Raw genomic sequence first — 143,002 nt, forward strand, 5'->3', positions numbered from 1 at the left:
GCTAGAACTTTATGAATTCCAAACCACAGGGGCTCCAAATTGTTTAAGCAGTGCTTAAAATATTCCAGGCACTGGGCTAAGCCCTTGACAAAGTGTACTGTATCTTTTGTCCCTCACAATAACCCTATTATGGAAACATAGGCACAAAGAAATTGGATTACTTGCCCAATGTCACATGATTTGTCTATGGTGAAACTAAGTTGTTAAAATCAGACAACCTAAATGCCTTCTTGATCTCTGGGCTACAGTGTCTTCTTCTTGCAGCCCAAATCACTTCAGCATTCCTAGGATAAAGGGTGGCCTAACAACAAACACAACACCCAGGCCAGAGCTGCTTTACCCATTTGCCTGGTATACTCCCCAGGGGCACCATATCCTCTATCTCAAGATACTACAGTATAGGGGAGTTCCCTGGTGGTCCAGTGGTTAGGACTCTGTGCTTTCACTGCTGTGGCCTGGGTTCAATCCCTGACTGGGGAACTAAGATACCGCAAGCTGTGTGGCATGGCCAGAAAAAAAAAATACTACAATTTATTTTTTTCCAGTTTTATTGAGCTATAACGTTGTGTAAGTTTAAAGTACACAGTGTAATGATTTGATATACATATATAGTAAAATGATCACCATAACAAAGTTAACATATCCATCACCTCACATAGTTACAATTTGTGTGTACGGTGAGAACTTTAAAAATCTACTCTCTAAGCGACTTTTAAATATACATTACAGTATTGTTAACTATAGTCACCATGCTGTACGTTACATCCCCAGAACTTTTCATCTCATAGGAAGTTTGTATCCTTTGATGACCTTCACCTGTTTCCTCTACCCCACCCCACCCCCACCCCCTGCCCCTGGCAACCACCCATCTGCTCCTTATTTCTATACCATTCTAGATTACACTTGCTGAGAATTAGTTCAAATGCATAGAGAGAAGAATTTTATTTCAGGAACAGAACAGCATTAGTCAAAGTGAAAATAATGATTTCACTTAAGAGGTCAAATACCACAAAACTCACCATGCTGAGTTTACAGTAATGTAGGGGACAAAGGAATACATCAAGTGTCTTAAATTGGTAGCAAAAACAGATAATTTCTACTAAAGAGAAACATGAAATCTCATTTCTGGATTACTAACCTAACTGTGATTTATCGAAGAATAGAGGAAATAGCATAACTTGAAAAAGTCAGAATACATTAACAGCACTACAGCTTTATTTCTGTGTATCTAGGGGAGCCAGATGGCTGGCTGGGTGAAGGGAGGGGATGTGGTTAACTTTGTTAAACTTTAGCCAAAGCCATTAACGCCTCTCTTAGAAAAATAGGTATAGTAATGCTTTAGTAGTGATTTTCTTCTTGATGTTCAGGTAAATCGTCTGGTTTGGGGACTTAGAGATGAAGAAGTCTCTATTTGATGACTGCTTACTAATCTATGAGATTATTAAGAACTGCTATGAGATACACAGACCATAGAAACCATATGTTTTACCTCCAATCACTTGTGGCAGGGCCAGGGAAATGTATACCTTCTATCGAATTCTCAGGAGTCACAGAGCTCCTTTTGCCAAAGGTTCTAAAGAAAGTGTGGACTATGCAAAAACTAACAAACACTCAGACTAAATTCTGAAAAAGGAGTTATCCTATCTACAGCTCTGTTTGGAATTATCATGATTGCAACAGAGTTTAAATTACACAAGGAGAAATGTTCATTTAGCTTTAGAGCAGGGGTCTGCAAACTTGAAGGGCCAGATAGTAAATATTTTAAGCTTTACAGGACAGGCTATATGGTGTCTGCTATAACTACTCAACTCTGCTGCTGCGATGCTAAAACAGCCATAAATAATACGTAAACAAGTGAGTGTAGCTGCATTCCAATAAAACTTTCTTTACAAAAAAAAATTTTAAAAGCAGTGGGCTGATTGGGCCTGTGGGCTCTAATTTCCCAACCCTTGCTCTAAAGTGACAGTTCTCAAAATTTATGTGTATATTAGAATCACCAGTGGATCTGATTAAAAAGTTAGGAACCTGGGCCCCAGCCCTCCCCTACAGAATCAGAATCTCTAGCGGATGGGGCCTGGAAATCAGCAACATATAAGGTCACATGCAAGTGGTATGTAAACTGTACTTTGAAAAACACTGTGGTATGTAGCTAGCCTCATCTAAGCTGGGATGGCCCTACTGTCCCAGAAGTGGGCCAGCACTTCCTGCATCCTGTGGCAATAAAAATGCAGCAACTGTTTTATTGCTCTTTGGCCTTCCTAGTAGAAGAGCAGATGAACAAAGTGCTATTTTTTTTGCTTCCAGTCTTGAAAATACATAAAATAAGTTGGCTCAGGTGAAATTAATATGAGATTTAGGTTATGAATTTAAAAGAAAATCCTCAACTTAAAATAACAAGGTTTTCTAACCAAAGATCTCCCTGAAACACTTTAGACTGCAAAATTAGTAGACAAGATCCTTACCAGAGGACAGGACTAAATCTGAAGGAATGGTTTACTGTGTGTTCCCTTTTCCCCACAGTATCTCCAGCAAATGCCTGCCCTGTTGCCTGGAATTCCACTACTGATGAGTCACTACTTTAAGTCTGGAGGTCTTTGCTTCAACAAAACCTCATTAAAACTCATGTAAAAACAGAAAGTATAAAATCTCTAGAGACCTCTGGGAGCTGCTCCTAACTTTAACAATCAGTAGAAAACAGGTTATTCAGCTAAGTTCAGTTCTGTCCAAGAGAAAGAAGGTTTTGATTCGGTTGTTTCTGTTTTAATTGCCAGAGATCTATCACCCGATCAGTCAAAGAAGATCAAAGTTTTTCAGGCTGGAAAACAGCTCCACCTCTTCTTCTTCAGCTCTCCAGATTTTCCTAGGAAGGACAATGAATATCCTACAGTCAAAGGAATGGTCTTCAGGAACTCCCTAAAGAAGCCAGAGTGACCCACAGATAACTCCAGGGAAGAGAGCTCTTACTAAGGCTTCTGCTGATCTTGGAAATGAAGGGGAGTGCTCTAAGAGAGCAGATGTTCTAATGATTACTAAGACATGGACTTAGAATGCCTCCTACTGTTACCACTACAGCAGATGTCACTAACTGTTTTTTTGTTAGATAATAGTAAGATGATTCTGAACTTCCTCAACACACACCCAAAAGATGTTAGGGAAAAAAGACCCAGAAATTTACCAGTAGAGCAAAGTCACACTGAGATTAGAACTCCACCACTAATATACTTCATAGATGATTATGTACAGGAAGTGGAAATTAGCTTGACAAGTAAGCAGTCAACATTTTAGGCAGTCTGGCTCTGGGGTCCAAGACCCACTGGCTGAGCTTCTGACTCCTCCCCTTTTCCATGGCAAAAAAATCCCGGCATTTTCAGCAAAGTTGGAAGGCCAGTTTCCCTGCATGGTTTCCAACTGATGGCAAGAACCATGAATTGGAGTCCCAGAGATTAGTACAAAAACAATGCAAATGTCTAGCAAAGCCAGGGGCCCCAAAATACTTACCCAACCTCCCTGGCCCTGGATATACTCTCGGATGGCAGTGTTCCCAATGATCATATTTGTCATGGGCGTAGCCACCTGTCTTGCCATCTCAGGAGTCATACGGACCACACATTCAAGAAGTTTCACTGACACTGCCAGAAAGGCTCTCTCATAAGCCAAGCTGGAATCCTGGGCACACCAGGCCTTGCTGAGAGAATTAACTGTGTCCTGAAGTATAGCTCCTGCCTGGGGTAAGATATGAGATCTATCAGTGGAGTATCATTGAAAAAGTACAGTAGGCTGCAGGTGTAGGAATCCAATAAAGCAAGTGTTTCTCAAAGAGTGGCAAGTGCACATTGGTTGTATCTAAGGTAATCTTAAGAAGTAGATGGATATAATTCAAAAAGAGTCATGTACCACAATGTTCATTGCAGCTCTATTTACAATAGCCAGGACATGGAAGCAACCTAAGCATCCATCCACAGATGAAAGGATAAAGATGTGGCACTATACAATGGAATATTACTCAGCCATAAAAAGAAACGAAATTGAGTTATTTGTACTGAGGTGGACGGACCTAGAGTCTGTCATACAGAGTAAAGTAAGTCAGAAAGAGAAAAACAAATACCATATGGTAACACATATATATGGTATCTAAAGGGAAAAAAATGGTCATGAAGAACCTAGGGGCAGGACAGTAATAAAGACACAGACCTACTAGAGAATGGACTTGAGGACATGGGGAGGGGGAAAGGTAAGCTGTGACAAAGCGAGAGAGAGGCATGGACATATATACACTACCAAATGTAAAACCGATAGCTAGTGGGAAGCAGCCTCATAGCACAGGGAGATCAGCTCGGTGCTTTGTGACCACCTGGAGGGGTGGGATAGGGCAGGTGGGTGGGAGCGAGACGCAAGAGGGAGGAGATATGGGGATATATGTATATATGCATATGTATAGCTGATTCACTTCGTTATAAAGCAGAAACTAACACACCATTGTAAAGCAATAAACTCCAATAAAGATGTTAAAAAAAAAAGAACAGAAAAAAGAAAGAAGTAGATGGATAAACTTTTCTTACTTTAGTATTTTTAATTGATTGTAATGGGTATTAGAAAAAACCTAAGCAGCCAATCAAACCCATGATTTGCTCAGGATGAACAAAATGATTAAAGGAAAAACAAAATGATTTGAAAGAAAAATACCAAGCACATCATAGCAAAGTTGGTCAAATTCTAAAGGTATGGCTTGAATGACTGAAGTCTGGGAAACTCTAAAGTAAAAAATAGATTAGCTTTTCCTCTTTCTCTTTCCTTCCCCAAAAGTTCGATCCAAGAGTCATTAGATGGGGCTGAGTAAGGTCTATTGTGGTGTAGTGTAGGGGACCCATGGTGGTCAAAGCAGGGTGTCAGAACCTAAACAAGCCAAGAAGGGCATCCACGGTGAGAGTACCTAGATCCTGGTTTCCAAATAGCATTCTCCATTAGAAGAAACTAGAGCTCCCTGGCGAATGGCTAATTTCAGGCTGGGGCTTGGAAAATACAAGATCTTCTGTCAGAAATTAAAGAAGTACTCAGAGAATGATAGGGACATGCCAAAAAGACACAGTCCAGGTTGAAAGGTGGAAGCTAGGGCAATTTGAGCATACAGATAAATAATAATAGTAACAGATTACAACCCACTGAATAAAGTAGGAATTCATGGGTCCACGTTGATATAAAAAATAAATAAATGAATAGATTAAAATTTTGGTGAGAAATGGGGCATTTACATGGTTTCAAAGGACTTCCCTACAAGACACTTACTAATTAAAGGTGAAAAGATTAACTTGACAGTGAAGAAGCCTTGCAGACACTATTTTAAGTGATTAAAGTTAACACCAGTACTGGGACAAATTGAAATCTGCACCACTTGATAGGATGCAGTGAAATGAACACAGCAACACTTCTGTGCAATTCCTACCAAAGGTACATATCCTGTATCGATTCAAGAGGAAATATCAAACAAACCCAAGTTAAGGGACATTCTTCAAAATAATTGGCCCATAATCGTCAAGGGTCAAGATCATGAAAATCAAGGAAAGACTGAGGAACTATTCCAAATTGAAGGAGACGAAAGAGACATGACAACTAAGTGCAATCTGATTCTGACCTAGATCCTTCTGCTATGCAGGTGACCCTTGAACAACTCAGAGGTTAGGGGAAACAATCCCCTGCATAGTTGAAAACCTACATATAACTTTGGTTGGCCCTCCGTATCTGCGGTTCCACATCTGCAGATTCAACCAAGTGCAGATCGTGTACTACTGTACTATTTATTGAAAAAAAATGCATATAAGTGGACCCATGCAGTTCAAACCTGTGTTGTTCAAGGGCCAGCTGTAAGTGAAAGTCTGAGAAAATCTGAGTGGGATCTGAGGATGAGATGATAATGTATCAATGCTAAATTCCTGGTTTTGATGGTTAGACTGTGGTTATATAAGAGAATGTCCTTGTTTGAAGGGGGTGATGGAACAACATGTTGGCTACTTACTCTCAAACGATTCAACTTTTCTGTGAGTTTGAAGCTGTTTCCAAAATAATTTGTTTGTTTGTTTGGGGGTTTTTTTGTTTTTTGTTTTTTTGCAGTACGAGGGCCTCTCACTGTTGTGGCCTCTCCCGTTGTGGAGCACAGGCTCTGGACGCACAGGCCCAGCGGCCACGGCTCATGGGCCCAGCCGCTCCGCGGCATGTGGGACCTTCCCAGACCGGGGCACGAACCCGTGTCCCCTGCATCGGCAGGCGGACTCTCAACCACTGTGCCACCAGGGAAGCCCCAAAATAATTTTTTTTAATTAAAAAGTAAAAGTAGATCCAGCTACCAGCTACCTAGGAAAGCTTCAGTGCAAGCAATTAGGTGTGATAAGTCCAGTTCTGCCTGAGCTGCATTCAGTAGGAAGATAAAGCATAATGGTTAAGGGTGTGGTTCAGCACAGAGATACAGAGAATAGATTGGTGGTGACCAGGAGATAGGGCGAGGTCAAAATGGGTAAAGAGGGGACTTCCCTGGGGCACAGTGGTTAAGAATCCGCCTGCCAACGCAGGGGACATGGGTTCGAGCCCTGGTCCAGGAAGGTCCCACATGCCACGGAGCAACAAAGCCTGTCGGCCACAACTACTGAAGCCCGCACGCCTAGAGCCCGTGCTCCACAACAAAGAGAAGCCACTGCAATGAGAAGCCTGCGCACCACCACGAAGGGTAGCCCCCACTCACCACAACTAGAGAAAGCCCACGTACAGCAACGAAGACCCAACGCAGCCAAAAATAAAATATTAATTAATTAATTTAGAAAACCAAAAAGAACCAAAATGGGTAAAGGGGGTCAATTTTATGGTGACAGAGAGAACCTAGACTTTTGGTGGCAAGCATGCTGTGGTGTATACAAAAGTGGAATTATAATGTTGTACACATGAAACTTATGTAAAGTTATAAAGCAATGCTACCTCAATTTAAAAAAAAAAGTGTGATTCTGGAATCAGTCTGGGTTCAAATCCTAACTTCAACACTTACTAAATAATCTAATTACTTATTTCCCTATTCTTCAGTTTCCTTATCAGCTTAAATGGATACTAAGTCAGAAAATACTTTTTGAGGGCCTATTGTATATCATGTTCTGTTCTAGGTTGTGTGAATATAGCAGTGGACAAAATGGGTTAAATGTTTGCTCTCACAGTGTTACACACAGATGAGAGAGGTTGCACTGTGGATAACAGTTTCTATAATGCCTCATAGAGTGGTGTAAGGATTAAATGAGATAATAAATGTAAAGCATTTAGAATACTGTCTGGCACATGGTAAGTGATGAGTTAATATTAGCTGTCATTATTGATATTAATCAGCAACCTCTTCTAGAACATTGCCTATGGTATTTATATCCCATACAAAGTTCAGGAATCCGGACACTGATGAAAAGCCAGATACGCCCTAGTGGCTGCTGTACTTATCCTTAGTTGCATCGGATTTGTCAAATGCCTATCCTTCCTGTATATAATTTTATTGCTGGACCTTGAGGAAAAAAAGATGTCCACTACCAGCAAAATAAATATTAAAACAGGTGCATAAAAGAATAAAATGCTTTACCAAGAATAAAATGCTATATATATGCTCTATGCCATTAAGCACAGCTCTGATGAAAAACAAATAGAAACAATCTGAAGGCTGATCAGCCTATGCCAAAAGCTCTCCACCTCAATACGACCTAGGCTTTGATTAACTGCTAAAGAATCGGCAGTTGAAGAATTCCTGCTGTATCTCCTTGGATGCATTAAGCCCCCAAATCTTTCACAGAACATTTCTAGTCACAGTCATATAGGAGTAGTAAGAGAAGGATATCTGAAATAGAAAAAAAGCAGCAAACAATAGAAGGAAGTAGCAGAAACTTGACCTGTCCCTGAATGGTTTCTGCAATGATGTTTTTGGCAGAAGCTTCCAATTCTCCATTGAACTTGTCACCCAACATCCGAAGGCGACCAGCAATGATGGCCACATCGAAAGAGCAGACCTCTCCTAAAACAGAGGGAACACAGGCACATTCGTCACAATGCTTGAAGGGATGGCAAGTCCCAGGAATCTGGGCATTGAAAAAAGTTCTCTAGACTTTTTAAACAATTTGGGCATCATTCTCTCCCAAGAAAATCTTCAATATTCTGTCAACACCAATAGAAGACAGAAAATCTCCCTTCACTGAGAATCTCTTTCCCTTCTATAAAGACTTCAGATATTGCTGAAAGCTTAGAGCTTACCTTTTGAAACTTAAGAAGAAATAAGTAAGAATATTCAGATTCTCTTGTTGACCTGCAATTACCACCTCAGGCCAGGAGCCTTACCTGAATCTACTTCGTCTGCACAACGTAGGGTCCGGTTAGCAACCTGACAAGTGGGACCTAAGAAGTCTGTGAGTAGAGAGTCTATAATGCATTCCGTTTGCTCCTCAAAGGTTTGGGGGCTCTTCATTTTAGGTGTTTATGGCCCAGTTTTGCTTTTCTACAAAACAAAGCAGTTTTCAGCTCAGAAGGAAGTCAGAAACACTGGTAAACCAGATGTGTCCCTCTTGTAAAGTTTCTTAATGGGACATGGAGTCCTGGAGCCTTTCCCACCACCTGTCTACAAAACAGCTGCTCAGAAAGATGGGACTTCTCTGAAGAGCTCACCCACACACAGCTAGGGAGGTTTGTTGAAGACTTTCAGTTCCTTATCTCAGAGCCACACCCAAGCCAGTACCTAGGGTTAATGAATAACTTTAATAGTTAGATAGCCAATCTAGAACTGAAAGAGTCAAGGAAGAGCTCTTGGGCAACACTGAGAAACTTCCTGCTGGGTTCTGGGTATGGTGTAATTTAAAGAAAGAAATTTTGAAGTTCTATTACACAAGCATTCAACTCCTGACTATGGCATTCGTTTGCCACTATCACACACCGATTACTTACTGAGTACCAGTGTGTAAGAAACTACACATACTTGGCACTATAAATAACCCAGAAAAACGACACAGATAGTTCCCATCCTCATGGGGTCATACTTCAGCATGAATGACAGATATTAAATGACTAATCATATAATTTCTTGTGCTTATTAAGATATAGTGTGTTACTACAGTGTATAATAAGGAAACAAACCTGGGGGTAAGGAAGGCTTCCTTGAGTAGTAACATCTGAGATGAGCTCTGAAGGACAAGGAGGGATCCATTAGGCAAAGAGTAGGAATAAGACCATTCCAGATGGAGGGTATAGGATATATAAAAGCTGAAAAGATGAATAAAAATTTGGGCATTTGAGGAATTGTAAATGGGGACAACACAAAGTATTTCACAGGGAAATAACAAGGATTAAATAAGATAATGTTATGTGGAATGACCCAAGAGTATCTGACACACAGCAAGTGTTAAATATCTTCCTTTTAGCCCAAGGTCTAACGACCAGGATTAAAAGGGATCTGGGATATCTCTAATAGAATTAATTGGGATTTTCCTAATAGGGTTGGACTCCATTGTCGTTTTACAGGTTCTCAGGATTGGACACTTCATAGTGGCTGCCTTCTTAATGTAACTACACCTAGATTCTGGGTTTGTATCTCAGAAGCAGCACTCAAACCTATCAGCCCTTCCAGAACTAGTGAACTAGTAAGAGATTCAAGCATAAACAGTAAGTTAGTTGTTCAAAGTGGAATTTCTAGCTTGCAAGATAATCAGAGCCAATCTTCTGCTTTCTATTCCATTCTAAAAAAAAAAATCATAAATTCCTTTCAGACTAGGAACAGGAATTATGTAGCTGAAGGGCCATTTTTATTTGTCATTATCAATCATTAGGGCTGAAACTTCAGTTTCTACTAAATAGCCTTCAGACCTCTAATGTCAGAGATAATTCTAGGTCAACCTCCTTTCACACTAGAGTGAGCCACTGCCAAGTTAAGGATTCCAACAAGTACATTTATGACATACTCCCAAAATAATATACAAAAACAAAAACAAAAAATTATAAGATACTATCCAACTGGTGTTAAATAGCTTGCCCAAGGTAAGTGGCATCAGTAAGTGGCAGAATAGAAATTTAAAACCAAGTGTGTCTTACCATTAACAATAAACCTTTTCCCACAATAATAAACCACCTTCCTCATTTCACTACTGATATGCTTATGGGCAAATGCCATCTTGGGAATCTAATCTTTGCATAATCTTATCTATCCTTTGCATTATCTGTACAATCAATGTTGTAAGGCTACAGAAACAGAGTATACCCTTTATGAGCAATGTGGGGTAAAATTTCCTCCTTTGTTTATTTCTCTCTGGGCCTTCAATGTAGCACCCTCCCAACTACCCCTTCCCCTCCCTACCAGTCCACATACCCTTCACTCTTCCAGTTCAAATATTGTACTCTTAATTATTACTGAAAAATGAGGCCAGAATTTTTTCACTATCACTTGCTTCTCTTGCTGTTCTGGCGATAACAACTAATATCCCTTTCCCAAAGCCTCATCTCATTATATCATTGGCTCAAAATCCAGGATCTTGTCATCTGCACCAGGTCCGCATGTGAATGAAGATCCTGGGGTACAGCTCCTCTCAACATGAAGACCTATAACTAAGAAAAAAAGTTCTTTGTCTCCCCTCCCCCAAACACCCAATATATGAGAAAGGGACAAAATAATTGTAACAGAACTCCCATTCAAAAAGGAGGAGGGAATGGAGACATTTAACAGTCGCTGGTCCATAGCAGTAAAATGATCATCAGGAACTATGCAAATGATTGCCTCTGTAATGTTCCAAAGCACCACTGTCATTGGCGGGCACTCATTGTATGTGTTACTATTTACCAACTAAGACAGACATTAGAAGGCCATTTTTCTAAAAGCAGAGTATCAACTACCCTCATGGATTTTAAAGATAAGCATCCACTTATATCATCAAACCATGTATCTGCAGAGGCTAGAGAGCTCCTAGGGAGAAGGAATATTAAATAATTAACTTCATGGTATACTTAAGCTTTAGTCATTTTGCTTGCAAATTAGTAAAACCAGACTACAGTTAAGAGAAATCAGTTCTTCATTGAGATCATTTTAAAATTACACTTTTCAAAAGCAACAGTTTCATATTCTGCTATGCCCCTACTTTACAGAAAAGCAACCAGCTAGGGCTTAATCTTCTAAAGGCTCCAATAGTTGGGATCACTTTAGCAACATTCAATTGCTGAGCTGTACCTAATTTTCTTTAGGTCAATATTTCAATTATAGTCTTTAATTTTTTAAAAAGTCAATCAATTTACTCAGTTTCTACCACTTACATTCTGTTCCCTTGTAACACTTAAAACTGGCAGCACTTAGCACTTCCATTTTGTTTTAATACCTAGTTAAACATTCACAGTTTAACTGAACAAGTCAAAACATGGAAAGCAATTCTGAAGCTATTCTGATCCCCCTACTTCCAGTCCCTGGGGATCCATGGTCTAGATCAGACTTTTTCAACTGGGGGTGATTTTGACCCCCACAGTAACTTGGCAATGTCTGAAGACAGTTTTAGTTGTCACAACTAGTGGCATCTAATGGTATAGATCAGAGATATGGCTAATGATTATCCTACAGTGCATAGGAAAACCCCCTACAGCAAAGAATTATATGGCCCCAAATGTCAGTAGTACCACTTTTGAGAAACCCTAGTCTAGATGGAATTCCATCTATTGTCCTCTATGTGGTCAACACAATATAATAAAACACACTTCAAACACCAACCCCCAAACACCATCAGAATCTAATTACTTACAGCCATTCGTTCAATGCTATTTATTGAGTAATCACTATGTGGTCGGCACTGTAGAGATAGAAGGAAAGAAAGATAATCACTGTCCTTAGAAACTGTCTGGTTGAGACAGACAACTCACAAACCCAGGCCCTTGCCAGAAAACTCAGCAATGTTATCTACTCTTATTAAAAGCTTGGTTGAGAGAAATGATGGTGAAGCATTATTTGAAGGATATGCAGTCCATCTATGTATCTAGGTAGAAGAAGTCCTTAAATTAAGCTGGATGATATTTGGGTCACAGTATCTGTAGTCCTTGAAGAAATGCCCTCACTAAGCTCTATACTAAAGCTATGCTCTCTGTTTGTATCGAAGAACACCATAAGAAAACCATGTGAAACTCTTTACTAACTTCCCATAGGAATCTTCCGCATATCACTCAGCGCCATCCATGTGAAACTACATGTAAATTTCTCTTCGAAATTAGAACTGAAATGTTTCTTCCTCTCTGGTAACAACTATACGACCGTTTCTCTTTATTCTGACTGCCAAATCACTTACAGAGCTAAATCTGAGGCACAACGATATCAACTATGTAGGCCCTCTCAGCCTGAACGTTTGTATATGTTCCCATCCCTGACCCAGCTGGTTTTCACAGGTCTTTTTATTTTTCCTGTGCTGGATTATCTGGTTATTTATACTTTACCATCATTTTATTACATCTGTTTTTGCCATAAGTTGTCTCAGTGATTAAAACGTGGTCAGGTATGAATAAAATTAAACGTGAGAAAGAGTGACAAGAAAACAATTACAACAGTGCTGCTAGAAATGTGCACTGACTGCTTTCACAGCTTGAATGAGACCCCTGATGAAGGCAGGAGGGTCACAGAAAACTTCCTGAAAGAGCTCATGCCTGAGCTGAACACTGAAAGATAGACTAGGTGTTACTTAAAGAAGACATGAGGGTGAGGAAATGGTCTAGGCGAGAAGAAAAAGCAGGTGCCAAGGCACAGAGGTGAGAGAGAGCCGAGCGTATTCAGGGAACTGCAAGTGGTTTGCTTGGCCAGAACAGAGGGTATCCTGGGGAGTGCTGAGACATGGCACTGAAGAGGTACTTTAGATGCCAGGCTAAGGACTCTGAACTCTGGCCTAGAAACCATGATTAGAAATATGAGAACAGTCAGGAATTCACTGCAATAATCCAGGGAAGAAAAGATGACCCCCACAAATGATGACCCAGTCAGTTTCCAGACACATCAGGCATCTTTAATGAGTAAAATAATCCCTTAAACTGATTAGGAAAGAATCCAAATCCTACCCTCACCCCATTCCCACCCCCTTACCAACAACATTAACCTTTACCACATCACCTGGAAAAATGGGGTCATTCACCAATGATCTTTGGACAAGAATGTAAGAATTCTCATTCCCAGATTCCCATTCTCCTTTGCATTTGATATTATCTGGACTTACAAGCAGCTATAATAAGGAAAACTAAGGAACTCTGACAGCTATTCATCTCACTCAGGATAGGCAAGAAGCTGTTATGATTTCATGTCTCCAATTGTTCCAATCACAGTTTCTAATACAGAAATAAAACTGTTCAGTGTCTCTGTCCTCGCCTTGTTTTGTTTTACTGAGATCTGCATTTGCAAGTTCTCGGGCTCCAACAGCAGTTCTGTCAGGAACAGACAGCCAGTGTCATCCTGAGCGCTGAGGTAGGCTTTCCACGGCTGAGCCCCAGCCCTGTTCATCGCGATGGTCTGGATGTTCACGACTTGCAGGGCCATCTGGAGGGTGTCAGGATGGACTGCTCCCTGCCACGGGAACACCTGCTGATGAGCAACTTTGAGGCTCAGCCAAGTTTTCTCAAAACACTCAGCAGTAAGCTGGTGATTGGGGACTAGCATGAGGGCTCTGGAATCAGGGAGCTCTTGGACCCTCTCCTTGTTCTCTTCAGGAATCAGGGGTCCTACAAGAGTCAGAAAGCTTGTGTAAGAGATGCTCTTAATCTGTAGAACTACATTTTTAAATCTAGATTTCCAGCAGTACACAATGTGACTCTCATCTTCAGAGAAATGGCTTAAATAACCAATGATGAACTTCCTTCTTGCTCACAGAGACAAAATTCGGGCAACAGTCTGAGGTTTAGCTAGGGTACTCTACTCTCTACCAGTCATTGCAAAAGATAAAGATTTTTCATGACAAGGTATAAAGTCAGGACTATTTTTACCTGATGTGGCAAAAGATGCAGTGTTAGGAAGCTCTGGGCCATGGCGTTCCACACCCTGGCATTTAGAGATGGTTGCCCAGCGGGCTTTGCCATATACTGGCACCAGTGTGTTGAAGTCCGAGGCCCAGCTGTTCACAGGTCTCTCTGCCTGATCCTCCAAAAGTCTGAGAGAAGGGTCAGATTGAGGGCTCCGTAGGATCCGCTTCACTTCATCGATGCCAGCTAAGAGGAGGCGATAGTAGAAGAGACCTCGGTCCCGTACTGCCATATCCTTTTCTTCCTCTGAGGTAAGACAACAGACTAAGTTAATTAAAAACAAAAACGAAAACACTCTTTCTACCCCTGTGCCCACCAGAATAGGAGAACAAAATGAAGGAGGGAGGAAACCCTAGAAAACGTTGACATTTTTTTCTTCGGTCCCAGATGGCTCACCAAACAATGAAAGCTGTGAGAACCTGTATGACTGGTCATGGCAAGTACCATTTCCTTCTTTTTTTTTTTTTAAATTTGATTTTATTTATTTTTTTATACAGCAGGTCCTGTCCTCATTAGTTACCCATTTTATACTTATTAGTGTATACATGTCAATCCCAATCTCCCAATTCAACCGTTTCCTTCTGAAGAGCCTACCTATGCAGTAGTATAATAAACGGCCCAGCGTGTCCTGGCACTCGGCGGGTCGAGAGAGGAAAAGGCGCAGCAGAGCCGTGAGCAGCTCCATCTTGACAGCTGGAAATGTCTCCGACTTCACATTCTCTACGAAGTCTTCCAACACATAAGGAGCGTTGGGGATTCTCTTCCCGTGGACACCGAGGAGCCAAATAAGCGCCTGCTTCCCCTAGGTAATGAGGGAGTAAGAACAGGTGCTCAACATTTGGCTGTCCAGAACACAGGCCAGAGCAGGCAGTAGATAGCAGCAGGTTTTGCTTTTCCCCTAGAGTCAGTAGAAAAGGTATAATATTTTATTTACTTCCACTTGCATTTATTAATTCACCCCCTACTAAACTCTCTACAACAAATAGGAATGAAATTCTACCACACAAAAGGAGACTTAAGACTCTCACAGCCTATGTTGCTTAAGCAATAAGGCTTCCTCACCTTTGAGGCTTCTTCCCCAATTTGGGGTTTAATGCTTCAGTGGAAGCTATTGGAAGATTCCCCTAAGTTAGGGGAACCTAGTGTGCACATCAGAGTCACCTGCAAAGTTTCTTAAAACTCTGTGTGTCTAGGGCTTCCACTCTTGAATATTTGAGTAGATACTGGAAGCCCAAATATTTGTAAAAATTTCACAAACGATTCTGATTTTCATGCCAGCTGAAAACCCTATGGTCTAAATCTCTGACTCAAAACTGTTCACAAGAACAATGGTATCAAAATATTTGTAAGAAAACCATAGCTAAATCCTAATGTTTTTATAATTTATATCCCACCTACACCCAAAACAGAATCTGAGGTGGCAATCAATTCTAAGAATTCCACTTCAGACACTGAGTGGAAAGAATAATTAGATTCCATTTCACAGAGCAGGGTCCCAAGCACTCCCCCTCTGCCTAGAAGTAAAGGAGAATTACAGCCTACCTCGCTATCTTGAATGCTCTCCTCACAGCCGGGCAGGGCCTGACACACAGCTTCTGTACACTGAGGACACAACCAAACCAGGTCTCGGAAAGTCTGCACAACCACTAGAGCACAGCTCAGGACACAAGAGCACAGGATTAGAGCCTCCGCACGGGAAAGAATCTTAAGAAAAGTCACATATTCAGGCTAGATTACTGGGGCAATTTCTGTAAAATGGGTGTTTGGTGGGGTGGTCAATAATTATCTGAGAAATGTCTGACGTGGGCAACAATTTCTTAATAAGTGTTGCTCATCAGATTGCCATGAGGATAAATGAGTTAACGTATGTGAAAGCACTTGGCAAACCAGAAAGCATATACAAATGTGGGGGAGTGCTGCTGTCGAATGATGCTCTGAGGACAGTATAAAAGGAGCCACCAGGGCTGGAGCTACGGTGAAGCAAGCAAGGTGCCAGGGTGTAAAATTTAAGAAGACTCACAGAGTTAGCATTTGCACAAACTTGAGAGCGAGTGCCTCTTTATATATATTCTTTTTTTAAAATATATATTCTTTTCCATTCTGGTTTATCATTGGATATTGAATATACCTCCCTGTGCTATGCAGTAGCACACTGTTGTTTATCCATTCTCTATATAAAAGTGAGTGCCTCTTTAAATGTTTGCATCCTAGGCGATTTGCTTGCCTCACCCTAGTCCCAGTCTTGGAAGTCACTGCTTACAGTATGCTGCCATAAAGCAAAAAGAGGGGTAAAGGTGGGCAAATAACAAGCAAGGTAACCCTCGCACCCTTCATGATCTATGCAACAGCCTTGTAGACTCATGGCAACCTGAAGACTCCCTACTCTGTTAGATCTGTATGTTTCTCTGATGGTAACAGATGATGATGCAAAGAAGAGTTTAAACCTCTGTTATTGAACAACAAATATGTTTTGAGCAAATACTGTAGGTCGGGAAATTGACCAAAAAAAAAAAAAAAAATCCTAGAAAGGTAGCCATTACCTGTGGTAATGTGCTCTTGTCGAAGCCCCAGCAGCTCTGTTAGAATCTGCACACATTGATCCGTGTAGGTCCTGGCGATGCTACCTACAGAGGAAGGGAAAGCAGAAAAATGTGTTAAGTCAGATACTAGCACCTCATTCTAAAATAATTTCCCACCAGCCAAAGAAAGACCAAGAGGACCAGAAATATCTAAGAAAAAGAAAAAGAAAATCACCCCTTGCTTGATGAAATAAGAATCTAAGTTTACTATAAAGGGAACTTTGGTAAAATGAATTTCCCATTGAACAAGGTTGAAAACTTTTAGTCACAAAGGTATTTATGTGGCAACCAGTTTGTTGCAGCACACCTGTACAGGAATATTCCTGCTGGGAACACTGTGCAACAGCCTCCAGACTGCAGGCTTTCTACTCCCCTCTTTGTGCCCTCTTCTCTGCCTCTAAAAATAACCATACTTTATTCTACATCCGAGGGTTCCTTCTCCTCCTCTACTTGAAGTCCTCCAAAACTTAGCTCCCCAGCTGCTTGCATTTGACTCACTCTAGCCCTTTAAATTCCAGACAGAGTAGCATGAAAAGGTCTGTAAGTCTTATGTTTTACTCTGTGCTGGTCCACTCATCATAATGCGTAGCCCGGAGCAGAAGCTTGATAAAAGATTGCTAAATTTTCAAAGGACTTTGAGTCAGGAAGGCTGGGTTCCAGTCCAAGTTCAGGAACTATATGACCTTTGGGCAATTTAAGAAACTTTTTGTGCCTGAGTTTCTTCATCTTTGAAACGAAGTTAATAATAACACTTGTCCACTCTTCTTGACTGCCTCACAAGGCTGTGGGAAGATGATATACAGAAAAGCATTTTGGATAACAGACGACAAAAGGCAATATAAATTGTGTTACAGTTTGCATCACCTATAGTCTATATCCTAGAAGATATGGAAACACCAGTGTTGACCAAAAAAACCTTTCTCCCCACCTTGTTTGTAGTCACTGACCTAACTGTTTGGTGCAAGATACTTTGCCTCTGAAGCAAGATTCACTCCCTTTCCTCTCTGTGGTTCCACAGCTTTCTAGCTGGTTGGTCTAGGCTCTCACAAAGGAAAAGCAACAGATACCTACCTATGGCAAAGATGGCAGCCTGCGCAAAGTCGGCAGACACATCAGTGCAGTACCCGCGAAGCTCCTCCAGCACCTGCTGCACGTTCTCGTCGTTCACCAGCTCACACAGCACCTCCACCTTCTGGAGCTTGATGTAGTGGGGCTCCGAGTAGGAGCAAAAAAACTTTTTGTAGTGGCTGCTAAAGTGACCCGGCAAACTGTGCAGGACCTGGCGCACATGGCAGAGGGCAGCAAAACAGAGCTCGCGGCTCTCTGAAGAACAGGCAGCCAGCAAAGTTCCCTTGACTTGCATGAGCACGTCAGTTTGCACATGGGGGAAGTTTTTTGCCAAGATCAGAAAGAGTTTGGTGGCTCCCATCACCACACCTGGGCTACTGCTCTTGAGAAAACTGTCCAACAGGTTGAGAATGTCAAACAGCTCCTCCTCACTGCGGGGTTGGTAGCGTAGCAGAAAGTTCAATACTTCAGCCTGGCCCCACTGGTCCAGTTTTGACATTCTATCCAAAAAAGAAAACAAAAGTGCTATCCTAGCAACAAAATTAGGACCACCTCCATGCTACTGCCATGTCACCAGTCATCTGTTCATCACAACAAGGGGAGAATTCTTGAAAATAGGTTGTGCCATAATCAAATTATTCTTCTGATGTACGAAAGTTTACACAAAATAAGGCTTTAAATTCCAAGATGAGTTTACGGTACAAATGCACACTCATCGAAGGCCAAAGACATGATCACCATATCCTAGATCCAGATTCTCTACATTTTAAGATAGTATGAATGGCTTAGTTTGGAGGACATAACGACTGCAGAGGACAGAACCCTGAAGGATCCTTCTGCCATCTCTCTATATCACCAAAAGAAACTAAGACAAATGAAAAAAAAATTATCTCAATGAAACATGAGGAAGTTAATAGTTACAGTTAACTTTCTTTACTACTCTACAGAAGTTGTTCAAGACCTCTCCTTCATTCAATACATCAACAAGATCCCATTAGGATGTAGATTTGATCATGATAAAAGAGCACAGAGGCATCCAAACCGATTTAAGAGATGGTGGGCGATGGGCTTATTGATGACAACACCTCCTTCCTGTTTCAAAATTTCCTCCAGAGACCTCAGGCAGTTCACAACCACAATTGGATCCTGGTCACGCAGCAAACTATATAATTCGTTTACCAGGGCACCATCTATAAAACGGAACAAAGATCTCACATAAAGAAAAGTTTCAGAGTCAAGGTGACAGAGCCAGAATAACAGTTCCAGGCAGACAAAGCTGAACTTCTCTGCCACAAAAATAACAAAGGCAGTAACAAAGTGCAAGGCCAAAACAATGGTCATTTCCAGACTGTTCTAAGCAGCTAAGGCACAGGATCTCACGTGGGCCCCAAAGAAAGGACTTCTCTAATCTCAGAAAATACCAAGCCCTGCGTCCTAATTAAAAGAGACATACAGGGCTTCCCTGGTGGCGCAGTGGTTGAGAGTCCGCCTGCCGATGCAGGGGACACGGATTCGTGCCCCGGCCCGGGAAGATCTCACATGCCGCGGAGTGGCTGGGCCCGTGAGCCATGGCCGCTGAGCCTGCGCGTCCGGAGCCTGTGCTCCGCAACGGGAGAGGCCACAACAGTGAGAGGCCCGTGTACCGCAAAAAAAAAAAAAAAAAAAGCGACATGCAGAAGTAGGGTCACATTATTATTTTCTACCAAAGCTACATACTCTTCTACAAAGTCATATAATGGAAGTACAAATAAATACTGATCATGGTAGATTACACTGAAACTTACCCACTTCAGAGTCTCCATGAAGAGTATGCATCTTGGCACAGCCAAGGACTGCTACCCTCCTGACATATGAAGCCTTATCATGCAGACCGTTGAGAACTGGCTGTTGGATATATTCCTGCACACCAGGCAACCTAAGCAACACATCCTAGAGTCAGTCAGATCCTAAGGTACTAGTTTTGACATAATTTAGCCCCTATTCACTTAACAGAGGGTTTAGTAGATGTTTGAATACGCATTGGTCAGATTCTTCTCCAACAAAGTGGAGAAAGCTGCTGCCAAACTTAAAAAGCCTCACTTGACTTTTCACGTGGACTAATGCCACATAGGCAGGTTAAAAAACACACACGCACACGCACGCGCGTGCACACACACACACACACACACACACACACATTTAGAAATCTTTATTTCAGGGACTTCCCTGGTGGTCCAGCAGTTAAGACTCCGTGCTCCTAATGCAGGGGGCCCAGGTTCGATCCCTGGTCAGGGAACTAGATCCCGTGTGCCGCAACTAAGACCCAGAGCAGCCAAATAAATGAATAAATAAATATTTAACTATTTCACTGAGAGTAAGGATAGAAAAATTCCTTAATGAAATCACATATATAGTTTTTTAAACCAAAGCAATGGCCGGAAACCTGAGTTTAGGTTACAACAGTGTCTTCCCCATTATTAAGGAGCTCAAATAAATTGTCGTCATTAAAAACCTGCCCCATGACCACATGAACTTATCAGCCACTGAGATACAGGAAGGGAGGAGAGTGCTCACCTGAGGCTACACATGCTCCGTAGTGCCAACCCTCGCACCATCGGGTTGGGGTCCGAACAGTCTTTGCACAGTGTATTGATGGCCAGGAGAGCCAGATCTGGTTTCAGGGGGGCATAGGTACACATGTAGAGATAAACCAACTTCTTCTGAACAATATCTATAGTGGCACTGGCCTTCACCATTTCCATGAAAACACCAGACATGTCCGAGCCCTGAGTCATGTGCCTGAAACCAACACACACAGCAGGAAAAAAGTAAAATACATAATCCCCAACCTACAACAGAAAGCCTTTTACTTATATGCCCTGGATATCCAACTAGATTGTGATCTCTTAGAGCAGAGCAACCAGGTCTACTTTGTCTATCATATCACACAATACTTCACAACGGGCCTGCAATAAACGTTCTTCTATTCATTCAACAAACTAGTACATTCCAGTCACATTCAGATTTTACATTCCAGGGATATGTTCTGGGGAATAATCTTGAAGAAGGCATGGTCTCAGATCTCAAGGAACTCAAAAGTCTACCAAGGAGGCAGACAAGAACACCGCTAATTACAGAATGATAGATTGGTATTATAACAGAAGTAACAGACAAGGTGCAGTGGGGATCAGGAGGTCTAACACTGCCAAAAAGTCATAAAATGTTTCCACAGAGGAAGAAATACTTGAGCGGAATCAGCAGGAGCTCCAGGCAGGTGTAGTAGATAGGTAACGATACACACTGTGATGCATGTGGACATGAGCAAGAATGGTACATTCTTTTCAGAGTATGCCGGTAGTTAACTGGGTGTTCCTTGGGTGCTATGATAAGAAATTTGGACTTTATTCTGTAGATCACTGTTTCTCAAACTGTGATCTCCTATAGCAATTAGAGGGGATGTCTGTTTAAAATGCAGATTCCTGGGTTCCATCCCACCCTACTGAAATCAGAATTACTGGATTGGATGAAAAATTTACATTTTCTAAAAAAGCACCCCAAGGGGGCTTCCCTGGTGGCACAGTGGTTGAGAGTCCGCCTGCTGATGCAGGGGACACGGGTTTGTGCCCTGGTCCAGGAGGATCCTACATGCCGCGGAGCGGCTGGGCCCGTGAGCCATGGCCGCTGAGCCTGCACGTCCGGAGCCTGTGCTCCGCAACGGGAGAGGCCACAGCAGTGAGAGGCCCGCGTACCACAAAAACAAACAAACAAACAAAAAAAGCACCCCAAAGGACTTTTGTGCATACTGAAGTTTGTGATCCACAGCTATACACAAGAGTTATATTGTCAAATTCATATGCTGGAAAATCAATCTGGCTGAAATGAGGGCCTAAGGTGACCTACTACTAAGCTACTGCAATTGCTTTAAAAAGGGAACCAGAACAGCAGTGCCAATCAAAAAAAAAGAAGATGGACCACAATATTCATTGCAGCTCTATTTACAATAGCCAGGACATGGAAGCAACCTAAGTGTCCATCCACAGATGAATGGATAAAGAAGATGTGGCACATATATACAATGGAATATTACTCAGCCATAAAAAGAAACGAAATTGAGTTATTTGTAGTGAGGTGGATGGACCTAGAGTCTGTCATACAGAGTGAAGTAAGTCAGAAAGAGAAAAACAAATACCGTATGCTAACACATATATATGGAATCTAAAAAAAAAAAAGGTTCTGAAGAACCTAGGGGTAGGACAGGAATAAAGATGCAGACATAGAGAATGGACTTGAGGACACGGGACGAAGTGAGAGAGTGGCATGGACATATATACACTACCAAATGTAAAATAGATAGCTAGTGGGAAGCAGCCGCATAGCACAGGGAGATCAGCTCAGTGCTTTGTGACCACCTAGAGGGGAGGGATAGGGAGGATGGGAGGGAGACGCAAGAGGGAAGAGATATGGGGATATATGTATAGCTGATTCACTTTGTTATAAAGCAGAAACTAACACACCATTGTAAAGCAATTATACTCCAATAAAGATGCTAAAAAAAGAAAAAGAGGATGGATACTTAGAACCATGAATCCATACCATCTGACTTGAACAGTGACAATCAGGTGTCACCAAGACTGACTCCCACATTTGCTCAGCTGGGTGGTGACGTTCATCAACACAAATACAAGTGGAAGAGCAGGTTTGGGGAGGGCGGAAGGATGTAGGTACTATTTTGCATGTCTTTGAAGAAATATCCAGGTGGAAATGCCAAGCAGGCAGTAGGATCTGTGGGTCTGACGATAAAAAAAAGGAGGTCTGTGCTAGACATAGATCTGGAAGTCAGCAGTACAAGTTCAAGACATGGATGAAACCACCCAGCTGAGTAAAAGAAGCAAAATATGTCCCACAAGGGAGACTTAGACGGCAGTCCAGAGAAGCAGGAAGACCAACTCATACAACTGCCATGGATGCGAGTTCACTTAATCTTTCTAAGCGGCCAGGGGTAGAGAGCCCTGATGGGGATGGCAATGGGGGAGTTAGAGCGTTAGGCGATACCTAATCACTCGCTGGATGACATTCCGATAGCGCAGCCTATCAGCCTGAATGTGAGGGTTACACAGAGCCTTCTTCAGCTCCTTCACCTCGTCCTCGGAGCCCAGGTACGGCATCTTCTCGAATAGTCACGGGGCAGTTCCCAGAGATCCCTAGGTAACTCGTGGGCTCCTTCTAGCCCCGATGTGGGGACCTGGGTAAAGGAAACGTCAGTCAGTGAAGAGACTACAGGCGCGATTTGGCCCAGCCTTGGCTTCCCCCAGGGCCGCCATCCGGGCCCTACCACACTCGAACTTCAACCCTCTCGCTCCCTGGCGAGGCCCACCCTAGGCTCTGCGGATCCTTCCGGGGACCTGCAGGCTGGTTCGCTCCGCCCACAGAGCTCTCCCGCAACCTCTAGGCCCTCGGCCCGACTTCGAGCCCGGCAGCCAACAGTCCGTGGACCCCTCCCTCTCCAGTTCCAGCCTTTCTTGCGCCTCCACGCGGTTGCCGTCACCAAGAGGCCCAATCAACCTTTCTGCGGAAGTCCCGCCTCCTCCAGGGGGACCACGCAGAGCAGCTGCCAATCACCCTCTCCCAGTGAGCGCCGAGCGCAGCCTGGATCACGACCTTAGCGTGCCCTTCCCCCAACCTCTCACCTCCCGGCGCCGCCGCGCGGCTACCTCAGGCAGAGGGGTGGCGGGCAATCGGAAATCGGCTACTTCCGCCTGTCTCCGCCCAGCAGCGCGCGCTTTGAGACCAGGGCCTCGGGCCCTGGTCCCGCGCGCTTGGGGGAGTGGCGCTCCGTTGGGCGCCTTCTGTGGTTTGCGATTCCACCCCCAGACTCCCACAGCACGGTCACTTCCTTCTTTCTGCCCAGTCTAGTCACTCATTCCCCACTGAGCTGGCTTTCCTTACGGCCCCTGGCCCTGTTCTTGCCCCAGCATGACTTTTTTCAGGGCGCCGTTGTAGGAGCCTCCCGCAGGAGCTCTGTTCCCATGAAGATCCCACTGGTGACTCTCCAACCCCGCCACCATGAACGGGGTCTTGATCCCTCAAACGCCCATCGCTGTGGACTTTTGGAGCCTCCGCCGGGCTGCCTCCGCCCGGCTCTTCTTCTTGTCCCACATGCACTCGGACCACACCGTGGGTCTCTCTAGCACCTGGACCCGGCCCCTCTACTGCTCCCCAATCACCGCTTACCTCTTGCACCGTCACCGACAGGTATGGGCGGCTGGAGTCGGCCTCCGAGAGTTGGTCCCGGTAGCTGGGTGGGGACTTCCGATCTGTCACAGCCTTGGAGTCATAGAGTTGGGGCCAGGGAGACTGATTTTTACAAAAGCGAGAACCCAGAATGCATCTTTAGCCCAAAATAGGAGGGTGGTTTCTAACTGGCCGGCTTGGGATGTTTCAGTGATAAATTGGGGAGGACTTTTAGTCCAGCCAAGGAAATTGTTCCTACGTCTTCACATAAGCTAGGCCAGTGTTTCCCAAACTTGCCTCATCATAAGAATCCACCCAATGTGATGAGTAAAATACAGATTCTCCAGCGCCTCCCTTCTCCCCCATCTGATTCAGTAGACATAGCTAGCACAGGTCGTGGAAATCTGGTTGGAATTTTTTTTAACAGGTGCCCCCCAAAGGATTATTATGATTTGGAAAGTTTGAGAATCGCTGACTAGACTTGTTTTCTGCACTCTTAATTTAAACTTGTACGAAGGGTGAGGTAGAGGGTGGGAAGAGGAAGGGAGTATTGTTTGGGAATCCCCATCACAGCTTCTGATCCAGGGAGGTATCAGGGAGGGGAGGCTGTGTTCCCTGGGATGACCAACTGTTTCCTCAGGTATCTAAGCAGTGGATCCGAGCCCTGGAGGTTGGTGAGAGCCATGTCCTGCCTCTAGATGAAGTTGGGCGAGAGACCATGACTGTAACCCTCATCGATGCCAATCACTGCCCTGGCTCTGTCATGTTTCTGTTTGAAGGATACTTTGGAACCATTCTCTACACAGGTGGGCTTCCGGAGGGGTCCTTTCCACTTTCCCAGCCTAGACACTACTTTTTTGTGTGTGGGGGGGGCAAGCCCCGCGGTTTGCGGGATCTTAGTTCCCCAACCAGGGTGGAACCTGCCCCCTCAGCAGTGAAAGCACTGGGTCCTAACCACTGGACCGCCAGGGAATTCCCAACACGACTTTTCTTGAGCATCTTTGACTTATAGTAGAAGTCTGGAGACCTCCTAGCTTCATGCCACATGAGCACAGTGACCCTTTCTCAACTGATTTCCCACTCTTTAAGGGTATGAACTTTGCAGAGAATCATGAAAAAACGGAAGCACAATAGAGACGTTTCCACAAAGAAGCTGTACTACATTCATCATTGCTAGACTCTAGGTTTTTCCAACAGGCCAGTAGGCAAATGCCCATTGTTGGAATTGGGAGAGGCTTGTCTTCTATACTTTTGTCTCTGACTGTCTGCCTCCCATATATTCTTCTTCCAGGGGATTTTCGGTATACACCGTCCATGCTGAAGGAGCCAGCCCTGAGACTGGGGAAACAGATCCATACCTTATACCTAGACAACACCAATTGCAACCCAGCTCTGGTTCTTCCTTCCCAAGAAGAAGCTGCCCGCCAGATTGTTGAGCTCATTCGAAAGCACCCACAACATAACATAAAGATTGGTGAGGGCTTTCCTTTCCTTTTTTTCTCACTCATGGAGCTAGTGAATCTAGGTTCTTTGGAGTGTCTCACATCTTTCAGGTCTTTGTGCAGATGTCCTTTTCTCCATGAAATCTACCCTGACCTTTTTATTTAAAATTACAATCTGCCCACCATCTGCACTCCCACATTCCCAACTCCTGATCTCCTAAACCGATTCAACTTTTTCATAGCACTCATCAGCTTCCCATATACTCCATATGTTTTAATATACTGTTGCTTATTGTTGATTGTCTATCTCCACTTTCTCTGACACACACACACACACACACACACACACACACACACACATTCCTTGAGGGTGTGGATGGAGGTGGGAAGAAGTCCTATGTGTTTGTGGAACAGAGAAGCAGCAGTATGACAGGTGCACAGTGGTTGAGGAGGCTGGAAAGCCTGGAGGGGCTGAAGTGCCTGTAAGCCATTTTGAACTTGATCCTAAATGCAACCACTGCTCTTAGGACAAAGAGCTATTGAAGGGTTTTAAGTGGAGAGGGACACTATTGCCCTTATCACCTTACAGTGTATTCCATAATTTATGTATTCATTGTATTTAGTTTTTATTATCTGTCTCCCTGTGCTAGAATGTAAATTTCACAATAGACAGGCTCTTTGTTTCACTTATGGATATATCCCAGATGCCTAGGTTAATGTCTGATAGAGGCCTCCGGTAAATATTTGTTAGCAAGTGAATGAAGTTTATCAGAATGTAGATATTCAGGTGAGTGTTGTTCTTGCAGTTAGATACATTGAAAACCCAGCTGTCTGCTTGTTCTAGTGACTCCACAACAGTACAAAACATTTTGGGCTTCTTGAAATTGCCTTTTGGGATAGTTGATGAAAATCCATTTTTATTTTTTAAAATGTAATAGATTTAGTTCCAAATGATTTTTTTTTATTGTTTCCAAAATTGTAGTAAATCCACAAAAGGAAAAAAATTTGCCACCGTGATGAACATTTTAAAAGGATATGCCCCAACTCTGAAAGGAGTTTCAAAATAGGTTTAAACAAAGGCATTGAAAAAAAAAATTATGTACCTTCCAGAGTGACTACCAAGTTGATGGAGAGATTTTCCCTCTCAGGATTGCTTGACTACTCATGAAGAAATATCAGTGCTAACTATTCTTGGAGTTTTCAATGCAGAGTTTTCCCAGAGAAGCACAGCTGGCGAGTAGGGTACTGTAGTAGGGCTTGATTAATTTTGCAGATATACAATAATCCCCTACTGTGTGCCAAGTATTCTGATAGGCAGTGGGAATAGAAAAAAATGAATAAAATATGAGGGCTTACAGTCTAGTAGTAAAGGGCCTAGAAGAGGTAAAATAAAAGGGGGAAGGATAGGGAGAGAGAAAAGAAAATCAGCTACCTTTGTGCCCAAAGAGTGAGATTTTGAACCATGATGAGGAATAAGGTGGATATAAAGGAAATATAGATTCTTTAAAGGCGTTCACAGTCTGGTTGTAGACTTGAAATACACCTTCAGAAAAGGTCTGAGAACAACTACTTAAACAACATCTCCCATATCTGTTACCATAACCATTACCCAAATTCAGGTCTCCATTTCTTTCTCTATACGTACTGTTTGGGCCTTCTAACTGGTACTTCTGCTTTCAGTATATTCTCATGCAGGTCTTTGAATAATACTGCTGCCACTTTTTTTTCTAAAGCCCTGCTCTGATCCTATGAATCCTATAATTAGAATTAGCCATTTTCCTGCTTGCAACTCCTTAATGACACCTTCACTTACAGAATTAAAAACAAGCTCCCTAGCAGTACATACAAAGCCCCCTATTATATGGCCCTTGCTCACCTCTCTAGTGTCATTTCTTACCAGTTTCTTTGTACCTTAGTAACACTGAAACGACCTCTCTTAAAATGTTCTCTACCATTCCCTTCCCTTGCCAGATTAACTTGCACCCATCATTTAGGATTTATCTAAGTTGTCATTTTCAGGAAGCTATTCCTAACTCTATCAACTGGTAGATGTTTTTCTGTGCCCTCATAATACTCTGTGCATGTCTGTAGCATGCATTGTTTCTGGGTCCCCAAATAGATTACACTCCTTGAGGACTGAGATTTTTGTTTGTTTTCACGGTGCCTAACACCTGATAGATGCTTTCCTTTGTTGAACTGAATGAATGAGTGGATTCTGTGCTAAACTTCTCCCTACCCCACCCTCCATATACCTCAGCTCAAATGCCACCTCCTTCCTGATAGACAGTCAGGGGGTAGTCCCATTAATTTTGTGTATTTCTATTAAACATTTGGTTGACTTATTAGCTTCATCCTCTTCCTTCTCTTACTTTCCCCAATCCCTTGAACATTATTCAGGACTCTATAGCCTGGGAAAAGAGTCACTGCTGGAGCAGCTGGCCCTGGAGTTTCGGACCTGGGTGGTATTGAGTCCTCAGCGCCTGGAGTTAGTGCAGCTGCTGGGCCTGGCAGATGTGTTCACAGTGGAGGAGAAGGCTGGCCGCATCCATGCCGTGGACCACATGGAGATCTGCCATTCGGCTATGCTGCGTTGGAACCAGACCCACCCTACCATTGCTATCCTCCCCACCAGCCGGAAAATCTACCGTTCCCACCCCGATATCCACATCATCCCTTACTCTGACCATTCCTCCTACCCTGAGCTCTGTGCCTTTGTCGAAGCACTGAGGCCTTGCCAGGTGGTGCCCATTGTCAGGCGACAACCCTGTAGGGACTACTTTCAGGACAGCCTGAGCCCCAGGCTCTCTGTGCCTCTGATTCCAGACTCTGTACAGCAATACATGAGTTCCTCCTCTAGAAATCCAAGTTTTCTCTGGCTATTGTTAGAAAGGAAGCTAAAGAGACTGAGAACCCAGGGTGTCGTGTTTGAATCCCTTGAGGAAAATGCTGATCACTCTCAAGCTGACAGGGACTTGAAGAAGACCAAGAATGAGAACCTTTCTGGGGAGCTTGAGAAGCGGCCCTCCCACCATCCTTTGAAGATCAAGAAGCAGCCGTTCCCGGACATCCGCAACAAAGAATGGGAGGGTGCAGTCCCTTCCTCCGAGTCCCAGAAGATGGTGACTGTATTGACTGCCCCCTCGGGTTTTTCAGTGCACTTAGGGTCTACAGATAAAGAATTTTCCTCTCCGGAAACTGGGGAGGAAATCAGTGTAGGGCCCTACTTGGTACCCAGGGGAGACAATGCGGGCTCAGCAGCCACCGGGAACCAGAGAGCCTGGATGGGCCAGGATTCTCCCCAGTCTTACAGCAGCAAGGCTGCCCCTCTTCTGGCTCCTGAGTACAGGGGCCTGGCACTCAAATACCTTCTGACTCCAGTGAACTTTCTCCAGGTAGGGTTCTCTTCCAGGGGCTTTGACCAGCAAGCGGAAAAATACCATCAACTCTTGCTCAAGTACAGACAGGAGAGTACAGAATGACAACCTTGTTTGATCCAACACTGCACTTTTTTTAAAAAAATTCATCAAGAGTTGTTTATTTTCAAAGTTAGCACTCTTTGTATTTCTACCACTAACAAATGGGCAGTGCCACATCAACACTGCACTTTTTTTTTTTTTTTTTTTGTGGTACGCGGGCCTCTCACTGCTGTGGCCTCTCCCGCTGCGGAGCACAGGCTCCAGGCGCACAGGCTCAACGGCCATGGCTCACGGGCCCAGCCGTTCCGTGGCATGTGGGATCTTCCCAGACCGGGGCACGAACCCGTGTCCCCTGCATCGGCAGGCAGACTCTCAACCACTGCGCCACCAGGGAAGCCCAACACTGCACTTTTGAAGATAGTGGCTGATGGCTTATTTGGGGCCTTACTTTTCTGTGGTACATGCCCACCCTGTAACAAGACTTCTCAAAGCGTGTTCATTGGAATCCTAGTGTCTATGGAATCCTTAGTTCTATAATTGACTTGTGTTTAAGAAACACTTTACATTATAACCCCTTTACAGTATATGTGAGCACATTAAATGTTCTGGGAAGTCCTGCAGTAATTTAATCTGTTTAACTTTGTTTAACCCAGTATTTCTCCAAACTTTTTTTTTTTGGCTGTGTGGCATGCGGGATCTTAGTTCCCTGATCAGGGATCGAACCCGCGCCCCCTGCAGTGGAAGCAGAGTCCTAACCACTCTGCAGACTTTGTGAACATGCAGTCCTCTTGTGTGGCTGCAGAAAGAGATAGAGTCTGATCAAAAAGGACCAGTTTATTCCCATTGTTTTGTGTGTCATGTGTCATTCCCCATGTCCCCTTCTGTCTCTTCCTAGATAAAAGTCCCTAGGTAGTTCTGTTTTTTAATTTAGGAACTGTGGTGCAGGAGGATAAAGTGACCCAGGCAGCACGTTCCAATCCTGAAGGTCACTGATTTGCTGTGACCCCATCCAAGTCACTTCCTGTCTCTGCCTCTGGGAGGGAACAGGAAGTGATGAAGATCCTTGAAAAACTGGAGACAATTTCCACCTCTGCCTCCGTGAGAGTTTGCAGTTAGTGTCCCTGAGGACCTACCTGGAATACAGCCAGCTGGGGGACTGGGCACCCCTCACCAAGGCAGTATCTGGAACCCAGCCAAACATTAGGCTTAGGGTAAGATGGGCCTCCCAGCTGCCTAGAGGCCCTGACTATTTGGCTGAAATAAGGTTACAAAAGATCAAATGTGCTGCCAGATAGTCTTGATTGTTCACACAGCTGGGATATTTGCTGCCCCCCTCCACCCAGTGTCCCCCCCTTCCATCCTTGGGTTGAGTAGGGAGCTGGAGGACATAGCCTGTTTGTTTCAGTAACCAGGGCAGAGACGAAGGAGCCAGCTGGTGGAAGGGGTGAGGGTGTGCAGTTCTGCCCTGACCTTCTGCTCACAGCCTGACAAAATGCCAAACCAATAAGCAGGACAGCAGATACCACAGTCACAGGGGGCACAGGCATGTGGAGCTGGGCACATGGATAAAAACTGTTTCACAATGGAGCTTCAAGCCTTCACAATGAAGAAGCCTCTGATTCTTGTCCAGGGGGCTGGAAATTGTCTACTTCTGGAGGAAGATACAAAGAGTTTAGAAAGCAAAATAAGGCCTTTCTCTTGGGCAAGCTGTATACAGCTCTGTTTTGTCAGTGACCTTCACTGTAAGCCTCCCATGGGCCCACTAGGAGCCATAGCAGGTGAGGCATGTGGGGTAGCAGGGGACATGGGCACTGTCCTGGGCTTGAATCCAGGGTACCTGGGCAAATAGAGATATCAGGCTTCCATAGCAGAGCCTCAGTTTCTCATCTGTAAACCAGGAACTCTCCTGATTGCTTTGGAGGTTAGAGAATTGGTAAAATTCCTAGCTCAGTGCCTATCACATGATGGATATTTTAAATATTGGTTCTCTCAGCCTCTGGTTCTTTAAAAAAAAATTATTCTCTATATAAAATAAGAAACTTCGGAAGTCATACAAAATATAAAGAAAAAATCAGAATTCCTCCATGTAGATCAATTGTTTTCTTCTAGTCTTTTTCTGTGCATGTAAATATATTAAATATATAATTTTTTTTCCAAATTGGGGTAATACTGTATATAGTTTTATATCCTGCATTTTACTCTTAATATTTTAAGCATTTTCTCATATCATTAAATATTATTCAAAATGTTATTTTAATAGTTGTATAATACCCTATCATATGGGTATACCTTAATTAAAACTATTTCTGTTTTATTCAACATTTTGTGTGCTCTTTTTTTCACAATTACACATATTACAATGGACATTCTTATGCATATATCATGGCATTTGTGTTTATTTTCTTGGAGTAAATTACTGGAAGTGGGATAACAGTTTTAAGTTTTTAAAATTTATTTTATTGAAGTATAGTTGATTTCCAGTGTTGTGTTAATCTCTACTGTACAGCAGAGCGATTCCGTTATACATATATATACATTCTTTTCCATATTCTTTTCCATTAGGTTGAATATAGTTCCCTGTGCTATATAGTAGGACCTTGTTTATCCATTCTCTATATAGTAGTTTGTATCTGCTAATCCCAACAGTCTTAAGTTCTTGATGCAAATTGTGCCCAGTGCCCTCCAGAAAGGTTTCCTTACTATCCTTTCTGCAGAAGAGGATAGCATTAAAATACCTTGAAGACTCATTAAGTTCAAATGGTGTCATTAGAATGGTACGTAGAAAATCATCTTGTGTGCTACATTAATATTTACTAAGCTGTGTGGGCAAGGCTTAGCCTGACTTCATCTGGGAGCCTCTAGCTGTCTCACTTCTGTGCTACTCGAAGGTGGCTGGGAGAGATAAGGTAGTCTTCAGTACAAGGGCCCCCAGATGGGAGTTATCTTCTAGCAACAAGGAAACCTGTCAACTCTTGGCATGTGCTGTGTCACACGTATTCCTATAGAATACCTTCCATATAGAAGCGGGATCTATATGAATTCAGATGGGGGGGTGGGAGGTAGAAGCAAAGGGCTTTGAGGAATTTAGTTGTTGGTGGCATGTTTCTGTATTAATAATGGGAAGGGACTTCCCTGGTGGCGCAGTGGTTAAGAATCTGCCTGCCAATGCAGGGGACATGGGTTCGAGCCCTTGTCCGGGAAGATCCCACATGCCGCGGAGGATCCCACATGCCGCGGAGCAACTAAACCCGTGCGCCACAACTACTGAGCCTGCGCTCTAGAGCCCGCGAGCCATAACTACTGAGCCCGCATGCCACAACTACTGAAGCCCGCACTCCTAGAGCCCGTGCTCTGCAACGAGAAGCCACTGCAATGAGAAACCTGCACACCACGACGAAGAGTAGCCCCCACTCACCGCAACTAGAGAAAGTCCACGCATAGCAACGAAGACCCAACGCAGCCATAAATAAATAAATAAATAAAATTAAAAAAAAATAATGGGAAGATTTCATACTATTCTAAATTAAATTTGTCTGGTTTATAATAGAGATTGGCAGTTGTCTTATTTGTTTCATTTCTCAACACTCCCTCATATAAACATGCTGCTTTGCTACATCTTTAAGAAGCCAATTTAATTTATTTTTAGAATTTAAGGATGACCCCATAGATCTATGAAGATCTTGCAATGAAGCTTGAAGTTACTGGGAGACAAGAAGTTCCCTAGAGATCAATTAGTTATTTGCTTCATGATCTGTGGGAAAACTTGTACTTTTCCACAAGGAGACTGAAAGTGATTTAAGTCCCTTTAGGGAAGAAAATCTGCCTGACTGGCCTTGGGGAACCATCTCTTACTCCTGATCCAGACTACCCTTTGTGGTAGGAAATAGAAGATAAGTGAATCCACTTGTTCAAGAAAAGGGATTTAGACCTGGGTTCTCTATCTCAAGTCCACCCCCAAAGAGACAGTTCTCTCTGCATTCTTGGAGTGGTTCATAAGCAGGAGAAATTCCATCTGGAGGTCCATTTAAAAGAAAAATTATTTTACTGAACTATAACTGATTTTCAATGTGTGAATTTCTACTGTAGAGCAAAGTGGTTCAGTTATACATATATATATGTACATATATGTACATATATGTGTGTGTATATATATATACACACACATATATATACACACACACATATATATATATACATTCTTTTTCATATTCTTTTCCATTATGGTTTATCACAGGATATTGAATATAGTTCCCTGTAAGTGCACATATTTCCGATGCTATCACTAGTGAGTAACTGTCAGTCCGTAACCTGTTCCCACCTCTCACCCTCTCTAACCACCACCACCACAAGCTGTTTTGTCTTGGGTTCGTGGCACTTCTCCCTTTCTCTTCCATAAGATATCCCACCTACATCACTACAGAATGATTCTGCTTGCCCTTATTAGTATCTGTATTTACAGCTGCCCGTGGGGGATTTTCATCCTCAGAATGGTTAAGCTTGTCTTTATTTTGGCCACAATGCTTTTATTTGGATACACCCTTCCACCTTGACTATCTCATTCCTGGGTAACTTTCTCTTCTTTGACCACATCCTGGACCCACCAGATCACAGAAAGCTCCCAGATTCTTGGGCTTGGTTCTTTCCCTAAACGGATAGCTTATTGAATCAGCTTTCAATCACACAAAACTTCTGGTTAGCCTTGGGTTAGTGTTTCCCTTGCAGTATCCACATATTTAAAACACTATTGTATTAGGGCTATCTAACCAGTCCTAATTCCTCCCATCAATTTATAGTAACTTTGGGGAGTGGAGGATGAAGTCTGTCTCCAGTGCTACAACCCCATCCTTAATGTGCTCACTGAAAGGTGTGCTTCTAAGAAGCCAAGAAAATTGGGTCAGGCTCACTCACTCTACTAACCAGGCTCTGTAGAAACAAAGCATGAGGGTGAGACCAGACGCCTGGTGCTTAGGGAGTCGGGAATATAAGGTTTGGAGAAAACCTGCTAAAAGGTCTGAGCACCCAAAATTGCAAGCAGGGGTTCCCCTGCCAGCCAACAATGCTCTAACACCAGTTGGGTGTCCTATAATTCAACTCAGTTCTGACACTATCTACTCGGAGAGGACATCAGATCTCACAGACTAAGGCTTCAGTCTCACAAGCCTGCCCCTGCCACCACTTGAGATGCCCATCACAAGTCCAGGTTATCATCTGTGCTTCTGACCGATCACTATAGATTGGAGGTTTCAATGACCCCCTCTTTGGGTTTGATTAATTTGCTAGAGCAACTCACAGAACTCAGAGAAACATTTTACTCACTAGATCATCAGTTTATTATAAAAGGATGTAACTCAGGAACAGCCAGATGGAAGCGATGCATAGGGCAAAGGATGTGGGAAAGGGCCAGGAGTTTCCACCCTCTCTCAGTGCCACTCTCCCCATATCTCCACCTGTTCACTTCCTCCTTCAGAACTCTGTCTTCATCCTGCATGACTTCAACATTCTGGCCTCTCAGTTTCTTTGACCTCCTCATCTCCAAAGACCTTATTTCCCTCTCTCTACCTTACCACCCTGTCATTATCATAAGTTGTACTACATCTGAAATCTCAAATTTAAACCCTCTTTTCTCCCAGCTTATCTGCTCAAGTACCCTCATTGCCAATGTTTTACTGTTCATAAGCTCTCTCTGAGCTTCACTTCCTACCTTGACTGGACTGTATGTTACAATCCATCAATATAATATCACTCCCTTGCTCTCTTTCACTCAAACTTGCCTCGAAAAACTCCAATTCTGGATAAATCATAATATCTATCTACTCTTTGCCTGCACTAGAGCAGCTAGATGTTGCTGGAGAAATCATTCAACCAGGCTGACTGGTTTCATTTTAAAGTCATGATCTCATACACCAGAATGGCGTTCCATACTGCTGAGTAACCCTATTATGTGTCTCTAGTAAGCTTGGTTTCCTATTCTCCCTTTCCTGTTGCTTTCCCCTCCTACCCACACTATCATCTGTCAGTATATCCTGTTGACTGTACCTTGAAACATATCCTGAATCTTATTTCTTTTCACCATCTTCACCGCTATCACCCTTGTCCAAGCAACCTTTGTCTCTTGTCCGAGTTCTTCAGTAGCCTCTTAAATGTTCTCCCTGCTTCCAACACTGCCCCCCTCCTCTCCAAATACACAAGTAGAGTCCCCACAGCAGCCATGACATAAATCATAGCATGTTACTTCTCTGCTCAAATCCTCCGATGGTTTCCCAGCTCACTCAGAATAAAAACCAAAGTTCTCCTGGTGGTCTGAATGGTGCCCACCATCTGCCGGTTCCTCTCCTCCTCGTCTCCCACACTTCATTGACTCTGCTCCAGGCACACTGACCTCCTTGCAGTTACTGCAATGTGCCCGGTAAGCACTCACCTCACTTCTTCCCTCTCCCTACCATCTTTTCCACCCAGGATACCCACATGGCTCCCTCACCTCCTTCAAGGTTTTGCTCCGTGAGGCTATTCCTGGTCATCGTATTTAAAATTACAACCACCTTGCCTGCCACTCCCTCTTTCCCTGCCTTGCTTTTTCTCCATAGAGCACTTCACATATGATATCATTTACCTATTGAGGTTAGTGTGTGCCTCACTGTACTAGAATGTAAACTCCAGGACTCTTTTTTTTTTGTGTCTGTTTTGTTCACTATTTCATCCCTACTGTCTAGAACACATAGCACGTTCTTAATGATAAACATTGGGTGAATGAATAAATGAATCAATCTGAAGGAATGGATGGATTGCACATCCTTTAGGCAATCCTTCCTCAATAAATACTATTTCTCTCCAAGAGGGAATAAAGCAGAGTTCATAGCCCTCAAGGGGCTGACAACCACTGAATGCTTAGTTCGGCAGATACTGTATAAATATTATCTCTATAACTGGCAACTACCCTATGTGAAAACTAGTGTCCATAAATCCCTTCATTCATTTGTTCATTCAACAAATATTTATTGAATACCTACTATGTGCCAGGCATGTGTTCCAGACATTGAGGATATAAAACAGTGAACAAGACAGAAAATGTCCTGCCCACATGGAACTTAAATTCTAAAAGAGAGAGACAGGCAGTATACATGAATAAATATCAGATAGTGATACTTGTTAAGAAGAAAATAAGACTGGCTAATGGGGGTAAAGTGCAGTTCAGATAAAGGTCAAGGAAGTGTCCCTGTGGAATAGAATAGAAACAGACTCACAGACATAGAAAACAAACATGTTTAACAAAGGGGAAATAGAGGGGGGGGAGGGATAAATTAGGAGTATGGAATTAACAGATATAAACTACTATACATAAAATAGATAAGAATCAAGGATTTACCGTATATCACAGGGAACTATATTCAATATCTTGTAACAACCTATAATAGAAGATAATCTGAAAAAATATATATATATAACCTAATCACTTTGCTGTACACCTGAAAACTAACACACTATTGTAAATCAACTACACTTCAATTAAAAAAAATATTATCACCCAATGAGGGACAGAGACATTCATTTAACTTTGGGTGTGATACCCTGAGAAGAACGCAGTGTCATTATTCTGGCCGGAAATGGATAACTTGAACCTAGTAATGAAGAAACATGAGATAAACATAAATGACAAACCTAAAATGAGGAGCATTGTGTTATTTTAAAGACGGAATCTGTATTCTTCAAAAATATCAAAGACAAAGAAAGGCTAAGGATCTCTTTCAGATTAACAGAGACTGAAGAGACTGACAATTAAGTGGAATATTTGATTCTAAACTGGATCTTGTGCTGGAAGAGGAAAAGATGGTAAGAAAGACATTATTGGATTGACAAATTTGGAATACAGATGGTAGATGAGATAAAAGTATTTTATCAATGTTAAGTTTCCTGGAATTGATAATTGTACATATTGTGTCTGTAAAAGAATGTATTTATTCTCAGGACATTCAAATATTAAGGGATAAAGGGGCATGACGTATGCGATTTACTTGCAAACGGCCAGATAAAAATGTGTGTGTAATCTATTTGGCTGAGAATGCAAATGTTAAAGCAACAGGCTCAAAATGTTAATAAGTAAATCTGAGTAAAGGGTATATGGGTGCTCCTTTTACTATTCTTGCAACTTTTCTATGAGTGTGAAATCTTTTCCAAATAAAAAGTTTCCTGGAGTCTAGATTTGAAAAATCAGTGAGGATTCTCTCTTGTTGATTCAAAGGATTTGCCCACGTTCTGCCTCCTATTCTTTACTTCAGGCCTTCACTCTCATCTGGTTTTCCCAGTTTTAGAACTGTTGGTTTCTACTTGAATTCTCTTTTTCTTCTGGGTCCCTTGGATTTACTACTTGTTTGGATAGTTTGCCTAGCTTTCGGACTCAATTTCTCTCAAGACACAGCCTTTTGGTCAGCTTCTCCTACTTGGCCTTAAACACTGCAGCTCCTCAGTGACTTCTAGTCTACAACGCTGAATCTAGGCCCTAGAGGGATATCACACCCTAGATGACACATCAATGCTTCCAACTGGCAACAGCTCCATCTCCCTCTCCAGCTGCCCGACTTTGGGAGGAAATAGTTCACATATCTTCTCCCTTCTCTCCATGTTCCCTGCTTGGTCAAACCCTCATCACAGTTTTCTAATTAGACTCTCTTTGTCCAGTCTTTGCCCACTCCAGCCTGCCATCCTCCTCACTGCTACCAGTTCTCTCTTTAAAGCACAGATTCCTTCATATTACCTGTCTGATTAAACCTCCACTAGCTCCGCATTGCCTTTCAAAATCTGACTCGGCCTACCTTACTGTTTCCATATTCTGCCACTTCTCTGCTGAACTGTATGCTCCTTCAGGGCACAGACCATACCCTTTTCTTCTTTGTTATCTTTAATTCTAACACAGTATCTGGCATACAGAAGATACTCAATAGATACTTGCTGAATTGACAAATGAACTCTAGTTACACTAAACTCTGAAATTTCTTTAAGCGTACCATGTTTAAACATCACCTTCTCTGAAGATCTTCCCTGACTCTGTCATTCAAATCTTAGATATATGTCCCCATGCATTGTTTTTCCTCACTAGACTGTACTGTAAGCTTTCTGAGGGAAAAGATCATGACTTATTCATCTTGCATCTGACTCAGTGTGTAGGAGAGTACCTGGCATCAAGCAGAGAGAGTTTGTTGGATGGATATACGAATACTGGAGAGAGGAAAATAGATTTTAAGATCTATCTATTTTAAAATATATTTTAAGAAGGTCTCAATGTAGTGAGACAGACTGAGGAAATGACCAAAGAACAATGAAAATAGAGATCAACAAGTAAAATAAATAAGGTACAAGAAGTAAATGAAGTAGTCAAATGATGATGCAGAACTGAATAACCAGAATCAAGTGGGAGTCAAAGAGGAAAGTCTTCCTAAAGGCAAATTTTGAGATGTGTTTGAAAAGAGGAAAGGGACATAATGTGGGAGAGTAGGAGCTTAGAGGCCTGTCATGGAGTTGGGTTGAACCAAGGCATGGTAAGCAATTAATGTTTTGGAAGCCTGCTTTTCAAGCAGGATCTGTTCTACCCCAGAGCTCAAGTTCTGCCTTTTTCCTAGCTCCCCAAGCAGGCATGTTCACCAACTCTCCATGTCTTGAGGTTTCCCAGGTCAGTCCATCGTAGGACTTTATGTTCTCTAAGTTTCTGTGAAAATAAGCAAACAAACCTGCCCTGTGGGATTGAATACTCTTGCTAACCCTGGTCTTCTAGGGAAATAAAGTTCCCTGTTCCCGACAAAACAGAACTGCTCCCAGTGCTGTTAAGCCAGGAGAGAAACCCAAAGGTAGCATAACCACTTTAGCACATCTTCACAAAAATTATCTCTTCCATCCAAAGAGGTCAAGGATGTATAATGAATGACAGCTGAGAAATATAACCCGATAGCAGAATCTTGTCTTAGCCACATCTGCCCTCTCCTTAAAGCGTATATGCAAATAAATACCCATGGTGCTGCACAGCCACTTTCTAGGGCACAGATCCTTGTCGCCTCCAGCACTTGCGGGATGGAAAAAAATATACTACCATCTCCCTACAAATGTCCCACTCTTTAGGAATCAGCAAGAGGTATATCTGAAGTTTTCCAGAATTTCTTGGCCCAGGGAGATGGCAACTGTCTTTCTATTAGGATAACCTAGTTTTCACGCAGTGTTTATTTTTCCAGAATGTTGTGTGCCCAACGCATTCCGTTTCCTGAATACCCGGTTTTGCTATCTCCTGGTAGAGGAGAGAAAATTATGTATTAGCTCACTGCGGGTTTTGAGGGGGTTGGGTTCAGAGCACAGCTATTCTTTCTCACCTCCTAATGCAAACCCAGGTTCCCAAGGAGGCAAGGGAAGAGCCCGCTCAGGGGCTCCTAATGCGTGTGGAGGCTTACAGATCCTATACACCGCTGTCAAGCAGCTAGAACGTCCCTAGATTGCAACGATACATCAAAGCCTAAACTGAGGTAATTCCTCACCAGCAGGGGGCTTCCTCGGTAAGCACTGCCTCCCCGCGCGCTGTCCAATCTCTGGGGGTGTCACGCTAGGCGGTGGTGATGTCACACTGGCGGGGATGACATTTTAAAGCTGGACCGCCACACCGCCACCAAGCACCTTTAAATCACCGCGGAGTCGGCCGTGAGGAGGGGGCGGGGAGCCGATCCCCCCACTCGATCCACGCTGGCTCCCCACGGAGGCCCCCCCACTCCCCCTCCCACTCCCCTCCCCCTCCCACCAGTACTATGAAGTCATCCTAACCTGCCCGCTCTCCGACACTTCCGCCTCAGTAGGTGTCATGGCGCGGGGCTGGGGACTAGTTCCCGCGAGGAGGGGCCGGCCGGATGGGGGCGGCCGCTCGGCGCTCAGCTCGTCGAGTCTGGCGACAACGGCGGCTGCGGAGTCAGGGGCCCGGCGGTGGCCCCGGACGGCAGCGGGAGGCTGAGGCGGGAGCGCGCGGTGCTGAGGCGGCGGCGGCGGCGAGAGGCCGGGCGGCGGAGCTGGGGGGAGGCTGAGGGGGCTCCCCCCGTGGGACGGGCGCGGGGACGGCTCCGGGGGGCGGGGGCCGGGGCCCGGGCCGGCTCGCGCGGGGGGTATGATGATCCGGCGGCGGGGCCCCGGATCTCGTCTCCTCCGCCGCCTCCTCACTGCAGCCCCAGCTCGCGGCTGAGAACCAGACACACCGGCGGTGAGTCGAGGCGGGGGGGAAGTGGCCTTGGCAGGGAGCGACCTCCCATCGGCTTCCCGCGGCGGGGCCGGGCCGGCCACGGGCTCTCCGGGGCGCCCGGCCTGCGGGGGGAGCCTCCCTCAGCGGCCCCCACCCGGGACCAGGCGCCGAGCCCTGCGCCCCGGCCGGTGACGGCCGCGGAGGGGATAGCGTTCCCAGGAAAGTGGGGAGGCTGCGGGCTTGTTTTCGGGGCAACTCCCCCGTGTCCTGCCACTTCTCTCCTGGGCGTGTTGTTGTCCTCAGATGACAGGGGACCGCCTGGCGTTTTCTCACCCGGCCGGTTTTTTCTCGGCTGTCGTGGCCGGTTCCCAGTGTGTGGTTTGTGCGTGTGAATTTCACAGCTCTGCTTAGTGCCGTGTTTGGGGTTATTTGTGCTGTTGGGGACCAGGAAGCGGTGTCTGGAACGGACGGCCGCGGAGATGTGGGTGTGGGAGTCCTCCTATCCTCTCCACTGCTGTTATTTAATCGTTAGGTTGGTAAATTGTAATGATGGTGGAGACTGCGTGGGACCGGCCCACCTAATGTATATCTATGCAAGGCAGATCTAGATGTCTGGCTCAAAGGGAAACTTTTGCTGTTTGACGCCACTTTCCCAAAGCTTTCGTTTAAAAAAAAAAAAAAAAAAAGGGAGGGGGGCGGGGAAACAACCAAAACTCTTGGTAAGGCCCCCCGCTGTTCACAGGTCTGTGGGAAAGAGGCCGTTTTTTGTGCCTAGCAACCAAGACTTGGGGCTCGGTCTCCAAGAGCGCTGGTCTAACCTCCAATTTGTTGTGGTGACAAACCGTGAGCTCTGGCCTGTGTTTACGCTCGGCGCGCTTTCTTTTCTGTTTAGGTGGGGGAAGGGAGGAGGGGCTAGAGGAGGGGAAAAAAAAAAAACCACCGCAAACTCGTGTCTTTACTCCACTTAACCCCCTGACTCAGTTGTAGATACTCTTTGAGGCAGCCCTAGATGCTTTTTCTTAGTGACACTTTGGGAATTTTCAGTCATTGCATCAAAATACTAATTTCAGCTGTAGAATCTTCTGCCCAATCTGTCCTTTATCTTATTTGTTTCCTGGTAACTGATGAAAACAGCAGCATGGCTTCCTTCTTCTGATGAAGTGGGGTTTAAATTAAGTGGCTGATGCCCTCAGTAGAACCTACAGTTTTGCTCTTGTTTGTGTGTAAAGCTATTTTTGATTCCTGGTCTGTAGTGGGTTCTTTTTTTTTTTTTTTAAGATTATAGAGAATGCAAATCTTTACCAGCTCTTTTTCATATGTAGGTCTAAAGCTTTCTGTAAAACATCTAAAAATCTACTAACAAGTCATATAATAGTTGTTAATTCAGCTGGTGATTTTGGAGATACCTGTAATCATCTCAGGGTTCTGTATTATAAAACTGGTACAACGGTATGATGAAAGATATCACTGACTTTAAGACACTGTTCCAGGCTTGAAGGATATTTTGGTAAAGTACTTGTGGCTGGAACTGGAGGCAGCCACGCCAGTAAAACATCTTACCAGTAGAATGGTGAATGAGATGTTGTAAACATACTGAGTCTGATTAGTAAGTAGGACTTTTGCTGGCAATATCTTCATGAATAGTTTATCCTGTCTTTGGACATTGTAGTTTTATGGATTGCAGAGCAAGTTGATTGGTAATTTGAGATTGAAAACCAAGCCAGAACTCTCTCCTAAAAGAAAAAAAGATAATCTCAATATTCACAATTCTCTGGAAAATAGACTTCTTTTATTCTCTGGTTTTGTTTTCATAAGCACAGCTTAGTCAGTGGTTGTGTTGGTAGAAATCAGTGAGCCAAAACTGCCTTATAAACTTCTTACAGTTGGAACTTGTGCAGCTTGTTGTTAGTTATATATCGTAACTGGTTCTTTTGTAATTTGAGGTAATTTTGCAAACATGAACTTCCTGATTGGCCCTTTATTTTCATTTTCATGACTATATAAAGCAATCCACTTTTAAAAAAGTTACAGTTATTAATTCTTCCCCAGTTTCTTCCCTTAAATGTTATGCCATTCTGAACACAAGTCATCAAAATAATTTTTCTCTCAAGTACCACTTCAACAATCACTGATTTGCTTTTCGCTCCTTTTTTTGTTTTTTAGTTTTTGTTCCTAATCTCCTATCTCCCTAAATGCCTTATGTATTTTTGTAGAGCATAATTTGGCACTTAAAAATTTTTACATCCTGTTTTTTTATATATATTTTTTGTGTCATATCACCTAAGCAACATTTTAAGTTCTTTGAAGATAGGGAAACTTAGGTGTATTTCTTTTGGATTCTTTAAGAGCGCCTTGTACAGTGCTTTCCCACCATACTTAATGAAAAAGAATCAGAAAACCTGAATTCTTTGCCAGCATTACTACTCATTAGCTCTGTGTAAAACTTGTTTGGCTTTCTTGGGTCTACTTTTTCTCATCTTGGAATTACAGGGTTTTAGAAAGTCTTTTAAGGTCCGTTTTAGCCGTTAGAATCCCTGTACTTTTTTTGCCAGTGTCTTCTGCTCCAATCAAATGCATTACTCTAAATGGTTTTTCATTTTTCCATATCCCCTGGCATACTGGCAAAAGTTATCTCATTCATCTAAGACCTTCTACCTTCCATCTGCCAAACTGTCGTTACCTTAGTTGAGTCCTGTTTTCCTTAGGCCTTTTCTGGCTGATCCAAACAGGGTTCTATCTTAGTGTTTATGTTTCATATTGATTTGCTAATTTGTCATTTTTGTTAATTTGTCATTTTTCTTATGATTGAAACTCCGAGGTATAGTTTTCTTTATTCTAAACTTTATAGACCTTATAGACTGTCCTGTGCACATACTAAGATAGTGCCATTTTACCAAATACAAAAAACACTTTTCTTTTGTTCTGTTGCTATAGATTCTTCATTCCAAATAAATCTAAGAGAGCAATTGAAATTTAGGAAAAAATATCCTGCCTAGAAGGAAAACGCCACTCAGCCAGTTTACCAAAATATTACAGAATTGGTTTAAATGGCTGTAAATTACATAGAATTGTAGAGTTCCTTCTTTGTCAGCTACCACCACCTATTCCACACCCTATTTTTGCATACTAGTTGAGGAACTGGCTCTTTCACATGGTTCCATGTGAAGGAAGTGCTACAGGAAAGGGGGTGGGGAACTTTGATTCAAATGCCAGTCATCAGGGTTTCAAGCTTATTTTTTCCTTCTGTATCACTATACTTAGAATAAGTATTCTCTTGTAGACAACAGACTATAATTTCTATCTCATGTGAGTATTTCTCTAATTTAGCCAGAATGACTTCTGAGATCCCCTTACATTTATATATGGAGCAGTAATGTGATCTCTTTATAGTCATTCATTCTAGCAAACATTTGACACACGCTGTGTGCCAGCCATTGTGATTGATGCCGATGATACAAAAGAAGAAGATACCTATTCTGCTGTTGGGAATTGCCATCATGGAACTTGCAGTTTAGAAGAGAAGTCAACTTCTAAATAAGTATTTATTTATTTATTCTAAGTATGACTACAAATAGTCATACTTAGAATAAAAATCCAGAGCGACCGCAAGTCAGTATGTATTCTGGCCCTTGTCTGCCTTTTTGTGTTCTGCTTCTACTATTTTTTCCCTTGTTCCGTTCCATCCATTCTGGTCTCTTCTTCAGATAGACCAAGAATGTATCTCGGCACTAACTGTTCTCTCACTGGGATGGCTTCTTCTTGTCAATTAGGTCTCAGCTTTAAGTGCCACCATCCTACAGTGCCTTCCCTGACCACCAAAGAGTATCTCTCCCCCTCCCACCATCTCGATCATGTCATTGTGTTTGTTTTCATCATAACATTTATCACTAGCTGCCATTTTCTTGGAGAAGAGGTGTTTATCTCCCCAGTAGAAAGTAAACTCCAGGAGATAAGGGATCTTGTCCATCTGGAACCACTGTTATCCCTGGGATCTAGAACAGTGCCAGCAGACATACTAGATGCTCAAAATATGTTTGTTCAATGAATAAATGAAATAAATAAGTACAAGTGTGGTAAGTGCTACTACTTCTGTAGTAGAGGATCCTGTGGGAGCCTTTATCAGGAAATCTAACCTAGTGGTCTGGAGAAGGCTTTCCTGAATGTATTTGTCAGCGTAGGGCTGGCTAAAGACTCCTTCAGTCTTGCTGAAGGAAAGTTGTTTTTCTCTCATGTAACAGCCTAAAGTAAATGTTCCAGGTTGAAGTGAGCATTCCTGCTGGGCAGGTTACTCTGCTCTACATGATCATTCAGGTACCCATGTTCTTTCCATCTTGCTGCTCTGCCAACCCTTGAGTGTTGTCTCAGGGCAGAAACTGGATCTCCATGGGTTCCTCCTGGTGGAAAGGGAGTGGAACACTAAAGGCTCATACGTCACTTTTTATTGGAGGGAGGGACTGGTAAAATGTTGTCTAGCCTTGTGCCTGGGATGAAGGAGAAAGTAGATTGTGGTCCAGACCAACAGCCTGTGCCACATTGAAAAAGTGAGCTTTAAGTAAAGGCTAAAAGGATAAGTAGTAGTTAAAAGAAGAGAAGACAGGGTAAAATGAAGTTCAGAGAGGAAATGTTATGTATGAAGGAACTGGGGCAGGAGAAACATTTCGAATTACTAGAAAAGAGAGTGCCTGGGGGAAAGAGTCAGTGAAACGAGGCTACAAAAATAATCAGGGTCCAGATCTTATAAAGCTTGACAATCCAAATTAGAGATTTTGGACTTTATCTTAAAGTTTTTATTTTATTTTGCTATTTTATTTATTTATTTTTGGCTGCGTCGCGTCTTCGTTGCTGCACGCGGGCTTTCTCTAGTTGCTGCGAGCGAGGGCTACTCTTTGTTGTGGTGCACAGGCTTCTCATCACGGTGGCTTCTTGTTGTGGAGCACGGGCTCTAGGTGTGCGGGCTTCAGTAGTTGGGGCGTGTGGGCTCAGTAGTTGTGGCTTGTGGGCTCTAGAGCGCAGGCTCAGTAGTTGTGGTGCAGGGGCTTAGTTGCTCTGTGAAATGTGGGATCTTTCTGGACCAGGGCTCGAACCCGTGTCCCCTGCATTGGCAGGCGGATTCTTAACCACTGGGCCACCAGGGAAGTCCCTATCCTAAAGTTTTAAATGAGGGATAGATAATGCATTTTTAAAAGCTTCAGTTGTAAGGTGAAGAATGAATTGAGAAGGGACCTTTAAAAAAACCCTTCAATTGTAAGGTGAAGAATGAATTGAGAAGGGCTAGAGAGTACCATTTGGGGAAAGTTAGACTGTTGAACTAAGTAGTGCAGGATTGTGCAGTAGGTGGGAGATATTTGGTGTTCCAGTGAGAGTTTTCTTCCCAATCTTATCTTTTTCCAGAATGTGTATTCTTATTTGCCCACTTTAATGATATGAATACTCTTTATATATCAGTGTGCTGGAGAATATGTACATCTGTGTACATGTCAGCTGAGGGCAAGTGCTAGAGGAAGAAATCAATATGCAGTACTGATGGTAGGTTATTTAGATCATCAATTGTTAAATTGTATCAAAAAGTCAAAGATGACTCCAAGCAAAAGCATTAGGAATTTATTATTGGTATGTCCAGGAAAAGATGGAAGTGAGTCAAGACTAAGGGCAAAACACTGATAAATGATTACCTCCATTGTCATACTCAGCTATTTCATTCATAGTTATAATATTTGAATTCTTTATGGTAAGATTATCTAACTGTAGTGCCCAGAGGATGGGGCACCCAGTAAATGTTGTTAAATAGATGTGCCCATGGCAGGGAGTGGAGAAGCTGTTAGTTTGACTGTTTTTGAAAGCCTTGGAGTCTAGCAAGACTCAATTCTCTTTTTAGCAATACCTACAAGTACCAGTAGCCTTTTGCCTTTTGTTCTAGTTTGGGATTAATGCAGTGGGAAAGTTTGTCATTATATTTAGACGGTTAAATCCTTGGAAAGTCAGGTTTGAAATGAAAAGACTAGTTTATTGCTAGAGTCAAGAGGGGAAACATTTTCAGGAAGTTAGCTTTTAATTTATTGGGAGCTGTTCTCATGTGAATTGAAAATAGTGTAATGTGCTTAAGGGAGTGTGATACATTGTAAATTTCCCACAGATGTTAATTCTATTCCATGGTTTTGTTTGGGAAGTCTCAGCCTAGGGAGAAAACTGTCTCTCACCCCCCCACCCCACCCCCTGCAAAAAAAAAAAAAAAAAAAAGAAAAAATTTTTGGGGGACATAGTATCTTTATTTCGTGTTTAGAAATGGCTGTTTTTAGCGGAATTTCAGAGTGTTATATAAATAAGAGTATAGATTTTTCTGGGCAATTTTGATTCTGTATTTGCTTCTCACCTAGTGCTTGTTGAGGTCAGGCTGAGTCTCAGCCACACTGTAAGAGTCCTGGTGGCATGACATTGACTTCAGTACCATACACCCTTGCTGGGGGGAAGGCCAGTGAAATTCTGGGTTGTTATTTCCCTATGGGTGGACTTAAGTTTGTCTTACTGAGTAAGAATTATATTTATTTATATACTTAAACTTTTGGAGCAGTTTCCTAGAACTTGTGCTTTTTGCAGTACTCAGTGTGAATTTGAAGCCATCAGTATCTGTTATTTTGTTCACTGGGTGAAAGGTTGTCATTAACATTCCTCTGGTAAACAGAATACTTTTGAAAAGTGTCCAGTTATGATCATCATACTTTTAAAAACTTGGAGCTACATTTCATGAATTCTTTTCAGTATAAGCCCCCATATTCCTATACATAGCTACAAACTGCAAATTTTGTATAGTATTCAAATTTTTTACTAAATACTTTTAGGTACATGAAGGTTGTGCTTATGTATTTTGATAGATTGTTAAAAGTAGTAACTCAACAAATATACGATGGAAAACAAATTTCAAACATTTGCTTCCTTTTCGTTGTTCAGAAATTGGTTTGATATTATGACAAGAAGTATTTTTGCATATATTAATAGGTAAATTTTGTAAAGGCACTACTTGATTTCAGTTTTTCTCTCATTATAGTTTGGTATTATGTCAGCGATATAGGTAGAATAAGATGATTTGTAAATCTGTAACCTAGGAGTTAAATTGCAATAACATTTAAAAAAAATATTTATTTATTTTGGTTGCTCCAGGTCTTAGTTGTGGCTCCAGAGCTCCTTAGTTGCGACACGTGGGCTCCTTACTTGTGGCATGTGAACTCTTAGTTGTGACATGCATGTAGGATCTAGTTCCCTGACCGGGGATCGAACCTGGGCCCCCTGCATTGGGAGCGCTTAGTCTTATCCACTGCGCCACCAGGGAAGTCCCGCAATAACATTCTTTTAATTTATACTTTTTTTCTCTTCAAGGTTCATATAAATTATAGAAACTCTTGTTTAAAGTAAATCCAGACAGCATTTTAGAAATTGAAGGTTGAGGGTTTGTTCTTTCTTCTAGCTATCTGGTCCAGTGCAGATGGTTTTTAGTTGCATTCAAGCACAAAGAAACGTACACTTTGTTTTTTTATGTTCTGTAACATCCCTTGTCATGTTTCCTTCCTTTCTAGTTGTGTGTGTTTATTCTCTTATGACTAATAAAATTACACTGTGTGTACTAGAGTGGAGGCTTCCCCCATATCTCAAGGACTGCACAGATAAAAGAGAGGGACGTCAAAAAACCAAAACAAAAGAAGCATTTGAGAATCCTGCAGTTTAACATGAGTAGTAGGGAGTAGAAATGAAGTTGGTAGGCAGGGGTCAAATCACCCAGCAAATACTGAGTGTCTGTATATTGTCAGAGTCTGTGGTAGGTTCTGGTGATAAAAGCAAAAGAACAAGACAGATATGGTACCTGCTCTCATGGAACCTTTACAGTATCTGGGGATGTAACATTAAATAAATAATGTTATAAGATAGGTACAGGGTGTTGTGGGAATGCAGTGGTGGTGATGATTGTGGGGAGAGTGTGTGTGTGTGTGTGTGTGTGTGTGTGTGTGTGTGTGAGAGAGAGAGAGAGAGAGAGAGAGAGAGAGAGAGAGAGAGAGAGAGAGAGGGAGGGAGGGAGGGAGGGAGGGAGGGAAGAAACAGTTTTCCTAGCAGAGAGTCTCCAACATAGAGGGCCTCCCAAGAACTGAAACAAGGGGCAGTATGACTGGAGTGGTGGAAGAATCGAGGTGGGGAGATTTTGGAAGACAGCAACTAGATTTGTGGGGAGCTTATTAAAGCAAGTTGAGGATTTTGGATTTTATCCCTAAAGCAATCAAAGACCCTGGAGGCAGAAGGAGGGAGATGGTTAACAAAGAGCAGTCCTCCAATATATAATACATAGTTTAAAAGCAAAGGTCCCCTGAGTGCATTCAGGATGAGTTTGGAGGCTCCTGGCAGTTTGAACTAGAAAGGTTCCAATAAGGGTAGAGAAAAAATGGCTGATTTGAAATATGCTTAGGAAGTAGATAAGATTTGTTATAGGTTAGATATGGGGATTAAGAGAGGGAAACAAGGGAGGGGAATGAGTCAGGATAATAATATTAAGTGAATTTTTGGCACTAAGCATGTCATGTGTATTAAATCATTTAATTCACCATTTTATAGATGAGGAAACTGAGACTCATTGCCTCCCTGATTTTTTAGCTTGAGGTGTTAGATGCATGATGGTGTCTCATAATTGAGGTAAAAAACTGGGTGTGGGGTGGAGGCTCAGAAGTTTAATTCTGGACATCTTGAATTTGAGATGTCTCTGAGATATCCAAGTTGAAGTGTGGAGTGGTTATTTGAAAATAAGGATTTGGAGTTCAAGAGAGAAGTCTGGGTTAGAGAGGGAAATTTGTTACTTTTTCGCAGATGACTAATGCTGGGAAGTAGTGAAAAGGGGGAACATGTGGAGCAAGAGAAGAGGGATTAGTGTGGAGGCCCGAGGCACCTGAGGGTTATGTGATTCAGAAGGAAGAAGATAAATATGAAATGGCTTGTATGCTAGGTCAAATGTTTGGACTTTATTCTGAAAATATTAGCTTTCGGATTAGTCTTTGGGCTTATTGAGCTTGAGGTGTCTGTGGGACATTCAGGGACAGAAAGGTGGGCAGTTTTTATTACTTTTCCCCATATTTTTCTAAGGATGACTTCCCTAGGTTCTTCAGAAGATCCCGTCTGGGCTTTGCCTCATCCTGATTACTTTCTTCTGGTCAGTTTATCAATGGTCCTTTTACAACATAGTGGGCAGAGCTAGACACTGTTTTATTTGTGATCTGAGCAGAGTGGGTTGCCTTCACTTTGCTACATTCTGGACACTGCTTTTTCTGTGAATATAGTTTAAGATTGAATTAGCTTTTTAGGGGAGGGGAACATTATTACATAATGTTTCTCTTGCTAACAAAGTGTTTTTCATATATGATCCTGTGAAACCTTGTATCTCTTATCCTTGTGCTTTGTGCTAGCCAGATTTTGGACCTAAGTAGGAAGTCAATATTTGTGTTAAATGTCATCAGCTAGATTTACCTTATGGTTTCTGCTCTTTGTGATCTTTTTGGACCTGTTACTTAGCAATATTGAGTATCCTGCCCAAATTTGGTTCATCTATGAATTTTATAAGCATGTCATCTATGTCTACTTTTAAATAATTGATTTAAGAGCTAATCAGGGCAGGAATGAAGACAGCTGTGGAATGAACTCTGGGGCCAAAGAGCTTGGGTTTGAATTCTAGTGCTGCCACTTAAGAACTGTGTTATTTTGGGCAAATTCTTTTAACCAGTCTGTGTCTTAGTTTCCTCATCTGTAGAATGGAAATAATGATAGTATGTTTTTCAAAAGGTTGTGGTGAGAATTAAATGAGTTATGTGTATGAAGTGCTTAGACTACCACTTGACACATACTAAGTGATCAATCATCTAAGCTATTGTTGTTGTTTTTATCTTATAAACCATCTTAGATGTTCATACTCTTTTAACAGTATGTCCTATTATTGCTGAGTCTCAAAAAAGTGATTCAGGATGTGTAATTAGACCAAAAAGTTTATCCTTCTATAATAGGAAACATGTTTTGGAAAATGTATAAAATAAAACCTCAGCCAGATATACGTTTACTTGTTTTTTTCTAAACTGAAAGTTTTCTGATATACTAATTGAGGGGTTGTATAAAATTGAGGGCCTAATTCTTCCTCTTTCTTGATGTAGGTATGGCATCACAGCTGCAGGTGTTTTCCCCCCCATCAGTGTCGTCGAGTGCCTTCTGCAGTGCAAAGAAACTGAAAATAGAGCCTTCTGGTTGGGATGTTTCTGGACAGAGCAGCAACGACAAATACTATACCCACAGCAAAACCCTCCCAGCCACACAAGGGCAAGCCAACTCTTCTCACCAGGTAGCAAATTTCAACATCCCTGCTTACGACCAGGGCCTCCTCCTCCCAGCTCCTGCAGTGGAGCATATTGTTGTAACAGCTGCTGATAGCTCTGCCAGTGCTGCTACATCAACCTTCCAAAGCAGCCAGACCCTGACTCACAGAAGCAACGTTTCTTTGCTTGAGCCATATCAAAAATGTGGATTGAAAAGAAAAAGTGAGGAAGTTGACAGCAACGGTAGCGTGCAAATCATAGAAGAACATCCCCCTCTCATGCTGCAAAACAGGACTGTGGTGGGTGCCGCTGCCACGACCACCACTGTGACCACAAAGAGTAGCAGTTCCAGTGGAGAAGGGGATTACCAGCTGGTCCAGCATGAGATCCTTTGCTCTATGACAAACAGCTATGAAGTCTTGGAGTTCTTAGGCCGGGGAACATTTGGACAGGTGGCCAAGTGCTGGAAGCGGAGCACCAAGGAAATTGTGGCTATTAAAATCTTGAAGAACCACCCCTCCTATGCCAGACAAGGACAGATTGAAGTGAGCATCCTTTCCCGCCTAAGCAGTGAAAATGCCGATGAGTATAATTTTGTCCGTTCTTATGAGTGCTTTCAGCATAAGAACCATACCTGCCTTGTGTTTGAGATGCTGGAGCAGAACTTATATGATTTTCTAAAGCAGAACAAGTTTAGCCCACTGCCACTCAAGTACATCAGACCAATCTTGCAGCAGGTGGCCACAGCCCTGATGAAGCTCAAGAGCCTTGGTCTAATTCACGCTGACCTTAAGCCTGAAAACATAATGCTGGTCGATCCAGTGCGCCAACCCTACCGAGTGAAGGTCATTGACTTTGGTTCTGCTAGTCACGTTTCCAAAGCTGTGTGCTCAACCTACTTACAGTCACGTTACTACAGGCAAGTGGCAAATGCTAAAGAGCATGTCTTCAACTAGAGATCTGTCTTTATATTTAACATACATTACAAAGGGCTATGTATAACAATGAATTTATTTACAGATTTCAACACAGAATAGGATAATATACTTTAGTATTATCCTAAATATATTTAGTATTTAATATTCCATGTGTGTGGCATTCCTATATGTAACATTATTTTATTTCTGAAATTTTAACTCTAGAAAAATTAATTCAGTCTGATTCTGAAGGTTGTTCCTAGTTGAATTATAGTAGCATCTGGTTCCTTCTTTACTACCGTTATACCTAATTTTCCCATTTTAAAGTATCTTTAAATATATAAGATGTTTACTTATATGTGATGAATTTGGGCATATGCTGCTATTTTTCCCAGGTTCCTCTCTTGGCAGGTAAGATGCCTTGGGAATAATTCCAAGTTTAACTCTAGCAACGTTTTATTATTTTACATTTTCTTTCTTGCATAATAGAGAGAATTGGATTAGATGATTGCTAAGGTCTCTTCTCGTTTTAATATTCTCCATAGTCCTTTGAACTTATTTGCATATGAACTTATTTGGTTCCATAGTCCTTTGAACTTATTTGCATATGAACTTATTTGGTTATCCTAAAATGGCCTTGACCCAAACACCTTATACTTTAGTGATTTATATTTCCATATTGATACTTCTAATAAAGCTACCTTTTCAATATATAATATTTATTGGGACAGAACTTAAATGCTGGTATGTAGAATTTTGTCTGTACTGTAATCAAGGAGTATTACTGAAAGAGAAGACGGGAAAGTCTTTAAATGAGCTTTTATTTCTCAGTACGTCATTTATCTGTCTAGTTATTAATTTTAAAGAATCTGATATTTATTTTAATGGTCATGCATTAAACACAGATTGTACACTCACCCAATCACGAAGTGAAACAATAAAAAAAGATAACCCACAAACTAAGTTTTATCAAGAGATATGTCCAACATGCCAAATGCCTATAATAAATTTTGAGGAAATAGAAATTCTGAACTAAGAATTTTATATTATGTGTGAAAATAATGTAAGGACATTTTAACCTGTATAGGGACTCAGAAAATATGCCATCTACATATTTTTGTTTTTCTAATTGTGATAAAACCTACCTAACATGAAGTTTACCATTAACATGTACCATTCAGTGTTGTGAAGTATCTTCATAGTGTTGTATAGCCTTCACCACTATTTCCAAATGTTTTTTATCACCCAAAACAGAAACTCTGTAACCATTAAGCAGTAACTACTCCACCCTCCTACCCCCTACCCCTGTTACCTCTATTTGACTTTCTGTCTCTATGAAATTGCCTATTCTAGATATTGCATATAAGTGGAATCATACAATATTTCTCCTTTTGGGTCTGACTTACTTCACTTAGCCTAATGTTTTCAAGGTTAATCTCTGAAATTCTGTAGCATGTATCAGAATTTCATTCCTTTTCAGGACTGAATAATATTCTATTGCATGTATATACCACATTTTATTTATCTATTCATCTGTTGATGGACACTTGGGTTGTTTCCACATTTTTGGCTATTGTGAATAATGATGTAATATGAACATTGGCATTCAAGTGTTTGAGTCCCTGTTTTCAATTCTTTTGGGTATAAAACTAGAAGTAGAGTTGCTGGGTCATATGGTAATTCTTTAACTTTTTGAGGAACCACCAAACTGTTTTTTCTCAGCCATTGCATGATCTTATATTCCCACCAGCAATGCATGAGGATTCCAATTTCTCCATATCCTCACCAATACACCAACACTTGTTATTTTCTTTCTCTCTCTTTTTTTTTCTGTTTTTTTTTTTGGATAATAGCCATCCTTATGTATGTGAAATGATATCTCATATAGTTTTGATTTGCATTTCCCTAATGTTTAGTGATGGTTAGCATCATTTTATGTGCTTATTGGCCATCTGTATGTCTTCTCTGGAGCAGTGTCTTAAGTCCTTTGTCCATCTTTGAATTGGATTGTTTTTTGTTGTTGCTGAGTTGTAGGAGTTCTTTATATATTCTGAGTATTAATCCCTGGTCAGATATATGATTTGCAGATATTTTCTCCCATTCCATGGGGTTGCCTTTTCACTATATTGATAGTGTTGTTAGCACAAAAGTTTTAAATTTTGATGAAGTCCTATTTGTCTTTTTTGTTGTTGCTTATACTTTTGGTATATTCAAGAAATCGTTGTCAGGGCTCCCCTGGTGGCGCAGTGGTTGAGAGTCCGCCTGCCGATGCAGGGGACATGGGTTCGTGCCCCGGTCCGGGAAGATCCCACATGCCACGGAGCAGCTGGGCCCGTGAGCCATGGCCGCTGAGCCTGCGCGTCCGGAGCCTGTGCTCCGCAACGGGAGAGGCCACAACAGTGAGAGGCCCGCATACTGCAAAAAAAAAAAAAAAAAGAAATCGTTGTCAAACAAATGTCATGAAGCTTTTCCCCATGTTTTCTTCAAATAGCTTTAGCTCTTATATTTAGGTTTTTGATCCATTTTGAATTAATTTTTGTATGGTATAAAGTATGGGTCCAATTTCATTCTTTTGCATGTGGATATTCAGTTTTCCCAGCACCATTTGCTGAAAAGACTGTCCTTTCTCCATTGAATGGTCTTAACACTCTTGTCAGAATCCTTTGGCCATATATATGAGGGTTCATTTCTGGGGTCTCCCTTCTGTTCCATTGTTCTAAATGTCTGTCTTTATGCCAGTACCATGCTTTTTTGATTACTGTAGCTTTGTAATAAGTTTTGAAATCAGGAAGTGTGAGACCTCTAGTTTTATTTTCTTTCAAGATTGTTTTGGCTGTTTTGGAGTCTCCTGAAATTCTATATGAGTTTTAGGATGGACTTTTCTATTTCTGAAAAAAACATCATTGGTGTTGATAGCGATTTCACTGAGTCTGCACATCACTTTGCGCAGTGTTGACGTCTTAACAACATTGTCTTCCAATCCACCCTAATCTGTTTTTATCTATTCTTTTTATAGTTTTCTAAAGCTCTATCACAGTAATACTTGATGAGCCTAAGGCAAGTGGAATAGCAGCTCAGGCATTCCTTCTTTATATAAATTTTATCCACAGTGGTCCTGTGCATGTTGCATTGTTGCTTTATTAGAGTCCATTAAATCCTCACCCTCTTGTCTTTCAGAAAACCTCTCTGAAATCCTTTTGACCATTGAAGCATTCTGGCTCCAGAGCCAGCCTTCCTCTTACCCTCCTTTTTACATTGCATTGTTTACATTGCTTCATCTTGCTGATAACATGCCAAAGTACTATCAGTTGACGTAAATTTTTGCCACCATGCTGTCTCTGTTGGCCATGGGCACAGCTAAATAATTCAAGCAGTTAAAATAAAGTACTTTATTTCCTAGCCCACTGTAAATGTAAATGTAGACTAATTCCAAGAAAAGTTGCTGTCGTTGGGGCTTGAGTTTCAGGCACAAAGGTTTGTCATGCTTACAAGCTCAATGCTTTTCCATTCTGAACAGGCTAGCTGGCCTTAAAGCTGAGGTCACTTTGTTATGTACGGAAGGACAAGATCTAGATAAGGAAAACATATTTTCAGTTTATCCTAGACAAACAAACAATCCAGTTTCATCTGACACTGAAACCACAGTTAACACCTAAGCCACAGATGTAGGAAGTTAGACTTTATGTAACATCTCTTATTTGGTTTGATGCCTCTGAGATGGGTGGGAAGAAACAAGAGTGTTCATGAAGATGAGCAGAGAATGATTTGTGCTGTTAAGTGATTCCAACCTTAGCTTGCTCTGGGTTCCAGTGAAATAGAGCTTTATGACTTAGGTGGAAGTTTTCAATTTAAAGGAGTTTGAAGTTGGGAAATCAAAATGCAAGGATTGCTATTTCTACCTCCTGGTTATAGCAGTGAGAGCCTGTTTAGTATTTGTTCTCAAAGGATGGGATGTATCTTCAAAGAGGAGGGTCACCATGTCCAAAGTACAATTAATGCCATTTTCCTACTAAAGGGAAGACTGCTAGTTTTGTTTTCCTTTTTCCTGTGCTTTAATAGGTAATCTTTTTTACTGCCCAGTTGTTAGGATGTCAGAGCTGGAAAGGGACCTAGAAGAGTAATTAACTTATTATATAGATGAAGTAGAACCACAATTTCAGTGTATAGTTTATATTGAGGGATTGAGAAATATTGGAGGCCAAGGGGAAAGATGATATAGTAATGAAAATATTATCAAGAATCTTGATTTGAATTCAGAGGTTAAAACATTCAGTCTTTAGAGGTGAACCTGCTCTAAATGATGTTCAGTAAAAGAAGATAACTTAAGTCTTTTTGCTTCCTGGAGTTTACATCAGTCTAACATTTTTAGGCTCTAATGAAAGTGAAAAGTCCTCAATAGACTGAGCAGCCTTATTTTATTTTACTTTATTTTTACTGCTTTCCTTGTTTTTCTTTTGATACTTACCTTTTTGCATGGTAGATGTGGTAGAGTTAACTGTTTTGGGTGAGCTTTTACTTGAAATACTTAGCTGCTTTTGTTACTCCAGAAGCAGAGCAAAACCAAATGGAAAAACTGATTCCAGTCAGTCTTCAGGGTTTTTTTGTTTAGTGGGCTTGGGAGATGGAATTAGTGTTTTTCTTAATTTCCCTTAAACTTTAAGCCTTAGAAGCCTAACAGTTATCACATCTTATGGCTACCTTTTTAAAGAAGTAAGTTATTGGGTGGCCTGGCCCCTCCCTGTGACCTGCCTTTTGGATTTTAAAATGTCTTCCTGGTATAGTAGGAATGGCAAAATCAATCTGCTGCTCTTCAGTTGATGTTTAGGAATGTTCTAAGCCCAGTTTTTATTTTGGCACAAAGCCATTTGCATTCTCCCTGCCAGCTATTTTTGGCACTGTCATGAACTTAGAAATTAATGAGTCTGCTCAGTGAAAGTAAAAATTGTGTTCCTTTTCAATTTTAGAAAGGCTTTTATGTTTCTGGGTACTCTTACCCTCTAGTTTATTAATGCTATCAAACATGCCACAGTGGTTGTATTTAATTGAACTCTGAAATTCCATCAGTAATATGGGGCTCTAGCCACCTGCAATAGGAATATCACTTTTTTGTTCTCTTTGGCTAACAGAACCACAGTTCACATTAAATAGCCCCCAAACTGATGGTATTAGTGGTTCCACCCTTAGCTGTCAAATAGTGTAAGTCCCAGCAGGCCTGGATCTTCTGCTGTTTCTGTGCAAGGATCAGGAAAGTTTTTAGACCCTTTGGAGTCCTCTAATTTACCATTTTCTAGGGGCTACTTAGAAAATTACTCTGGGAGGATATTCTTATTTAGGGAAATATCTTTATACCCTCCCCACTCAGTCTTTGTCTGCCCCCCTCCCCCATACACACAACACAACAATAAGCACATACTACTTAAGAATAAAATTTGGGAAACCTAGGCACTTCATGAGGAGCCATGGCCAGTGGTTCCTAATGGAGAGATCTGCTTTTCCATTTAGCTCCTGATTAATGAGGGATCTGGATCTGGAGTGTCCTTACAGATTCAAATTCTGTGACTTGTAAGAAGAAAAGGAAATTATTTGGAGATGATAAAGTGTTTCAGAGCTCAGACCTTGGATCCAGACTGCCTGGGCTCCAGCCTTGGGCAAGTTACTTAACCTGCCAGTGCCCAGTTTCTACATCTGTAAAATGGAAATAATACTTTCTTACATAGAATCTAAGGTGCCATTGATTGTAAGATGAAATATAATATTATTTATGTACCAATAAGAAAGTAAAGGCACTGCCATTAAACTAAAATATATCATCATTTGCAGGAATCTTCTTAATTTCAGAGATGTTAAAATGTGAAAAATGTGTACCTTATAATTGATGACTTAACAGTGATAAGATATACTTTCATAGGATTGTTGTAAGAATTAAGTGAACCCCACATTTTAAAGAACTTAGTGCATGGCACATACTAAGTACTATATAAATATCATCTATTATTAATATAACCTATTATTATCCCCCTTTTGAATCCATTTATCTCTTAATTTTAGTTACAATTTGAAAAATACCATGTATACCACCATGCCAAATAGATAGGTATGTATTTAACTTTTACTTATTTAGAGACAGTATAATGTACTCAACTTCAGAGCTAGGCTACAGGATTCAAATTCTAGCTCTGCCACTTATTAACTGTGTGATTTTGGGCAAATTACTTAATCTATTTGCCTCTGTTTCCTCCTCTATAAGTATAACATAGAGCGGATAATAATTTTGCCTTGGATATATTCATATAGAGAGAGCTCTTAGTTTATGGTATTACCATAGTTTTCTCTTTAAGGTTTCGTAGGGTTGGGTTTCTCACATGGAGCGTTAGTGGAAATGAATATTTCTGAAGGCACACAGAGAGTTCAAAGTTTTAAAAGAATGATGGTATAATAATAATAGTCATTGTTTTATCTAACACTTACATAACACACCATGTGCCAGGCGCTGGTCAAGAGCTTTAATATTTGAATGACATCATTATCATCATTATTTTTTACTTATTTATTTTAACCTTACCACAACCTTATGTAGTAAGAGGTACTCATCTCCATTTTATGAATGAGGAACCTGAGGCTCATAGTGGGAATCAGCCGCATAGCACAGGGAGATCAGCTCAGTGCTTTGTGACCACCTAGAGGAGTGGGATAGGGAGGGCGGGAGGGAGATGCAAGAGGGAGGAGATATGGGGATGTATGTATATGTATAGCTGATTCACTTTGTTATACAGCAGAAACTAGCACACCATTGTAAAGCAATTATACTCCAATAAAGTTGTTAAAAAAAAAAAGAACCTGAGGCTCAGAAAGATTAATTGCCTACAGCTGTTAAATAATGGAATTAGGATTTGAACCACTGTGTCTCTACAGAAGGCATTTCTGTCATAAAGGGGTATTTATTGATCAGGCCATTTAATTGATTTTTCTGTAATTAAAAAGTTTCTAAGAATAAAAAGAATAAGTCCATAATCCCTTATCTGTAATTTCTAAATTCAGAAAGCTTTCAAAGCTAAAAATCTTTTTCTAAGTTTGGTATAAACTTATTTATTGGCAAGACCTGGCTTGAATCAATGTAAGGCTGTTTAAAGTATTTGTCTGGCTTAGTGTGATTGCTCATATGTTTTGTTGCAGAAGTATTAATGTGTTTGATTATGGGATGCTTCCCTACACTCCATTGGGATTATTATAAAGTATGTAGTTTATGCATGGGTAGTACCTTTCTGAAATTCAAAAAGCTCTTGAATTTCAAAACACATCTGGGGCCAAGAGTTTCGAATTATGGATTTTATATCAAAGATTGTTTTCATTTTCATTAAATCAATGTACCTTTACCTGATACTAAAACAAGACTTAATCAACATAGTTTCCCAAAATAATGTGTAATTTTTTTAATTTGCTATTTTTGTTTTTGCTAGAGCCCCTGAAATTATTCTTGGATTACCATTTTGTGAAGCTATTGATATGTGGTCATTGGGCTGTGTGATAGCTGAGCTGTTCCTGGGGTGGCCTCTTTATCCTGGTGCTTCAGAATATGATCAGGTAAGAGTGTTTATTTGGATGGCAATAGAAAGCAAGTAGTTACTGATGAAAGGTTCTAGAGGAATAGAAGTACTAGTGAAGTATTTATTTAGGTTGTAGGGAAAGAATAGTCCAATTAAAAATAATTTTTTAAAGAATAGAATTTTCTCTACCTGCTTCTTAGTCTGAAGTTATATTTGCAATTCTAAACTTTAAAAAGGATTTTATTTTATATTACTTTAGGTTGCTACTTTTCCAGGTCTGTAATGATTTATTAGAGACTTAACTTGTCAGCCAATATGTCTTGTGAATTAGGATATGAAAGTAGAGTAAGGAAGTGAAGTTGGAATTTTAAGAGCAAACTTTGGCTCATTTAGTGCTATTTATTCCTTTTTATACATGACACACACTGAAGTAATTACTATCTGCATACTGAAACACATTGGACCCTAGAAGTTGTGATGTGTATTAGGTCTCTGTAACATAAGATTTAGGAGGGAAATCTTATGAGTTGAAAAGTATTGTAACAAATTATCTATGTTTCAAAACAGACAAGCTTTAGAAGATATGCTACAACTTCCTAAGAAACTGGTCCTAAGGAAAAAAGTTTTGCCATGGAAGTAAATTGTGAATTCTCATTTTTTGTTCTTAAAAAAAAATGGTTCTATGGTTATTTTAAACCATTAAAAGAGAAAAGAGCAAAACAGTGTTTTTCCCTATTCAACCTGGCATTTTGACTCCTCAGTCCATTTTACAGTAGATGTAACATTTACCAACTTCCAAAAATTTGACTCTTTGGATTTGTCTCTGAGTGAGACATAAAAAATGAGTTGTTCATATGATAAGTAACCAGTTACATTGAGCTTTGTAATTTTTCAGTCTTTCATCCACCTTGTGAGACGTGAACCACCTTCCTTATTTTAACAACAACAACAAAGAAGTGTGAGGGAGATTAAATGATGCAAAACCACAGTTACTTGAACCAGTCCATTGATTCTCCTCTTTCGGTTTTAGACTCTTGAGAATCTGATGAAGCTATGGATCTTCTCAGAAAAATATGCTCACAATGTTTTATATACAAAGTTAGGGAATTCGTGGACCCCCGATTAAGAAAACTTGCTCCGAGCAATTATAGCCTCTAAAGTGCCATTCCTAGGCCAAATGTTTTGTGGCATCTCTTCAACCTTAGTAAACAGATTGCATTGTAAATATTCCTAGGAAGTGGAACCAAATAAAATTAGATTTAGAAGCTAAGGTACAATGGGGGGTTACCTTGTAAAGAAATGATATAGTAGTTTTGAGAATTTTTGCCTGGTGCACAGATGTGAAAATGGGTTGTAGGAGAAAGTTGTTTTTTTCCCATGCTTAATAATGAATAAATAGGGTGTTGCTGTTGTAGAGCAGGATTGGGAATACTTTATCTTGATGCATCTTTGCTTATATAGAAAGATTCCTGTGGCAGGATCCTTGTTCTTACAGCTGAGTTTTTTTAAAAACAACTTTATTGAGATATAATTCACATACTGTATAATTCAGCCATTTAAAGTGTACAACTCAGTGGTCTTTAGTATGTTCACAGGGTTGTGAACCATAGCCATAATCAGTTTAGAACATTTTCATGACTCTAAAATGAAACCCAGTACTTACTAGCAGTCAGTACCCATTCTTCCCTAACCACCCCACCACCACGCTGGGAGCCAGTAATCTACTTTCTGTCTGTATAGATTTGCCTATGCTAGCATAGCATATTCATCACATACAATATGTGGTCTTTTGTGCTGGGCTTCTTTTACTTAGCATGATGTTTTTCATCCATGCTGTTGCCTGTATCAGAACTTCATTACTTTTTATGGCTGATCAGTGTTTCATTGTGTGTATGTCTATATGTATGTGTGTGTGTGTGTGTGTGTGTGTGTGTGTGTGTGTGTGTGTGTATGTATATGTATATATGCCACGTTTTTTTATGTGCTCATCTGTTGATGGACACTTGGGGTGTTACCACCTTTTGGCTGTTGTGAATAATGGTGCTATGAATATTGGTGTACCAGGGTTTAAGTCCCTGTTTTCCGTTTCTTTGGGTATAAAGCTAGAAGTAGAATTGCTGAGTGTCTTGCTAATTCTATGAGTGTCTGAGAAAGTATATGAATAGATTATAGTTGAAAACTTCCCTAACATGGGAAAGGAAATAGTCAAGCAGGTGCAGGAAGCACAGAGAGTCCCATACAGGATAAATCCAAGGAGAAACACGCCAAGACACATATTAATCAAACTGTCAAAAATTAAACACAAAGAAAAAACATTAAAAGCAGCAAGGGAGGGCTTCCCTGGTGGCACGGTGGTTGAGAGTCCACCTGCCGATGCAGGGGACATGGGTTCGTGCCCCGGTCTGGGAAGATCCCACATGCCGCGGAGCGGCTAGGCCCGTGAGCCATGGCCGCTGAGCCTGCGTGTCCGGAGCCTGTGCTCCGCAACGGAAGAGGCCACAACAGTGAGAGGCCCGTGTACCGCAAAAAAAAACCCCAAAAAACAAACAAACAAACAATGACAATAATACTTTCTGTTTGCATAAAGGTAAGGTGGGGCCTTTGTTGTTGCATTATTTTAAGCTATGTGAAAAGCAGTATCTGTATGATAGTTCCCATTCTACTTTCACAGTTTAACTCTTTTCATTCTATAATATTAAACATTTTTAATGTTTTAATATTGTAAGTGCATTATTGTAGAGAAATTAGAAAAGATGCAGTAAGCCAAGAGACAAAAATTTCAACCTTTAGTGGTTCTACCCCTCAAAGGTAACCTGTTACGTTTTGGTATATTTTGTATTTATTTATATATTTTAATTTATTAATTTTCTTTATGTATTCATTGACTACTGTCATAGGTACTCTGGTTACTGGGGATACAGTGCTGAATAAAACATTGTCCTTGCCCTCATGGAGGCTATAGTTTGGTGGTGGGAAATAGACATTAAGTAAATCACACAAATAATAATATAGTACAATTGAGATAAATTCTATGAAGGGAAATGTAGTTTTGCAGTTTGTGTGTGTGTGTGTGTGTGAGAGAGAGAGAGAGTGTGTGTGAGAGAGAGAGAGTGGACATGCACGCACACGTGTGCACATGCATGTATGGACATGCATGTATCTCCTGACCATGTATGTCCTAATGCCTCTTGATTATACTCATTTTTTCCTATTGCTATTACCCTCGTCCAGGCTGTCTTCATCACTTACATGGGCTACTAGACAACCTCCCTTTTACCTACTCTGGCCTCCCTCTAGTCTTTTTTCCAGAGTGTTTTTTTTTCAGAACACAAATTTGATCATGCCACTCCCCTGCTCTTTAGTGGTTTCCCGTGATTTAGAATTAAGGGCTAAATCCTTAATATGGCCTCTGAGCCTCTACCTGGGTTGTTCTCCTCTTCCTCTCTTTCTTTCAAGATTTGATCTTATACCATTTCTTCTTGCTTTTCTTGCACTAGCCCCACTGGCATCATTTCAGCACTGGTTAAGAATGTTTCCTTCTAGCACAGGCCCTCACACATACTGTTCTCTTAGTCTGGAATGCTTCTCCACCACCCATTCATTTCGTTTAGTCAGTCCCTACTCATTTATTAGCTAACGTGTCACTTCTTCAAGTATGTTTTCCTCACCAGTCCCCAGTCTAGGTCAGGTTCCTTTGTTATGTATTTTTATAGAAGCCTGTTTATTTTCTTCAGGATGCCAATTCAGTTTGAATTATGCATTCAGTGTCTGTTTCCCTCACTTGACTGCAAAGTCTATGAGAGCAAGAACCATGTCTATTTTAACAATCACTACTGCCTGGCTTAATAAGTACTTACTGAAAGAATGAATATGTGCTACATATAGTTATGTTTCATATATAAACTTATGGACATAGAGGAATACATATACTGTGTTTCATCAAATCTAAGACACTGTTGATTGAGAGATGAACTACTTTTCTGTACCTCTAAGAAAGAATGCTTCCAATTAAACCATGATTTATCATGGCTATCAGTTTTAAGACATATCCTAATTTCAGAGATGTTAATGTGAAAAAATGTGCCTCTTAGAATCAGTGAAGTGTAATTTTTTTAAGTGAGGTCATATTTAATTTGTAATCTGCTTTTTCAGTTAGTATATTATGAAATATCTTTCTTTACAATGTCGATAAATATACTTTTACCCTATCATTTAAAATGTCTGCATAGTATTTCATTGTACAGATTTTATCCTGGATTTTAAATTCCCTTTTTGTATGGAAAAGAAGTTCACATTTAAAATGTTCTCATCCACATCAATTTTTTTTTTTTTTCTATTTTGCCAATGCTGTATTTTGGCTTCCAGTTAGGTACCTCTCACAGATTCAGAGTAATATCCTGCTGTTTTCTAAAATTGTCTTGTGACGGCCGGCCAGATTTGGCCTGTAGGCCATAGTTTTCTGACCTCTGCTTTACACTCTTAAAAAATTGTTGAGGACCCCAAAGAGCCCTGTTTATGTAGCTTATATCTATTAATATATATTGCATTAGAAATTAAAACTGAAATTTTTGGGGTGGAGAGGTGAGAAGTAAGATTTCCTTGCTTAAAAGTTTCTTTCTAATTTCGTCATTAAATATAGCCATTCTTATGTGGAGGGGGGGATGGTTAAAAAAATTACCTCTTGTTTTACTTTCAGTAGGTCAGGAAAGAAGCAGATTGCTTTTTTGGATAGGGAGAATTGTGAAAGCAAACAGAAATGTGAACAATAAAACTGGGAAACTTTTATTTTTATTTTTTAAAATATTTATTTGGTTGTACTGGGTCTTAGCTGCGGCAGGTGGGCTCCTTAGTTGTGGCACGTGGGCTCCTTAGTTGCAGCAGGTGGTCTTCTTAGTTGTGGCACACAGGCTCCTTAGTTGCGGGAGATGGGCTCCTTAGTCGTGGTATGCAAACTCTGAGTTGTGGCATGCATGTTGGATCTAGTTCCCTGACCAGGGGTCAAACCTGGGCCCCCTGCATTGGGAGCGCAGAGTATTATCCACTGTGCCACCAGGGAAGTCCCAAAACTGGGACACTTTTAAAACACAAGAATATACAGGCACATGTCTCATTAGCCATCAGAGCAGTGACATCATCACACATCACCTCTGGAAATCTCTATACCCATGAGAAAGAAATGAAAAAGGCAAATGACTTCTTAGTATTATTATGAAAATAGTTTATATTTCATAGACTCCCTAAAAGGATCTTGGGGACCCCTAAGTGTTCCCCAGACCACACTTTGAGAACTGCTGGTCTAGTTCAAAGTAGGTGTTCAATAAATATTGAATGGGGACTTCCCTGGTGGCACAGTGGTTAAGAATCGCCTGCCAATACAGGGGACACGGGTTCGATCCCTGGTCCGGGAAGGTCCCACATTTCTCTAGGCCACGGAGAAAGTAAGCCCGCGAGCCACAACTACTGAGCCTGCGTGCTACAGCTAGTGAAGTCTGTGCGCCTAGAGCCTGTGCTCCACAACAAGAGAAACCACCGCAATGAGAAGCCCGTGCACCATAGCAAAGAGTAGCCCCTGCTCTCCACAACTAGAGAAAGCCCATGCACAGCAATGAAGACCTAATGCAACTAAAAATAAAAATAAAAATTGAATGAATGAACATAGTACCTGCCTTTTATTGATGGGGGGATAGAGAAACTAAATTGTTTAATTTTATGGTATGAGCAATTTAGAGTGGGGACAATTGACAAGAGCTAGAGTAGCCAAGGAAGGAAGAGGTTTATGGAAATTTTTTCCTAATCTCTTAAATTTGATAATGTATGAACAAACAAACAAAACCTTGGTAATCCATGAAATAGTTTGTTGGAAACTATTCTGTTCTGTCCTAGAAATTTCTTATAGTTTTTTGAACTCTGTATCAGAAATCTACCAAAAAAAAAGGTCACACAGAAAATTTTCAAAACTGAGTTTTCCTTGTAAATAATAGGTATAGTAACAAGGAAGTTACTGAATAAATATTTGGGAATTATCTGTGAGTGGGTTAGCATATATATCTACAGATAAATTTCATTTGTATTGATCAAATAGTTAATTTCTTTGCAGTACCTTTCTTTTTTTTTGACTAGAGCTAATATTTATAATATTTTAGTGTAAAAGTTTTTAATAATTTACCTTTTCACTCCAAATCAATGTTTTGATGGTTTTGACATTTCAGATTCGTTACATTTCACAAACACAAGGCCTGCCAGCTGAATATCTTCTCAGTGCCGGAACAAAAACAACCAGGTTTTTCAACAGAGATCCTAATTTGGGGTACCCACTGTGGAGGCTTAAGGTCTGACTCCCTTGCTATACTATACTATTCATTCCTGTACTCCTTAATTCCAATTTGAATTCAAAGTTTAGTTATTAAATTCTTGAGGTGGAGGGGGGCAAAAGGGGGGACAGTGGGAATTTTCGTCTGCAGGAGCAAATACTTTGAGAAATTATATCATTGTACCCGTATGGCCTTATCCTTAGTTAAAAAAACAAAACATTAAATGCCAGTTCAATTGGCTGAGGTTATTTTATATATTTGAATCAGCAGCTAAGAAGGGGGTATGGAGAGTAGTGCTTATCATTAAGTGATAGGAAGAACTAGAGTAATTTAGTAGTGGCTGTTTTTTAGAGAATTCTCAATAAATATGACAAAACAACACAATTTTATAACTGCCCATATTAAGACCTTACTTATTTTCTTAAAACAAATAGATGTCTGAGTAATTTGATTAACCCAGTGACTCTGTCTCTGAGCCTATTGAATAGTTAGTATTTGAAATATTGTTTCATTTGAAAGTAACTTTTAGAGAAAAATGGTAATGTCTCTTGTTAACTGACATTCTTCAGGAACTGTGCTACATCATTGCTTGCACATTTATTTTATCATTGTTGAAAGGGTGGCCAGGTATCAAGGTCCCATCTCTCTACCGGAAGATTTTCTTGTTGTAAATTACTTTCACGTTTGTGATCTCTGGTTGGCAAGGTGACAACACTTGTATCTCTGTATTCTGACTTTAATTTAGAATAAGAGGTGAAAACATACAGATGGAATTTTTTAAAAATCTGTATTTTGTAGACACCTGAAGAACATGAATTGGAGACTGGGATCAAATCAAAAGAAGCTCGAAAGTACATTTTTAATTGTTTAGATGATATGGCTCAGGTAAGCATGGAAAGTTTCAGAAAGCCAGACATTTATGTATCTCTTTAATCAGAGATACACTTCCATTGGTTATATTAAAGATAGATTCAATTTGTTATCGTCTAATATATGTTTTCATTTTTTACATAAATACATTAATATTCTTCCACATATTAAAAGAATGTTTGAATCCTAGCAAAGGATATTTTTAGAATTTATATATTTCTCCTTTGCTTTTGCTTAACTAGTCTTTTGCATGTCAGTATTTTGAAATATTATTTACGAAGGTTCCTTTCTTGTCCATTTTTTCTACTAAATAAATACTTACATAAGAGCTAACATTTATTTAGTGCTTTTGTTCCAAACTCTGTCTAAACACATACTATGTCATTTAATCTTTTCAGCAATAGAAACTATATTTAAGTAATAACAATCATTTTTACTTAACTTCTTTGATCTGGATTTTGAATGAAAAGAGCTTACTCAGCTTTATTCTACCAACAAACTGTACCAAATTGAAGATTTTAATTAGACAGTATAAGAAGAGCTTCCATTTGTGAAAAAATTTCCTCAGGTTTTTCTCTTGAGCTATATATATATACACACACACACACACACACACACACACACACATATTATACATATGAATATTATATATATAAATATGTATACATAGTGCACATGTTAAATGTCAGCATTAAAGGTTGAGTGATGAAGTATAATATTTCTAAATTTTCCTTGTAAGGTGAACATGTCCACAGACTTAGAGGGAACAGATATGTTGGCAGAGAAGGCGGATCGAAGAGAATACATAGATCTGTTAAAAAAAATGCTAACAATTGATGCGGATAAGAGAATTACTCCTCTGAAAACTCTTAACCATCAGTTTGTGACAATGACTCACCTTCTGGATTTTCCACATAGCAATCAGTGAGTATAGTATGGTCTGGGGCATTTTGCCATGATGTGGTTTTCTGTTGAGTTACCATCTTACAGCTAAATGGAAGTATCACAAGAGTAGTGGCTTTGATACTTGCATATTTGGCTTACTGATGCTTTTCCTTCTCATTGAAAAATCATGAAATTAAAAATTAGATGTGTAAAAAAAAATTAGATGTGTATTTTTCCTTTTTATGGTTATAAAAACTCTTGGTTCATTTTCTCTGAAAGTACTCAGGGGTAAAAAACCATTAATCTGTATTTATCTTGAGTTATTTGCTATCTGTTTAAATCTCGGCATTTTTTTCATTGAATTTTTAATCTCTTTTTTCAGTGTTAAGTCTTGTTTTCAGAACATGGAGATCTGCAAACGGAGGGTTCACATGTATGATACAGTGAATCAGATCAAGAGTCCGTTCACCACGCATGTTGCCCCAAATACAAGCACAAATCTAACCATGAGCTTCAGCAACCAACTCAATACAGTGCACAATCAGGTATTCAGTAAATGATTTTGGGAACTCAGACCTAAGTGGGATAAAAACTAGTAAGAGTACAGGGTGAGGTAGAGAAACCAGTCTTTGCTTTGGTGGTCTTGTAGCTTCGTAAGAATTTTCAGACTGATAATACCTACACATCATGTGCTGACAAAAATTAAAAACAAAGGCCTAATCCATGCCCTCATAGTCTTAGCATAGCCAAATAAGTGGAACCTGGCTTCTGTACTACTTACTGCTGTTGATTGTACTGAGTTCAGCCAGATGACTCTCTTTTTGTTAGATAGCTCTCATTACATGTATCGAAAGGTGTTCCCAATCATTTTTTTCTATGCTGTATATTAGGTCCTCAGAATTTACTCATCTGATAACTGGAAGTTTGTACTCTTTGACCACCTCTCCAGCCATCTCCTACCCTGCCCCACCAACTACTGATCTACTCTTTGTTTCTGTGAATTCCAATAATTAACTTTAAGAGTGGTTTTGCATTTGTTTGCCAAACAGTGATATTTACATTTAAGTTTGTTTCTGAAGATGGAAGTTTCCTAATTTCTTAGCTAGGTCTACTTTCTAAATGGAAGATCATATGAGATTTGGTGGGATCTCACATCCAGTAACTTTTTGCAAAGAAAGAAGAAGTAGGGGTTTATTTATATAGCCTCAACCAGAGCAGGACTTTTTTTTTATTCTTTGTTTTCTTTTTCAGCTTTATAATCTACCTTAAATTTAACAGATAGGAAGAATTTCTTAAGCAGAGAGTTATTTCAAAGACAGTTAACATTACATTTTAAAACTTCATTGTTAGTTTTTCTGGATAGAATCTATGTATGTAAAAATGTTTATACCAGTATCCTTTTGTTTTTAGGCCAGTGTTCTAGCTTCCAGTTCTACTGCAGCAGCTGCTACTCTTTCTCTGGCTAATTCAGATGTCTCACTGCTAAACTACCAGTCGGCTTTGTACCCATCATCTGCAGCACCAGTTCCTGGAGTTGCCCAGCAGGGTGTTTCCTTGCAGCCTGGAACCACCCAGATTTGCACTCAGACAGATCCATTCCAACAAACATTTATAGTATGTCCACCTGCTTTTCAAAGTAAGTGGGGAAACTCCTATATCATATGGTATATATCAGACCTACCTGCTTTAGGCAGATCCTAAGTAAGTATCTAGTTGTTTAGTTTTGATCTTTGACAAGTTTAAACTCAGTCTTTGATTATGAAGATAACTGAAGTAGGTTGATCTTTTTTACGTTGGTTATTTGTCTAATTATGATGCTATCTGACACATAGGCATTCAATTAATGTTTCCTTATTTGAACTGCCTGATAACCAGTTTTCTTGCCCATTGAGACCTTGTACTGATGTCCTATATCTAGCATAAACATGTATCTCTCAATCTCTCAATATATACATCTTGAAAAAAACTTGTTGGAAATAGAACTGCTATATATTGAATCTTATTCCCTGTATCATTCCATTATAAAATAAAATTAGTATTCCAAATAAAAGGTAATTCTATTAAAAAATGTAAAAATCATGTTTAAGAATGTAGAAACCTCTTAAGTTACATTCAGAAGTAAAGATCATTATTGAACTGAAAAATTCTACAAGCTGAGGTATTTGTGTGGGTAAGGCATTAAGATTATCTGCTTCAGCTTATGAATTATATTGTTCCTGCAAACTCCTATCAGTAGAGGAACAGAATAGCTGAAGAAGGGGGCTCTCACCTGATGTGTTGCAATAAGATTTTAATTTTTACATTTCCATCCTTCCTCATTTTCTCGTTGTTCCGTATTTATTGATCTGGTGAGCTATTTAAAAGGTTAAATAAATTATTTTAAGGATATATTCTGATGACATCTTGACTTTCCCAATAGAAAGTCAATGTCATGCCCTCTGGGAATAAACCAGGATTCAGGCTTCTCATAGCAGTTCACACAGAAGCAGTTAGCATTTTTATCTTTTTACTTCAGCTACTTATTGACTGTGACTCTTATTTGTTTGGTTTCTGACAGAGTCAGAGCAAACAGAAGGAAAAGAGGGGCTAGGGGAGATTGAGAGATTACCGGGAGTACAGGAGAGCGATAGCAATGTAAATCAGGGAGAAACCACAGGGAGAGAGGAGGAGCAGATTCAAAACCTGTAAATGCAAATTTAGCCTAATTTACCCAATTATTTTTTTCGTATGCTTCATAATAGTAAATTCTATACTTTGGGTTGTCATATGTTGAGTGATTCTTCTACTGAACTTAGCAAATAGCCACCCCTCTCCCCTTCACCTTTCCCAAAGTGAGTTTCATTGGAATACTTTTCAGGTGTGCAACTGAAGTTTTCTGCTTCTTCTCAGATGATATTTAAGAGATGAGGCAGAAGAACTTTTAGTTCCTTTAACAAAACAAAATGTAAGGAGAAGAGGTAGAGGGGGAAAGTGGTTTAACCCCTTTTGGTATATTTAGGGAAGTATAAGCTTTGGAAATTTTTTTCCTATTTAGGAAGTCTAAATAACCTGAGGAGCTAGATAGAGCAAATTTTAAAATTTACAAATGAAAGGGAGTTTTAAAATGAAAGTGATGACAGTAATGAAAACTGATATGTATTAGTTACTACATGCCAGATAATGTTCTAAGTGCTTTTACATGTATGTATTCATACTCACAGACAACGCTGGGAAGTGGATAATGTCATTATGCCCAATTTATAGGTGAGAAAACTGATCGTGATTCCCTCATTTGCCCAGTTTTTATGCCCAGTCAGCGGTAGGGCCATGATTTTGAACCCAGGCAGTGGGCCCATAGCTTATACATCTTGAAGTGTTATACTCTGTACTGCCTTTCAGTGTCTAAACTCAAAGAGCTGTAGGGAGTTGTCAGTTCATTTGCCAACCACAGCCATATGCTGGTTTCTGCCCAGCAGGCCTCTGTACCAGGTTGCCTACTTTTCTTTCACCATCTGCTCTTTCACAAGATGCCTACACTTAGAGGAGAATAGACCCTCATCCATTTGACAGCTTTACTCTTCTTGCCATACTTTCATGTTTTTTTTAATTTAAAGGGCTATGTTCAACAAAAACAAAAAACAAAACAAATAATAAAAACAAAACTTTAATCCAAGTTCAGGGTTCAGGGAGAACCTTCCCAAAGGGTTGCCTTTTGTTAATTCTTTGTTTCCACTTGGGGTTCCCTGCAAAAGCTAGTTTTAAACTAGCTTGACTGCTGTGGCTTAGCCTAAATTACTATAGCAATCTAATACTTACTTAGAGTCACATTTGTGGGTCAGTATATAAATACTACTTTCTATAGTATTCCAGTTGACCAAAATAGACATTTTGCTCAGTGGAAACTATAATTCTGTAATTTTGTCCTCTTTTATTTCATCATCCTGGGACACAAAGATGAGCTTCTATAGTGAACATTTCTTCCTAAATTTTGCCGTAGGAGGCTATTGCAATAATGTTGTCTTGTAGTTAGCCATGGAAATATAGACAAGAATCCTTGATGTTACTTAGCTTTCTGATTAGATAGCATTGCCTTAGGAAGAATGGCTGGCAATTTTTTTTTTTTTAATCTGGATACCTGGATTTGTTTCCTTTTCTTTTTATGTAAGTAGCACTTTTAAAAAAGTTATTATTAGAGTGTTGTAATTCTGATTTTACTAGTCTCTTTTACTTTGTACATTTCTGGATTATGTTTTCCTATGTGACAATTAGTTACTAAATTAAATTACTGAAATGCAAAATTGGAAGACTTAGCTTGCTGAAAACAACAATATTAGAGTTTATGAGTTATGCTCATTTGATACCTCCATAGTAATATTCAGAGAAATTAGTTGGTGATAGCCTAGAAAGTGTCACTGAAGGAATATTCTAATTAAAATGGCTGTATCCTCACTTAACAAAATGCAAGCATCAGTGAATCAAGAGGCATTATAGAAACTTAAATTCTTTACGTTGAAAGCCTTGATAGGGTAGGTTTAAAAGAAAGTTTTGAAGGTTCTCTTCTCAAGTCTTGGCAAAAGGGAGAACTATCTTGAGCCCTTCTTTTCCCCAGAATGAGATACTCCTGATTGCAGGAAACATTTATTCAACATTTGTGCCCAGAGGATAATGAATAAAATGATAAAGAGACATGGTCACTGTTCTAAAGGCAGCAAAAAGTTCTTAATTTTCCTAGCTTTCCATTAGCTAGAGAAGAGCTTTAGAAAGCTGTCAGTGACGAGAGCAGATTTCTAAAATAAGTACAAAAAAGTGTTTCTGTAAACCACAATGTCTGCTTTTAAAATATTTTTATCCTAGGCATAATTCCTTCAGTTCACATACTGGTTAAAGATAAAATATATGACTAAATTGTGAACTAGGTTATATATTTTTGAGCAGTTGGGTAAAAACATCCCCTTAAAATAGTCTAAATAAAAGGGTAACCAAGATAATAAATTATTGAGCTTTTCATAATGTTCCTTATCTAATTAACCAGAAGTTATAAAGTCTTTGCCTTTAATAGATTACACTTTTTAAATGCTTAAGTGTTTTTTTCCCTCTAGGATTAAAAGCTGAACATAACTTACTAAGTGAAGGTTTTTTGTTTGTTTTTGCCTCTGCTGTTAATGGGAGTGGGATGAGTGTTGTGTTTTAAGCTTTGTTGGATAAAAAAAAAAAAGTTTTGAATTTCCTGAAGCCAGCCCTCCCTCTGTCAGGCATCTTTCCATTAATCCAACCTGAAGGGAATCAAGTCTCCCTTTTCTTAACTTCCCAGACTTTGGTGAAACGCCTTTGTCTTAAGTGTCTAGAACTAAAACCTGGGTGGTAGATTTTTCGAACCAAAAAGCTAAAAACAAACCCAAAAACCCCCAAACAAGCAGTATCCCCAGACCTAGCAAAGCAATATAACTGTGATGTTACTTTTTACAGCTGGACTACAAGCAACAACAAAGCATTCTGGATTCCCTGTGAGGATGGATAATGCTGTGCCAATTGTACCCCAGGCACCAGCTGCTCAGCCACTACAGATACAGTCGGGAGTTCTTACACAGGTAAAAGACAGAGCAGCTTGGATACTCAATAGTGCTGAAGTTCTCTGAAGCACTGTTGAGAATCAGATATTTTGTCCTAGAAAATGATATTTGCTTTGACTGTAAGATCTTTCTTGGTCACGATTCAGTGGACTTAAAATGAAACATCTATAATGGAATGACATACTCATTCCTAACACTATTGCAACTCTGCCAGTGACTTCCTTAGACTTGGAGACATAAATATCCAGACTTTGAGAAATTGTCTACTGAGTAAATTTAATTTTGTGGGATGAAGTTAATTTTTTATCTTGATGCTCTTAAAGGTATAGGACACATGTAACAACACTTTGATTCTAAAAGTAAAAGGTTCCCCTTTTGCTCTCTTAGTGTCCCCATTACTCACTCTTTGAGAATTTCATCACAGTTGAGAGGCTGGATTATATCAGGATGCCTCTTCGAGTATTACATTCCTTCATTCCTTGTGTTTAGCTAGGCTGTAGAAAGGTTTAAAACTTTATCCCTGCCATGCAAAACGCAGCTAAGATGGTCAAGAAACTCGTGAAATATTCATATAAGCAACAAATACTATATTTTTAATTCTGTGTATAAATGTTTGTGGCCTGTGACACATAGCAAATCTGAAATCCAAAACCCTGATTTTGTGAGTAGGAAGAGGAAGAATTCTTAATACGTGCCTTTGTTAACTGAGTTTTTTAGAACTGATCCTCTGAATCCAGCCCAAGAAGGATTCCCATACTTTTTTGCTTTAGGCCATTGACATTTGACCTAGTGGTCCAATGCTGTGCGGAGTTGAAGGGGAAAGTTGTGTTTGGTACATGCATTTTAAGTGATATGAAACTACTGCTTATTGTTGGTAATAACTTGGGGGGAATGAAAACCCTTCTGAATCCAGATAACCTGCCTCCGTGTTTGTTTCACTCACCTGCCTAATCTACATTTCAGGGAAGCTGTACACCACTAATGGTAGCAACTCTCCACCCTCAAGTAGCCACCATCACACCGCAGTATGCGGTGCCCTTTACTCTGAGCTGCGCAGCCGGCCGGCCGGCGCTGGTTGAACAGACTGCCGCTGTACTGGTAATTCCCCTCACTTGATTGTGTTACTAACGGAGTTTCTTTGGTTTCTTTTTTTTTTTTTACTTTTTCCTGTTTGTTTTTGTTCTGTTTTCTTCTGGTTTTCTCATTTTTCCAAAAAAATTTTTTTAACTTAGTCTTTGCAGAGGGCATGGAAGCATGTGCCATCTTGTGGCTGTGTTCTTGCTACATCTTTAATGTCTCATTGTTTTCCTCCCCAACATTTGCTGAAGCACTGTTTGACTCTGATGTTCAGTGTGGCTCTGAAAGGGGTCAGACCCCTTGATTCTTCTTTGCCAGCCTAGTGTGATAAAAGCTCTTGGTGTAGCCTCAGAAGAGCTTCAACACTGTTATCTGTTTCTCTGCCCTATCTTTTACCCTGTGAACCTTGAGAATGAAGGAAATGGCCTTTAGTTTGGCTCTGCTACAGGTACCGGATGGCCAAAATTGGAACTCCTTGGCAAGTTAGCTTCCTTCTTTATTGACTGTTTTAAGCTTCTAAAACTTTTGTGTATGTAGAAATGTTTAAGATGCTCTTACTTTATTTCCTTATTAGTTGACATTAACTTTCCGTCTCTGAACACATGAAGATAACTCTTTGCCACTTACGATCAGTGACAGCTAATATCTTCCATTTAAACATCTTCCCTTTAGAGCCTTTTTAGATCATATTTCATTTGTTGGTTGAAATCAAAGGTGAACTCGTTTATAGGGGTTTTGGAGAAATTAATTATTTTACAAATAGGTCTTTATACAAAAGACCTATTTATACTGAAAAACTTTATGTAAGAATATCTTTGTTATCAAAAGTCATGGGGAAAATTTATTAAATATAGCAGCAAATGTAGTGTGGGTTTTAGAGATAGGAAAACAAACAAATAGGACTTTGAGGTATATTTCAGCATTTGTAACCTTAATAGTGATTTTTGGATGTGTTTGTTTTATTTGGGGGAGTTAGAATTATTTATTTGACATCTGGCATTTTATCATTTAAAATTTAAAATTAGATAAGCATTCGAAAACCTAATTGATACTGTTGACCCCTGATATTTGTTCATCTTTCAGAGTGGCTTTAAATTTCTTTTGTTGTTTCTCAAGGACTCGTGTGAGTGAAAAACACTTTCAGAATACATACTTTAGTTGCTGGAATTTCTTTGGTTTTCAATTTAAGAGTCTTTGTCACTGCCAAATTAATTACATCATAAGCATAAGCCCTGAGTGTGAGGGAGTCAGATATATTTCCAACTTGATTGATCCAAGCCACTGGTTTTAACTTGCACACCTGTAGTTTTGAGGTTGGGAATGTTAGTTGACACTTCTCCTTTGCTGCTTCTCTTAAGTTTGCACTAGCCATTTGCTAAGCTTTGCATATTTTTGTTCTTCCTCTGTCAAAACAGTTCGTCGCTTGGAACGCCAGATTTCTGCCTCACGTTGAAATGTTATTTCTTGCTTTGTATTAAACTACATGCTTTGTCTTGTGCAGGTGTTGGCTTATGGAAAGACGCATGGTGTGACTTAACATACTTCTCTTATTTTTTGTTTTGTTTTGTTTTGTTTTGAATTCTGCTTATGGTAGCAGACATGTTTGCAGTTTCTCTGATTTGAAGGCTTCTTGTTTGGAACCGGTATTTGTAACAAGTGGATCTGTTACTTGCAGAAATATTTTTAAAACAGTGTGTTGATGGCCTTGCAGTTTGGAATTCCAGAAACAGAACCATATGTACCCAAGCATTGTAGGTGATTGTACTGTGGAATTCAGGTTTAAAAAGCAGACTTTCAAATCTGTTCCCATTTTTCTAGGAAATGCCACAATTTCCGTAAGAAGTACAGAAAACATATTTGTTGCTATTTATTGCAAGTGGCATGGCTTGTTAAGAACTACAAACAATATATTTTCTTTTAGTGATTAGTTTTTATGTCGAGTTATGTTTCTACAAATGATGCATATTTAGGAAACTACTAAAAACAAAATATGGTACTCTCTGCATCTATTTCTTAAATATTTTTCTTATTGCATTTTTTAAAAATGCTATCACATGGCTATAAATGATGAAGTTAGCTTTCTCTTGCTGGCATTAAGCTTGTTTGCCAAAGGATTTTGGCCTTTGGTCATCCACATCTGGCTCCATTTTCCAAGGACTACCCTTTTAAAAAGGAACAATTCTCCTCTTTGTTTTATGGGTTGAATTGACCTGATGTCTTTTATCTGATTGGCACTCAAATTTTTAAATTCCTATTTTTAATCTCAAGGGAGTTGTCTTAACTCTTTCTTGGGATGTTTTTAGACTCTTTGCAAAAATGTTACTCCAGCATTTAACTAGAGCTTACTTCTGAACTTTCAGATTCCTTTACTCTGCAGTATAATAGAAACTCTTAACCACAGGGATCTTCTTTTCTTTAATACCCTGGTGGTCAGGTTATGGAGGTGGCCAAGAGAAGGCAGCGTGTTCTTTTTCCCTGTTCATAAGACTTGTAACCTTGAGCCCCTCTGACCTTCCTTTTTTAAATCTCTGCAAGTTAACAATCTACAAGAAACTTCTTTTAAGCTATTAATTTTTCTTTCATCTAAAAAACAGAAGAAAAAGCCAAGAGTGAGTCAAGTCTGGATCTTTTTGTGTTTGTTTCCTTACAGCAGGCTTGGCCTGGAGGAACCCAACAAATTCTCCTGCCTTCAACTTGGCAACAGTTGCCTGGGGTAGCTCTACACAACTCAGTCCAGCCCACTGCAGTGATTCCAGAGGCCATGGGCAGTGGCCAGCAGCTCACAGACTGGAGGCAAGTGCCCTGTGTTCCTCTCTGGGAGAATTTGCAAGGACAGGTCCCTTAGGGAAGGACCACTTGAGGATTTGGTGAGACAGGAAGAAGGTAAAGGAAAGGAGAGATTTATCTCTGTGTGAAATCCTTGAAGAAAAGAATCCATATCAGGCTAGGAGACGGAGTTACAAGAAAACTTTGAATGCAGGAAAACAGTAGGTTCTAAGTTCAGAAATTATTTACTTCAGATTTAAAGAAAGTGTTATGCAATAAACCATACAGTGAAAACCCCTAAAGCCTTATAATCCAGGTGCCCAACTATAAAAATAAAACACAGCTTTATTTGGTTGTTTTAATTGCTTTTAGTACCTATTTGGTCCTGACTTCCCAGTGTTTTCAGCATTCATACTTCTCTTTCTGATGATACAGGAATGCCCACTCTCATGGCAACCAGTACAGCACTATTATGCAGCAGCCATCCTTGCTGACTAACCATGTGACATTGGCCACTGCTCAGCCCCTTAATGTTGGCGTTGCCCATGTTGTCAGACAGCAACAATCCAGTTCCCTCCCTTCAAAGAAGAATAAGCAGTCTGCTCCAGTCTCTTCTAAGTAAGTCTCTGTTAGGGCTGATAGTTAAAATTGCCAGTTTGAAAGATATGTCGCCTGGCATTTAGAGTGTTGGAGTATAGACACTTTCGGTATGAAGCAGCAAGAAGCTGCCAAATTGAAAAGAGCTAACCTTCGGGCATGCACACAGAGGTGTTCTGGTTATGCTGATCCTTTCTCTCTGCTGCCACTTTGAATCCAGCCTTCTTTTGGCTGATGTTTTTAGTTTTCTGCCCACTTCACAGAGTGAAATTTAACCACGGGGTAAAGGGCATACAAAAATAAAATCTATATTCTAATTTTGGTGTTCTTGTCCTGGAAACCCTGGCTAGAGTGGTTAGTTTATTTTTTATTGGGACTTTTATAGTTAAGTGTATTGGCTTATTGATTTGGTAAGAAGGAATCAAAGAGTAAATTGGAAAGAGTTCTGGGGAAAAGATATCTAGTTTTGGGGACCAAGCACTGAATGATCTTTCTTGTGACCTTTTCCTACAGGTCCTCTCTGGATGTTCTGCCTTCTCAAGTCTATTCTCTGGTTGGGAGCAGCCCCCTTCGTACCACATCTTCTTATAATTCCCTAGTCCCTGTACAAGATCAGCATCAGCCAATCATCATTCCAGATACTCCCAGCCCTCCTGTGAGTGTCATCACTATCCGCAGTGACACTGATGAGGAAGAGGACAACAAATATAAGCCCAATAGGTAAGACAGGTGAATGGTTCCCTAGCTCTGGGGCTCCTGCCCTTGGTCTTAGTCTGTTGGCTTCACACAAGTGGCTCAATTTTGGCTATGAAAGGAAGGACTAAAAAGGGGTATTTAGGAAGCATGGCCGTGGATGAGTGAGCCAGAACACTCAAGTTTCCATAACTGAGCATTGTCAAGTTTTCTGTAATATTATACATGTTCATCAGTTAAATCAGTCGTTCAGATACATTAGATGGAAGGTATAGATTACGTTGTCAGGCTGTTCTGGCTTGGAATGCACATTATGTACTACCGACATGATCCCCTGCCTTTAAGGAACTTTAGAGTCTGAAAACAGATACTGTAACAGAAGCATGTAAAAAACAATTAATTGGAACAAGTTGGTAGATATGAGATTATATGAAATTCGTGTAATTTTTTAATCTGAACAGACCTCTTTGGAAGAGGTAGAACTTTAAGTAGGGCTACCTTCTTTTCCCCCCTCTGCTATATGGTCATTCAGTTTAAGAATTTAAGTACCAGATTATTTCCTCTTATCCCAGCACCTTAATCCAAGTCCTTAATTGGGCAGTTAACTAAGAGAGATAGGATACATTTAAGAACTATGATACACACCTCTCTTGGTGTGAACATAGTCAGTTGCCTTGATTGTTCTGTGTTCTTCTTCATTGTGTTTTTGGTGTTAGGCATATAGAAGAAGCAATAACTCTACTTTTACCTGAGGAGGAAGGATTCACGCATGAAAGTAACTTAGGAGACTTAACAGAGTCACGTGTAAATGAAGTTTAAATGAACTTGAAAGAGTAAATTTAGAATGAAATACTTCAAAAGGGCTATTTACAAATGGTATTTACAAATGGCTATTTACAAATGGTAAATAGACTTGAAACTAAGTTTTGAAAGTGGTTATTGAACTGATTTGGGGAAGAAAAAAGCTAACTTTCCAGTGAAGAAAAGGGGCCTAGTACTGGCAAAAATTATATAACCAGCAGGATTGCTTTGACCGGAGGCAAGCCTATTAAAAATTAAGGAAAAGGTAAAGTTAGTAAGGTAGGGATCATTTTGTGAAGAAACTTTTTTTAAAAACACCTATAGTGAGAAGTTTGATTAGATACAGTAAAGAACCATTTATAGCCTAGCAGGGTGATATGAAAATAAAGTGGTGTTTGAAGAATGCTGTTGAAATAACTGCGAATGGGAATGGCTAAGAGGCAACATAGAATAGTTGCTAGAGGTGTGTACTTTGGAGTCATTCTGTCCTGGATCTGAATCCTGTCTTCACAACTTATCACTTGTGTGACCTTGGTCAAGTTTCTTAATCTCCATCTCCCTCTGCCTCAGTTGCCTTATCTGCAAAACAGGGATAAAGTACCTACTTCATGGAAGTGTTGTGAGATATGTGTAGAGTGTAAGAATAGTGCCTGATGCATAATAAGCACTCAGAAATTTGTTGCTGCTACTGTTGTTATTATTACTATCATCATGATTATCATCATTTTTATTATGGGAAGACCAGAGACCAGCAAAGAAACATTGCTAAAAGGGGGTTGAATTTTCATGTATTTTCTTCTCCTCAGCTCTGGCCTGAAGGCAAGGTCTAATGTCATCAGTTATGTCACTGTCAATGATTCTCCAGACTCTGACTCTTCCTTGAGCAGCCCATATTCCACTGATACCCTGAGTGCTCTCCGGGGCAATAGTGGACCCCTTCCGGAGGGTCCCGGCAGAGTCGTGGGGGATGGCGCTGGCACCCGCACCATCATTGTACCTCCACTGAAAACTCAGCTTGGTGACTGCACTGTAGCAACCCAGGCCTCAGGTGAGTTTGTTCACAGCTGGAGTTGAATGCTCCTTCGATGTGTGTATCTTTAGTATTTTGCTATAATCTGCTTTTGCCAATGGTACAGACCAGTGGTGTAGATTTTCCTAAAAATTGCCTAGTTCAGAAATCAGTTCCTTGTGATATGAAATTGTTTTTGGCCCTCAGTTTATCTTCCTGTGTTTATTTTGCTTGGATCAATATAAAAGTGAGTTTGTAGACTCAGTAATACACTCACTGTTGATGGGAGAAGGTAGATACAACTTTTGTTAGATGGCAGGGAGAATTAACAGGCAGGTTTTTTTGCCACAGGTGATTCAGATTTGACAATCCAGAAATGAATGGGAACTGATAATATTAAAAGTGATTGCAAAAGTTTTTTTGGAAAACAATATGTACTTTAGATCTTTTCTCGCCCAGTGGCATAGCAGTGATGCTTTTGTGGGTTGTATTATCAACCAAATTACCTCCATCTGTTTTGCTCTGTGAGACGCTGGGTTTAGGTTCCCGGGTTCAGTTATTGGGTAATGAAATGCTAACTGCAGTAACAAGCCCCAGTTTTCGTGGCTTAACATAATAGAAATTTATTTCTTAGTCACGTGAGTTCCCAGTGCAAGTGCTCCTGGTTGGTGGGCCTGGCAGCGAGTTAAGGATCAGAGCCTTGGAATCCTCAGCATCCAATCAGAAGGAGAAGGAAAGTATGGAGGAGGCACACACAGTTTTTAACCTCTTTAGCCCCGGAAATAGTGAAAACTCATCACATGGCCCCACCTAGAGGCAAGGGGGCCCAGAAAAATGTAGTCCTTGTCTAGGCAGCTCTTTTCCAGTGGCAACTCTATACACCAAAGGCGAGGACTGTGAAATTTTGGCATCGATATAGCCATCTCTTCGTACTTTTATGAATTAGTGTTTTACCATGAATTATAATACTGCCGAAGACATAAACAGTGTTCTAGTTTGAGGGTGACGTGTGGTTCTCCTCCTGAGAAGTAGACAACTGTCCATTGCAGACAGGGCAAAACTTCCTGATGCCAGGCTACTGAGAAACATTATTAGGAGCTCTGTCCACTATTGGGTCCAAAGAAAATAGGTTGCTCCACAAGTCACTGAATAAATGCTCCAGTTTTCCTAGTGGGACCACAGAAGGAAGCAAAATTTTGAAAATTGATCGTGCTTGTATTCAGCTGCAGTTTCTTAGAATTTGAAGACAGTGAATGCCCAACAAGATATAATCTTGTCTTCCTTTAAACCCTTTGACACCTAAATGTTCCTAAATATTACCAATATCTTACTCAGCTTCACATTGTCATTTCTGTACTTGTTTAATCCCTTCCTACATAAACTCTAGGCTCCTTGAGAGCAGGGACCATGTCTTACTTGTGTTTATATTTCTAATAGTACCTTTCACATTACTGGAGATTAGATAATATTTACTGAAGTGAACCTTTTGAAGATCTTTATGGAGCTTTGTAGAAAGACAGAAAAGAAATGGATAATACAGTTTTTGTTCTTCTAGTGTAAATGTAATTGAGGAAATAAGATACACATGAAACCTTAACTCTTGCAAACCTCATACAAACATGGACTGATTAATATGATGCCATCTGAGGTTTAGCTCAGTGATACTGAGTCCACGTCTGCTCATAACTAAAGCCTGACCCTTTCTTAGGTCTCCTGAGCAGTAAGACCAAGCCAGTGGCTTCAGTGAGCGGGCAGTCATCTGGATGCTGTATCACCCCCACAGGTTATCGAGCTCAGCGCGGGGGGACCAGCGCAGCACAGCCACTCAACCTTAGCCAGGTAAGCACTAGGGGCTGCTGCCTTCTGTTTGGGGCCCCCGCTATTGTTACTCTCTGGAGAACCCTGCTTCTGGCTGGACTGCTGAATAAAGCCAAATGAAGTCCCTTTTGTGTCAAACAATTTGGTGTTCCATGGCCTGTGTCATATCTGTATGTGTTGTGTCTCTTCATTCCCTCTGTAAATGTGTTCAGAATGTACGTTCCAGGTTTTCCATCAGACCTCCCTAGTCTATCCTGGAAGATGAGAGAAATGTGTGGAATTTAGAAAGTGCCTAGGATGCTTTAGTTCTTGCCTCGTTCTGCACCACCACATGCATTGAGACTAGATTCTCTTTCTTTATCTCCTGGGTCATAAATAACCTGAGCCTTACTCTGTTTACTTGAAGCAAGAGACAGTGAAAAAGCTTTCTGGATACTTAATCAACTGGTTCTAGTCTTACATGGTGCTTGAGTCTGGGATTTGGGGCTTTTTTCCCCCATCTGATCCTCTGATGGGGTGGGGAGGGTCACTATTCTATTTGTGTTCACTTTTTCCTCAGCTGAAATTCTGGTGCTTGTATGATGTCTACTAGTAGTGAGAAAGTGTAAATATGAGGGTGTAACTGTGTGGTTGTGTGTGTGTGAGAGAGAGAGAGCACATGCAGGTGCAAATGTAAGTTTGAGTTAGTGCATGTGTCTTGGGCTCCACAGTTCAAGAGGGATATGAAAAACTTAGAGGAGAGCAAGAGAAAACAATGGCAAGGAAGAAAGGTTAGGAAAAATTCAGTCACTGATGCCAGAATAGGGTGAGTTGAGTCGACAGTTATTTACTTGCAGGAGTGAGTAACCCTATGAACTCTTGATTTCCCCCTTTCCTCTGTCATACTTGAGAGCAAACTGCTGCTGTCTGGGCTGGGTTACGATCTATTCTGCCAGGAGGCAGAGGGATGGATGGCTGACTTCTGACAGCATTGCCAGTCTGGGAGATTCTGTGCTATGGCAGCCCAGAAGCAGTATGAGTTAGAACCTCAACTCTCAAATTGGCCTTTGGTGCCCTGAGCCAGGGTGACCTCAAGATTCCTCACTTCCTTCTTCCTCCTTCCAGAACCAGCAATCATCATCAGCTCCAACCTCGCAAGAGAGAAGCAGCAACCCTGCCCCCCGCAGGCAGCAGGCGTTTGTGGCCCCGCTCTCCCAAGCCCCTTACGCCTTCCAGCATGGCAGCCCACTACATTCGACTGGGCACCCACACCTGGCCCCAGCCCCTGCTCACCTGCCAAGCCAGCCTCACCTGTATACGTATGCTGCCCCCACTTCTGCTGCTGCATTGGGCTCCACCAGCTCCATTGCTCATCTCTTCTCCCCGCAGGGCTCCTCAAGGCATGCTGCAGCGTATACCACCCACCCTAGCACTCTGGTGCACCAGGTCCCTGTCAGTGTTGGGCCCAGTCTCCTCACTTCTGCCAGCGTGGCCCCTGCTCAGTACCAACACCAATTTGCCACCCAGTCTTACATTGGGTCTTCCCGAGGCTCAACCATTTACACTGGATACCCACTGAGCCCTACCAAGATCAGCCAGTATTCTTACTTGTAGTTGGTGAGTATGAGGGAGGAGGGGTCAGAGTTCTTAATGGGCTGTGATGAGCTCCTCCCTCACCCTCTCCTGAAACTCCTTAGCCAGCAACTTGCTCTGCAGGGGCCCACTGAAGCAGAAGGCTTTTCTCTGGGGAACCTGTCTCAGTGTTGACTGCATTGTTGTAGTCTCCCAAAGTCTGCCCTATTTTTTAATTCTTTATTTTTGTGACAGCATTTTTGGTATTTGGAAGAGTTCAGATGCCGATCATCTGCAGTTACCAAGGAAGAGAGATCATTCTGAAGTTAACCTTTGAAAAATATTTTCTCTCTCTGACTTGATTTCTATAAATGCTTTTAAAAACAAGTGAAGTTCCTCTTTATTTAACTTTATTTTATTGTAATTGCTGGTCAGAGGAAAAATGCTGATAGAAGGACTTGAAATCTGATAACAAGAAAAGAAAAATCATTACTTTCTGCTTGTTTAAAAACCAAGACTTAATTGCTTATCTTAAGAGCAGCTTGCACAAGTCTGTATTTTACTATCTTGCATTTCTCCTCAAGATTTTACCTTTGCTAATGGGACGTTTAAGCTTACAGTGTTTCAATTTTGTTTTCATGTCATGTTATATTTAGTGGGAAATTGTTATTTTTGCAAAACTGGTTACATACTACTCTCTGTTACTGTTGGGATTCTCTCAGTTGCTCCTGTGTTTATTATTAAAGTAGTGTTAAAAAGGCAGCTCACCATTTGCTGGTAACTTAGTGTGAGAGAATCCATACCTACCGTGAAAGCACCAGGTATTCTTTCTAAATGAACCCTGTGCATTCTTTTTAAATTATTTTTAAAAAGTCCTTCTCTCTCTGATTTAGCTTAAATTTTATTATTGGAAAAGCCATTAAGGTGGTTATTATTGTATGGTGGTAGTTGTTTTATTATATGCAAAATCTCTTTGTATTATGCGATACTGGCATTGATGAGCTTTGCCTAAAGGTTGTTGGCATCGATGAGCTTTGCCTGAATATTAGTATGAATTTTCAATAATACACCTCTTTCTCTCTTTGCCTCAGCTCTCCCTTCATTCTATGTGATTTATTTGGGGAGAAAGCTAAAGGATCTGAAACCGGATAAGAAACGTTGTGTATAGCTTTTATACTTTAAAGTAGCTTTCTTTGTATGCCAGCAGCAAATTGAATGCTCTCTTATTAAGACTTATATAATAAGTGCATGTAGGAATTGCAAAAAATATTTTAAAAATTTATTACTGAATTTAAAAATATTTTAGAAGTTTTGTAATGGTGGTGTTTTAATATTTTGCATAATTAAATATGTACATATTGATTAGAAGACTATAACAAGCAATTTTTCCTGCTAACCCAAAATGTTATTTGTAATCAGATGTGTAGTGATTACACTTGAATTGTGTATTTAGTGTGTTTCTGATCCTCCAGTGTTACCCCGGAGATGGAATTGATGTCTCCATTGTATTTAAACCAAAATGAACTGATACTTGTTGGAATGTATGTGAACTAATTGCAATTATATTAGAGCATATTACTGTAGTGCTGAGTGAGCAGGGGCATTGCCTGCAAGGAGAGGAGACCCTTGGAATTGTTTTGCACAGGTGTGTCTGGTGAGGAGTTGTTCAGTGTGTGTCTCTTCCTTCCCTTTCTCCTCTTTCCCTTATTGTAGTGCCTTATATGATAATGTAGTGGTTAATAGAGTTTACAGTGAGCTTGCCTTAGGACGGACCAGCAAGCCCCCGTGGACCCTAAGCTGTTCACTGGGATTTATCAGAACAGGATTAATAGCTGTGTTGTGTATATGCATTGTTCTCAGTTTCCCTGCCGACACTGAAAAATAAAAACAGCAGCTTCTTTTTTACTGCCACCTCTACCCCTTTCCATTTTGGATTCTCAGCCGAGTTCTCACAGAAGCATTTTCCCCATGTGGCTCTCTCACTGTGCATTGCTACCTTGCTTCTGTGAGAATTCGGGAAGCAGGTGAGAGGAGTCAAGCCAATATTAAATATGCATTTTTTTTCTTTCTTTTTTTTTAAGTATGTGCAATCACTTTTAGATGAGATTTATTTTTTCCTTTTCCCATGTGGCAGTCCTTCCTGCAAATAGTTGATATTCCTAGTAAAATATTTGCTTGTTGAAAAAAACATGTAACAGATGTGTTTATACCAAAGAGCCTGTTGTATTGCTTCCCACATCCCCAATACTATGAGGAGGAGTTTTGTGAAGCCGCTGGTGACAGGGAACTCAAAGAAAGGTTTCTTAGCCGGTGAAGAATATTTAGAAGGAACCAAAGCCTGTTGAGCCATCGGGCTTTTGAGGTTTCTTTTTAACAACTTGTGTATTCTTGGGGCCCTTCAAACTGTGAAAGTGTCCTTGTACTCTCAGCTCCTACACGGATCTGGGTCAAGTAGAGAGTACTGGGGATGGCAAAGTTCCTGCCCATTAAAGATTTGGGGGAAGAAGGTTAACCCTAAGATGTAGACATGTTCCATCTGAACTGAAAATTATGTATTTGAGGGATAAGTCTAGGACTGGTTCTTTGTAGAGATGGTGTCAAGGAGGTGCAGGATGGAGATGGGAGATTTCATGGAGCCTGGTCGGCAAGCTCTGTACCAGGTTGAACACCGAGGAGCTGTCAAGGTATTTGGAATTTCTTCATTGTAAGGAGGAAGGGCTTTCAAGATGGGGCAGATAGTCAGTATAGCCTACCAGGAACATGTTGGTGTTTTCTACTTTTTTTTTTTTTTACCATTATTTTGTGTTTTCAGCATTATATTGATCAAGATACCCAAGCAGTTTGTATAGTTTCTGTCACTAGTGTTATACAGTTTTCTGGTCAGTGTGTGCAATCTTTGTGTCTCTTTTTGCCAAGCGCATTCTCATTTTCATGCTCAAAGGCAGATCTAGTTTCTAATGTAAATATTTTTTGTTCCTTATCTTTACAAGGGATAAGATTTGTTGTTTTTGTAAGAAATGAGATGCAGGAAAAAAACACTCCACTCCTGCTCACCCTACCCCCCCACCCTCAGTCCAGTAAGTGGATACCACTTAAGATAGGAGTCTTCACGGGGAGAAGACAATACCAAGAGCTTATAATTGTTACCATAATCACCTTACTAGCAGTGTGTGGCTTTAAGAATTTTAGAGATCTTCAGTATTAGTTTTGCAAATTGGCATTTCAGATTTACCAAGATAAAAATCTATCTGTGTCTGCTGAATGTGTATGTGCTCAGTGTGGCTTTAGATTCTGTCTCTGGGGCTTAACATTGCTGGCCCTGACAGGATGGGGGAAGCTCCAAGAATAAAGTGAGCAGCTGGCCCAGGTCACAGTGGCCTGACCTCAGACCAGCTTAAGGCTTTAAGTCCTGTCAGAACTTGTATTTCCAGCTTCTCCCCTTCAGGGTGAGAGAGAAAATGGGAAGGGTTAGGTACAGCCACTCTAGGCTCATCTGGACACTTGATCACTCTGGAGTTTTTAGTAGCTTCCAGGAAGTGATACTATGGTCAGTGCTCAGCTAAAATCCCAGCCCCAGGAATGAGAACTTCATTTAAACAGTTCTGACCATCCATCGTCCTCCACTAGAGGGGCTAAACTTGACTGCCCTTAGCCAGGCAAGCGCAGTAGTGTGTGTTTTATTCAGCATTATTATGCAAAAACCCACTGGTTAGGATGGTTTGTTTTAGGATAGGAAATGAAATTGCCTCTCAGTGACAGGAATGACCCAAGCCTGCTTCCTGTTTCAATTTTTTTTTTTTAACTGATGGATGGTGCAGCATGTCTACATGGTTGTTCGTTGCTAAACTTTATATAATACGTGGTTTTGATTCAGCTTGAAAAATAATCTCACTACATGTAGCAGTACATTTTATGTACATTATATGTAACGTTAGTATTTCTGCTTTGAATCCTTGATATTGCAATGGAATTCCAAGTTTATTAAATGTATTTGATATGCTAGTTATTGTGTGCGATTTAAACTTTTTTTGCTTTCTCCCTTTTCTGGTTGTGCGCTTCCTTTTATGACAAGCCTCTAGAAACAGTTTCTGAGAATTACTGAGCTATGTTTGTAATGCAGATGTACTTAGGGAGTATGTAAAATAATCATTTTAACAAAAAGAAATAGATATTTAAAATTTAATACTAACTACGGGAAAAGGGTCCATTGTGTAAAAACATAGTTTATCTTTGGATTCAATGTTTGTCTTTGGTTTTACAAAGTAGCTTGTATTTTCAGTATTTTCTACATAATATGGTAAAATGTAGAGCAATTGCAATGCATCAATAAAATGGGTAAATTTTCTGATTCATGTGGCTGTTTTTGACTTCTCTTATAGGGGTACAAAGGGGATCAACAATTGGCATCTTTGGAGTGACTAAAGACATTGCATCTGAACGCCAATAGAGTGTTAGAGACAACTTCATTCTTCATACAAATCTCCGCCCCAGAAATAAATAGGGGTCGGTAGGGAATACTTCCCAAGAATGGAGTGTCCAGGGCCCTAACTTAAGATCATCTGGATCTGGCCCTTTGAAAGATGCAGAAACTTCTGACACAGGCTAATTAAACTTTGCTTCCTAGCATGTTCCACCAAACATCTAAAGTACCAGAATGCAAATAAGAATAACCACAAGACGATGCTATTTTCCCCTCCTTTCAGAAAGCTGCACTGTTAGAAGAATCGTTTTTTTTTTTCTTCTTATAACATCTTTATTGGAGTATAATTGCTTTACAATGGTGTGTTAGTTTTTGCTGTATAACAAAGTGAATCAGCTATACATATACATATATCCCCATATCTCCTCCCTATCCCACCCCTCTAGATGGTCGCATCTCCCTGTGCTATGCGGCTGCTTTCCACTAGCTGGCTGTTTTACATTTGGTAGTGTGTATATGTCCATGCCACTCTCTCACTTCATCCCAGCTTACCCTTCCCCCTCCCCATGTCCTCAAGTCCAAGGAGTAGTTTTTTTTTTTCTTTAGAGGAGGACTTTGGCTCAGATTTCTCTTAAGTGAGTGATTAAAGTAAAATTTCTCCTGATAAAGAATTAGAGATTTGTCTAGATTCATCACTGCGGGGCTCTGAATAAATGCTATGCTCATTTGACTTCTTTTGACGCATGTGTTTCAGGACAAGTCTGTCTTACAGTGGCCATTAATTTTTTGGGCTCCTGTAGTCATAGTTGGGATATGGAAATGAGAAACATTTAGAAACACCCTTTTGGGCCATAACCAAGAGAAGTTATCAATAGTCTGTTCTCTCCCATTAGTAGGGAAGTCAGAGTACGTTTATTTTGATTTAGACTGCAACATATATATTTTTCATTTTTTTTTTCCTAAATAAATGAATGTAAAATTAGTGTGAACTCACTGAACACTCCCCAGTTTGGGTAAGAGAATATGCCTAGAAACTTTCAGGCAAAGGAAAACTGTATATAGAAAGACTGCAGTCAGTCTCACTTCCAGATAATCAAGAATTAATTTACTAATTTCTCAATGACCTGTTTTGGGTTTTTTGGTTTTTGTTTTTTAGTTTTAATCTCAGATACATTCTCTTTCTTAGGCTAAATCAGAGAGAGATTGGGATAGCCCCATAAGTAATTGGATAGTCCGTGGGGAAAGCTGCATTTTAATCATGAAAACCCCTGTAAATTCAATCTACTTGGCTTGCTTTGTGGGAAATTTTCCACTGGAGGTGAACTTGGTTTCCCTATTAATTCTGAGATGACACCAGGTGCTTAGCACAAGATGGCGCCAGTGAGCTGTAGAAGAAGGTACTACAGACTTGACCACTGTGGCCTTTCTTCCCACCCCTTCCCCTCAAACCTCATCTCCCCTGCTTCCAGCTTCCACTAAAGGCAGAAAACAATCCATGCTGTTATTGCTGGGAAAGGAAAGGATTAACGAAGGATGGTTCTTAAGTCAGCATTGGAAGCATTCTAAAGCAGGAATAGAGTTTGTTAAATTTCCTCCGGGGCCTCTGCCTCCCCCTGCTAGCTCCTTTTCCTGGGTGACTGCCCAGAAGGCCTTTGCCCTAGGGTTTCCGATCTCCTTCTCCTCTCCTGGGGAGCCCACGGCCTAGGCGGGAGGCGGTTAAGCCTTCTGGCTGCTCTGCAATAGGGCCATCTGTGTTTGATCAATCCAAGCGGAAAGGAGGGGGTGGGGCCCGTAAAGAGACTGTGAAAGCATTCCAGAGTAGTGAGAGAGCCCCGAGATCCTGCAAGAGAGAAGGCACCGCCCCCAGCCCGGCCTCCGAAGCTAACCCGCTGGCTTGAGTGGAAGAGGCCGTGTGCACACGACTACACACTTGGTCTACCCTGGCCCTACTCTCCCGCAGCCATGGGGCCCCGCACCCCGCTCCTTATCTTGTTCCTTTTGTCTTGGTCGGGACCCCTTCGAGGACAGCAGCACCACCTTGTGGAGTATATGGAACGCCGACTAGCTGCCTTAGAGGTAGGTGTCTCCTTTCTCTTCTGGCCCAGCCTGGAAGGATTCCACATCTGTTGATTCAACCAGTTTGTCAGGGATATGGGGATGACAAATTAGGGCTCTCGTAAGAACCTCCAGAAAACTCCATCTTTTAATAAGAGGATCCTCAAAATTGCAAGTCCTCCTCTTTCCCCACATACAGAAAGCAATTCCAAAGCAAATAGACCTTTGTGTTTCACCCCTGGGCTTAGATGGGATAAGGGAAGAGAGTGGAAATTGAGAGCTAGAATTATGGGAATGCATCTCAGGATGAGCTGATGATTCTTTTAAAAGCTGGAAGTTCTCAGAGAATCTGCAACTTTCTGCCTTTTTAACAGCTTGGAGTCTGTAGCATCCTAATTCCCAAGAAGAGGATCGTATAATGGAGCAGAGGTCCCTTCTCACCCTCATGCACTTAGACTGCCCTAGAGGCTCAGAGAAGTCAGTGGCACTGCTCACAGCACGGCCGGAGGATGCAAAGTCGGGATGGGGGCCTAGATGGATCTTAGCTGAGCTCTTTGCGCATTTTAGCATCTTGAACATTTGGTTTTCTCTCTGTGGAGGTTGAAGGGGATGCTGATGCCTGGCTGAGTTTTGCTTTTTCCCATTCCTGACTCCCTGGTTGGGCCTCTCCCTGCCTGAGAGTTGTAACCCTTCGGCCTTCCTTCCTGCTGCCCCATCCCTTTAGGAACGGCTGGCCCAGTGCCAGGACCAGAGTAGTCGGCATGCTGCTGAGCTGCGGGATTTCAAGAACAAGATGCTGCCGCTGTTGGAGGTGGCCGAGAAGGAGCGGGAGGCACTCAGAACTGAGGCTGACACCATCTCTGGGAGAGTGGACCGTCTGGAGCGGGAAGTGGACTATCTGGAGACCCAGAACCCAGCCCTACCCTGTGTAGAGGTTGATGAGAAGGTGACTGGAGGCCCTGGGGCCAAAGGCAAGGGCAGAAGAAACGAGAAGTACGATATGGTGACAGGTAAGCAATCTGAAACAGACCCCTGTATTCTTCCTTGGTTCTTCCCCTTTTTTCTCCTTATCCCAGTCCATTTGGCTCTGTCTTCTAGAATCTGTTTTAGGGAAATCTCTGTACTATGAGGTTCATTAAGGAGAGTTTCTGGGGACCCAGGCCTCTGTGGTGCTCTTTGCCCCAATCCTCCATGAGAGTGGAGGTGTCCACTGGGCAAAGGCCCAACTGTTCTCCAAATAGCCCACCCTGGGGGGTTCCTGCAGTGAGCATCTAACTCTTGCCTGTTTTTCCTTGTCCTGTGCTTTTCTCCTTTCCCACCAGACTGTGGCTACACAATCTCTCAGGTGAGATCAATGAAGATCCTGAAGCGGTTTGGTGGCCCAGCTGGTCTGTGGACCAAGGATCCACTGGGGCCAGCAGAGAAGATCTACGTGTTAGATGGGACCCAGAATGACACAGCCTTTGTCTTCCCAAGGCTGCGTGACTTCACACTTGCCATGGCTGCCCGGAAAGCTTCCCGAGTCCGGGTGCCCTTCCCCTGGGTAGGCACGGGCCAGCTGGTATATGGTGGCTTTCTTTACTATGCCCGGAGGCCCCCTGGAGGACCTGGAGGGGGCGGTGAGTTGGAGAACACTTTGCAGCTCATCAAATTCCACCTGGCAAACCGAACAGTGGTGGACAGTTCAGTATTCCCAGCAGAGGGTTTGATCCCCCCGTACGGGCTGACGGCAGACACGTACATAGACCTGGCGGCTGATGAGGAGGGCCTTTGGGCTGTCTATGCCACCCGGGAGGACGACAGGCACTTGTGTCTGGCCAAGTTAGACCCGCAGACACTGGACACAGAGCAGCAGTGGGACACACCATGTCCCAGAGAGAATGCTGAGGCTGCCTTTGTCATCTGTGGGACCCTATACGTTGTTTATAATACCCGCCCTGCCAGTCGGGCCCGCATTCAGTGCTCCTTTGATGCCAGTGGCACCCTGACCCCTGAAAGAGCAGCACTCCCTTATTTCCCCCGCCGATATGGTGCCCACGCCAGCCTCCGCTATAACCCCCGAGAGCGCCAGCTTTATGCCTGGGATGATGGCTACCAGATTGTCTATAAGCTGGAGATGAGGAAGAAAGAGGAAGAAGTTTGAGGGAGCTAGTCTTGTGTTTTGAATCTCTTTCACCTCCATACATTTATATCCCGACTAAATTTCCTGCTCGTCATTCAGGGCAAGTTGTGATTCACATCTCATATTTTCAGCCAATGGAAGCCAAATTCTCATTGCCCCTTCATTTCACATGGGACTCCAGATCTCGAGGAATCCTTTTAGAGCTAAAAGAGAGAAAGCCCTAAATGTTCACTCCTCTCTTGCCCCATGTCAGCAGATTTCAGGCCGATGAAAGATGAGCCAGTTCCAGAGCTCTGACCCTTATACATATGGAGGCGACCCTAGTGAACAGGCAACAGAATATTTCTTGCCTCAGTGCGAGTCAGGGGAGAGAGAGGGCTAGGAGGAGATGTTAGACTCTGCCCTCTCTCCCTTCTCCCTTCAGTGCCCTAGAGGATGGGACTCGTTCTGTACTGCAGCGTTTTGCATTAAAAGGAAAATCCACTGCTCCTTGCCTGTGTTTGTTTGGGGTAGCCCTCAGATCAGATTTCTCCCCGTGATCGTCCATCTTCTCCTCTGCCACATCCCCGCTCCTTAAGCCGCATTAGGGACTTGGCTGGGCTCCCTTGCCTAGCGAGAGGGGCTTCTCCAGTTTCAGACTTCACTGGGAGGTGCCTGGGGAGGCGGCAGAATCCCAGCACTTCCAGAGGCTGGGGCAAAAGCCCCCGGTGCCCACCGTCCTCCACAGCAGCCCTCCCAGAACCACCAGCGGCACCACGCCTCCGGCTGTGAGACTGGGGCCCAGGGGCACAGCTTCCAATTCCAATTCTCCGAGGTTTTGATGCAGACAGTGGGGTTTAGTCGAATGTGGAAACCAGAGCCCTGAATGCGTGTGGGTTCTGTAAGAACTTTAAGCCTCACCTCTGAAGTGGACTCTGCCCCCAGGACCGGAACCCCACTCCCATCTCCAGCATCAAGCTCATCACCAGGGCCAGGTTGCACAATCACGCTTGGTCTGAACCGCTCTGATTTTCCTGCTGCCACGGCGTCTGCGGTTTGAGCGAGGAGGAGGGGCAGTGACCACGTCCCAGATGTTAGTCTTACCAGTTTCCCAACACATCCCTCCCGCCACCCTCCTCACCCCCACTTACCTACCCCAGTCCTGGAACCTGGCTGAAGTCTGTCCAGAAGTCCCGGAAACTTAACCCTTTCCTGCCTAGCACTCTGGCCTCTGGGCTGCAATTGCAGAAGGCCATCTGGGGAAGGGAGAAGGGAGAAAGGACAGGAGGAGACCCCGGTTTCGGACTCCAGTCTCTAGGCATCTGCTGAGCTCTGTACCAGGCCCCGCTCCAGCCTCATCCCCATGTCCAACTCTCCGGAGCAAGGCCATCTGATGGACAAGATCCACTGCTTAGACTGTGAAGTTGACCTCAAGCAGCCCTGGGAGTCCTCCTGGTTATTTACCCCTTGCGGGGGGAGGAGAAAGGGACCCGGTCTTCTCCCCCCACCCCTCCCCCACCCCCGGGGTAGGGTGGATCAGTCAGGACCCTGTGATCCTCCTTTTGTCTTCTTCCCTCCCCAGGCAGAGCTGCTCCTGACGTAGGTTGGCGAGGCAGGGGAAATGAAAGGCAGCGAAGCACCTCACAAAGACGCTATTGTGGGGAGCCTGGGCGGGCGGAGGCTCGCTCCCATTCAGTTCTCTCTAATATGGGGCTGGCAGCAGTAATCACCGCCTGTCAGCCCACAGAGGGGTCTGCCCACGGAACATCTGGCTCTAGCAGCGCGCGGTTCGCTGAGGAGGGCGTGGAGGAGGGAGGGAGTTCTCGGTGGGGGCCGGGCCCCGAGGAGGGGTGTGTGGGCACGTGCACACATGGGGGGAGCTCATCTCCTTCGTGAGACACCACTGTGTGAGAGGGTGAGGCCCCGTCTGTAGAGGCATCTTGATACAGAAATGGCTTTTTGACGACCCTGGGGAGGGAATAGCTCGGAGACTCTGTGTGTAGATGACATCAGTGTGAGGAGTGAGTACCAACACCGGGTCCTTCCACCTCACAACGTGTGTGTGCCTGTCTTTGTGGCATCTTTTTTTCCCTGGTTCCTCAATGAGGGAAGACGCAGCTTTTTTTTTTTTTTTTCTTGCTTAAAGTTTCTTTGGAAAAGTTCACTCAGACTTTTCTGAAAGGGCAGAAATCTCTGGGGCCTTGTCACTTACTACTTTTTCCTTTTTGTTTTTCTTTTTTGGCTTGTGTACAATAGCTAGTGCTATTTTGGAAGCGTTTTAGACGGTGAGTGGAACTGTGTGGGCAGATCCAGTGAACTGTCCAAATTCATTAAGCTTAATTATCTGCTGCTCAAGGACAGAGCCTCCGTGGCTGAATCCTATCATCAAAAAGCAGCCTCACTGCTCCTTCTCAGACCCTCCATAACATGTCACTTGACAGAAACGGGTTATGACCTCTGGTTTGAGTTGACAGTGGGAAGACAGTGGGAAGCAGAGGCCCTATGGGGTAAAAAGGCGCTAAGAGTCCAAAGAGAAGTTCCACGTGTGTCCCCAACACCCGGCCCTAAGACAGTAAAAGCCAGGGATGGGGTTGTGGGAGTAGCATCAAGAAGCAGGAAGGGCCGCTGCTGTGGGGACAGCTGTCTGCCAGATCTCTGGTCCAGGCACTGCCTCTCTATCACAAGGCAGGGTTGAGAGGGTTCCCTTTACCCCTATTCTGCCCTCAGAACTCCCCACCCTCACTTCCCAGCTCTCCTCTTTGTTCTCAATATCCTTTCCTCCCTGGTGCTGGTCTTTGTGTCTGCCCATGAGAGAAACGAACGTGTTCACCTTGTCATTTTCATCAGGGAACCTGAGCCAGTGTTGTCAGAGCCCCAGATGGTGGCGGAGGGAGAGGGCAGAGATATATAAGGAATGAAGTTGTTGATTCAGCTGACAGTGCTTCCTCTGGAATCGGGCTCTGAGCTAAACAGGAAGCAGAGGCCTTTCCCTCTTCCTCCTCCTCCAGTCTCAGATTTTCTGGATTCCTTCTCATCCCTCTCCTTGTACAGGCGCCCTTCCCCGAGACGCCTAGAAGCATCCCCTTCTACTGCTCCACATTTCTCTACCTGCGTTAGGTCAAAACATGCCCATTTTGAGAGCTCTTGAAACTGTTCTGGTATTTCTCCCAGCCTGCAGGATTGGTCTCTTGAGCCTCTCTGTGGCTGCCTCGGCAATGCGGTCTCTGCCCCAGGAGGGCTGTTTTCGACCTTCAGCCAGAGGGCAGGGGCCGTCCTTCCGCCCTTCGCCCCGCTCTGCAGCTGCAGCCTCTCCTGATCCTCTGCCCCAGCAGCCTGGACGCGTCTTCCTTTGCTACCCCCGGCCACCAAGGCTGGTAAGCTTTCCTCTGCCTGCTTTTTAACTTCTGCTCTCACAATGCAGAGCTTAAAAGATTAAATCTTTATTTATGGATTTAATAACTCCACAGAAGAATTATAAATGTGGCAGACAGTGTATTACTTTAGAGGGCAGAATGAGAAGGTAAAAACGAAGACCTCTCAGCACCCTCTCTCCAGAACATGGGTCTGACAATATCTGGAGTTGGACACATCTCCCCAGAACACTCCAGCCTGACCTCTGGGGTCATGACCTCCAGCCTCCCCAGCTCCACCTTCTCTGAGAACGGACACCCTTCCTTCCCATCCATAGCCGTGTGGCCCAATGGGAACAAATCAGATTCTCTCTCCTGGGGATTTAGAATTGCAGATCAGAGATGTTAGGTCTGAGAGAGTGTCTGGAAGCATCTTTTGCCCTGCTACGGAGAGACAGTGAGAGCCAGACTGCAGAGGGAAAAGGATACGGAGACACCAGACAGAAGCAGAGACAGGAGAGGAGTGAGGGGTGACTGATCAGGGCCAGTGTGCATGTCTGATCTCAAACCAGCTCTCCTGCGGTCCCAGTACATTGCTAGCCCTTGGGTTCTAACAAAATGCCTGAATCCTTAAACTAAATACTCCCTTTTCTTGTTTGTTCGTGTTTATTTCTTTGCTCAAGTTAATATGAGTAGGTTTCTGTTTCCTACAACCCAGATCCAACTCCTCATCTACACCTTACCTTCCCACCAAAAAAATCACCCCATCCGCTGGACGGCCGGGCACATGGCCTTCAGCCTTTAGAGTGTTTCTCCCTGCCCATGACCTAGAGTGATGAAGAATCTGTGCAGGCCTGTCCTGAATCATTGTACCACGGCTCGCCACGCCACTCATCCTCCGCGACACCCCACAGACCGCAGCTCACTTACCCTCTCCTGTTCTGGCGTCTCATGGTGTGGCGTTTCTTTCTCCATTGTAGCTTGTAGCACAGTGTTCTCTGAGGCAACCTGACATAACTTTAGGGTCCGGCAAGCTTGGAGTCAGAGCTCCTGGGGTGAGAGTCTGCCTCCGCTACTTACTGCTCTGATACCTTGAGCAAGTTATTTAATACCTTATCTATAAGGTAATAATATCTGCCCAACAGGATTGTTGCTGTGAGGATCAGAGATGGTATATGCCAGCTCTTTGGCAGTGCAGACAATCAGAATGTAGTTCTCAAGCCCCACTTCCTTTGGGACGCTTTTCTGGCTGTTCTCAATCCCACCTGGCAGGGTCAGGGGCCTTTCCTCTGGGCCCTGACTTACCCTGTGTGCATCCCAGTTGGAGCCGATACCACAGTGTGTTGTGTCTTGCTCATCTTTGTGTCCCCAGAGCCTAACCCAGAGCCTGGCTCAGAGACGGGACTCAGTAAATACTTGTATCGTGCTCCCCCAGGAGACTGTGAACCCTTGGAACTCTGGGCAGATTTGTCTCCTAACTCAGGGCCTAACTCAGACCAGCAAGCAGTAAATGTTCTTGGTGGCATTTTTCAATTCAGCTGGACAAAGACAAGCTACAGATAAAAACAGAAAGCAGGGCTACCCTGGCACAGTGGTTGAGTCTGCCTGCCGATGCAGGGGACACGGGTTCGAGCCCTGGTCTGGGAGGATCCCACATGCCGCGGAGCAACTGGGCCCGTGAGCCACAACTACTGAGCCTGCACATCTGGAGTCTGTGCTCCGCAGCAAGAGAGGCCGCAACAGTGAGAGCTCCGCGCACTGCAATGAAGAGTGGCCCCCGCTTGCCACACTAGAGAAAGCCCTCGCACAGAAACGAAGACCCAAACAGCCAAAAAAATTAATGAATTAATTAAAAAAAAAATAAAAACAGAAAGCAGTCTCTCTTCAACTGCAGAATGTGTTGGCCTTCCCACAGTGGCGATTTCTAGCCCCTACATCTAAGGGGAACGTCTCAAAGTAGGCCAGCACAGCTAAGCCCTGTGGCCACGGGGGAGGAAGGCAATAAAACTACGGAAGGAAGGCAGTGGGAAGACCTTTGTTGTTCAGCATCTGGTTCACAGCAGGGGTTGTGGAGTAGTTAAGTCTGTTCCCACCCTGGCCCTGCCACTTGCTACCAAGTTACTTCTCTGTGACCCTCGGTTTCTTCATCTATGTATGATGTAGAGAATACCAATTCCACAGATTGCTGTGAGAATTAAGCAAGGTAATCCCTGTAAAGCAGTAAACCGGTGTCTGGCACATAGTAGGTGCTCAGTAAGTATTGTCTAGTTATCAATATCATCTTGATTGCAGGAGTCTTTTCAGATTAAGAAATGCTCATGCTTTTTATCTCCTCGGATCCTTTCAACAATTCTGTGAGACAGGCAATTCTCAGGAACCCGAGGATTATAAGAGATTTAATGATTCGTCTAAGGTTGCAGAGCTAATAAAGGTAGTAGGGCCAGAACCTAGTCTTGGAGGCTGTGTGGAGGAGCGGGGAGAACTGGAGCTCTGAGCACAAGCTGAGTTCAAATGGTTGCTCAGCCGCTCGCTGGCCAGGTAATCCTGGGCAAACCAATCCTCTGAGAGTCTGAGCGTCAAAGACTTGTTGTGAGGGATGGGTGGACTAGTGTGTGTAAAATATCTAGCAGAGCATCCAGAACAATAAAGTTGCTCACGACATGCTCATTCCCAGGACTGTGACTTGCTGTCTCATATTGGACAGTATGCTGCTGATTCTCTCTGTCTGGTGATCAACTCTCTGTCTTGATCCAGTGGCTCTCTGGCAGCCTTCTCTCTCCACTTGTACATTGTCTACAAGAAGGCAGGACACGTGTTTCCCACCGTAATCTGTACATTATCAGTAACAGCGGGGTTGACAGGTGTCCCGTGCCAGGGGTGAGGGAAGAAAGCAGGCTGTGTGGGAACATCCCCACCTCTTCTCTGTGCCTGTACCAACTTCACCAGCAGTGCTGTGTGTGTTTGGTTTTCTTTCTTTTCTTTTCTTTTCTTTTAAATATAGTGCTCCCAAGCTGCCTTTTTCCTTCTACCACGTTTTCTCTCTCAGAGATATTCTAGTTGTTCAGTGTGTGTCCCTAGTAGCCATTACTATTGACTTTTCGGATTTATCTTGCTGTTGATCTTGCTGTTGACTTTGCCAGATCCTTCGATGCCGTTTTGGTTGCACTTTGTCTTACAGATATTTATTAGTGTCCAGTTGCACATGATTTTTGTTTTGTGGCTGCTGAATATTGTATTCCAGGCCTGTAAATTCAGGCAGCTGTCAAATGCATGAGCTGTTCTCCGTCTACTCTGCTTGCCCTTTTGGAGGAAGGAAGACAGTGTGGAGAGAGCACAGGGGTGGGAGGAAGAAGACCTTTCTATTTCAGTGTGACTGGTTCATGTGGCTGAGTGTCCTGGCTTTGCTCCTCATTAACTGTGTGACCTTGAGTCAGATGCTAACCTCTCTGAGTCTCAGCGCTCACTTGCAAAATAGGATTATGTTACCTGGATTACCATCTCGTAGGACTGTGGAAGTTCAAGTCGTAATGCATAAAGCTTTTAGGACCTCCAGGAAGGAATCTTAGGAATCACTGAGTTTAGCTCCCTCATTTCACAATTGAAGAAATTGAAGTCCAGAGAGCCTTTTGAGGGCAGGGACCATGCCTTATTCATCTCTCTATCCTGGGGATACAGACAGAGTTAGGCGCAACCTGGGTGTCCAACAAATATTTTGTAAACGAGCTGAGCAATCAGCTCGCAGGGACATGTCTATGATTTAACCTCTCGATGACTCAGGGTTATCAACATCAATTACTGTGCTGTGCCTCTGTGCCCTGACGCCTTCAGAGCCAATTATGCTGTGCAGGATGTGGCTATGATGCTTTTCTTCTTTGTGTGTCTCGTCTCTCCTCCCGCACTGTCACCTGTCAGTTTACCTTGTAGCCTTTGGATCCATTCTGAGAAATCTCCCTCACTGTTTCTAATTGACTGTCCACTCAGGCTGGGACAGAACAAGAGTTAAAGGGCTTTGAAAGACGTAAAGTTGGCACACAGGCCAGGTACCTTTACTGGCATCACGAAGAGTGTGGCAGAGTATTCCGCAGACTAGAAGCATAGCCTGTTTTAACCTGGAAGAGGCCTTAATGTCATCTGGTCTAGGACCCTCAAGTCATGCAAGTGTTTTCTAACTCACCGTACACTTCCAGAGCCTTCTAGCATGGTGTGATCGGTTTACTCAGTGACTTGTGAAGCAGCTGCATGTTTTATGCTGGCAGTGACTGAGGATTCAATGGTTTCTACCCCCTGGAATCTCTACCCAATGACCTGGATTCTTGAGCATTTTTCCCTCCCAGCAGAGGGGAGGTAAACACACAGATGTGGATTTCTCCTCTCATGCCTGATTATGACCTAGAAATTCCCTTCTCTTCCTCTCTCTGTCCTTTCCAGCCCTCCTTAGTCCTGATGGAGGTGAAATACTTTTTACCGTTGTATACTGTTTAGATATCTAGGGGAATCTTTAAAGACGTAAACTAGAAACACTAGCTTAATAATTAAGTAAATAAGGGGAGACATCGGGGAAATGTTTCTTTTATCAGTGGATTTTTTTTTTTTTTTGGCCGCACCTCGTGGCTTGCAGAATCTTAGTTCCCGATCAGCGATTGAACTTGGGCCCACAGCAGTGAAAGCACAGAGTCCTAACCCCTGGACCGCCAGGAAAGTCCCTATCACTGGATTTTAAGTTGAGTAATCTCATTTAAACAGACTTCAGTATTCATCTGAAAGCCTGTAAATTGCAGACAACTTATCAGTCACAAAGTGGGATTTTATGTACTGTGAGTTTTTAATGAGGGCAAGGGAGGCAGCTCAACACTTACTGATTCATGGTCTGGGAAAGATCAGCCTGGCTTACCCTCTCCCTGAGGACAGGGCAGTGGCAGGGCACAGAGCAGACATCTGAGGTTCAAGATGTAGTTCAGCTCTTTTCTGCCTGTGTGATCTCAGTTTCCTCATCTGTAAGAGAACACCAATATTCATATCTTCCTCACAGGGGCAGTGTGATGACTGAAATGAGATAATGCATGTGAAAGTTTTTGTAAATCATACAGCCACACAAGTGCTCACTGCTCAGATTACTCAGTTAAGAGTCAACGTAGAGTGTCTTGTGTATGTGCTGGGTTTCGGGCAGCCAAGGAATGGGACAGGCTGAGGATCCCGTTCAGCAAGAAGGAGCAAAGGGTTGCTGCACAAATGAAAAGTCATCATTAGGAAAATTGATTATTACAAACAAAAGGAACTTGTAGGTGTATTAGACTCAAAAAGGGGGATATGACGCCTATGGAACCTGGACCCTGTTATGGAATTGAATCGCTGTGAGTGGTCATCAGCAGGCAGAAAATGCAAAGTCAGAGACAGTGTTCAGACTGCAAAGTCAGAACACCATGACTGTGTAGAATGAGACCCAATGCCTAGTTATAGAGCAGGAAGCAAATCTGGGGGTGAGATGCACATCCGCGTCTGGGAAGGTCACTGAGGGATGTTGAAGTCTGAATGGAGCCCGTGTCAGAGGCAGCATCAGTGGGGACCCTTCAATGTCAAAGCCACTTGGACAGACAATTGATTAATGAAAAATGTAATGGATATTGGTGAAGTATTTACTATGTGCTAAGTGCTTCCTCACAACAGTGAATAAGACAATCATGGACATATCTTCACAGCTCCTGGACTGGTGGTTAAAGAGATGAATCAATAGGAACCACACTGCAGTGCGGTAGGGCTTGTGCTATAGGAGGACCTTCTACCCAAGCCTTTCCTGCAGTGGGGGATGGTCAACTTCTGGAGGGTCCTCAGCCTGGCTGGAGGGACACCCATCAGGACCGCTCTGCACACCATTGCCACCGCTGTCATCATCACTCAGCTGGACCACTGCAGGAGGCTCCCAACTGACCTCCTTGCCCCAGGGTCTCTCCCGGCTCCAGCACCCATGTCATTATGTCTCGCTCTATGTCATTGTTTGTTAATGGACCCATCTCCCCAGACTAGACTGTGAAACTCTCCCTTTCTGGGGGGATTCAGAGAACAGAGAACGGAGACAGTGACTTCCTCTTTATAGCTTTGGTACCTACTTCTTGGGTTCAGTGGATGTTTGAGGAGAACAGGGAGAGGAAAAGGCAGGAAGGCACAAAGGGAGGAAGGAGGGTCCAGGACTGTCCTCTCCTTCCAAGCTCGTTCTCCATGAGCTTGAGAGGTGAGTGCCCCCGACACTGGGAGTTTGCACAGGTGTAAGCTCTCCCTGAAGCAGCAGCTTCTTTCGTGGGACGGCCAGCAGCCAGAACCCAGGCCAGTTCTCCTTTTTTTTGCAGTTTTCTTTGCAAGTCTCCTGGGAACAGGACCTTGTTGCCAGCTTTGCGTGCCCTGGAGCAAGTCTCACTGGATTCTCCCTCGAATTCACCTTTGCCTTGGGCTGCAGCCTCTGCAGGGCACTCACCTCCGGGCCCTGCCACCTACAGAAATAATAAACGGCAGCACTGTTTACGGAGCCTTTGGCACTCACCCTACACGGCACAAATGCAGTGGTTTCGGCCTTCAAAACAATGATTCCAACGCATTTAACGAGAGCCAGGCTTTGTGCTGGGGGCTGAGAAGACATGGTAATGACTTCTGTGCCTCAGAAACTGACTACTTAGTTGGGGTGGGGCAGTGGGAGGCGGCCAAGGGTAGGGTGATAAGACAGGCATACGTTTCTCTCTGCTACCCACTGCCTGAGGAGTTTAGGATAAGTGCCTTAAGAGAGGGGTGCCTCATGAGAATTCCAAGGAGGAAGCGGTCATACTCCAAGGAGGGGGCTTTGAAGAGACGCCATCAAGTGGCAGCATTTGAGGTGGCCTCAGAGGAAGGGCTGGACGGAGAGGGCGCTCCAGGAGGGGGACTGGCAGGACCCCAGGGGTGGAGATGGTCAGGTACAAGTGCATTCAGGAAAGAGCTACTAGGTTAGTTTCATGAGAATATAAATTGCCTCTAAGGGTGCACAGGGAAATAAAAGTTAAAAGACCCCGATCAAGCCATATTGCTGAGGGAGCTCTTTTGAGTCGAGGTAAACTTGTTGAAGCTGTGCAAGTAATGAGCTAACAGTACAACAACCCTGCAGATTAGGACTGATGTCTCCATTTTACAGATGAGGAAACTGAGGTTGAAATACACAATTTGTCCAAGGTCACACACCTAGAAAGCGGTAGAGCCAGAACTTGTACCAAAGTCTGTCTGGCTCTTGTACCAAAGGTCATGCCCTCGACCTTTGTCACTGAGGTGATGGCATGAAAGTGGATGAGCCTGACGAGGGAGACAGCACAGATGGAAAATGTCTGAGGTTCAAGGCGGCATCACCGCATACTCAGGGGCTGGGAGAATGAAGAGAAGCCAGTGTAGGAGAGAGACTGAGTAGAACTAGGAAAAGTCCTCATCTCTAAATCCGAGAGAGGAGGATGGACCAAGAAGGAGGGGGCAGGCAGGACCCTCAAACGTGCAGAGAGGTCGGGAAGACGAGGGAAAGAGCTGGAGTGGGGCTGGGAGGCTTTCGCCGTGGAGCACAAGTCAGCGAGGGGAGGGGAGGTCATGAAACAAGGCTGCTCGCTGAAGAATCTGCGTGCTCAACAGGCAGCCGGGGTGGGCAGGAGGCAAGAGGGAGAAAGAGAAGCAGGGTGAAGGGAAGGCTTTTCTTTTTTCAGTGTATTTTTAATTATGAAATATTTTGAATGTACAGAAGATAATATAATTGGCAACCATGAACCACCGCTCAGACTTAAAACGTTAACATTTTTGATGCTTGCTGTAGATCTTTCTTTCTTTCTTTAAAAAAAAAAAAAGGACATATAAGCTTACAGATTTGGCTAACCCTCCCCTTTCCCATCCTCACTGGCCCCTTTCCCTCCTCACAGGTAATTACCATCCTTCAGTTAGTATCATCCCCTTGTGTTTAAAACAACATGTTTATTGCACATATCTGTACCAATGCAGCTTGTAGAATTCTTTTGTATGTTTTAAAATTCACCTAAAAGGTATCTCCTATAAATACATGTATGCAATCTTTTTAAACCCCAGCATTATTTTGGAGACTGCCCAGGATGATCATAGAGCTCTGGTTCCTTCATTTTAACTACCGCTGTATTCATAAGTCATGACCCTCCCCTCCTGAGGGTTGTTTCCACTTCTCACTCTTACGCACAGCGTGGGGCATCCTTGCTCAGGCCTCCCTGTGCCCACGCGGGAGGGTCCTCGACAGACCCCGGAAGTGGGGCAAGCTGTGCATCACGGTATGTCTGTCTTCAGTTTCACCGGGCGCTAGGACTCCTCAAAGCGAGGAGTGTGTGTGGTGTGGCTGCTCTATTCCTGATTATCCTCAGTGTTTGTTTCCAGAAGGGGAAAGACAGGTGTCTGGGCAGAGGCTGACGGTGTGATGGAGAGAGAGAACCAGCCTATTTAGGATGAGGACAGACGTGTGGGGAGGAGAAGGGACAGGGCTTCTCGGAGAGGAGCAAGGAGACGAGATACCAAGTGACATGGAGAGCATTGGCTTTAGAAAGGATCCCCGTCTTGTTGGGAAGGTGAGGGTGATGGGCTGGGAAGTAGCTCCGACTTTGAGAAGGAAGAAGAGGGGAATAGCCAGCGCTAAAGGGAATTTGGCATGAAGGCAGTGAGAGATGGCGGAGATATATGGCTGGGAAGTGAGGGCCAGCTGAAACTGCCGGGGTCCACAGCGAGTCACCTCACGGCCAGCATCCCCTATCCTCCTCCTTCTGGACGATGTTTGTCCACTGCTAACAGCTAATAGCTCCTCACTTTTTTGATCCCTTACCATGCTTTAAGTCTATCATGCAATTAATTAATAGGAAGACAGGCATCTTCCTATTTCACAACCATCTTTAATTGCATGATAGGCTTAAGGCAAAAAGACTTCGGGGTTTTGGTTGATATAAGGTTTATGTTAGTAGGTGCTGTGTGTGTGGTATGGCTGCCCCCAAAGATGATATTCCTTAGGCCGAATGAATAGAAGCACAGCGTGAGCAGGAGAGGAGGGGAAACAGTCTGGCCGCTCTGCTGTGGTCAGGTCTGAGAAGCAATGTTCTTTTCTGTCCTAGGTGAAGAGGATAGTTAGAGCTGCTTCTATTGGTTAGGCACCTACTGTGTGCTAGCCTCCTGTGAGATGCTTTGCATGCATTCTTTTTTAATCCCAACCACAATCCTGAAAAGTTGATGTTATTATCTCCATTTTACAAGCAAAAAAATTGAGCCTCCTGTCACAGGCCAAGATCACTGGGAACTGGTGTAGTTAACACCCACTGAAAAGAAGACCTATGGGAAGTAAGAACACTCTCTTCAAATATCAGAAAGGTCATCATAATAGTTGTTTTATCTGGCCCAAAAATGTAGAACAAGGCTCTCAACAGAGGTGAGGTAAGTTACACAAAGAGAGGAAGTTCCACTTAACAAAGGGAAGAACAGTCAGCCCTGTGCCAGAATGTTTTGCGTTACCTGTGGTGGTAGTGAGCTCCCTGTTTCTGGAAGTGTTCAAGCAAAGTCTGGATGAATGTTGGGTGGGGTTTTATGGAGGATGCAAGTGTTAGAGGAGTGGAATAGATGCTCCTCATAATATTTTCCAACATTCAGATTTTGTTCCAGTTTTCAGCAAGATAAAAAGAAGAAAAGTTATGAGGGAAGAGGTTCAAAGGCCTTGGAATGGCTGGCCATGGGTCAAAGCTCCACGTGCCATATTTTAGAAAATGAGAGGGGTTCTTCTGGCCACTGGGGCAAGGGGTAGAACTGGAGCCCTGCCCCACCCACCTCTGACCTGGTGAAGTCTCCTGGAGAAGTTAGAGGAAGAAGTTAGTGTGTGCTTTTCTGCCTGAGCAGCTCCCCATCCATTTTTCACAAGCTCTGTCTCAGGCAGGTGTCTGGCTATGGTTTGAATCTGATTTGTTTGCATTTCTGCAGCAGGCGGCTGCTGCAACTGACTGCAGAGGGAGAGATTTGCTTTGCACGTAATTTAATTCAATGAGTTTGCCTTCCGCCCCGCCCCCTCCACCCCGCCCCAGAAGGGGAATCAACACGCTTTCTTCCAACCTTGCCTTCGCTTGGTCATTAGCAGGGATGCGACTCTGTGCACCTCGTTAGATTCATGGGATCACAACTCAGGGGTGATTTACTGTAACTCCTGATATTAAAAATCGCTGAGTGAGACATGTGGAATGAATAATGCTCTGTAGTGAATCTGTTAATGAATTTCCTCTCTGCTCTCAAAATAAAGGGATTGGGGAAAAAAAGGGGGGGGCGGACTGGGACCAGAAAAAGACCATGAAACTGTGCAAATAGGGGTTCTTGATGATTCTGGAGAGAAAACAATCAGAAATTGCTGTTTTAAAAATTTCCACTTTCTATTCTCAGTAGGGACTGTCATTAATTTCAGGGTAGAAGACGGCTTGGCATCTTTCTGGTATGCTTTTTTTTTATGAATTTATTTATTTATGTTTTATTTTTGACTGCATTGGGTCTTCGTTGCTGTGCGGGTCTTTCTCTAGTTGAGGCGAGCGGGGGCTGCTCTCCGTTGCGGTGCACAGGCTTCTCGTTGCGGTGGCTTCTCATTGTGTTGGCTTCTCTTGTTGCGGAGCACAGGCACTAGGTGCGCTGGCTTCCGTAGTTGTGCATGTGGGCTCAGTAGTTGTGGTACACAGGCTCAGTAGTTGTGGCTCACGGACTTTAGAGCGCAGGCTCAGTAGTTGTGGTGCATGCTCTTAGTTGCTCTGTGGCATGTGGAATCTTCCCAGACCAGGGCTTGAACCTGTGTCCCCTGCATTGGCAGGCAGATTCTTAACCACTGCACCACCAGGGAAGTCCCTCTGGTATCCTTAAAATGGAATAAATAAGCAGTTACCTGCAAAAAAAAGAAAAAAAAGAGATTATGATCCAGGGTTCAAGTCATCTTTGCTGGCTTCTGATTTGCATGTATGTGATGAAGTATGCCACTGTTCCAGAGGTTGATTGCTGAGAAGCTGGACTCATGAAGAATGAAATCTGTTTAGCAACAGGTGAGGAAGTAGTGGGACCTCCTGGCAACTCATCCTGGCTTGCTGCCCACCTGCAAGCCCTCACCGGCTGGGCCATTGTGTCCTGCTCCAGGCTAGTGACCGGGGCCAGTTTCCTGGGCGTGTGACCCCTGAAGTCACACAGGACCCCATGTTTGGTTTATTGCTCTGCTATTGCTGTCTTGAAATTCTTAATTTTGAAAAAGGAGCCCCCTCGCTTTCATTTTGTACGGGGCCTTACAAATTATGTAGACAGACCAACCGACCGGTAATTCTTTCATTGATCCATCACCTGCCCTGTGTCTTCTGCCCTTTCCAACTCTGGCTTTTCTCAGAGGAAAAAACGATAAGATGTTTGCTCTACAAATATGTGTATTAGGTAAAACTATGTGTCTGTGTTTTAGAAAGATGGACAATTTATTGCTTTTTACACCTGATTAAAATATAATACATGTTAATTGTGGAGAAATTGAGAAGTACAAAGAAGAAAAAGAAATTATCCATATACCTACCACACGACAACATAGCTTTCCAGTCCTCTCTTGTACATATTTTTGTTTTCCTCTATCTTTATATCATTGACAATATGTGGAACTAATGTTTTGGAAAATGCTTTTAAAAAATTCCCAACATAGCAGGGGTTTTCCCCATATTTTTTCCCCCAGATTTTATGGTACTCTAGTGTACAAGGATACTGTCATTTACTCAGTCCCTTACTGTTGGGTCATTTCATGTTTATTATAAATAACACTCCAAAGAGAACACACAGATATAAACAAAACAAAACAGATCATTTTCTTGGGACAGTTCCTAGAAATCAGACTCAGACCTCTGGCACACATCACAAACAGGCCTCCGGAAAACTGTTCCAATTTCCAGTGGGGAAGGGAGGAGGGAGGGGGTTAAAGGAGGAGTAGAAGAAAATAGAAGACAAGGGAGCTCTGCTTGGGCCTTTGGGCTCTGGGCCAACAGCGGAGTTTCTCTTTCAGGTTCAGATTGTGGTCTACACTACAGTGATTTGGAACAGAGCTAGTTTTCCACTAATCCAGAACATTTCCAGCATTCTGATCCTGGTATTTCCTGCCTCTGCCAGTGCTGTCACCGGTGATCTGACAGCTGGCAGAAGGAGGGCTCCCAGGAGCTGTGTCACATTCAGTTGCTGTAGGACAAGGGCACTGTCTGCCACTGCAGAGTTGCTACTGGGGACGTTTTGGGGAGCTAGGCTTGGCTTCTCATCTGTACTCCTTCCAAAGTCTCCTGAGCGGAGGAAAAAAGCATTCCAAACTTGATAGCCTCTTCTGATTGAGAAATAGGAGCCTGGAGAGGCCGCTGCCCTCTGCAGATTCATTCCGAATGTAAAATGATCTCTGTTTGCATTTGCAGAATGAGTCTGCCAGTCGCTGTCTTGATCATTTAGACTTTTATTTAGGTTTGGGGGAGGGGGAATGGTGCGTGGTTGGTCTGTTTACTACAGAGGCCGAAGCCTGTCTGACTGTGTGGGAGAAGCTGCCATATGTTGCTGGTGGGGAGGGAGCTCTCGAGATCTCTTTGAAATGCAAGTTGCGAATCTCTGGATGTTTCCACGCTGGGTCTGTGGCCAGGGTAAGTCTCAGAAATTGGCTTCTGCTAGGGGAGAGGGGAGGTGAGGAGTGTGTTCTGGGCGGCGTGGGGTTGAGAAGTGCCTGTAGAGACCAGCAGTGCAGCAGACCCCAAAGGCTCCTCGGCCCCTGCCCAGTCTGGGGCCAGGAAGGAGTGGGGACGGGGGTCTGGCTTTCTATTTAGTTGCCATGGTTCTTCTTGGCTGGGATGACCCTCTCTTGACTAGGTGATTTTTCCCATCTGCTGCAGATAAAAGATTTCTGAGTTAAATCATTTTCCCTGGACTTCTTTCTGCCTCTGTCCACAGTTCATCTCCACTCAGTCTTCTGCAAGGTGCTGCTGGCTCCAGGGCTCTGGTGGGAGGTCACTCACTCCCACTGGCCAGCTCCACAGCCGGCTAGAGTCGCCAAGGACAAACCACTGGCCTTCTGGCTCCTCCTCCCTAGTCTCCCCACTCCCCCCACGGGAAGAACAAAGGGCTCCCAGCTCTGCAGACCAACACGATGAACGCCTTCTGGAGGGAAACTGCTCCGCAGGCCTCTGCCTTTGGTTCTGCCCCAAGGCCACTTAGTAAACAAAGGCTCCTCCATTTGAGTCTGTGGACACAGTCTGAGCTTCTGCAAGTTCTCCAATTGCTTGAATTTTGACTTTTCAATCGTATGGTAAGCTTTACAAAAGTCCTGACACCATTTATAAAAATACAACTTATTTTTAAGTCGATGTCTTTGCACATGTGTTCTAAGGGATCTTAGGAAACTTTTTCTCCTTTAAAAGGGCCATAATTCAAAAAGAGTCATGTACCAAAATGTTCATTGCAGCTCTATTTACAATAGCCAGGACATGGAAGCAACCTAAGTGTCCATCAACAGATGAATGGATAAAGAAGATGTGGCACATATATACAATGGAATATTACTCAGCCATAAAAAGAAACGAAATTGAGCTATTTGTAATGAGGTGGATAGACCTAGAGTCTGTCATACAGAGTGAAGTAAGTCAGAAAGAGAAAGACAAATACCATACGCTAACACATATATATGGAATTTAAGGGGAAAAAAATGTCATGAAGAATCTAGGGGTAAGACAGGAATAAAGACACAGACCTACTACAGAACAGACTTGAGGATATGGGGAGGGGGAAGGGTGAGCTGTGACAAAGCGAGAGAGAGGCATGGACATATATACACTACCAAACGTAAGGTAGATAGCTAGTGGGAAGCAGCCGCATAGCACAGGGAGATCAGTTCCGTGCTTTGTGACTGCCTGAAGGGGTGGGATAGGGAGGGTGGGAGGGAGGGAGAGGGAAGAGATATGGGAACATATGTATATGTATAACTGATTCACTTTGTTATAAAGCAGAAACTAACACACCATTGTAAAGCAATTATACCCCAATAAAGATGTTAAAAAAATAAAGGACAGAACTTCACACAAACTTGAGAAATTCTGCACGGGGCCTCTAATGATCACAGCTGCCTTTGTTGAGCCCTTGATCAGGGGCAAGCCCTGTGCTCATTTAACTCCTTCAATAAGCTACAAAACAGGCATCCCCATCCTCATCCCCATTTCCCAAAAAAGGAGAAAAAAGCTTAGAGGTAAAATGGCTGGACAAGGCCACACAGGCCTGGAAGCCAAGAATCAAATGCCAGTCGGATCCCAAAGCCTGTGCTCTTAATTCTATTAGAATCTCCCTGTGAGAGGCATCATTCTAGGTAGTGTGGGGATGAGGGTGGAAAGTTTAATTAATTAAACAAAAATTAATTCCAATGTTCCTGAACAGTTAGTTTATATCCCCAGAGGGGCTATAACAGCTGTACACACATAACTAATGAAGGTTGGATTGTGATAACAGGTAAAAATTAAATGCAAGAAACTGCTGAAAAGCAGAGGAAAGATTAATTCTAGCTTAATGGGTTGGGATTGAAGAGGGTAGGAAAGAGATCACTCATTTTAAAACTAAAATTTAATTGAGCCGCTACTACATGCAAGGAATTGTACCAATAACTAGAGACACTGAGTTGAAAAAGACACTGTCTAGTCTTCAGAGCATCTCTAGGGCAGACAGATGAATGAACAATGAGAAAGCAATGGAGCAGCATTATTGTAGAGATACACACAAGAGGGGAACCTCCTGGCCCCTCCCAACCCCGAGGCTGGTTAGGGAAGCACTTGGTGGGTAGAGAGGGAAGGGAAAGGGGTTGAACACTTCAAACAGAGGGAGCAGCTGGAAAAAATACAGGGTGAGAGGCTGGGTCCACACAGGGAATTCGAATAGGTTTCACATTGTTGAGGGCAGAGCATTCTCCTTGGGCAGCGGTGAGTCACAAAGTTTTAAATTTCCTCAATGAGGAAATTGACATTTTCTGGCAACAAGGGGGACCTGTTGAAGGTGTTAAGAATGGGAGTGATGAGAGACCTTCAAGATGGCAGAGGAGTAAGACGTGGAGGTCGGATCCCAGGGAGAGGACTGAGATTGGCTGCATGAACACAGCCTGAAGGGGGCTAGTGCACCACAGGTAGCCGGGAGGGAGTCCGGGAAAAAGTCTCGACCTGCCTAAGAGGCAAGAGACCATTGTTTCGGGGTGCGTGAGGAGAGGGGATTCCTTCCCTGTCTGCCACAGAAGGCAGAGCACCACCTAAATGAGCTCCAGAGACGGGCGTGAGCTGCGGCTATCAGCTCGGACCCCAGAGACGGGCATGAAACGCTAAGGCTGCTGCTGCCGCCACCAAGAAGCCTGTGTGCGAGCACAGGTCACTATCCACACACCCCCTCCCAGGAGCCTGTGCAGCCCGCCACTGCCAGGGTCCCGTGATCCAGGGACAACTTCCCCGGGAGAACGCACGGCGCCCCTCAGGCTGTTGCAACATCACACCGGCCTCTGCTGCCACAGGCTCACCCTGCATTCCAATTATAACTACCGTATCCTTCCCCCCCCCCCCGCCACCCCCCCTGCCTGAGTGAGCCAGAGCCTCCTAATCAGCTGCTGCTTTAAGCCCATCCTGTCTGGGCGGGAAGAGATGCCTGAGGGTGACATACACCCAGAGGCGGGGCCAAATCCAAAGCTGAACCCCAGGAGCTGTGTGAACAAAGAAGAGAAAGGGAAATCTCTCCCAGCAGCTTCAGAAGCAGCGGATTAAATCTCCACAATCAACTTGATGTACCCTGCATCTGTGGAATACCTTAATAGACAACGAATCATCCCAAATTGAGGCGGTGGACTTTGGGAGCAACTGTAGACTTGGGGTTTTTACCGCTTGTTATCATTGGTGGACTTGTTTATTGGTTTGGTTGCTCTCTCCGTTTATTATTATTTCATTTTATTTTAATAATTTAATTTACTTTTTATTATTATTTTTTTTCTTTCTTTTTTTTCTCCCTTTTCTTCTGAGCCGTGTGGCTGACAGGGTCTTGGTGCTCTGGCCTGGTGTCAGGCCTGAGCCTCTGAGGTGGGAGAGCTGAGTTCAGGACATTGGACCACCAGAGACTTCCTGGCCCCATGTAATATCAATTGGCAAGAGCTCTCCCAGAGATCTCCATCTCAATGATAAGACCCAGCTCCACCCAACGGCCAGCAAGCTCCAGTGCTGGACAGCCCATGCCAAACAACTAGTAAGACAAGAACACAACCCCACCCATTAGCAGAGAGGCTGCCTAAAATCATAATAAGGTCACAGAAACCCCAAAACACACCACCAGATGCGGCCCTGCCCACCAGAAAGACAAGATCCAGTCCCACCCAACAGAACACAGGCACCAGTCCCATCCACCAGGAAGCCTACAAAAGCCACTGAACCAACCTCACCCACTGGGGGCAGACACCAAAAACAACGGGAACTACAAACCTGCAACCTGTGAAAAGGAGACCTCAAACACAGTAAGATAAGCAAAATGACAAGACAGAGAAATACGCAACAGATGAAGGAGCAAGGTAAAAATCCACCAGTCCAAACAAATGAAGAGGAAATAGGCAGTGTACCTGAAAAAGAATTCAGAATAATGATAGTAAAGATGATCCAAAATCTTGGACATATAATGGAGAAATTACAAGAAATGCTTAACAAGGGCCTAGAAGAACTAAAGAGCAAACAAACAATGATGTACAACACGATAAATGAAATTAAAAATTCACTTGAAGGAATCAATAGCAGAATAACTGAAGACCTGGAAGACAAAAGAGTAGAAATAACTACCACAGAGCAGAATAAAGAAAAAAAATGAAAAGAATTGAAGACAATCTCAGAGACCCCTAGGACAACATTAAACTCATGAACATTCGAATTATAGGGGTCCCGGAAGAGAAAGAGTGTCTGAGAAAATATATGAATAGATTATAGTTGAAAACTTCCCTAACATGGGAAAGGAAACAGTCAATCAGGTCCAGGAAGCACAGAGAGTCCCATATAGGATAAATCCAAGGAGAAACACGCCAAGACACATATTAATCAAACTGTGAAAAATTAAACACAAAGAAAAAATGTTAAAAGCAGCAAGGGAGGGCTTCCCTGGTGGCACAGTGGTTGAGAGTCCGCCTGCTGATTCAGGGGACACGGGTTCGTGCCCTGGTCCGGAAAGATCCCACATGCCACTGAGTGGCTGGGCCTGTGAGCCATGGCCGCTGAGCCTGCACGTCCGGAGCCTGTGCTCCGCAACGGGAGGGGTCACAACCGTGAGAGGTCCACGTACTACCAAAAAAAAAAAAAAAAAGCAGCAAGGGAAAAGCAACAACTAACATACAAGGGAATCCCCAAAAGGTTAACAGCTGATCTTTCAGCAGAAACTCTGCAAGCGAGAAGAGAGTGGCAGGACATATTTAAAGTGATGAAAGGGAAAAACCTACAACCAAGATTACTCTACCCAACAAAGATCTCATTCACATTCGACGGAGAAATTAAAACCTTTACAGACAATCGAAAGTTAAGAGAATTCAGCCCACCAAATCAGCTTTACAACAAGTGCTAAAGGAACTTCTCTAGGCAGGAAACACAAGAGAAGGAAAAGACCTACAATAACAAACCCAAAACAATCAAGAAAATGGTAATAGGAACATACATATCGAAAATTACCTTAAATGTAAATGGATTAAATGCTCCAACCAAAAGACATAAACTGGCTGAATGGACACAAAAACAAGACCCGTATATATGCTGTCTATAAGAGACCCTCTTCAGACCTAGGGACACATACAGACTGAAAATGAGGGAATGGAAAAAGATGGAAACCAAAAGAAAACTGGAGTAGCAATTCTCATATCAGACAAAATAGACATTAAAATAAAGACTATCACAAGGAACAAAGAAGGACACTACACAATGATCAAGGGATCAATCCAAGAAGATATAACAATTGTAAATATTTATGCACCCAAACTAGGAGCACCTCAATACATAAGGCAAATGCTAACAGCCATAAAAGGGGAAATCGACAGTAACACAATCATAGTAGGGGACTTTAACAAGTCACTTTCACCAATGGACAGATCATCCAAAATGAAAATATATAAGGAAACACAAGCTTTAAATGACACTTTAGACAAGATGAACATAATTGATATTTATAGGACATTCCATCCCAAAACAACAGAATACACTTTCTTCTCAAGTGCTCATGGAACATCCTCCAGGATAGATCATATCTTGGGTCACAAATCAAGCCTTGGTAAATTTAAGAAAATTGAAATCTTATCAAGTAAATTTTCTGACCACAACACTATGAGACTAGATATCAATTACAGGAAAAAAAATGTAAAAAATACAAACACATGGAGGCTAAATAATACATTACTAAATAATCAAGAGGTCACTGAAGAAATCAAAGAGGAAATCAAAAAAATACCTAGAAACAAATGACAATGAAAACACGATGACCCAAAACCTATGGGATGCAGCAAAAACAGTTCTAAGAGGGAAGTTTATAGTAATACAATCCTACCTCAAGAAACAAGAAAAATCTCAAATAAACAACCTAGCTTAAACCTACAACAATTAGCGAAGGAAGGACAAAAATCCCCTGAAGTTAGCAGAAGGAAAGAAATCATAAAGATCAGATTAGAAATAAATGAAAAAGAAATGAAGGAAAAATAGCAAAGATCAATAAAACTAAAAGGAAGATAAACAAAATTGATAAACCATTAGCCAGACTCATCAAGAAAAAAAGGGAGAACACTCAAATCAATAGAATTAGAAATGAAAAAGCAGAAGTAACAACTGACACTGCAGAAATACAAAGGATCATGAGAGATTACTACAAGCAACTATATGCCAATAAAACGAACAACCTGGAGAAATGGACAAATTCTTAGAAAAGCACAACCTTCCGAGACTGAATGAGGGAGAAATAGAAAATATAAACAGAACAATCACAAGCACTGAAATTGAAAGTGTGCTGTAAAATCTTGCAACAAACAAAAGCCCAGGACCAGATGGCTTCACAGGCGAATTCTATCAAACATTTAGAGGAGAGCTAACACCTATCCTTCTCAAACTCTTCCAATATATAGCAGAAGGGGGAACACTTGCAAACTTATTCTATGAGACCACCATCACCCTGATACCAAAGCCAGATAAAGATGTCACACAAAAAAACAAAACTGCAGGCCAATATTGCTGATGAACATAGATGCAAAAATCCTGAACAAAATATTAGCAAGCAGAATCCAATAGCACATTAAAAGGATCATACACCATGATCAAGTGGGGTTTATCCCAGGAATGCAAGGATTCTTCAATATACACAATCAATCAATGTGATACACCATATTAACAAACTGAAGGATAAAAACCATATGATAATCTCAATAGATGCAGAAAAAGCTTTTGACAAAATAAAACATCCATTTATGATAAAAACTCTCCAGAAAGTAGGCATAGAGGGAACCTACCTAAACATAATAAAGGCCATATATGACAAGCCCACAGCCAACATTGTTCTCAATGGTGAAAAACTGAAACCATTTCCACTAAGATTAGGAAGAAGACAAGGTTGCCCACTCTCATCACTATTATTCAACATAGTTTTGGACATTTGTTTTAGCCACAGCAATCAGAGAAGAGAAAGAAATAAAAGGAATCTAAATCGGAAATGAAGTAAAACTGTCACTGTTTGCAGATGACATGATACTATATATAGAGAATCCTAAAAATGCTACCAGAAAACCTCAAGAGCTAACCAATGAATCTGGTAAATTAGCAGGATACAAAATTAATGCACAGAAATCTCTTGCATCCCTATACACTAATGATGAAAAATCTGAATGAGAAAGTAAGGTAACACTCCCATTTACCACTGCAACAAAAAGAATAAAATACCTAGGAATAAACCTACCTAAGGAGACAAAAGACCTGTATGCAGAAAACTATAAGACACTGATGAAAGAAATTAAAGATGGTACAAACAGATGGAGAGATATACCATGTTCTTGGATTGGAAGAATCAACATTGTGAAAATGACTATACTACCCAAAGCAATCTACAGATTCAATGCAATCCCTATCAAACTACCAATGGCATTTTTCACAGAACTAGATCAAAAAATTTCACAATTAGTATGGAAACACAAAAGACTCTGAAGAGCCCAAGCAATTTGGAGAAAGAAAAATGGAGCTGGAGGAATCAGGCTCCCTGACTTCAGACTACACTACAAAGCTACAGTAATCAAGACAGTATAGTACTGGCACAAAAACAGAAATATAGATCAATGGAACAGGATAGAAGCCCAGAGATAAACCTATGCACATATGGTCACCTTATTTTTGATAAAGGAGGCAAGAATATACAGTGGAGAAAAGAGAGCCTCTTCAATAAGTGGTGCTGGGAAAACTGGACAGCTACATGTAAAAGAATGAAATTAGAGCACTTCCTAACACCATACACAAAAATAAAATCAAAATAAATTAAAGACCTAAACGTAAGGCCAGACACTGTGAAACTCTTAGAGGAAAACATAGGCAGAACACTCTATGACAGTGTTAAATCACAGCAAGATCCTTTTTGACCCACCTCCTAGAGAAATGGAAAAAATAATAAACAAATGGGACCTAATGAAACTTAAAAGATTTTGCACAGCAAAGGAAACCATAAACCAGATGAAAACACAACACTCAGAATGGGAAAAAATATTTGCAAACAAAGCAACTGATAAAGGATTTATCTCCAAAATATACAAGCAGCCCATGCAGCTCAATATCAGAAAAACAAACAACCCAATCCAAAAATGGGCAGAAGACCAAAATAGACATTTCTCCAAAGAAGGTATACAGATTGCCAACAAACTCATGAAAGGATGCTCAACATCACTAATCATTAGAGAAATGCAAATCAAAAGTACAATGAGGTATCACCTCACACCAGTCAGAATGGCCATCATCAAAGAATCTACAAACAATAAATGCTGGAGAGGGTGTGGAGAAAAGCGGAACCCTCTTTCACTGTTGGTGGGATTGTAAAGTGATACAGCCACTATAGAGAACAGTATGGAAGTTCCTTAAAAAACTAAAAATAGAACTACCATATAACCCAGAAATCCCACTTCTGGCCATATACCCCGAGAAATCCATTATTCAAAAAGAGTCATATACTACAATGTTCATTGCAGCTCTATTTACAATAGCCAGGACATGGAAGCAACCTAAGTGTCCATTGACAGATGAATAGATAAAGAAGATGTGGGACATACATACAATGGAATATTATTCAGCCATAAAAAGAAAGGAAATTGAGTTATTTGTGGTGAGGTGGATGGACCTAGAGTCTTTCATACATAATGAAGTAAGTCAGAAAGAGTAAAACAAATACCATATGCTAACACATATATATGGAATCTAAAAAAAAAAAAAAAGGTTCTGAAGAACCTAGGGGCAGGACAGGAATAAAGACACAGATGTGGAGAATGGACTTGAGGACACGGGGAGGGGGAAGGGTAAGCTGAGATGAAGTGAGAGAGTGCTATGGACATATATACACTACCAAATGTAAAATAGATAGCTAGTGGGAAGCAGCCGCATAGCACAGGGAGATCAGCTCGGTGCTTTGTGACCACCTAGAGGGGTGGATAGGGATGGTGGGAGGGAGACGCAAGATGGAGGAGATATGGGGATATATGTATACGTATAGCTGATTCACTTTGTTATACAGCAGAAGCTAACACACCATTGTAAAATAATTATACTCCAATAAAGATGTTTAAAAAATCATGAATGGGAATGATGAGTCTTAGAATGCTGACTCTGGCAGCACTGACCAGTGGGGCAGACAAGGTGAAGACTGGAGTCAGGGAGGCCAGACAGGAAGCCATTGCAGTAATGCAGGTGAAAAATGGGGAGTCTCAGTTAAGGCTTCCCATTGCACTCTGAGGAAAGATCAAAACCATTACAATGAAGCACCGGTCCCCCCAGACTGACTTGTTATCTCTGTGACCTCATCTCCCACCCAGTCTTTCCTTGCTCAGCCACACCGACCACTCAGGCTGATCCTTGAACATGCCCATCACACTGACCTCAGGGCATTGCCACCTTCTCTTTCCTCTCTCTGGAATGGTCTTCCTCCAGATGTTCACATGGTTCACTCCCTTATGTCCTTCAAGCCTTTGCTTAAAGTCTCCTTTTCAATGAAACCTTCCTAGTCAGTTTACTTAAGGTAGTACTCCCACCCTCAACTCCATGTCCCACTTCCATGGTTGTTTGTTTCTTTCCATCCACCACACTATATCTTTTACTTACCGGCTTATGTTTTGTCTTCTTCCAGGAGAATGGAAGTACCTTGAGGGCAGGGATGTGCCTGTTTTGATCACGGCTATATCCATAGTATTTACTGCAGTGTCTAGCATAGAGTAGGTATCAATAAGTATTTGCTAGGATTTCCCTGGTGGCACAGTGGTAAAGAATCCACCTGCCAATGCATGGGACATGGGTTTGAGCCCTGGTCCGGGAAGATCCCACATGCTGCAGAGCAGCTAAGCCTGTGTGCCACAACTACTGAGCCTGTGTGCCTAGAGCCCGTGCTCCGCAACAGGAGAAGCCACCACAATGAGAAGCCTGCGCACCGCAACAGAGTAGTCCCCACTCACCACAACTACATAAAGCCCATGTGTAGCCAAAAATAAATAAATTTATTAAAAAGAAAAAAGTATTTGCTAAATGAGTGAATTATTGAGTTCATGGATGAAAGAAAATTCATGAAGACAGGAGTAGTAGCAGTGGGGTTGAGAAAAGGAGAGAGGTGGGGAGAAATTTAGGAGGGATTGCCAACAGGACCTGACATTGCTGAATGTGGGGAGTAGAGGAGAGAGGAATCTAGGGCAACTTTCAGGTGTCTGACTCCAGTGCTATGTTGGTGGAGGGCATTCAAGAAGCTGGAAAATCTTTTTTTTTTTAAGGGCTTTGCAAAAAAAAATTTTTTTTTTGCTCTAAGTACATTTTTTTTATTGAAGTATAGTTGATTTACAATGTTGTGCTAACTTCTGCTGTATAGCAAAATGACTCAGTTATATATATATATATATATATATATATATATATATATATACTTTTTTTTCATATTGTTTTCCATTATGGTTTATCCAGGACATTGAATATAGTTCCTTGTGCTATATAGTGCGACCTTGTTGTCCATCCATTATATATGTAATAGTTTGCACCTACTAACCCCGAATTTCTCTTTCTAATTTTTCATCATTAGTGTATAGAAATGCAAGAGATTTCTGTGCATTAATTTTGCATCCTGCTACTTTACCAAATTCATTGGTTAGCACTTGTGGTTTTCTGGTAGCATTTTTAGGATTCTTTATGTACAGTATCATGTCATCTGCAAATAGTGACAGTTTTACTTCTTCTTTTCCAATTTGTATTCCTTTTATTTCTTTTTCTTCTCTGATTGCCATGGCTAGGACTTCCGAAACTATGTTGAGTAATAGTGGTGAGAGTGGACATCCTTGTCTTGTTCCTGATCTTAGAGGAAATGTTTTCAGTTTTTCACCATTGAGAATGATGTTTGCTGTGGGTTTGTCGTATATGGCCTTTATTATGTTCAGGTAGGTTCCCTCTATGCCCACTTTCTGGAGAGTTTTTATCATAAATCGGTGTTGAATTTTTTCAAAAGCTTTTTCTGCATCTATTGAGATGATCATATGATTTTTATTCTTCAATTTGTTAATATGGTGTATCACATTGATTGATTTGCGTATATTGAAGAATCCTTGCATCCCTGAGATAAATCCCACTTGATCATGGTGTATAATCCTTTTAATGTGTTGTTGGATTCTGTTTGCTAGTATTGAGATTTTTTCCATCTATATTCATGAGTGATATTGGTCTGTAATTTTCTTTTTTTGTAGTATCTTTGTCTGGTTTTGGTATCAAGGTGATGGTGGCCTCATAGAATGAGTTTGGGAGTGTTCCTTCCTCTGTAATTTTTTGGAAGAGTTTGAGAAGGATGGGTGTTAGCTCTTCTCTAAATATCTGTTAGAATACACCTGTGAAGCCATGTGGTCCTGGACTTTAGTTTCTTGGAAGATTTTTATCACAGTTTCAATATCATTACTTGTGATTGGTCTGTTCATATTTTCTATTTCTTCCTGGTTCAGTCTTGGAAGGTTACACCTTTCTAAGAATTTGTCCATTTCTTCCAGGTTGTCCATTTTAGTGGCATAGAGCTGCTTGTAGTAGTCTCTTAGGATGCTTTGTATTTCTGTGGTGTCTGTTGTAACTTCTCCTTTTTCATTTCTACTTTTATGGATTTGAGTCCTCTCCCTCTTTTTCTTGATGAGGCTGGCTAGTGGTTTGTCAATTTTGTTTATCTTCTCAAAGAACCAGCTTTTAGTTTTATTGATCTTTGCTATTGTTTTCTTTGTTTCTATTTCATTTATTTCTGCTGTGATCTTTATGATTTCTTTCCTTTCGCTAACTTTGGGTTTTGTTTGTTCTTCTTTCTCTAGTTCCTTTAGGTGTATGGTTGATTGTTTATTTGAGATTTTTCTTGTTTCTTGAGGTAGGTTTGTATAGCTATAAACTTCCCTTTTAGAACTGCTTTTGCTGCAACTCATAGGTTTTGGATCATCGTGTTTTCATTGTCATTTGTCTCTAGGTATTTTTTGATTTCCTCTTTGATTCCTTCAGTGATATCTTGGTTATTTAGTGATGGATTGTTTAGCCTCCATGTGTTTGACGTTTTTTTCCCTGTAATTCATTTCTAATCTCATAGCGTTGTGGTCAGAAAATATGCTTGATATGATTTCAATTTTCTTAAATTTACTGAGGCTTGATTTGTGACCCAAGACATGATCTATCCTGGAGAATGTTCCATGCGTACTTGAGAAGAAAGTGTAATCTCATGTTTTTGCATGGAATGTCCTATAAATATCAATTAAATCTATCTGGTCTGTTGTGTCATTTAAAGCTTCTGTTTCCTTATTAATTTTCTGTTTAGATGATCTGTCCATTGGTGTAAGTGAGGTGTTAAAGTCCCCCACTATTTTGGTGTTACTGTTGATTTCCTCTTTTAGAGCTGTTATCAGTTGCCTTATGTATTGAGGTGCTCCTATGTTGGGTGCATATATATTTATAATTGTTATATCTTCTTCTTGGATTGATCCCTTGATCATTATGTAGTGTCCTTCCTTGTCTCTTGTAACATTCTTTATTTTAAAGTCTATTTTATCTGATAGGAGTATTGCTACTCCAGCTTTCTTTTGGTTTCCATTTGCATGGAATATCTTTTTCCATCCTCTCACTTTCAGTCTGTATGTGTCCCTAGGTCTGAAGTGGGTCTCTTGTAGACAGCATATATATGGGTCTTGTTTTTGTATCCATTCAGCAGGCCTGTGTCTTTTGGCTGGATCATTTAATCCATTCACGTTTAAGGTAATTATTGATATGTATGTTCCTATGATCATTTTCTTAATTGTTTTGGGTTTGTTTTTGTAGGTCATTTTCTTCTCTGTACTTCCCACTTACAGAAGTTCCTTTAGCATTTTTTGTAGCGCTGGTTTGGTGATGCTGAATTCCCTTAGCTTTTGCTTGTCTCTAAAGCTTTTCATTTTTCCATCGAATCTGAACGAGATCCTTGCCGGGTAGAGTAATCTTGGTTGTAGGTTCTTCCCTTTCATCACTTTAAGTATATCATGTCACTCCCTTCTGGCTTGTAGAGTTTCTGCTGGGAAATCAGCTGTTAACCTTGTGGGAGTTCCCTTGTATGTTATTTGTCATTTTTCTCTTGCTGCTTTCAATAATTTTCCTTTGTCTTTAATTTTTGCCAATTTGATTACTATGTGTCTTGGCATGTTTCTCCTTTGGTTTATACTGTATGGGACTTGCTGCACTTCCTGGACTTGGGTGGCTATTTCCTTTCCCATGTTAGGGAAGTTTTTGACTATAATCTCTTCAAATATTTTCTTGGGTCGTTTCTCTCTCTCTTCTCCTTCTGGGACCCCTATAATGTGAATGTTGTTGCCTTTAATGTTGTCCCAGAGGTCTCTTTGTAGACTTTTTAATGATGGCCATTATGACTATTTTGAGGTGATACCTCATTGTAGTTTTGATTTGCATTTCTCTACTAATTAGCTATGTTGAGCATTTTTCATGTGCCTATTGGCCATCTGTATGTCTTCTTTGGAGAAATGTCTGCTTAGATTTTCTGCCCATTTTTTGATTGGGTTGTTTGTTTATTTGTTGTTGAGTGAGCTATTTGTATATTTTGGAAATGAAGACCTTTTCGGTCGTAAATATTTTCTCCCATTCCATAGGTTGTCCTTTTGTTTTGTTTATGGTTTCCTTTGCTGTGCAAAAGCTTGTAAGTTTGATTAGGTCCCATCTGTTTATTTTTGTTTTTATTTCTATTGCCTTAGGAGACTGACCTAAGAAAACATCAGTATAATTTACTTCAGAGAATGCTTTGCCTATTTTCTCTTCTAGGAGTTTTATGGTGTCTTGCCTTAAAGTCTTTAAGCCATTTTGAGTTTATTATTGTGTATTGTGTAAAGGTGTGTTCTGACTTCATTGATTTACATGTGGCTGTCCAAATTTCCCAGCACCACTAGCTGAAAAGGCTGTCATTTTTTTTAATATTTTTACGTCCTTTGTTGAGGATTAATTGACTGTAGGTATATGGGTTTATATCTGGGCTCTCTATTCTTTTTTTAAATTAATTAATTAATTAATTAATTTTTGGCTGCGTTGCTACATGTGGGCTTTCTTTAGTTGCGGTGAGCGGGGGCTACTCTTTGTTGTGGTTCATGGGCTTCTCATTGCGGTAGCTTCTCTTGTTGAGAAGCATGGGCTCTAGGCACATGGGCTTCAGTAGTTGCAGCACATGGGCTCAGTGGTTGTGGCTCTTGGGCTCTAGAGCACAGACGCAGTAGTTGTGGTGCATGGAATTAGTTGCTCTGTGACATGTGGGATCTTCCTGGACCAGGGTTCGACCCGTTTTCCCTGCATTGACAGGTGGATTCTTAAACACTGTGCCACCAGGGAAGCCCGAATGATTTTAATTTTAAAACAAGTGATGGCAGGTGCTAATGGTACAGTACGAAAGTATACTCCACTTTTAGAGTCTTGGGCTGTTCCAGAAACATAATCACACTCCTCTTTTCTGCAGAGTCCACCATTCTCAGAGCTTCTATTCCTACATCTCCCTTCCAAAGTGAGGAATAAGGACAGGTGTGGTCCTTCTTCAAGAAGGTGACAGCTGGCCTACAGGTAGCCTGGACTGCCACTGCCACAGTCGCAGGCACTCCAGTCTTCCTCTCTCTTCCCTCCTCCTCCTCTGCCTCCTCCTTGCAGACTCCTCTTGCTGGATCCCTCCAAGTCCATGCGGGAGTGCAGGGTCCCTGCCTACCCCGTGCTGCCACCCCAGCGCCCCACCACCCAGCCTGAGGTGGCAAGCTGCGTGTGATCCCCCGCAGCAGCTGCAGGCAGGTGCCCAATGCCAGACAGTGGCATGCCCTCTGAGCTCTCTATTCTGTTCCATTGATCTGTATGTCTGTTTTTGTGCCCATACCACACTGTTTTGATTACTGTAGCTTTGTAGTACAGTCAGAAGAAGAAAAGCGTTTTGTTTTTTTTTTTGCGGTACGTGGGTCTCTCACTGTTGTGGCCTCTCCCATTGTGGAGCACAGACTCCGGACACTCAGGCTCAGCGGCCATGGCTCACGGGCCTAGCTGCTCCGCGGCATGTGGGATCTTCCTGGACTGGGGCACGAACCTGTGTCCCCTGCATTGGCAGGTGGACTCTCAACCACTGCGCCACCAGGGAAGCCTGAAAAGTGGTTTTAAACTAAGTTTGGAGGACCCCTGGGGATGAATTCCTTGGGATTTCCTGGAATCACTTCAGAGGCCATTGAAGGGAGGAAGGGGAGTGCTCCAACCATAGAAAATCTGCATTTCTCTATTTTGCTTTTGGTTTTCTTGTTTTTGTTTGGTTTAATTTTTAAGTCATGAGATCAGAAATTATAATAGACTACAGTTACTGAGTTCTTACTATATTTTGAATATTAGGCTAAGTAGGCATTAAAACCTGGATTATCTCATGTAGTCTTCACAACACCTAAATGAGGGTGACACTAGTCTTATCCTCTTTCTACAGAGCAGGAAATTGAGGGAGAAGAGAGATTAAGTGATTTGCCCAAGGTCACAGAGCTAGTAAGTATAGAGCAGTGTGATTCCTGAATCCATGGTTTAAAGAGAAAATAGACAACTGTGTAGACTGATGGAGAACAAAGTATCACCTTTATTAACGATTAAAGCTCTCATATCTAGAGCAAAATGGGGTTGTTAACATTCTTCCTTCTGACACACGTCCACAAGTCCTGAAGACACCCAAGCAAACCCTCGCTTGGTGGGTGGGAGGTTTGGGCCTGAGGAGAAGGAGGAAGGAACGCATCGCCAGGTTTCTCCCAGCCCGCCCTCCAATCAGGAATGGGGGGTGGAGTCAGGCAAGAGTGTCCACTCAGGTAGGTCCCTTCCTGGGGAAGGAAATGTCAGCAATGGGAAGAAGAGCATGCATGAGGGTGAGCTCCCTTGGGAGAGGAGCAGCCGGGTGGAGAGAGTTCCTAAAATGGCAAGCAGAGGCCTGAAACCAGTAAAACCAACAGCTGGCAGAGAAACATTCACCAGTTTTTGAAGATCTAAAACAAAGAACCTAAACCAGGGTCAAGAAGGCAGAATCATCAAAAAGAAATTGGTCTTGTGGGGACTGTGGGGAGCCTGTGCTCCATCTGAAGGGCAGCTGCTGCCCTAATCAAGCCAATTCTTGCCGCCAGGGAGTGTGGGCTTGGGGTTGCCTCATTTTTCTTTTTTTTTTGTTTGTTTTAAAGCTAGAAATCTTTATTTTTGTATAAAATGCTCTGACCTTTAAATATTGCAACCCTCCCTCCCGCAAACTCTGTGTAGTCCAAACCAATAACCTTTGAAGGCTGTATCTGGCCTGCATGCCCTGAACCTCTTTGGGACTTGAGAATCTGATGAAAACTAGTCTTTTCCTTAGGGGGAAAAAAATGTCTGAACAAACACACAAAATCGTGGATGTCCTTTGTGGGCATCCCTGTGGCCCTGGAATCATCCTGTTCTAAAGGCACACTTTGTAGATGCAAAAGTGACAAGGGCTTCTTGTGAACAGACCTGAGGTCTTAGGAAGGTACAAGCCTGGATGTAGTGTGTCATGTACCTGAATGAGACAGTGGAGTTTGTTGGGGTCACTACGTCCACCCTGTTAACCATACTTTGTACAGGGAAAGGTCCAAGAGGCCTGGACACTGGTCTGGAGGAAGTAGAGGAGCAGGTATGGAGGCAGTGAAGGAGCCTTGATGGGCAGGGAGATTTTGAGCTGGACTTTGAGAGTCGACAGAACTATAAAAGAGGGAATTTTAGAAGATGGAACGAATCCTTTTTTCTGCTCTTGTGCAAAAAGGAAGGGTGTGGATTTAAAGTTGGGATGCCCTAAATGTCATGGCTGTCTGCAAGGAGGACAGGTATTACATGCAAGAGACTGTCCTTCCAACCATGCATGTGTCCTAGCCAGGCTCCTGAACTTTCCCGGGTGGATGACAGCCCATCTCCTGCTCAGCCTATTAAAGAATGTGGATCTGCCCTTAATTGGTAGCAGGGAGGAGCTGAACTCCATGTACTTGTCAGATAGCATAACACTGAGCTCCCTGCAGCTCAACATTTACCAAATGCTCGGTTGCAAAAAATAGCATCAATGGAGGCAAAAGACAAGCATTCCCACCATTCCTCTAGATTCCCCGTCTTATCTACATATAAGTCAGAACTACAGAGACCTTCAGAGAGCTGGGTGGAGGAACATATCATTTTGGCCTCTGGTTGGCTGCCTTTTTAGAACAGGTCTTCTCTGCTATGCCACTGGCCTAATGATGTCCTTATCATAAGAATGTTAAGGATGAGGTTCACTTTATTAGGCAAGTTTCTACTTTTTGAATACTTGTGTAGCAGCCTTCAGTAATTCATGTCTTTCTGTAGTCACTGCCCTCACTGAGTAGGGCTGTCCCATGTGACCAATAGGATATACCTGAAATGATGCCGTGTGACTTCTGAAGCTAGACCATAAGGTACTGTGGCTTCCACCATGTTCTTTCTCATCTTGCCACTCTAGGGGAATTTGACTGCTTGTCTTGAGGACACTCAAGCAACCCTATGGAGAGGTCTGTGTGGTGAGGAACTGAGGCCTCCTGCCTACAGCCAGCAAGAACTTGCCTGCCGTGTGAATGAGCCGTCTTGGAAGTGAATCTCCAGGCCCAAATTTTGTAACCTAACTTTTTGTTACGAACTTTCATATCTCTAAATATCAAGCTTAAACTGCTACTTCCTGATTTCTTTGTTTGTTTGTTTTAGGCATTATCAATTTCCCACTTTTTCATTTTTATAGTGAGAAATACACCAAAACTTAGCAGATTAAAACAATAAACATTATCTCTCACAATCACTTCCTTCTCCTCTCAATATATTATAGAATACATTTGATCGTTATATTGATATTTCATGATTACATAATTAGGACCACAGAAATGATATTTGTAGCAGAGTTATTAGTTTTTCTTTCTTACACTATTTTATTTTTTTATGCTGGGGATAATTATTATCTTGTCTTTATGCTTAATTTCTAAGTATTTATCATTATTTCATGCAGAACATTCCCCTAATCGTCTAAACTCTTTAATACTTCCAAACAAATGGGGTATTCCATCAATTTCCTCTGATGGAGACAGCTCCTAGAACGTTCTGGTGATCTCTAATGACTAGTACCCTGGGATTTTCCTTACTCTCATCCTGGAGAGTTCCCTTTGCCCCTCTTTCATTTTGGATTCCCTTTTTCTTGTATTTCAATACATTTGTTTTTATTTAAAAGCACAGTGAATTGCATACCTCCTCCTGTTTCCTCTTTACACTGGTTGCTAGGAGGCACAGAAAATCTATAACCATTTAAAGTAAAGTTTACAGAGACTTATGGAATGTATTTTTGGCATTTTCACCCCTTGAATTTATCTTATTTCTTTTAACTTTGCTTTTCCTTTTGATTCATGATCTAATTTTAAAAAACATTTGCTATATTCAATATATCTTTGTTAACCATCTCAAATCCCTTTACCCAAGATGGACAAAAGCTGGAGTGTCAAAATATTGAATACAAGGCAAAACTCTGGAGGCGGAGCGAAGCATCAGGATCCAGCAATGAAAGAACACCAAAGACCAAAGGAGCAGGGGGAAGTTAAACACTGAGAGGTGGAGGCTGGAGTTGGGAGGTGGGGGAAGTGAGAACAGGTTTAAACAGTGGAGAAGCCAGGACAGTTTCCCCATAAATTAGTGAGAGTTCTCAGCCTGCCTTATGGTTCAGCGGAGGCATTGAGTTGGGGATTATGAGGGATGTCAACACCTTTCTATGTCCCATTACAGTCTGCTTCCCTTTCCCATCCCCACCTCCACCGGCTCCTGGCCCTTTGTCCTGCTTCTCAGGTACCTCAATGTTCTTGTCATTGTTGGAGGAAGCTGGGGAAAGAGGAAATGAGGAAGTGGAGCAAACTTTACAGTAATCTCATTAACAGATACCAGTCGTATTTTACAGGGAGCAGAAAGCTGTGTACACAGCATTATTTTAGGAAAGCTGGAAAATTCATTGTATCCAGGGGAAGAGGTGTCCCTTCTTCAATCCATGTGAACCCTTTCAGCTGTGCCCTTGAACTCCGCCCTCATCACCTTCTCCAGGATCCCCTACCATCAGTTTTCCCATCACTCTTGTATCTTCAATCTCTTCCTCTTTTCCCAAACCTTTCCTCTATGGATGCCCAAGTTGTTCTCATCCTTTAAAAAATTTTTTTAATTGAAGTATAGATAATTTACAATGTTTCAGGTATACAGTAAAGTGGTTCAGATATATATAATATATATTCTTTTTCAGATTCTTTTCCATTATAGGTTATTACAAGATAGTGAATATAGCTCCGTGTGCTGTATGTGCTCATTCTTTAAAACTTCCTTCCTTTTTTTAAAAATTTTTATTTTTGGCTGCGTTGGGTTTTTGTTGCTGCGCAGGGGCTTTCTCTAGTTGTGGCGAGCAGGGGCTACTCTTCGTTGCGGTGCGCGGGCTTCTCACTGCAGTGACTTCTCTTGTTGCGGAGCACGGGCTCTAGGCACGTGGACTTCAGTAGTTGCAGCACGTGGGCTCAGTAGTTGTGGCTCGCGGGCTCTAGAGCCCAGGCTCAGTAGCTATGGTGCACGGGCTTAGCTGCTCTACGGCATGTGGGATTTTCCCGGACCAAGGCTCGAACCCTTGACCCCTGCATTGACAGGTGGATTCTTAACCACTGCGCCACCAGGGAAACCCCAAGAATTCCTTCCTTGATTCCCTCTAGTCACTGTTCTATCTCCCTTTTTCCCTTCCCACTCAGATTTCTTGAAAAGGTCTTCTGCACCTGCTGCTTCTATTTTCTCTGTTTCTCAGTCCACTCCCTGTTGTTACCAGTGGCCTTTTGGAGGCTGTCCTCATCTCAGGCTTGATGTTATTTGACTGGTTTGCATTATCTGCTGATCCCGACTTCCTCCTTCCTGAAACCTCCCTCCTTAATTTTCATGACTCACGTTTAATCTCTTCCTCTCTGGTTTCTTCTTTCTACAGTTTCCAATTCCTCCAGTCACCCCTTAAACGAATGGTCCATTCTTGACCCTCTTGTCTTTTCACCTGTAAGTTCCCCCTGATGTGTCATCTCCTCCAGTGGCTTCACATTTCACTGCTGCCAAATGTGGATATTTCCAACCCAGGGCCCTCTCCTGAGTTGCATACCTGCATATACAACCACCTTCTGCCACTTAAACTCTGTCTCCAAAACCAAATTCATTGTCTTGCACAAGCCTGCCTCTGCCTGGATTTCCTGTTCTGGAGAAGGGCATGGTCAGCTGACCTTGGTGTCCGAAAAGAAACTTGGAACTAAAGAGGTGGCCATGGGGATGGAGAAGGGAGACCAAGGACATGAGATAGGAAGAGGGAGGAAGAATCCAGGATCACGTTGATTTGTGTCCTACCGGATGTGGGGTAGAGAAGCAGTCAGAGGTGGTCAGAGACGATTGGTCTCTTTTCTCCATCCCACGGCCACTGCCTTAGTTCAGACTTTCAGTGCTCCTACAACCCCCTAAATGGTCTCCTCACCTTCAAGCTTCCCTCCTAGAACCCAGTCTCCACGCTGTGTCCAGAGAGGATATTAAAACGCATGTTTGGGTGTGGTGTTCTCCTGTGTAAAGCCGCATTGACACCCATGAGTTTAGGGAAAATCCAGACTCCCCATCTTGGTCTTCAAGGCTCTTCAGAGCGGGGTCCTGCCTGGGTCTCGAGCCTCAGCTCTCCAGGGCCCTGCCTTGGTACAGGGCCTTGGTGCTTTAAGCTTCAATGCCACTGAACTTGCCATTTCCTATACCTGAAGTCTCTATCCCCACCTTCTATCCTTCCAGCACAGCTCAAGCACCCCTCTCCCAGCTTTTGCTGCCCTCGCCCCCTCCCTTGGCCCAGGCTGGGTGAGGGCCCTCTCTCTGGGTCCCCGTGTCCTCACCTCTGTCAGACACCATCACACATACTGTAATCATTTGTTTCCTTTTCTGTAAACAAGAGGTGTGAGGGCAGGACCTATTTTTTTTTAAGCTCTATAATCCTAGTACCTGGCACAGTTTGGCCTGTTGTAGATATTTAACAAATGTTAACTGAAAGAGTGAATGAATGAAAGACCACATTGCAGAAGAAAGTATTGTCAATACTCCTCTCTTACTTCACAAATTTGACACTTAATAATAGCAGTTTCTTTTTTCTTGAATTTCAGGTGCACAGGATTGGATTAATCTACTCCTCAGCTCATGAAATACTAACACCATTGGTCCATGCAAAACCCCATTCATTCATTCATTTTATCCCTAATCCTTAGTCTTATCACTGTTCTAATTTGTTTAATGCTGAATCTTTTAAAAAAATATTTAGTTATTTATTTAGGCTACCCTGAGTCTTAGTTGCGGCACGTGGGCTCTTAGTGGCAGCATGCAAACACTTAGTTGTGGCATGCAGGATCTTGTTCCGTGACCAGGGATACAACCCGGGCCCCCTGCACTGGGAGCGCAGAGTCTTGCCCACTGGACCACCAGAGAAGTCCCTAATGCTGAATCTTTGAAAAATGTATATGACTGTTTTGTGAGCAAATATTTTAAATTTATGTGACTAGTATTGTGTGATAGAGCTCATTATGTTTCTAGCATTTTCTATTCAGGGCAAGAAATGTAAGGTCCAACTGTGTTGACATGTGTACACCTAGCTTATTGTCTTTAACTGCTTCATTGTTCTCCTAAAAAGAAACATTTAAACAGACTCTTTTGTTCCCGTGGTTTCTTTGTTTTGTTTTTTAATTTGATCCTCATCTCAGCAATGTGAGGATGTCAGGACAAATATTAATATCTCCGTTTGACTGAGCAGACACAGCTCAGAGATTAAGTGAACTGCCGAAGTTGCAGCATTTTGGGGGCAGAACCCAAATGGTTCCCTGTCCTCTAACACCAAGTTCAGTTTGTGGTCAAGGGTCACGCTCCTTTCTCAGTGCGGGTGTGACCACTGCTCTCTCTAAGGATGTGGTAGGTTTGAGCTTGCTCTGACGGTCAGGGGCAAGAGAGTCCCAGGGCAAACCTTACTAGATGTCCTCCTTCTCTAGCATCCCTGCCTCCTCAAACTCAGACTAGAAGGAGTGTCTGGGCAGCTGGGGCTGGAGGTAGGGAGGAGGACACTGCATAAAGGCAACACCTTTGGGGCTGTCAGAATCCACAAGGGCCAGGGATGGGGGGGGTCATTGCTAATTGTGTATTATGGACACTTGCCTCTCCCTCACTTACTTCCCTGAGCCGTTGTTGAGTCACCTACAGGAAATGGCCCCATCCCCACAAAGCCCAGTCCCCTGGCATTTACCCCACCTGCCCACCTGCATCACTGCCTCTGTCTCAGGTGCAGGTGTCCACGCTACAAGTTCTGATAAGAGACACCTGTGCTTGTTTTTATAGATAATAAAAATTATAAAGGACTATAAGTGCCAGGTGAACCCTCTGTAGAACCGACCCATGAGGGAGAGTTTCAGGCCACTACCTTTCACCCTGTCCTCTCCTCATTGCTGGAAAAATACATAATTACAATCACAACTAACTTGTGATTAGTCACAAGCACACTGTTTACAAAGTATCTGTTACCTCATTTTATACACACATCGCCAACACATGTTATTACCACTAGCCTCTTGTCAGAGTTGAGAAAATTGAGGCTCAGAGAGGTTCAATAACTTCCTCAAGGTTACACAGCGAAAAAGTAGCACAATTGGGACTCAGATCTAAATCTTCTGATCACAGATGTTATGCCTTATCCACTACACTCTGTCAAGGGCAGATGTCCAATTTCCTCTAGGAGAATTCCAGGTTGGTGCCTGAGATTCAGCATGAAGATGATATTATGAAAGGAAATTACTCATATCTCTCCAGGGAGTACCCTAAGTGGAGCAACAGTATCATCCGTCATGTAGCAACTCTGCCCTGAGCCACTGTTGGGTGTGCAACCAGCTCTCAGAGTAACAAAGCCGTCTCCAGGTAAATCACAGGTGACTAATTAAAATGCACGCTCTCCCGGGCTCCTTGGTTAATGCTTTCCCAAACGAGGCAGGGGTGGGAAGGGTGGTGAAGTTGTTGCAAGATGGAAAGAAAGCGGAGGAAGAAAAAAAGAGGGATGAAATGAATGGAAGGGGAGAAAGAGAGAAAAAGAGGGAGGGGAAGAAGGAAGGAAGGAAGGAAGGAAGGGAGGAAGGAAGGAAGGAAGGAAGGAAGGGAAGGAGGTAGGTTTGCCTATGTTTTTCAAGGAAAACAGGTAAGCTTTATGAGTCTAACAAATTTACATTTTCTAGCATTTTACAAAGTGCTCTCAGGTGTGTGACCCTATGACCTTCATGAAGACCTTGTGATGGAAGTAAAATACTATCATCCCACTTTACAAACAAGGAAGCTGAGGTTCTTGGCGATTCGAGATCTTGGAAACAGCCTAGAAGAACAGGAAAGACCTTAAGTTTTGATGTCCAGCAGACCTGGATTCAAATCCAGACTAGCTGTGAACGATCGACATGGTCTTTGTCAAATTACTTAGCATCTCTGAGCTTTGGTTTCCTCTTCTCGAAAACTGAGGGCAAGGACAGCCCCAGTCCCTTAGGGTTATTCGGAGGATTAAATATTATATTGCTTGGCACGAGAGCTCAAAATACGCTAGCTATCTTATTTCTATTGCTTCTGTATTGTCATTACTTACTACTGTTACTAGAGTATGAGACAGCATTATTACTCATAATGGTGTACACTCAACAAGTGTTAGCTTGTCCCTACACGACCCCAAGCCCTCACTTCCCCGAGGTATCATAGCTAGTCATTGCTGGACCCAGGCTGGCCATGGCTTTGACTTTAGTACTGGTATCCTTGCACAGTATCTTGTTGCCCACCCTCTATTTAGCGCCTCAAAAATGCAACTAGAATATACTGTATATATCCATGACACTAATATTCTTTCCATTTCCAAAGGGATATCCAGATATCTTAAGATTAATTCTTCAGAATATCCCACTATCCTCCGCTGCTTGGGAAGGACCCATATGTGTGTCATCTATATTACAGCCTAGTATCGTGATGTTTCCTCTAATTATTTTTAAGTTTGAGTAGACAATTCTGTACAAACAATAAACTAGGAAGCCTGAAAATAATGGGCAGAGTTTAATGGTGAGATTAATCTTAAAGCAAAGTTAATTAACACATAATCATCTTTGTGCTGCATGGTGATTAGGTATAAATCAAAGCTATTTCTGTAAATGAAAATAATCAGTAATATTTTGTGCAATTAAACCAAGCACTCGCTGGGGGAGAGCAGCAGTGCTGATGGTGGGTGGGTAATACAGTTAGAGCTCCCAGTGTCTCTAACTTGCTTGAGGAAAGGATTGGCCACTGGGTCCCTAAGATGCCTATTACAATGCCTGGCAGTCATAAGTGTTCGATACATGTTCGCTCCTCTGCTTCCACATCTATTTCTTCTCCTTTACTTCCCTCTTCCCATAATGATTATTGTTACTATTATTCCTGAGGCTTAACTAACATGGTCCCAGTACCACTACCTTAGTTCCCAGTGTTTGAATGACTAATTGTGAGCTAGGGGGTTGAAAACCGTTGTTCAGACATTCAAAAAGAAGGAAAAAACTACTCGGGAAAAAAATGGTCTTAGGATTCATTAGAAAATTCTAATAACCAACGATCCTCTCTCAGATAAAAAAGCAATAAATGAAGAGTCAGATTATAGTCATTTTTAATACTTCAAGGTTGCTGGAATTAAAGGAACAGAATGACAACAATGAAAAAGTGGCTCTCTGTCCCTGCAGGGTAATAATACAGCATAGGTATTTGGGGGATCGCTGCCTAGCCCTCAGGGGACCCGTCCACTTGTGGGATGGTTTCCCAGTATGTGTTAGTTTATGTCCCCTTGGCTGACATTGGGTTGGATCAGGATTGAGTACTCGACTCGGCTGAGCTAATCAGACTCTTTCTCCTGAGAACCTGGAGCTGTGATTCATGGACAGTGAGTTCCTGTGTGTGGCTTGAACTGAGAACTTATAAACTTGAGAGTTGAATGATGGCTCTCAGGTAGAGAGAAGCAGAAAAAAACAGTCTACAGAGACAGAGAAGAATCAAACAGAGGTACAGAGAGAAGCAGAGATGAGTGTCTATGTGACCCTAAAGTAAAAGAAAAACAGAAAATGGCCAATTAGTTTCCCGTGGACTTTCCAGCTCCTACTTTAGATGTGTTCTGAGACCCACATCCACTCCCTGGTCCTCGGTTCTGTGAGATCCTCTTGTACCCATACTATCCATTTTCCTATTTTATTTAAGCTAGCTCAAATGGGTATTTGTTATTTGCAACCAGAAGAGCCTTAACCAAAATACATTGCTTAGTCAGCTTGGTTTCCCAAGACCTTTTGCAAAAGGTAGAGGGATTTGGATAATTTTGTTGAGAAATGATATTGCCCAAAATAGACACAGCTGCTTCCTTCTTTGAAGCTAATGCCAAGCCTACTTAACTTGCTTTAAATCATTTTCTTCTTCCTCCTTCCTGGCCTGGAGTCATTAGGCTGGAATGGGAATGGATGAATATGGTGACAGGGGGCAGGGACAGGATACAAACAGCTGTACTGGAGACTTCCTGTCCTGTGTGATCTCGTGTTCTCGGAAGAGCAGCAACTGCCCAGGACTCGTCATCTAAAGCTCAGAGTTTCCCTCATCAGACTCTGCTTCCTGCAGACTTTTCAAGGGTCTCAGGGAACTTGCTGCCACAGTTCTAGCTGCTGGACCTGGCCACCCCTCCACCACTACCCCACCTCCACACAGTAGATTTGGAGTTCAGAACAGCTTTGCGAGGGGCTTTAAAGTCAGCGAGCCAGCAAATACAGAGTACTAAGGGGAATGGAGAAATCAATTTCCGCTTCCATTTGTTACAAACAGATGCAATGTACCTGAGAAGAGCACCAAATATGGACTTAATTTAAAAAAAAAAGTCCTTAGTTTTCTTCTATGTCCCCCATGATGGAAAAACTCATTTCTCCAAGCAGTTTGGAGGGTAAGAGATGCAGAATAACTGGCAAGGGCCTCCAAATGATGTGTCCTCTGTGTTGGAAGTAATTAAAAATCCAGAAAATATTTACATATGTGAGCCTAGTTAGAACAGCAATGTCCCAAGTTTGGGGCACGTCAAGCCTCTCTGTGTGTGGAGGATGAATCTGTCTCACTGAACAGAGACTTCCTCTAGGGAAAAAATTGAGGACAATTTTCTGAGTCGTATCTAGGCACACTGAGTGATGGGTTTCTGAATGTGAAATCCTGGTACCACCCAGAGAATGCTCTATTACTTGAGATCAGAAATTCTGGAAGAAAAGTTTCTCTGCTCATCCAACCAGCAAGCATTTGGTAGACACCTGCTTTTGTAAACCAGCAGGACCTTATGGGGCCTTCTCAGGACAGACCCCTCCCCCATATCCTCTGCTTTAGCTCCTCTAAGTACCTAGATAATAGTGTCTGATGCACATTTCCTGAGTTGTTTTACAGATGCTAAAACCCCCACCAAATGGAAGAAATTAACTGCTTGATGTCCATGAGCACATAGCCCCCAGGCCTACTGAAGCCTAAAGGTTGATAATGTTAACCCTGTGACTCTGCCCTGTTACCTCACCATCAACCAATCAGAGAACTGTGCACAGGCTGATCACATACCCTGGGATGCCCTTCCCTCACCTGGCCTTTAAAACTGCTTTGCTGAAACCCATCAGGGAGTTCAGGATTTTAGAGCACGAGCAACCCATCCTCCTTGTATTGGCGCCTTTATAATAAATGCTGCACTTTCCTTCACCGCAACTGCAGCCTCAGTAGATTGGCTTTACTGCGCATGGGTGAGCAGACCCAAGTTTGGTTCAGTAATACTTGGGCCACAAAACTGAACTGGGAGCAGCAAAAGACATAAGAGAGTCACCAGAAGCACATATCATACTTTGAGAACCTTAGCATTTCATTCATGCAGTCGTGCAGCATTTATGAAGCACCTAGACACATTCAAGGCATTGGAATAAGATAGTGAACCTGAGTAGATGAGGTCCCTGGTCCCATGGAGTTTAAATCCTAATGAAGAGAGACGAAAACAAGAAAGAAAGTTAATGAAAAATAAATACATATGTTAATTTTCAGAGACTAAAGGAAATAAAACAGGGTAATGGGATGAAGTGGGATTGGGCAAAGAGACAATTTTAAATACAAGGTCAGGGAAGTCTCTGGGGCCTGAATAATGAGAAGGAAGCAAGCAGTCAGCTGAAGCCCGGGGAGAGCATTTTAGGTGAAGAAAACAACAAAGCCAAGGAATATTTGAGGACCACAAAAACGAGCAGCACAGCTAGAAATGTGATAATTGTTGGCGCTACAGAGGGGCCAAAGGCCGGATCATCTGAGCCTCGCAGACCACAGAAAGAGTTGGATTTTTTTTTTTTTTTTTTTTTTTTTTTTTTTTGCGATACGCGGGCCTCTCACTGTTGTGGTCTCTCTCATTGCGGAGCACAGGCTCCGGACATGCAGGCTCAGCGGCCATGGTTCACGGGCCCAGCCACTCTGCGGCATGTGGGATCTTCCCGGACCGGGGCACGAACCCGTGTCCCCTGCATCAGCAGGCGGACTCTCAACCACTGTGCCACCAGGGAAGCCCGTGAGTTGGATTTTATTCTAGGTGGAATGAGAAGGCTTTGGAGGGTTTTAATCAGAAGAGTAATATGATCTGATTTGTTTTAAACTGTGAAAGGCCATTTTGTGGAGAGTGGACTCCAGGAGAGCAGGAATGGAAGCTACTAGCAGGGAGACTAGTTAGGCCAGAGTGGTGAGCTCAGAGCGGGGATGTTGGTGGTTAGGACCGGGGTGGTGGGCGGTGGGGACAGTGAGACGAGTGGGGACAGGACTTGCTGGAGGTTCCTTTATTGGGGATGAGTGGAAGAATTGAGGATGACTCAGGACTTTGGCCTGAGCACAGAGCCCCCACTAAGACTGGGGAAGCGTGGGAAGGAGATGTTTTAGTGGGACATTGAAGGAGAAGTTTGGAGGGGAAGACAATGAGTATCATTTTGGACATGTTCACTTTGAGGTGCTTTACTGTACGACTTGGTCGGACAAACATACACAGGCAAAACAATTCAAGTAGTATAGAAGCCTGTTATTCACAAGAGGCCTCGGATATATAAAATCCCTAACACTTAAGATCCTACAACAAAGGATCCTCAAAGCTCCAGACTCACCATTTACCTAATGATTGCGTCTGCGTACTTAACTCCTAAAACCTTATAGTCCCCACCTGTAAAACATGGATTAAATATAGCATCAACTTCACAAAGCTGTGGAGAAGATTAAAAGAGATTCTGCACATAGAGCACGGCTCTTGGTATGTGGTAAGCATTCAATAAATAGTTGCTATTGGTAATTGCATTAGTTTCTAGGGCTGTCAAAACAAGGTACCACCAACTGCGTGGCTTCAAGCAACAGAAATTTATTATCTCACAGTTCTGGAGGCTAGAAGTCTGAAATTGAGGTATCATCAGGGCTACGCTGCCTCTGAAACCTGTAGGGGGGAATCCTTCCTTGCCCCTTTCTAGCTTCTAGTGTTTGCCGGAGATCCTTGGCCGGTAGACGCATTGCTCCAGACTCTGCCTCTGTTGTCACTGGCTGTCTTCTTCCTGTGTGTCTCTGTGTCTCCATACAGTGTTCCCTCTGTGGGTCTCTCCTCTTCTTATGCAGACACCAGTCATTGGACTAAGGGCTTATACCCTTCTTCAATACAATCTCATCTTAACTAATCACATCTGCAAGGACCTTACTTTCAAGTAAGGTTACATTCTGAGGTGCTCTGGGCTGGGGAGAGGGACACAATTCAGCCCATAACAGTAGTCTTAATAACACCACTGATAAGTTATTTCCTTATCTGGGTAGCGGGCCCTGCCAGACAGAAACACTTACAACCAATTCTTTCAATTCACGGAATAGTCTTGGTCTCTGATAGAGAACTTGGTGGTATGTGACTGGCATTTTAACAGAGAGTTGAGATGATCTATCTGTACTTAGAATCACGGCATTTTTGGAGTTTGAAGTGACCAGGAATAACTTAGTCCAAATCCTTCATCTTGTCATTGAGGAAACCCACGCCTAGAAATGTGATGTGATTGGCAGAGGGCACATATCTGGACAGCAGTCAGGCTGATTCTGGGAAGCTTGTTTTCTCCCTTCTAAGATAACATTTCTCCCATTATACTTATTTGATCCTGCGGTCAAATGGCAATCGAATTTCACTGCCTTCGCCCCTTCCTAATCAAGTCTCCCCCTCCAACCAACCACCTACCTAAAGTCCAAACCTCTCTCTGAGAGGAAACATCACACAAGAAGATCTGGGAATCAGAAGAGGGAAAAGATACCTCCTTCCTTTTCCAGCTGTATTCAGAACACTTATTTTTCACTCCCTGTTTGACTCTGGGGAGGGTAAGCAGCAACTGAGAGGCTGTAATATATAAAACTCTAAACAAATGTAATAGGTAATTATGACTTCATCTAGACTTCCTGCAACTCGGAAATGATGTTATTTCAAGCAACTCATTCTTTAAAAAACAATTCTAGTGTAACAAAATAGTTGGAGTTAGAATTTTTACCTTTACAGTAAAGTGATGCCTTAAATGCCATATGAGTTAGGATGCTTTCGGCTGCAAGTAACATGATAGCTCAAAGTGGTTGAAGCAGTAAGGGATTTATCTCCCATAATGAGAACATCAGAACAAGGCAATTCAGGGTTGCTTAACTCAGTAGTTCAACAAGGTCAGGGGGCTTGAAGTGGCTTCTCTGGGATCCGGCTGGCTTCTTCCTCTGCTCACAAGATGTCTGCCACAGCTTCAAGTCTAACTGTATAATCACGCCCTTCCATTTTTTGTATTTTTGATGCATTGACCTCTTGGACTCTTGCTGACCGGAGAGAAACTGCCCCTCCCAGGGCTGGCTAATTTCCTAGAGATAGTAAACTGCTGGCCTCCTTTCATATGCAAACCAACCGATCCAGATCCCATATCTCATACCTCAACCACCTTCTTTATCAGGCTCTCACAGGGCTCTCACTCTCTGGGCCACCTGCCCTAATCATCCCAGGGTCAGGTACCAGGCAAATAGGAACATACCCAATGCCCCAGAGACAGAAATTATTCACCTAGCCAATCCTAAGCCTGCTTACCCTACCTCACTTGTTCTGCCTGTAGAAACTGCAGTAAACTCTCTTGCCCACATTTCCCCCAGCTCCTTCTCCCCCCAGATTTGCCCCAGTGCTTCACTATGTATCCCCCCATCTCTCACCCCCTGCCCCGGTGTGGTGTGGCATGCTCCCTCCTCTTGGAAGCTGTAATTATCGGTGGCAATCGACTCCTGATCTATTGGCTTCACCATACCTGAAAAATAATAAAACTCACATTTTAAAAATAATAATGTCCTCACATGATGAGTTCAAAACATGAAGGGGCTGGGGAAGGAACATCTTCCTTGAGTACCTGGGGAGGGTGAGTATCAGAACCAAATCTGAGTTCTGATGAAGGGCAACTGGGGGGGCCCTGGCTGTTGGGTAGGCCATCCACACTTTCTGTCACAAGCCCTATGAGAATACAAGCAAGAGAAAAGATAAAAATTGGGTGGAACTAATCAAGGAAGGCATTCTGAGCGCACAAGCTTCCAGTGAGAGCTGGGGGTCCTAGAAGACTTGGCGTGTGTGGTGTGTGGAAGTGAGCAGGTGGTAGAGGCGAAGGAGAAACAGAAAGCAGATGAGTCACCCCTGGCCGTGACGGTAAACAGGTGTACCTGACGTGAGGGGAAATGCAGCTTTGGCCACGGACGTCTGTTTGAAGCTCCTGGTCCTTCTTGACTTTAAATCACTTGCCTTTGGCATGAGAGAGGACAGGCATCTCATCCAATGCACCAACCTGGCTGCAAGAAGCAGCCAAATTCATCCCCACTCAGGAGTCCTGGTTAAAGATCCTCCAAGATGTCTGTGACAAGGAACAGCGGGTCGTAAGATCTATTTCTGCCTCCTGCCTCTGACTCATGGCATGACTCAAGGTGAATCTCTCTCTGCACATCTCCGAGTCTCCGGCCCCCAGCCATGAGCAACAGAAGACCAAAGCCGTGTTTCCCTGCCGGCAAGGTTGGCTGTCCCTGCAGGGACCCCGCAAAGTCTCCCAGACTGCCCCCTCTTCCCGCCGCTGACGCTTTTCAGCTTTTCCGGCTTTCTCTCCCCCTCCCAGTTCCCCACTTTATTTTTCCTTTTCTTATTTTCCAAATAGCACAGCTCCAAAGCACCCAGACACTCGTCCTGGGGACGGCTCTGCCGGGTGCCCCTGAGCTGCAGGAACGGCCCCGAGATTGCTTCTTCCTCTTAAGCGACTCCGTTTGCAGGATAAATAATGTTATTCCGAGGGCGGGCTCCCGTGGGCCGGGGCAGATTTCCATTTTCTAGCAGGTCAACTTCCATTCCACTAGGGGGCTTTTGAACGTTAATAGGCGTTTCTCTTCAGGTGCCCTTCTCTGTTCTTTACAGAGCACCAGTCCAGGGGGAACTTCCACTGGAATCCTACAGAGAGACGATTACTCTTCTTTGTTTTCCTTACAAATTAGTTTCTGGATTTAATGGCTCTTGTTGCCCAGCAGACTTAGAAAATTGGGGTGGAGGGAGCACCCATTATGGGCGCCTGGTATATTGGCAGCCTCCGGAAGTGTGGGGCTTAAGATTTAGGTGGGATTAACTCTTGGAGGCTAGGGGTGGGCCTTCTCTTCCCCTGGAAGGAATCATATTTGTTGTTGTTTAGGAAATGTAGAGATTGTAGCATTAGAATACAATAGATGGAAAGCAAGGATCTCAGCGGGCAGGTGGCGAGGGCTATGTTGCTCAGCTGTGGAAGGATCTGGAGTTAGAACTGAAGATTGAGCATTACCTCAAGGTTGTCTTGTGAATGGCACAGGCATAAAGGACAAAATCCAGGGATGACTTGGCTAGGGTCATTCCACCAGCAAGTGGCAGGGGTAGGATTCATCCTGGGCTGTGAGAGCCTGGACCTCAGCTCTCAAACCCCGCACTGAACCCGTACAAGGAGATGGAAGCAAAGCGGATGCAACCCCCGTGCTTGGGGTCTTCCCAGGCTCGGATGCCTTTGGTAAAGAGTTGCTTCAACTGCCATCAGAAATGTGGCTCTACAGCCCAGCAAAGACTGGCCAGGAAAAGGAGAGTCCATACTCAGTGGTCATCGACACCACAGCTCTGATGATGCAGGCAGAGAGGATGACAAGATGGCAGGTAGTCCCCTGCCACTTGGAGATTTGGAGGGACCTGTTGCCTGGATTACAGGGCCAGACCTAAGCTGGTGATGGCGATGCTGGTCCGCCACATCACATGGCAGCTAATGGGACAGCTGTGATAGTGGCCCAGGGCAGCAGAGGTCACAGGAGAGCTGAGCTCACCTTAGCACCCATCTGTCTATGTACTAAGTCAGCGCTCTACAGGCAGCTGCGTGTGGCAGGAACAGGCCAGGGCCGAGGAGGCAGGCCTTCCAGAGACCAGAGCCACAGACGCCTGGAAGAGAGCAGTGAGGGGCCTCTGTTCATTGATTCATTCAATCCGAAATGTTCATTGAGCAAGTGCTATGAGCCAGGAACTGTGGTCGGCGGTAAAGATTCAGGACCTGGTTTCTGCCTTCAAGGTTTTAACAGTACAGATGGACAAACAAGCAAAATTCAATTGAGTGTGAAAAGTGGGAGCTTGAAGCATATGCTCTCGAGGAGGTGGTATTCAAGCTGACACCTGAAGGTGGGCAGGAGAGAGGCAGGCCTGGGGTGCAGGGTGGGGTGAGGTGGGGGCAGAGGCAGGGAAGGCGAACTTCCCAGATGGAGTAAACAGCACATGTCAAGGTCCACAGGTGAGACAGAACTTGGACAGCCTAGTAGTCTCTGGTTGAAAGCTGATGTCAGGAGAGCAGAGTCAAAGCAATATCATGAATGGTCTTGTAGACTTTGTCAGAGTGTGGACTTGATTCTGGGGCCATGAAGAGACTTGGAAGCATCTCCAGAAAAGGAGCAGGGAGGTCAGATCTGTACTTAGCAAGGTCACTCTAGTGATGGTGTGGAGGGTAGTTTGGAGGGAGACCAGTTAGGGGGCTACTGAAGTTTTCCAAGCAAGTGATGATGGTGCTGTGACCCTCAGGTCTGTGTAGGACACCCCAAAACGAGGGGAGAAAATATCTGTGGGTGTGGTTCGGCCTTCTTTTCCTGGTGTCCAGGGATCAGGGCACAGTCCACAAGTGCCAACATGGGCAGCTGCAGAGTTTACAAGCAGAACAGCTCAAGGTGCCCAGAGTGAGTGTGGAGATTTGGAAGAAGGTTCTGGAAGAGACCAAAAATTCCATCACATGTAGAAGAGGTATCAAAAAGGATATTCTTGAGTTAAAGCTAAGTAGCTTAGTCTGCCATCCAACAAAACACGAAGGGCAGACCAATCCCCGGGATGAGGACTGACTCCCCTGTGGGACCATCTAAGGGTAGGAGGGGTCTGAGAGCCATGGAACTGAGGGTGTGGTGGTTTCGGGGAATCCCAGGGAAAATAACCTCTCTCTCTTCTATGTGAGGATATAGTGAAAAGGTGGCCATCTGAAAGCCAGGCAGAGAGATCTCATTAGGAACTGAGTCAGCTGGTACCTTGATCTTGGACTTCCTAGCTTCAAGAAGTATGAGAAATACATTTTTATTTTTCAAGCCACCCATTCTATGGTACTTTGTTGTAAGAGCCTGAGTTGACTAAGACAGGAGGGGTGTCTGTTCACTGTCCAATCAGCTGGGGCACAGGGAGGCAGGCAGAGTTGTGAAGCACAAAAGAGCCCCCAGAGTCCGATGGCAGGAAAACTCGGAGGACCGATGTCAGGGGAAAGGTTTTGGATCTTGTAGCAGACAGTGTTTTGTGCCTTGCATCACGTCCCCTTGGGCCACTTCTGATTTCAGTTGCTGCAGGGGTGGGTGGTTCTGAAACAAAACTCCTTCTTGGGTGGGACTTAAACCCACCTGTACCTCAGATTGGGACTTGAACTCACAATCCCTGACTTAGGAGGGGACTTGAACCCACTGTCTTTCAATTGAAACTGCTCAGGACTTACTGGCGTCAGGACTTACTGAAGCTCAGGTCCTTTTGCCTCAGCACAGAAAGAATTCAGCGAGAGGCAAAGTGGCAGGCAGAGAGTTTATTAGCATAGGACGCTTAGGAGAGATACAAGTGGGCTGGCAAGGGAGTGCAGCAGCCCCAAGAACAAAGAGCGCTACATTTTTATAATCAAAGAAGAAGTGGGGAGGGGAGAAGACCACCTTCTTCCTCATTCTTGGGCAGACGTCAAGGCTTACATCATCAATTCCTCCTTTGGCCCTATGTGGTTTAACTCAGACGATCATGGGACTATTTAAATCATATGTATATTAGCAAAAGGGTGGTAACATATACTAAAATATGGTAATTCATCTCAGGTTTCCCTATAATGTCCCCTTTCACCTAGTTTCTTTCCCATTTCTGTCTTGGCTATGCGCAGAAATGCTGCTCTTCAGGGACTATGAACTCCCTGACTTCATGTAACAAGATTCAGACCCCATATCTATTGTCTTGTGTTTTAACTCTCAGGGTTTGTGGCTTGAGTGTGTCCGGCACTTGGATGCACCTGGCCTTCCTTCAAGGTAGTGTAGATTGTTGCTAGGTTACTGGATTCTTTTCTTGAGTCGTCATTAGCTTACAACAGTCTCCCAAACTTCCTTAAAATTCCCTTCCTGTCCTCAATCCCCTAGTGGGATTTCTAAACTGACTATTTCATTATCCTACTCTATTCCTATCGGTTCTGTGCAAGCTCAGGTTCACGGCTCCCTGATAGGTTCCACCCAGGCCCGCTCCACCTGCTGCCTCTGAGTATTTCTGAGGCCACAGGAGCTGCTCCACTTGGGGAGGGATGGGTGGTGAATACACTTCGGGACAACCTCATGCAGTGGAGGGGCTAGAGCCCAGGTGGATAAGTGTTCTAGCCTCCTGTCTTTTAGGTGAATAATTCTGGGAGCGACCCAGTAAGCACCTCAGGGATCTCTGCAGAACTGAGTCCCGTAGGCTTCAGCAGTGATGTCCCTATCATAGCACACATTGGTTTGTTCCTTTTTTCTCTTTCTTCCTGCTCCCTCATTCCTTCTTTCTGGACAATTTTATAAACTATCTGCACCCAAGCCTCAATCTTCAATTCTGTTCTAAGAGAACCCAACTGAGATTTATTCTGAAGGCAATAGGGAGCCCTCGATGCAGTTTTTTCTTTTCTGATAGTAATCCTGCGATGAACTCTAGGCACTCTGCTAGGCAGGGAGAATACAAATATAATATGTCACAGTCCTTGAACTTGAGGAGCTTATGACCTCCTCTTCCTTCTGTAAACTTTTCAGTGTTTTTATTTCCGTGATTTCACTTGGCCCTCTCAGCAACCTTTCCAGCAAAGTTGTGCAAGCATCATTATTCCCGCCTGATAGAAAAAGCAAAAGGAGACATAGAAAGGTTAAAGCAGTTTACAAGGTCACACAACTAGCGAGTAGTTTTTTAAGCAATTAAAATCTTTGGCTGCGTATATAAATGATCATAGTTACTCTGAGAAAATAACAT

At 42.6% G+C, this 143,002-nt stretch overlaps 5 protein-coding genes across 9 annotated transcripts; 3 read left to right on the forward strand and 2 right to left on the reverse strand.

Moving 5' to 3' along the window:
- Window positions 1-1,426: 1,426 nt before the first annotated feature.
- On the reverse strand, window positions 1,427-8,692 carry BCL2L15 (BCL2 like 15). 2 transcript variants are annotated; one of them, XM_060006944.1, is made up of 4 exons: window positions 8,344-8,692; window positions 7,902-8,023; window positions 3,499-3,723; window positions 1,427-2,860 (listed from the first exon to the last, which is right to left on the reverse strand). In XM_060006944.1, the coding sequence occupies exons 1-4, from the start codon at window positions 8,468-8,470 to the stop codon at window positions 2,843-2,845; spliced, it is 492 nt and encodes a 163-aa protein (XP_059862927.1). In that variant the 5' UTR covers window positions 8,471-8,692; the 3' UTR covers window positions 1,427-2,842. The 2 variants fall into 2 exon arrangements, with proteins under 2 accessions (XP_059862927.1, XP_059862921.1); XM_060006938.1 differs by lacking the exon at window positions 1,427-2,860 and having other exon boundaries at window positions 3,274-3,723.
- Window positions 8,693-12,794: 4,102 nt separating this feature from the next.
- Window positions 12,795-23,937, reverse strand: AP4B1 (adaptor related protein complex 4 subunit beta 1). Of its 3 annotated transcripts, none has more exons than XM_060027553.1 (11): window positions 23,871-23,937; window positions 22,692-22,881; window positions 20,214-20,438; window positions 19,445-19,575; window positions 18,703-18,850; window positions 17,660-18,160; window positions 16,554-16,633; window positions 15,556-15,659; window positions 14,608-14,815; window positions 13,978-14,259; window positions 12,795-13,716 (listed from the first exon to the last, which is right to left on the reverse strand). In XM_060027553.1, the coding sequence occupies exons 2-11, from the start codon at window positions 22,802-22,804 to the stop codon at window positions 13,289-13,291; spliced, it is 2,220 nt and encodes a 739-aa protein (XP_059883536.1). In that variant the 5' UTR covers window positions 22,805-22,881; window positions 23,871-23,937; the 3' UTR covers window positions 12,795-13,288. The 3 variants fall into 3 exon arrangements, with proteins under 3 accessions (XP_059883536.1, XP_059883530.1, XP_059883544.1); XM_060027547.1 differs by lacking the exon at window positions 23,871-23,937 and adding an exon at window positions 23,014-23,139; XM_060027561.1 differs by lacking the exons at window positions 22,692-22,881; window positions 23,871-23,937 and adding an exon at window positions 22,233-22,332.
- DCLRE1B (DNA cross-link repair 1B) lies at window positions 23,507-30,943 on the forward strand. Its single transcript, XM_060027567.1, has 4 exons — window positions 23,507-23,891; window positions 24,511-24,676; window positions 25,162-25,344; window positions 27,710-30,943. Exons 1-4 carry the CDS (start codon window positions 23,703-23,705, stop codon window positions 28,789-28,791), a joined length of 1,620 nt encoding a protein of 539 aa, XP_059883550.1. The 5' UTR covers window positions 23,507-23,702; the 3' UTR covers window positions 28,792-30,943.
- Window positions 30,944-39,521: 8,578 nt separating this feature from the next.
- On the forward strand, window positions 39,522-86,989 carry HIPK1 (homeodomain interacting protein kinase 1). Of its 2 annotated transcripts, XM_060027576.1 has the most exons (17): window positions 39,522-39,547; window positions 49,054-49,106; window positions 50,095-51,172; window positions 58,628-58,751; window positions 64,924-65,043; window positions 65,824-65,910; window positions 66,635-66,819; window positions 67,163-67,325; window positions 68,191-68,416; window positions 72,226-72,347; window positions 73,293-73,427; window positions 76,057-76,199; window positions 76,608-76,790; window positions 77,283-77,489; window positions 79,070-79,311; window positions 80,981-81,111; window positions 82,195-86,989. In XM_060027576.1, exons 3-17 carry the CDS (start codon window positions 50,097-50,099, stop codon window positions 82,681-82,683), a joined length of 3,633 nt encoding a protein of 1,210 aa, XP_059883559.1. In that variant the 5' UTR covers window positions 39,522-39,547; window positions 49,054-49,106; window positions 50,095-50,096; the 3' UTR covers window positions 82,684-86,989. The 2 variants fall into 2 exon arrangements, with proteins under 2 accessions (XP_059883559.1, XP_059883554.1); XM_060027571.1 differs by lacking the exons at window positions 39,522-39,547; window positions 49,054-49,106 and adding an exon at window positions 39,744-39,946.
- Window positions 86,990-88,879: 1,890 nt separating this feature from the next.
- Window positions 88,880-91,722, forward strand: OLFML3 (olfactomedin like 3). The gene is made up of 3 exons (XM_060027584.2): window positions 88,880-89,137; window positions 89,841-90,126; window positions 90,439-91,722. Exons 1-3 carry the CDS (start codon window positions 89,024-89,026, stop codon window positions 91,257-91,259), a joined length of 1,221 nt encoding a protein of 406 aa, XP_059883567.1. The 5' UTR covers window positions 88,880-89,023; the 3' UTR covers window positions 91,260-91,722.
- The last annotated feature ends 51,280 nt before the right edge of the window (window positions 91,723-143,002 follow it).

Source organism: Delphinus delphis, chromosome 1 (assembly GCF_949987515.2).
Source record: "Delphinus delphis chromosome 1, mDelDel1.2, whole genome shotgun sequence".
Taxonomy (NCBI): domain Eukaryota; kingdom Metazoa; phylum Chordata; class Mammalia; order Artiodactyla; family Delphinidae; genus Delphinus; species Delphinus delphis.

Excerpts from the sequence above, each read along its gene's own strand:
- BCL2L15 (XM_060006938.1), bottom strand. The coding sequence starts at position 8,470 with ATGAAGAGCCCCCAAACCTTTGAGGAGCAAACGGAATGCATTATAGAC. Across the intron at positions 8,024-8,343 it reads TGCAGACGAAGTAGATTCAG|GAGAGGTCTGCTCTTTCGAT; the intron begins GTAAGGCTCCTG and ends CCTCTGTTTTAG. Across the intron at positions 3,724-7,901 it reads CAGAAACCATTCAGGGACAG|GCAGGAGCTATACTTCAGGA; the intron begins GTCAAGTTTCTG and ends ATCTTACCCCAG.
- AP4B1 (XM_060027553.1), bottom strand. The coding sequence starts at position 22,804 with ATGCCGTACCTGGGCTCCGAGGACGAGGTGAAGGAGCTGAAGAAGGCT. Across the intron at positions 19,576-20,213 it reads CGGAGCATGTGTAGCCTCAG|GTTGCCTGGTGTGCAGGAAT; the intron begins GTGAGCACTCTC and ends TGTGTTGCTTAG. Across the intron at positions 18,161-18,702 it reads GCCCACCATCTCTTAAATCG|AATGTCAAAACTGGACCAGT; the intron begins GTTTGGATGCCT and ends TTTTTTGGATAG.
- DCLRE1B (XM_060027567.1), top strand. The coding sequence starts at position 23,703 with ATGAACGGGGTCTTGATCCCTCAAACGCCCATCGCTGTGGACTTTTGG. Across the intron at positions 23,892-24,510 it reads TCTTGCACCGTCACCGACAG|GTATCTAAGCAGTGGATCCG; the intron begins GTATGGGCGGCT and ends CTGTTTCCTCAG. Across the intron at positions 25,345-27,709 it reads ACAACATAACATAAAGATTG|GACTCTATAGCCTGGGAAAA; the intron begins GTGAGGGCTTTC and ends AACATTATTCAG.
- HIPK1 (XM_060027576.1), top strand. The coding sequence starts at position 50,097 with ATGGCATCACAGCTGCAGGTGTTTTCCCCCCCATCAGTGTCGTCGAGT. Across the intron at positions 73,428-76,056 it reads AACAGACTGCCGCTGTACTG|CAGGCTTGGCCTGGAGGAAC; the intron begins GTAATTCCCCTC and ends GTTTCCTTACAG. Across the intron at positions 76,791-77,282 it reads TCTGCTCCAGTCTCTTCTAA|GTCCTCTCTGGATGTTCTGC; the intron begins GTAAGTCTCTGT and ends CTTTTCCTACAG.
- OLFML3 (XM_060027584.2), top strand. The coding sequence starts at position 89,024 with ATGGGGCCCCGCACCCCGCTCCTTATCTTGTTCCTTTTGTCTTGGTCG. Across the intron at positions 89,138-89,840 it reads GCCGACTAGCTGCCTTAGAG|GAACGGCTGGCCCAGTGCCA; the intron begins GTAGGTGTCTCC and ends CCATCCCTTTAG. Across the intron at positions 90,127-90,438 it reads GAAGTACGATATGGTGACAG|ACTGTGGCTACACAATCTCT; the intron begins GTAAGCAATCTG and ends CTTTCCCACCAG.